At 44.2% G+C, this 142,006-nt stretch overlaps 10 protein-coding genes across 14 annotated transcripts in view; 6 read left to right on the top strand and 4 right to left on the bottom strand.

The window, feature by feature from the left end:
- LOC121331055 (cilia- and flagella-associated protein 57-like) overlaps window positions 1-1,566 on the top strand; it is a 16,417-nt gene extending 14,851 nt beyond the window's left edge. The window contains exon 23 of the mRNA XM_041278195.1: window positions 1,083-1,566. Coding sequence (XP_041134129.1) covers window positions 1,083-1,264 — 182 coding nt within the window. The 3' untranslated portion in view covers window positions 1,265-1,566. The remainder of the gene's footprint in view (window positions 1-1,082) is intronic.
- Window positions 1,567-5,545: 3,979 nt separating this feature from the next.
- Window positions 5,546-14,145, top strand: LOC121331056 (transmembrane protein 125-like). Its single transcript, XM_041278196.1, has 3 exons — window positions 5,546-6,141; window positions 9,236-9,626; window positions 11,528-14,145. The coding sequence occupies exon 3, from the start codon at window positions 11,548-11,550 to the stop codon at window positions 12,211-12,213; it is 666 nt and encodes a 221-aa protein (XP_041134130.1). The 5' UTR covers window positions 5,546-6,141; window positions 9,236-9,626; window positions 11,528-11,547; the 3' UTR covers window positions 12,214-14,145.
- Window positions 14,146-16,685: 2,540 nt separating this feature from the next.
- On the bottom strand, window positions 16,686-29,198 carry LOC121294120 (AP-1 complex subunit mu-1-like). Its single transcript, XM_041217701.1, has 12 exons — window positions 29,006-29,198; window positions 26,462-26,618; window positions 25,388-25,455; window positions 24,286-24,416; window positions 22,615-22,762; window positions 22,357-22,483; window positions 21,484-21,626; window positions 20,941-21,012; window positions 19,853-20,011; window positions 19,024-19,149; window positions 18,100-18,175; window positions 16,686-17,396 (listed from the first exon to the last, which is right to left on the bottom strand). The coding sequence occupies exons 1-12, from the start codon at window positions 29,045-29,047 to the stop codon at window positions 17,374-17,376; spliced, it is 1,272 nt and encodes a 423-aa protein (XP_041073635.1). The 5' UTR covers window positions 29,048-29,198; the 3' UTR covers window positions 16,686-17,373.
- Window positions 29,199-31,909: 2,711 nt separating this feature from the next.
- Window positions 31,910-38,561, bottom strand: c18h1orf210 (chromosome 18 C1orf210 homolog). Of its 2 annotated transcripts, none has more exons than XM_041278414.1 (5): window positions 38,427-38,561; window positions 35,883-35,994; window positions 34,041-34,557; window positions 33,060-33,197; window positions 31,910-32,607 (listed from the first exon to the last, which is right to left on the bottom strand). In XM_041278414.1, exons 2-5 carry the CDS (start codon window positions 35,979-35,981, stop codon window positions 32,222-32,224), a joined length of 1,140 nt encoding a protein of 379 aa, XP_041134348.1. In that variant the 5' UTR covers window positions 35,982-35,994; window positions 38,427-38,561; the 3' UTR covers window positions 31,910-32,221. The 2 variants fall into 2 exon arrangements, with proteins under 2 accessions (XP_041134348.1, XP_041134349.1); XM_041278415.1 differs by having other exon boundaries at window positions 34,041-34,554.
- An 18,763-nt stretch (window positions 38,562-57,324) lies between these two features.
- Window positions 57,325-76,471, top strand: LOC121330745 (tyrosine-protein kinase receptor Tie-1-like). Its single transcript, XM_041277464.1, is given in 23 exon segments — window positions 57,325-57,646; window positions 58,193-58,303; window positions 58,306-58,488; window positions 59,060-59,215; window positions 62,093-62,097; window positions 62,589-62,673; window positions 62,921-63,205; window positions 63,644-63,772; window positions 64,119-64,264; window positions 64,395-64,539; window positions 64,972-65,130; window positions 65,675-65,965; window positions 66,521-66,811; window positions 67,076-67,269; window positions 67,593-67,803; window positions 68,216-68,326; window positions 69,121-69,311; window positions 69,670-69,783; window positions 70,514-70,584; window positions 72,206-72,246; window positions 72,528-72,624; window positions 72,826-72,925; window positions 73,762-76,471. Coding segments are annotated over 23 exon segments (3,237 nt in total). The 5' UTR covers window positions 57,325-57,597; the 3' UTR covers window positions 73,834-76,471.
- A 1,562-nt stretch (window positions 76,472-78,033) lies between these two features.
- On the top strand, window positions 78,034-88,461 carry mpl (MPL proto-oncogene, thrombopoietin receptor). Of its 3 annotated transcripts, none has more exons than XM_041277524.1 (12): window positions 78,034-78,538; window positions 80,239-80,359; window positions 80,546-80,724; window positions 82,130-82,263; window positions 82,628-82,787; window positions 83,597-83,705; window positions 83,862-84,016; window positions 84,159-84,301; window positions 84,650-84,809; window positions 84,996-85,077; window positions 85,189-85,276; window positions 85,365-86,086. In XM_041277524.1, the coding sequence occupies exons 1-12, from the start codon at window positions 78,433-78,435 to the stop codon at window positions 85,515-85,517; spliced, it is 1,590 nt and encodes a 529-aa protein (XP_041133458.1). In that variant the 5' UTR covers window positions 78,034-78,432; the 3' UTR covers window positions 85,518-86,086. The 3 variants fall into 3 exon arrangements, with proteins under 3 accessions (XP_041133458.1, XP_041133456.1, XP_041133457.1); XM_041277522.1 differs by lacking the exon at window positions 85,365-86,086 and adding an exon at window positions 86,093-88,461 and having other exon boundaries at window positions 78,043-78,538; XM_041277523.1 differs by lacking the exons at window positions 82,130-82,263; window positions 82,628-82,787; window positions 85,365-86,086 and adding an exon at window positions 86,093-88,461 and having other exon boundaries at window positions 78,044-78,538.
- Window positions 88,462-88,986: 525 nt separating this feature from the next.
- On the bottom strand, window positions 88,987-103,697 carry orc1 (origin recognition complex, subunit 1). 2 transcript variants are annotated; one of them, XM_041277495.1, is made up of 18 exons: window positions 103,435-103,697; window positions 102,826-102,935; window positions 102,320-102,444; window positions 101,593-101,771; window positions 100,301-100,652; window positions 99,482-99,785; window positions 95,380-95,439; window positions 94,876-94,977; window positions 94,129-94,384; window positions 93,674-93,780; window positions 93,428-93,529; window positions 93,139-93,310; window positions 92,576-92,683; window positions 91,801-91,950; window positions 91,276-91,395; window positions 90,514-90,680; window positions 90,258-90,345; window positions 88,987-89,877 (listed from the first exon to the last, which is right to left on the bottom strand). In XM_041277495.1, exons 2-18 carry the CDS (start codon window positions 102,921-102,923, stop codon window positions 89,683-89,685), a joined length of 2,685 nt encoding a protein of 894 aa, XP_041133429.1. In that variant the 5' UTR covers window positions 102,924-102,935; window positions 103,435-103,697; the 3' UTR covers window positions 88,987-89,682. The 2 variants fall into 2 exon arrangements, with proteins under 2 accessions (XP_041133429.1, XP_041133431.1); XM_041277497.1 differs by lacking the exon at window positions 103,435-103,697 and adding an exon at window positions 103,186-103,411.
- Window positions 103,698-103,804: 107 nt separating this feature from the next.
- On the top strand, window positions 103,805-108,542 carry prpf38a (pre-mRNA processing factor 38A). Its single transcript, XM_041277498.1, has 10 exons — window positions 103,805-103,968; window positions 104,526-104,685; window positions 104,861-104,982; window positions 105,214-105,299; window positions 105,426-105,533; window positions 106,144-106,250; window positions 106,897-106,923; window positions 107,028-107,119; window positions 107,945-107,993; window positions 108,253-108,542. Exons 1-10 carry the CDS (start codon window positions 103,839-103,841, stop codon window positions 108,293-108,295), a joined length of 924 nt encoding a protein of 307 aa, XP_041133432.1. The 5' UTR covers window positions 103,805-103,838; the 3' UTR covers window positions 108,296-108,542.
- A 103-nt stretch (window positions 108,543-108,645) lies between these two features.
- On the bottom strand, window positions 108,646-127,813 carry LOC121330744 (terminal uridylyltransferase 4-like). The gene is made up of 30 exons (XM_041277463.1): window positions 127,673-127,813; window positions 125,079-125,774; window positions 124,546-124,703; window positions 123,697-123,813; window positions 123,061-123,238; window positions 122,579-122,667; window positions 121,930-121,981; window positions 120,921-120,990; window positions 119,509-119,635; window positions 119,012-119,131; window positions 118,717-118,923; window positions 118,050-118,224; window positions 117,024-117,688; window positions 116,556-116,706; window positions 116,097-116,183; window positions 115,410-115,513; window positions 115,259-115,316; window positions 115,051-115,154; window positions 114,787-114,876; window positions 114,553-114,666; window positions 114,082-114,159; window positions 113,482-113,659; window positions 112,938-112,985; window positions 112,736-112,818; window positions 112,024-112,139; window positions 111,775-111,923; window positions 111,491-111,597; window positions 110,678-111,182; window positions 109,936-110,106; window positions 108,646-109,473 (listed from the first exon to the last, which is right to left on the bottom strand). Exons 2-30 carry the CDS (start codon window positions 125,647-125,649, stop codon window positions 109,388-109,390), a joined length of 4,758 nt encoding a protein of 1,585 aa, XP_041133397.1. The 5' UTR covers window positions 125,650-125,774; window positions 127,673-127,813; the 3' UTR covers window positions 108,646-109,387.
- A 493-nt stretch (window positions 127,814-128,306) lies between these two features.
- Window positions 128,307-135,511, top strand: LOC121330652 (glutathione peroxidase 7-like). The gene is made up of 3 exons (XM_041277333.1): window positions 128,307-128,528; window positions 133,395-133,656; window positions 134,995-135,511. Exons 1-3 carry the CDS (start codon window positions 128,397-128,399, stop codon window positions 135,156-135,158), a joined length of 558 nt encoding a protein of 185 aa, XP_041133267.1. The 5' UTR covers window positions 128,307-128,396; the 3' UTR covers window positions 135,159-135,511.
- The last annotated feature ends 6,495 nt before the right edge of the window (window positions 135,512-142,006 follow it).

The following is a 142,006-nucleotide window of genomic DNA, read 5'->3' as shown; positions in this document are numbered from 1 at the left end:
TCTCCTGTATAATGAGCAGCACTTAACACAAGTGTGCAGTGGAATGATGTATCCCAAGAAGCTGCACTATGTATACTTTACAATGCAGCTGGTATATAGTGCGATGACATGTTTCACACTGAAGCTACAGCACTGGTACGTATTGTAGCAGTATGTAAAATTCCTCATTAACAACCCAACAGCAAAATAAAATCAAAATGTTACCCATGCACAGAACTGCTTCAAACATAAAAGGTAATGCAATTTCACAAAAGATATATACATATATATAAAAAAAACAACAGCACACTTTCCAGAATTAAACAGTATCCAAAGCCAGTATTCAGAATTGCAGAATATAGTGCTCGATAAGGCCCTAATGTTACAGTTCACTTGCAAAAGAAAATGCACAAAAGCAGCTAAAGATCACAGATTAAAAAAATACATCACAGTATCTAAAACTGTTTAATGATGAACTGTTTTACATTACCATAGCTTGTCTCGTTCGCTTTGTTTTTGCTGCATTTTCATCATGTGAAACTGGAGGAAGAGCTGTGTAACTGCACAATAAAAACAGACTGATTTGGCATGCAAGGCAAAAAAACGCGGGCTGTATTGGATAACCAAATAAATTGTAACATTGTATCAGAAAACTGGGGACGGAGTCAGAAAGTGTATGTGAAGGGTAAGTGCATTAATTTGTTATATATATATATATATATATATATATATATATATATATATATATATATATATATATATATATATATATATATATATATATAATATGATTTGTTTCTTAATACAGATGGTAAATTGCGACTGACATGTATCTGACTGTACATAGACTCACAGCTACGGGTGCTTATATATATATATATATATATATATATATATATATATATATATATATATATATATATATATATACACACACATATATACATATACATACAGCACAGACACTAATTATGGAAGCAACAAATGATTTAAAGCAAGGCTCGGGGTGGGGATTGTTCTGCCCATTTTTCCTCACTCAGGCTGCTTGCTCAGTCAGTATCCTGGTATCTGTGAATCGATAATCGTTTCCTTTCTGTGTGCAGTGCGCTCTACCGGTGATCGCAGCCGCACAGAGACCAGGCTGAACTTCGAGGAGGAGGCGGAGAGGATCATTGAGCTGCAGCGGCTGCAGATCCAGCGTCTCCGAGATCAGACCCACGCCCAGGAGCAGAGCTACACCATGCGGCCCCTGTCTGGAGGCAAACTCCCTGCACTCACAGCCTGAGCAGCTGAGATCAACAACACAACATGCAGATAAACACACACCCTGTACTCACAAAATATAGATAAACACACACCATGTACTGACAACATACAGATAAACACACACCCTGTACTCACAACATATAGATAAACACACACCCTGTACTGACAACATACAGGATAAACACACACCCTGTACTCACAACACTGCTAAACAACCTGCACTCACAGCCTGAGCAGCTGAGATCAACAACACAACATACAGGATAAACACACACCCTGTACTCACAAAATATAGATAAACACACACCCTGTACTCACAACATACAGATAAACACACACCCTGTACTCACAACATACAGGATAAACACACACCCTGTACTCACAAAATATAGATAAACACACACCCTGTACTGACAACATACAGGATAAACACACACCCTGTACTCACAACATACAGATAAACACACACCCTGTACTCACAACATACAGGATAAACACACACCCTGTACTCACAACATACAGGATAAACACACACCCTGTACTCACAACATACAGGATAAACACACACCCTGTACTCACAACATACAGGATAAACACACACCCTGTACTCACAACATACAGGATAAACACACACCCTGTACTCACAACATACAGGATAAACACACACCCTGTACTCACAACATACAGGATAAACACACACCCTGTACTCACAACATACAGGATAAACACACACCCTGTACTCACAACATACAGGATAAACACACACCCTGTACTCACAACATACAGGATACAGGAAACACACACCCTGTACTCACAACATATAGGATAAACACACACCCTGTACTCACAAAATATAGATAAACACACACCCTGTACTGACAACATACAGGATAAACACACACCCTGTACTCACAACATACAGGATAAACACACATCCTGTACTCACAACACTGCTAAACAACCTGCACTCACAGCCTGAGCAGCTGAGATCAACAACACAACATACAGACAAACACACACCCTGTACTCACAACATATAGATAAACACACACCCTGTACTGACAACATACAGGATAAACACACACCCTGTACTCACAACATATAGATAAACACACACCCTGTACTCACAACACTGCTAAACAACCTGCACTCACAGCCTGAGCAGCTGAGATCAACAACACAACATACAGGATAAACACACACCCTGTACTCACAAAATATAGATAAACACACACCCTGTACTCACAACATACAGATAAACACACACCCTGTACTCACAACATACAGGATAAACACACACCCTGTACTCACAACATACAGGATAAACACACACCCTGTACTCACAACATACAGGATAAACACACACCCTGTACTCACAACATACAGGATAAACACACACCCTGTACTCACAACATACAGGATAAACGCACACCCTGTACTCACAACATACTGGATAAACACACACCCTGTACTCACAACATACAGGATAAACACACACCCTGTACTCACAACATATAGATAAACACACACCCTGTACTCACAACATACAGGATAAACACACACCCTGTACTCACAACATACAGGATAAACACACACCCTGTACTCACAAAATATAGATAAACACACACCCTGTACTGACAACATACAGGATAAACACACACCCTGTACTCACAACATACAGGATAAACACACACCCTGTACTCACAACATACAGGATAAACACACACCCTGTACTCACAACATACAGGATAAACACACACCCTGTACTCACAACATATAGATAAACACACACCCTGTACTCACAACATACAGGATAAACACACACCCTGTACTCACAACATACAGGATAAACACACACCCTGTACTCACAACATACAGGATAAACACACACCCTGTACTCACAACATACAGGATAAACACACACCCTGTACTCACAACATACAGGATAAACACACACCCTGTACTCACAACATACAGGATAAACACACACCCTGTACTCACAACATATAGATAAACACACACCCTGTACTCACAACATACAGGATAAACACACACCCTGTACTCACAACATACAGGATAAACACACACCCTGTACTCACAACATACAGGATAAACACACACCCTGTACTCACAACATACAGGATAAACACACACCCTGTACTCACAACATACAGGATAAACACACACCCTGTACTCACAACATACAGGATAAACACACACCCTGTACTCACAACATACAGGATAAACACACACCCTGTACTCACAACATACAGGATAAACACACACCCTGTACTCACAACATACAGGATAAACACACACCCTGTACTCACAACATACAGGATAAACACACACCCTGTACTCACAACATACAGGATAAACACACACCCTGTACTCACAACATACAGGATAAACACACACCCTGTACTCACAACATACAGGATAAACACACACCCTGTACTCACAACATATAGATAAACACACACCCTGTACTCACAACATATAGGATAAACACACACCCTGTACTCACAACATACAGGATAAACACACACCCTGTACTCACAACATATAGGATAAACACACACCCTGTACTCACAACATACAGGATAAACACACACCCTGTACTCACAACATATAGATAAACACACACCCTGTACTCACAACATATAGATAAACACACACCCTGTACTCACAACATACAGGATAAACACACACCCTGTACTCACAACATATAGATAAACACACACCCTGTACTCACAACATACAGGATAAACACACATCCTGTACTCACAACATACAGGATAAACACACACCCTGTACTCACAACATACAGGATAAACACACACCCTGTATTCACAACATACAGGATAAACACACAAGCACCGCTGAAAAATATATTCTATAGATTTATTGTTGTTGTCGTGGCCTTTTTTTATGATTTACAAGAGATTTGTTTGTTTATTTATTTTGGCCATGTTAATTAAGGTACTGTAGATCTGAAGAGTGTGTATGTTCCAGTCATGCTGCATGTTACAATCATGCTGTTAAACAAGGCATTTGACTAAATCACTACAGCTTAGGCAGTTGGGCAAATTACTGTGTGCAGTTTTGTAGTCATTTGGTCAAAACTTATAAGCAACTGGAATCAACAACAGGCAGAAAACACAAGAACATGTTGAAGTTACGTCAATATGCAACATCAACCGAGACCTGAATTAAACCAATCATTTTGATTTAATAGAGGCCCCAGCATATTTTTCATTACATTTAAAATTTGCTGTAAGTATGACAGTGACATTTGCGAATTAAGTTTAATTGCCAGGGACATGCTGTCCTTCTGCTATGTTTTAGTTTCACCACTAGAGGGGGCCAGTAGTGCACACTCGCTACACCAGGACTTGTATGCTGGTAAACCCCAAAAAATGATTTCCTATTTCTTAGCCGACGCCCTTAACCTGGGCCAAATGCGAACGAAAATGTGGAAGCTGAGTGGGCCATAGGCCTGCAAGGCTGTTGATTTCAGCAGGGTTCGCTGTTAGTCATGCGAATGCCAGGGCATGGGTTAATGACTTGTTTACGAGCAGGAGGAAACGGTATAGTTCTATTCTCACGTACGGTTTATTGATCTGTAAACTAAGAATGCCGACAGGGTGTAAAACATTTAACAGGAAATTGGCACGGAGAAGCTGAAGCTCCCGAGGAATGGAAGGGGGAGAGGGGGTCGCTGCCTATGCTCTGGGTGTTAATGAAGTTTGATAAATGGAAGTGACGTTGGCTGGACCTGGGTTAATGACGGTGTCGGTACAGAAATTGTGTTCACAGATTATTTTAAAAGGTATCCAGTCAGTACATTTGTCATTAGCAGCAATCACTTTGCATTGGACCAAGCAACCCACTACAAAACTAATTGTAGTGAACTTCCCAAGAGTTAGCGTTCATACCATGCAATTATACTGTTTGAAGTAGTCAGTAATGAGAGGCAGTGTGCTTGCTGTTTGCAATCTGAGCTGCAGGAGCTGTGTAATAATGCAGCGTTGCGTGGAAATGAAGGCAGGCTCACACAGGTATTTCAGCTATTCGTTTGTCAAAAGAGTAAGACATGCAACCACAACATATTAAATATTAAAAGTGAATACCGCATAAAAACATAGGAACAGCTATATAAATAGCTTATACAGTGTATGCAGAATTTCAATGACGCAACGAACATCATCAGTGACCTCCTTCAGCTGGTACAAAAACAGACTTGATCACATACCCATTATTACAGGAACTTCCCTTAAAAATGAACACGGAAATGTTCATGTTAGTTGTGCAGTTTTTCCATGCTTTCTTCATGGTTATAACACAGTATGTAACACACGATGACAAGTACTACGCTCTTAATGGCTCTCCTCCTGAATATTTATAAACAGGTTTAGTCTGATTCGTGGTGAAGGGTCATTCAAAGCAAATGAAACCTGGGGCGCTGGAACTAGGCCTGACTTTGCATGGCTTTCATCATATACAAGGGTGACAGTTTTATTCAATGGCTTTCAAACCCCCACTTTAAAAATTGTGCGCCACTGAATGAAACAGATCGCTTTGCACTAAACTATGCATGTATACACGAGTAGAGACACCGCCCCCGTCGAGAGGAATGCAGACACAGATTCAATCCAGCTCACCTGCACGATAGCGCGCCTCGCCGGAGCACTCGCTCTTCACTTTATTATCATTTTCATCCGCTTCTAAAACACTTAAGAGATCTGGAAACCGACTCAAAAGCACACAACAACAAGACCACCGTACTACACAACAAACCTCGCGAAGCAGAGAAGAGACAATCGCCCCAGAAAACGCAGATCAGGAGGGGCAAGTGAGCCCGTAACAGGACACACACCTGTTTGAATGGCGGAGGTAAGATGTTGCTTGTTCCTTTCTTGTGCACCTGTTCCTGCATCGTCCATGTTTAAAGTGCAGGTTGCATTTACAAAACAAGATCAAGGCTGGAGCTGCTGCTGCTGCTGTCGCATTGCCGGGTTTAAACTCGTGACATACTTGCTGAGTACTTGCTCTGGTTGTAAGTAAACGAGTGATAGTATTCGGACGCAAAGCTGCTAAAGCAAGTTTAAATAGACTTTAAATGCTGCTTGTTTCGCTGCGTTGAAACCCACTGCGGATATCCAGTGATGCTATTTTTTTTAGCTAGTCATTGATCAGAAGTACACACACTGACAGGAAAAAGGTGCTTTGTGTAGATAGATGGTACAGCATGCTCTTGCAGCTCATTGTGTCTTAATGCTCTGAGTGACTGGGTTCCAGTCCTGCAACGAGTGAAGAGAGCGACCCAGCTCGTCAGTGGACACGGTAATCCACACAATAATAATAATAATATAGTTCCTTATGTTAACAGCTGAGATTTGTCAGTGTTTAAAAATAAGTTTTTTTAAACGATTCACATCTTTTATAACATTTACAGTGTAAATCTTCCCCAAAACCTTCCCACAGAATAATAGTTTTTTTTTTTTTAATATCAATTTTTTGTCTCCTCCACTAACAAACGGTTTGTTATTAATTTCAGAGTTATACTTGACAGGGGTGTGCATTACGAAGAAGACTTCAAACACTACTTTAAAAACTATGGGTGGATGCCTAACAAACGTTTAGTTGGAGTCGGGGAGTTTTATACAGATACTAGTTAACTTTTAAACGTGCAAAAGGACTTGTCCTGATCCAACTAAAATCTCTTCTATGAATAGACTGATCGCCGCGCGTATATATATATATATATATATATATATATATATATATATATATATATATATATATATATATATATATATAGATATAGAGAGAGAGAGAGAGAGAGAGAGAGAGATGGATAGATCGAGAGGTATTATTTGCTGTTGAATTATATACTGTAACACTGACTGTTTTCAAACTTATGCTAGAAAGAAACTTTTATAAATGTTTTGTTTGTTTGATTGTTTATGAATTTGTGGTACATTAAAAATGGTGTATTAAAAAAAAAAATTCATACCTGTAGTGCTAAAAGAGTGATCACAACAGAGGCTGCAGTGCTAAAAGAATGAAGATTGCCCTGCTAAAAGAATGAAGATTGCACTGCTAAAAGAATGAAGATTGCACTGCTAAAAGAGTGATCACAACAGAGGCTGCAGTGCTAAAAGAATGAAGATTGCCCTGCTAAAAGAATGAAGATTGCACTGCTAAAAGAATGAAGATTGCACTGCTAAAAGAGTGATCACAACAGAAGCTGCAGTGCTAAAAGAATGAAGATTGCCCTGCTAAAAGAATGAAGATTGCCCAGCTAAAAGAATGAAGATTGCCCAGCTAAAAGAATGAAGATTGCCCTGCTAAAAGAATGAAGATTGCCCTGCTAAAAGAATGAAGATTGCCCAGCTAAAAGAATGAAGATTGTACTGCTAAAAGAATGAAGATTGCACTGCTAAAAGCCACGTTAAATAGTTTCTTCGCTAAAACAAAAAAAAAGAAAAGCAAAGTGAAGCGGATCCTGGAATGAGTCCTGCTACAGTATCAGTTCCTGTAAGCTACACCACATTGCAGTACCTCACAGACTGCAGGATTGTGAGCAGTAAACAAGTAGCGGGTTCTGCCTCTCCCTGTCTACGGCACTGCCTTCTCCTGACCAATACCTTTAAGCAGCGTAACACCAGCTATTAGGCAGTGATGTGTACACCATATTAAAATATGCTTTAGACATTAAGGACTGTCTTACTGTCTACTAGTAAGGGACACTGTTATGTGAAAGTGATACCGTTAGATTAAAATAACAATAACAAAAGACAAAAATGTTCTTTTCGGTCGGCACAGAACAAGCTGTCTTTTAAAGACCAACTGCAGTTGGAAACTGAATCAAAGGTGGCTCTTGTGACAGGTTTAGTCCCGTGGTGCGAGGGGCTGGTGCACCAGAAATAGACAGCGGCATGACCCTGGAACACACATGCAAGCCTGCACACCTGTACACCTGCAGCAGTGGTTAAGCACAGTAAAGCAGCAGAAGGTGTAAAAGCACCTCCTTCCCCAGCTTAAGCAGGAACTGTATTACAAAGATCTACAGTCTGTGGATATAGATATACACCTCTAAATGAAACATTTCCAGCTCTGACTTCACTCTCAGCGCAGGTCTGAGTCAAGGCCACTAGACACAGATTCAGCAGGAGGTTGTTTGGTCTGCCAGTGAGAGCTGAGGACTGATCAGGCAAGTTCCTGGGATTGAATCTGTGTGAATCAGGAAAGAGATGGGAGGTGCATATCATGTAAGCTTGCAGTTTCTCTGTCACATGTGAATGTGGAGAACAATGGGGAACAGCCACGCTGGAAATGAGAGAACACATCTCCCCAGGAGCCATGCTGGGTAAACAGGGCTTTTTAAATAAATAATAATACAGGAATAAATAACTAAGCGCTGCAGTTAAACTTTGTTCTCAGCATTCCTCACAGTGCATTTAAACAATTGTAAAGTAACTTTTAAAACATTGTGGGTCGTTTGCTGTGTAGCTGTTTGCAGCATTGTTGTTTAATCAGGAAAGGGAAATCCCAAAAGTAAATACAATCACATAAAGTGGACTTTTGCCCCGGAGAACTTTCACACACAGTACATTTTACCTGAGAAACTGAAAGATAGCTGAAGAGGTTCACTTTTAGCGGTTTATTTTTATTTTGGGCAGTTTTTAATTATAGAAGGCTGAGATGATAGGACTTTAACTGCACAAATATGGAAATCGAATACAAAAGCAGAAAAGAAGATGAATTATAAATAAAAAGACTGTTGCCGTGACACAGACGAGAGAGCATCTTCTCTATAGATACAGATGTACGTGACCACGCCTCAGCTTCTCAAGGAAATGGGCGCAGTGCATCTGCACTGATCTTTTCTGTGCTGCAGTCCTTCTCTTATAAGATTGCACTTGGTGGGCTGGCAGTAACTTGTCTTTTTATGTTCTGATATCGTTCTTCGTCTGTCTTTCAGGAAAGTCGGGTGCCCCAAACGGATTCGTGAAGGGTTAAAATCTGCCAAGGCGAGGCAGAGATTTCTCCCATTGTCTCCTTCGAGTGGTGAGGGAGCGGTGAAGAGAGTGAGCAATCTGTGCCAGGAGCCGGCCCCATCTGTCCGGGACATGTGCTGAATAAACCCATTGAAGTTCACACAGGACCCCCCTCTCCCCTCCTTCTCTCCTCTCATTCCATACTACAAGGAATCTCAGAGGCATCTCCAATGGCATTTGGCAGAGACAAGCCAAGCAAGGATGCCTGCCAGGGGATCCAAGCTCTGCATGTGTGAAGGAAGAAAAAAAAGAAAACAGGAGAGAGCTGAAAAGAAGAGGAAGAAGAGAAAACATAATCAACCGAGGATTCAGAAGGTCAGCATTCTATAGTCAAGTCCTATTCATAGTTCAATATAGCAGGGAAATAGAAACCTGATTTCTAAACACTGCAACGTGCTGTAACTTTTTGTTCTGATAAAAAATCTATGCATTTCTATATATTATCTTTATCTTTTTAACAAATACCACTCTATATGTATGTATGTGTGTGTGTCTATATATATATATATATATATATATATATATATATATATATATATATATATATCTATCTATCTATCTATCTATCTATCTATATATATATATATATATATATATATATATATATATATATATATATATATATATATATATATGTAATATATTTATTTATAAACAGTCCCGACGATGGTGAGCACTGTATTTATTTAGAGAAACACTATTGAAACTCAGGAACCTCCTAAGGCAATCTCCACTTATTTCTTTGGTCTCCTTTTGATCTAAAGACCTTTCTGAATTATTTAGCAAGATGATATGAAACTAACAGCAAGGGAGTCCTAGAGGAACCTGCTGAATGGACTGGATTCTGTGGGTGTTTGAGTTAATCAGGCCTGGTGATGTTTGTTTTTTAATTTTTATTTCCGATGGCACACAGATTAAGTCTTTATCTTTCTTCTGCACTCCTGAATGATTCTCAATCAAGCGTGCCCCTTTTCACTTTCACTGTTTAGTGTGAAAAGGACACATTGATGCCTCAAGTCAAAGACATCTGAAATGTTGATAAATCATTTATTTTTGGAATAGTTGGGATACAGACATTGACAGGCAATGAGACACTTGGAATAGCTTTGAATCAGTCGGGAAATCAGATGGGTTTTTGCAAATGCAGGGTGCACGCAGGGTGCACACGCCCCTGTTGAAGAATCTCAGGGTGCACGCTCCCCTGTTGAAGAATCTCAGGGTGCACGCTCCCCTGTTGAAGAATCGCAGGGTGCACGCTCCCCTGTTGAAGAATCGCAGGGTGCACGCTCCCCTGTTGAAGAATCGCAGGGTGCACGCGCCCCTGTTGAAGAATCGCAGGGTGCACGCTCCCCTGTTGAAGAATCGCAGGGTGCACGCTCCCCTGTTGAAGAATCGCAGGGTGCACGCGTCCCTGTTGAAGAATCGCAGGGTGCACGCTCCCCTGTTGAAGAATCGCAGGGTGCACGCTCCCCTGTTGAAGAATCGCAGGGTGCACGCGTCCCTGTTGAAGGTGGGATTCTGAAGAGCGTTGTTTGATTGTGGACGTCTCACCTTTCAAAGCCCTTAGATTAGCAGACATTTTGTTCCAGCTGATTCAGAGTCAACACAGCTGTCCACTAGCTCACACATGTCCTTCCAGCAAGCAACTTTGCAGGTGCTGAAGCCCCATGTTTGGGGATGCTACTTAGTCCCCAAAAGGCCTGTTGGTAACACTAAAATATTAGCTGCAAATTCATAATGAATTGCTGCTGAATGCTGCAGGAATAACACCTGAATATCTCTTGCACTTTCTCTGAGTTCTGCAGTAGTTCATTTTGAATTCAGCCCTGTTCATTCATGGGGAGTTCATATTGCCTGTATTCATTCCATGTTCCAGTAACACTTTAAGTGTCTGTTCATGATTATTTCATGTTAAGGAAAAAGTCCTGTCTATTTCTCTCTGCTACACTGGGGTCCATGGGAGGTTTAAATGCATTTTCAGGATCTGTACACCAAAGTGCAATTTGCATCAATAGTAAAAATAAACTGTTTCAGTTATTTCAAAACTACACACCTTTGAGGTTCTTGCCAGCTTTAAAAAATATTGTCATATTTTTTCATTTAATTTCTTTTTTACATACAAACAAGGAGTAATCCTCCTCCTCCTCTCCATTCATTAATATACAAGTGTGTTGGAAACACGTCTTTTATAAATTGGTACATTTTGTTTTTCCCAGGACTGTGTCGTCATTGTAAGATGTCTGAACTGGCTGATCTCTCTCCACCGCGGACCCCGGCGGACCCACAGCAGATCCAGAGGAACATCCTGGAGGAGCAGGTGGAGCTGTGGTGGTTCCGCGACCCCAAGAAGTCGATCCTGTGCTACTGCTCCTCGGTGCTCCTGATCCTGGGCTGTGGGCTGGGAGGAGTGGGGCTGCTCTCCACCAGCAGCAGCCTGTCCAGCGAGTGGCGGCTGGGTGTGGGCACGGCGCTATGCCTCCTGGCCTTGGCTGTGCTCCTCAAGCAGCTGCTGAGCTCTGCCATCCAGGACATGAACTGCGTGCGCAGCCGGCAGCGCATCGAGATGCTCCGGAGCGGCGGCGTCTCCGACCACCTCGTCATCCTGGCCACCGGGCTGGTCCTGCTGCTCTGCGGGGCGGTCCTGCTCATCCTGTCCGACTCCAGCGGGCTGCCCAAGCCAGGCTTCGTCCTCAACGAGATGTTCATTTCTGGGGCTGTGCTGGCAGCTGCAGGGGCGGTGACTGTGTTCTCTCTGTTTGCCTACGTTGTCGTCACCAGGCTTCGGAACCCCGCGGGCGGAGGGCAGAGATTCTTGAACGCCGGCCTCGGCATCTTCACCGTCTCTGGAAGGATGGCAGAGAGCGCGAGGGAGACCACCTCCAGCATGGCCAACTTGATTTAACTCTTCTAAAAGTCTGCTGTAACAGAGGTCCTTGTAAAGGATGTGGTGACTCCATTGTTCCTAGCAGTGATGATGACATTGTTTGTGTGTCTGATTTCCGCGTTCCTGCCGCGGTTCTGCTCCGTGAGATATGTGGCTTTGCCGATGGCCATCTTCAGAAGGTCTGGAGTGTGCTGAAGTCGTAACTGCAATGGGATTTGTGTACTTGATATAAAAGTCAACTGTAACAGAGGTTTCTACGAAGAGGTCTCTGTTATCCGTAGGAGTGCAGTGAGACGAAGATGTGAAATTATTTGTTCACTTTACAATACTATTTATGTATGGTTGAGATTGAATTGTATTATTAGATAAACTGTTTTGGAAATGTACTTGTAAGACAAGAGTACTGTAGAGCACACAGTACCTGTGTACATGTCCGTCTGTCTGTTAACACAGCAATATCTCTCTCTCGCTCTCTCTCTCTCTCTCTCTCTCTCTCTCTCTCTCTCACACACCGTTGTTGTGATTAAATATTTGCCATAGTTCAAAACCAAGCAACAATCTACAATCTGCCCTGAGTCTTGCACGTTGTTTTTTGCACTGATTACAGAGGAATGCATTTTGTCAATGATGTTTATGAAAAGAGCAATAATTAGAAATAATTTCAGAAATTTCTTTGGGCACTTTTAATAAATAATATATTGGAATTACAGTTTGTCAGTCACCGAGGACACTTCTCCTTTCAATTCTTAACAGTGATGCAGATTTAAGATGAGAATGTATGAACAAGGTGAAGGGGTGTCAGCCCCTTCCAAAGAGCTTCTCAAACCAGGTGAGACAGTTTCATTTATATAGCAGTGTGCAGATGTATGAGAACACCCCATTGCTTCTGTAGTTTTGATTTGTTGTGCCTGTGAAACCAAACCACTGAAACTGAAATTTTTCAAATTAGTTATTGTCTAATTTAATTGATGACTTTATTAGGTCACACATCCAGTTCATTTAACACAGAGCCACAAATGGTAAAATGCAGGAGACTTTTTAGAAGTTGTTTAAGACACCTAATTAAAGCAGAAAGTGGTGTAACATTTTCACACAAGTGGCTGTTGTTTCTATATCGCTGATTCCTGAGTGGAAATGTACATTCTCACACCCTGAGGTGTTCTCGCAGGTAGCTATATAAAGGATATAAATGATCCATCTTGAGTTGTTCTCATACGTTTGATCATGACTGTTTAATGTAACACTAGTTAATTCATGAAAGCAAGCGAGTCACAGCCTAGTGAATACACTGTAGAGTTCAACTTTACCACAGGTCGGGAAGTACGCTTTATATCCTTGAGGCAGAAAGCCAGAGTTCACGAATCTTGATTCATTGTGTCCTGGTAAAAGATCCCAGAGTGGAGGCTGTATGCTTACCACACAGGCCTCCATCAAAGTGGGGCTGGCCCATCTTCGTGATACAGGAAATCTAGGAGAGTGTTGATCACCATTTCCTGATTACCATTCCTAGGGGAAGCTGAATACAGGCGTCATTTAAATGAATGAGATGTCTCGCGCCCTTTCTTCATTATATTGACACAAATATAATAAACCCCAATTACAGTGCTCTGAAGAGTGATGGTCCTCCATGGTTTAGTTCAGTTGATTGCACTGCTGTTCAGCATCGATTAATCAACACAAGGTAATCCCTATGGACGTGATTTCCCAATGTGAGTCTTTCAAATTGTAATGCAAAAAATGATAATGTCTAATACGATACTGCGGATGAGATTGCAATGCTGCTAATAAAATGAACAGGGCATGATTCATGTGTATGTGTCCCTGGCATTTTAGCAGGTCAGAATGGCTGTTTTGCAAAGTGATGAAAATGTGAAGCCCCCTTGTACATTACAAATGTGATATTTATCGTGTTCAGGTGTTTTTGATATGGTGCAAGTAAAGATTTGAACTTTGCCGTACAGTGTTGTTTACTGAGCTGTATAGACATCTAGCTGGTCTGTTCCCAAGAAGAGCCCGTTAAGCAATCTCTCTTGTGTCGGTACCTTGTTAAAATCTTTTCATATCTTTCCCATTGTGACAAAGCTGTTATATATTACAGAATGCAAGGCAGGGGGTGGTGACTCATGCGAAACAACACAGGTAAAACACTGTCCCATAGAAATACTGTCTATAAGAGAGATCACCTCAATGGATAATAGTTCTTTCTCATGGTGGGTAGACACAATAGCGATTGTGCCTTAGCAAAACGTCACCTCTCTCTCTCTCTCCTCTGTCTCCTGGCTGCCCTGCTGTGGGGCCGGCAGGCTGTACTGGTAGCCGACAGGGCAGAGGAGAGACAGCCTGCCCTTTGTCTTGGGCTCAGTGCAGCCTATTGTCAGCGAGCGAGAGGCTCTTACGTGCTGAGAGAGAGACAAGCGCCTCGGGGCCACCGTGCACAGGGACACTGCTGGGATTTCGATTGTAGTATCGGGTGCCAGGCAGCATGTCCAGTGTTTGTGGCAGATGAATGGAAGTCAGGGGACACGGCTGACTTTAGGATCTCAGCGCTGGGATTCCGTTTCCATGCACCTTTGAGCTGTAATAAGGCAGTAATTAAGGATTTTATTGCATCTTATAAGCACAACAACATCTTCACCGGTACCTCGTGATTCCTGCAGTATAGATTTGATTTTCTTTTTGTAGGTACAACACTCTCAGTGTAATTCCTTTGCTGCAGGTGTTCCGAAACCACATGAGATCCTAATCTGCAGCACAGGGAAGTGAACAGTGACTGGAAAGTATGTATAACCCGTATTGTAACTTAAATGGATGCAAATCAATGTACAAAATACAGTGAAAGGATAACTACTAGCTGTAAGAACTACTGACAGCTTCCTAGTTCAGCAGTTCAGCAGTTCAAGCTTTTCAAAAAGATTTTGGTCATGCAATTTCAGACAAATTAAAGAAATATCAGACGTTAAAAACAAGAGTTCAGTAAAAAAGAGTTCAGTATAAAAAAAAAAAATAATATAGACTATATATATATATATATATATATATATATATAATAAAAGAATCTTAGAAAACCGACTTTGTCCTATTCTAAAAAGAATCTTAGAAAACACGACTACAGTCCTGAGACACTCTGCACTGTGTGAAACTGGAATCCTATTAAATCTTTTTAAAGGCCGTTGTGAAATGAAATCGATACAGCAGGATGATGAACCAGGAGGGCAATGAAGTAGCCCTTTGTCCTCGTGCTGCAGTTGATCACCAATAAAACGTGCCAATTGCAACCGTGCACAATTATATTCTTCATGTGCACTTCCTTTGGCTCGTTAATTTCAGTGCAATGATCGTTTTCTCATTCATAATGAGAAACCAGTTTAGACTCATGAGTCATCCCCATTTAAAAGAGAACCCTGCATGCTCCCAGTGAAGCCTACTGAGTCTGCTTATTGCAGATCAACGGTTAATACAGAAGCCAGCACTCTACAAATTTCAAGAATAACTTCTTTTTTAACTGCATAAAACCTCTTGAAACAATAACCCCTTTTTTTTTGTTTGTCTTTGAATTGAATGTGTGTTTGGACAATACCATGTGTGTAATAATAGCCTTGTTTTCTTAACTGAATAGGGAGCAGGTTTCTCTCGCTCTCTCTCACACCTAGGATGAAAATGGCAAATTAAAAACAATCCCTCCACAAACAGTCCAATGGTACACAGAAGGCGGTCTCCACAGCAACCCAGTGTCTCACTTCCTCCCCTGGGGACGGATCATTCACAGGCACGCAGTAGATAATCTGCTGGCTTGTCTGCCTTGCTCCCTGCAGTCAGCTGCAACTCCTTCTGAACGACACCTCAAACCAGAGAGCAGACTGGACTGGGTTTGTACTCATGAAACTGCAAAAGTACCGTCCAGACGGAGAGTGGAATGCTTCTGTAAGGGTGTGCTTGTGGTTTGTAGATAACTTGGTGTGTAAAGAAGGTGCAGGTAAATACTGTGGACACTGTGAAAGCGCTGGGAATAAGTCTATTTACTAACTATACTGTGTGACCATATATGCCAAAAAAATCACATTTCATTCTATTTATTTATTAACTATTTTAAATACAGTGTTGATCCACACTCGCGTAGTGGCTGATTTATTTTTGTAAAGCTTTTTTTTCTCAACAAATTAAATACATATAAAATGTATAAAATACATGTTAATATTTGTTTATTTAGCAGACGTGTTTATCCAAGGTGACTTACAGAGACCAGGGTGTGTGAACCATGCATCAGCTGCAGAGTCACTTACAACAACGTCTCACCTGAGAGAGAGAGAGCACAAGGCAGTTGGGTGACTTGCTCAAAGTCACACAGTGAATCTGTGGCTGAGCTGGGATTTGAACAGGGGACCTCCTGGTGATAATCCCTTCCTTTAATCACCAGACCACACAGCCTCCTACATTTGGTTTAAGTTTTGAGTCTGTTTTGCTAAATTAATATAAAAGGGGAAAAAAACACATTTTGACATTGGCTAGTCTTTATTGTTTAAAACTAAAAGCTCTGGATCCAAACAGAAAGCTTCAGTAATCTTTAGTTTTGTAGAGCGTATGACTTCCCTCATGAGCCGAGTCTTATCAGACAGGACTTACGAGGAAGAACCGCGACTCACAGCAGCAAGTCGGGAGGAAGTGAAACGAGGCATATCCACTACCTCTCCAAATAAGAGATACAAAGTGAGAAGAAATAAAACAAGTACACATCTAAGTAGAAGACGCAATCCAGGTCACACATTTAAACTGCTGGGGTGTTTTGCAATGTTCAGTCAGTTATTGTCCAGGTTAGTTTGGTAACACTTCACGTTGTTTCTCTAATTGCTGTGTATTTACATAGTAGTTACTGAGTAAATACATGTGTACTTACACATCATTACAATGTTATTACGCACAGTTACACTATACTTAATGTTTGATAGTAAATCTGACCTGTCCCTTTGGTCACAGTTTAACATTTGTAAATGGTACAGTGATACATGTTTCATGCATTGCATTTCAATACAAATCGTCTCCCACTTAACATTTTCAATAAAAAACAAGCCATCTTTCATGAAAGGATTATCTGTATTGTGCTTTTTTTTCTTCCTATTGTTTGGTCTTCATCTGCACAGTAAAGATAGTGCGCTGGTGTGAAATTCATCTTCAATGCACAGTTTAGTTTGTCCGAAGCTGGTAATCTGCAGACGAAAATGCAAGTGTTTAGAACTCTTGTCTAAATCCATTATCAAAGAAGTAATTTAGAACCAGAGTTCTAAATTACTTCTTTGAACCAATTACACTGTGTAACAATTTTTTTTTTTTTTTTGTTCCTGGGTAGTAAGTGTTATTTCCTAATTGCTTATGCCTCAAAAGTATAGAAAATAGCTATTATTCCCCACAAACTTTGCTTTTGTGACCAGGACAATGATATTTCAAAATATCACTATTTACTATCAAAACTATACTATCACTATCACTAAAACAGGAGCAAAAATGTCTATGAAAGATTTAGAAATGAGAAATTTCCTAAGAAAATTAGGAAATAACATTTACTACCCAGGAACAAAAATTGTGTTCCATACTGTTATTTTCTTCATCGGTCAACAGTAAACAATGCTCCATGTCTTTAGCCCTTGATGATTTAAAGACACTCAGAAAGCCTGCAGGATTGTGGCTCCAGGACCAGGTTTGGCAACCCCTGTAATAACCCATAAAAACCCCCTTGCATCTTTATCACTGCAGACCATGATGGAATAAAGGGCTCCTAAGCACAGCTCAGTTGTTTCTTGTAAAGTTTTGAGATCGCTGGGTAAATCATGTTCTGCCTAAGAGCAGAGCTTGAGTACCAATTCCACCCTATTTCCTGTGTATTAGTAATCTTTTAACAGCAGGCTTGCTTACCTCCGCTCTGGGTGATGTACCTGACCCAGGGCAGGGCGTGGTATCCACTCTTCTCAATGATCTTCAGGTAGCGAACCTGAGGAAGCAGGAAGAGAAAATAAAATCAGGATCAGCAGCTAGGGTTGCCACCTGCCCGTTTTGAGACGGATATTTCAACATGCCTCCGCGGGACACTAACAGATCCCAGTATCTAATCTTATGCTTCCACATGCATGTACATTACTACAGCAACACCACAACGCCAGCCCCATACACTGAGCACGGGTTAGATAACGACACTGCATCACTGCAACAGAGACGCACAATATGAATTGGTTGTCAGTACTGCAGTAGCATGTTATGAATGGTAACTTTAGGATAAATAGAGGATTTCTGAAGAGGGTTTAAACTTTCAACAACCCCTTTCTGTTTGGATGTCCCAGTTGTTTGCATCCCACAGATGGCAACCCCATTTGCAGTCGGGATCTCAGTGCTGTTTGTGCACGTGTATCCTGTTGCCCCACCCTAAACCTTGTGGGGTTTTAGGACATTTCTGCAAGGATCACACTATTTGTGTGGACCTCAGTAGTACTAACCCTACTTGCTTTGTATCGCTACCACTGTAAAATGGGGGGGCTAAATAACAGATCAAAAAAATGTTGTACATCCATAACTTTACAGTACTGCTGCAAACATTTCAAATTATTCTGATGTTTTCGTATCAAGCTGGCAATGCACACCAGCAATAGAAATAAGATTATCCCATTGCACAGCAGTGTGATCCAATCCTGGCTTCACTATGAGTTTAATAAAACTTCTCTAAGCTTGTAACCTATACACACTGGAGCTCGTAGTAAAACCCGGAATGGGTGACACTGCTATGCAATGGGAGTCTTATTCCCATCCCTGTATGCTGATCTGGTTACACTGAGATCACCTCCTGACCTGAATCCCTGATACAGTGAAGTAGGGAATCTCAAATTTGACTGTGATCGGTGGCTTCCTCTCCAGTTCTTCACTGTCCACACTGGGCAGACCAAAGTGTGCCCGCATCAGGTACTCCTTACCCCCCTGTAGGGACAAACCAAATTTAATTTCCATTGCTACTCACATGGAAGCTACTGTACAATACCAAGCTATAAATGCAAAACATTTACAGGATCTTTGCGATGGGTGTTTACAGGCAGGTCTAAAGTCCTGATTGTAAAATATAAAGGCTTCAGTCCAAAGAATAAAAGACAAGAAGCAAGCAAGAAAAGTATAGCTAAATACACACTGTGTCATATAAAAAGCAAAGAGAGGAACCATAGCACCACATCCTGACCAATGAAATATGGTGATCTCTTAGAATGCATTTCCTTCTCCTTTAAATTCACGTTCGGTTGCAGTCTCTTTGGACACACAATAAATATATTTTTAATTGTTTTTTTTTTCATTATTTTATATGGGGGAAAAAATGGCACCCGGCTCATATGAGGACCTCATGCTTTTACATCTTCCATACGTCCCTATACAAAGACTGGAAGACTAGACTTTTCTATCTGTCCCTATGTGAGGTCACCATGAATGAAAGGGTTAAAGGTTAAAACTACCTGCAACTTCAAATGGATCTCTTTGTACAACTGGTACACCAAAGTGTAACCATTATCACGCCCCCCCCCCCCTGCAGATTTAAGAAACAGCCCATTCTTTCCCACTGGGTTATATCTTACTGATGCATCTCACACATCCTTGAGACACAGCTGCAGAGGAGAGAGGATGGGTCGGTACTCACAGGAAATGATTTAATGGTCCAGATGACCGCGTTCTTCTCCGGGACCCATTTGGCACTGCCGGTGCATGCCTTGAATTTCGGGGAGTCTGCATCGCTCGGCACAGGAACCGTGATCTCCACGTTGTTTGCCGTCGATCTCTGCTTGAACTGACCCCTGGCCTTGAGGAGTACAAGGGGTTAAGGGAGGAAGGGGGTGTTTCTACAGGCAAGGGTCCAGTAGGGTAGACTGCTTTAATAACATGGATAAATGATACAGTCTCATCACTGTACTCTATTACTGTATGACTTGGCATCTTCTCAAGTAATGCTAACGGTGGATACTGTTTATCTTCCTAAGCGTACATTCATTGTTATAATGCTGTAATGGAACCTATATACTGTGACATACTGAAAAACTACCTTCTCTCAGCCAAGAGAAGAGGACACACTGGGGTCTTCGGTCTGCATGATTGTTTGCTCAACCACCAGGAACACTTGACTCGCCCCAAATTCATACAAATGAACAAATCATACTTTACCTTGACCATGATCTCCACTCAGCTGTGGGAATATTTACCTTGACCACGCTCTCCACTTGGCTGTGGGAATATTTACCTTGACCACGATCTCCACTCGGCTGTGGGAATATTTACCTTGACCACGATCTCCACTCGGCTGTGGGAATATTTACCTTGACCACGCTCTCCACTCGGCTGTGGGAATATTTACCTTGACCACGCTCTCCATTCGGCTGTGGGAATATTTACCTTGACCAGGATCTCCACTCGGCTGTGGGAATATTTACCTTGACCATGATCTCCACTCGGCTGTGGGAATATTTACCTTGACCATGATCTCCACTCGGCTGTGGGAATATTTACCTTGACCATGATCTCCACTCGGCTGTGGGAATATTTACCTTGACCATGATCTCCACTCGGCTGTGGGAATATTTACCTTGACCATGACCTCCACTCGGCTGTGGGAATATTTACCTTGACCATGATCTCCACTCGGCTGTGGGAATATTTACCTTGACCATGATCTCCACTCGGCTGTGGGAATATTTACCTTGACCATGATCTCCACTCGGCTGTGGGAATATTTACCTTGACCATGATCTCCACTCGGCTGTGGGAATATTTCTCAATGACAGATTCAATCCAGATCAGGGGTTTCACCTGAAATCAGGAGGGATCATTTTCTTTATCTTCTTCATACTGTCAGTGACAGGCAAGTCGTTGCACACAGGTAATTGGTTTTGTTCTTAGATATACTTGAGCGATCATTTATATTTAGGTGTAGTACACGAGGATGTAAAGGTAAAGGCTCCGAATTCAATTAAACCACGAGAATTTACTGCACTTAAAAACAAATCATTGCTAGCACACGCCTTTACTTTACAGAAGCAGATGCTTTTTGCTTTTTACTTACATTTCTTCTGCGGTGGTCTGCGCAGTTGCCGTAGGGATTTTGTACACAACAAAAATCATAAGCTGTAGTGCACCATGACATATCCTACAGTAACAGAGCGATCTGAATGGCTGTAAAGATTGTGCTGGTGTATAATCTGTAATATAATCTAAAAGCATGGCAGGGGTTAAATAGGTGCTGGCACTGACCCCGGCCCAGCAGCTCTGACCTGCACTCACGTGTGTGTTGAGTCGATAGGACATCAGCTCACAGTCTCCGTCGGGAGGGATGAAGGAGATGGTGCGGTCGTTCTCGAAGCGGGACAGCCGCACACACTGGTGGAACTTCACATCCTCCAGCTCCACAGCCTTACCCTTATCCCCTGTGAGACAACAAGACCAGAGCGTTTGTGCATTACCCCTCTGCCCCCATAGCATCCGCAGCCACTTCCTCTTGATCGGTTAAAACGCTCTGTGCATACACGTTCTCCTGCTTCAAAAGAAACACCTTCTCTGTGACATTTCCCACTCGGATTCAAAGCAGCTCCAGGGATTGATGTCCCCAAGAGCTGCCTGAGCTGAACACTCTGCTTTGGAGATCAGAGACCCTGCATGGGACCCCTTCATCCCAGCAGGAAGGCCTGTGACACTCCTGCACAGAACCATTCAAACGACCTCAGTAACGACAGTGGTGTATGTACAGGGATACAGTACCAGGATAAGAGAATGCCTGGAGGTTTACTGAGATGGTGATCTTTATTCCTGTCCAGCAGCCCTTTAAGAGCCAGCCCATGCTTGGGTATAGCATGGTAGTAGCCCTCACATTTCTGCAACCTGTGTGCCCTGCCCTCCTGGAATGGTCTGCCCTGTCCCTGATATAACAATATATAATAGTAATAGTATAACAATAGTTTGCAATGGTTTTTTTTATATGCTTTCCCATGCCTCTCTGGGATTGACAATGCTACCCTATGCTTCACCGTGCTGTGATTCACTGTGATTTATCAGACTTTGCTGTTTCTTTACTATGGTATGGCCCTTCTCTTTTTTTACAGTAAAGCAGTCCTGTGAAGGCCCTGGGAGCGCCCCGGTATTGCTGGGTGTGAGACTCACTGCCTGTGTTCTGAAAGAGGAGCTTGTCATTGAGTCCCAGCCGCAGCTCTGGCATTCCTGACAGGACCACCTTCATCTTGACACTGCCCACGATCTCACTGCGCAGCACGCTGCCACTCGCACTCACCTGAGAAAGAGGGACACAGAGCCCTGGGTCACAAAGAGCTCCTACTGGACACAAGCTTGAGTAGTTGGTTTAATGTCTGTGCCTGTCTCAACCCACGCTCCTGCTGCGTTTGCTCTGCGTATTCCTCTTACCAGTAAATTGACAGACTCAATAACGTCCATAAACACTTCGTTCTTCCGGTATTTGATCCCCTCCGATCTCCAGGAGACGGCATTGGTTACGGTTGCCGGGGGCCGGGGGGCGCCCACCTCCAGCTTGTGCCCCCGCTGTGTGATGTACCTGCAGAGGGACAGTGACCTACCATGAGAGCTGTGTGCAGACTGTGGACTGCAAGAAGTGCTAACAAACATGCTTGAAAAGAATAAGCTATAATGATTTTAGTACAGTCCATGCCCTACCAACGCCTGAAGGAACCCACACATTCCGGGAAGGTGGTTTGAGTCTGCAGGTTGCAGCCAGACTCCAAAGCAAACATATCAGCCTTACTGTACAGAACCTTGCACTGCAGGAGCCCACGCCAGAGGTTCTCACAGTGACCAGTGTAATGAGAGTCCAGCATGGGGCACAAACTGTGTCCCAGCTGCTTACAGTAAGTGTTGTGTATATGAGCTGCTCTCAAAATTGCAAGCCATCTCAAACCTTTTTAAAAGGGTCAGGGGACATAATGAGTGCTCTTAAGTAAGCATTGGATAACATCAAAAAACAACTGCAAAGTGTGAACTGCTGCAATTGAAAGAAGGTATATACATTTCCCTCCTGTTCTGTGTGCATGTCTGCTTAGCTGTGTACTCTGAGATGAAGTTTGCATCATTTGTGTTACAAAACTAGTAAGAAACAACTTTGGAATTCAGAGTCCTTCAAATTAACCTTTGCAGCTTCGTAGATTTTGCTTTTACAAAAAAAAAAAAGTTGCAAATTGCTCACTAGGGTAAGATGGGTGGATAAAGAAAGAGAAATCAGCCCCTTTCACCCACCTGCAATCATCACGCACTGTTTTTGGTAATGCATTTGCCCTTTGAAGCCCTTTGATGCACGAAAAAAGCTCTCGAAATGTAATTGTTCTGAATGTAATTCTGGTATCCCATTCCCATCCCTGTCCAGGTGACCTAGCTTCAATAATAAAATCAACCCAATCTTCTGCTTTTTTGTTTTTTGCTTCGAAAGTACTAATGATCCCCTCTGCTGTTAAACGAGCAGCGGCGTTCGCCCGTGGGGAACATGAGAGGAACACAAGCGCATTAGCATCTGAATAACCCTCAGCGCTTCAAAGCACCATCTGCAGCCCCAATCGGGTGCTGCTCGCTTGAATCGCTCTTGAGAACAGGGAGGCTCTCACTAGGGCTCCGCGGTGGAGTGGCAGCACAGGGGGATGGGCTCTTAACTTTGCTCAGATTTATTAACAAAAAAATGTGTGAGTGCACACTGTAAAAGAGCCTGGAGATGAAACCAGCTGCATAAAAAACAACAACATTCTCTACTGTAAAAAAGGAAAACTATCTATACAAACTTAAACAACCCCTCCAGTCTGCCTGCTCCTTCTACCATACTATCTGTACAAACTTAAACAACCCCACCAGTCTGCTCGTCATTAAGTATTTCTAGTGACTGATGAGTACCCTGTTGGGTCCTGATTCTCCTTGCACAGTGAAAGCGTGGGAAATATATTGTAAACTGTAACATTTGTGTGCAAAACCCCCAAGGTAAGTTTGTGCCAGGGAGACCTGCACTATGTGCTATAGTATATGTAATGAAGCATGTTTCAGTCTTGCTCCAGGTGTCCTGATACTGGGAGGCACACTTACTCCTGCAGGATCTGGCTGTCTGTTGTTTGAGGAAATCCGAAATCCATCACCTCATCCATGAGCTCGTAAACGGTTACGAAGTTATCCCGGATACTCTCCTCTTCCAGCTCTTTGAAATACTCTTTAAAAACCTAGAAACAGATTTCACAGGCATCATGAAATAAATAACTGTTAAACCAACTGGACTGAGGGTGCTGAGGGAGCAGAGACTACTATCCTTCATACAGGTGCTATACCTCTATACCTCTATGTAACACGGTTTCGACTTGTGTTGGTTGTGAGGCAAAGATTCAAAACCAAGGAACAGAATGTAACACAATATAATCAAATCCCTACAAAACTGCCCCCCCCCAAAGCAAGCCTGCTTGTGAAAGCAGCACAAAAGCAGAAGAATGATTTCATTACACCATTTCCTATTTGATGCAAATTGTTATTTACAACTGTTCCCTCAATGGGAAACCTACTGAATGTACTGCTCTCATCAATAGGATGATCAAGACCAGCCACCAAATACAAATACCAGTCTTCTGATCAATAGTGATAATCAATGGTTCAGATCAATAGAGTGATAATCAAGGGTTCAGATCAATGGAGTGATAATCAAGGGTTCAGATCAATAGAGCACACAGAATTGTGAGCAGGTTATCACTGCTCCACCTTTCATTGGGATGGAAATCTTTCATCCTTTGCTTTGACTTTGTGAAATTAGGTGATTTTTCAAGTTAATGCTACAGCTCAAAACATGGATACTGGGGCTTCCCTGTATTTATTCTTGTGTTGTGCAGTCCCGCACTGTGGGTCAGATGGTCTGATTACAGCTAGACCACTGGGCAGAACAAACATGACAAGAACTGGGCAGTTATTCAACACACAGACATTGATACCAGTGCTAATGCTGCTAACAAGAGGAAAGGTTTTAGGAGTTCATAACTTTGAAGTGAACGTTTTCAAAACAAGCCCACTGTGTCTACATGCAAGAGAAACACAAAGTCACCTGTCTGCAATATGATGGTTATAGCAGGTGAAGCTGGCAATGGTGTCCATTGTGATATGTGAAGGTCAGTATCTCAAACACTGACAGGATGCTTCATTAGGCACTTACCGCCACTATTTTGTAGAGAAAGGTGAAGACCAAGGCCGCGTTGGCATTGCTCTTAGTCATCGCTACCACTGTGTATCAGCAGTAAAGAAAGAATCAACCACACAATGCTGATGAGAATTCACAATATTAGAAGACTTACTGCAGGTAGCTGCTGTGCAGTATTTACATGTTGCAAATATAAAGTATGCTTGCTGTATCAGGGTTAGGATTGGGGTTCTACACATTAGTGTTAGGGTTTGTTTTGGTAGGGGTTAGCGTTGGGGTTAGGGTTGAGATGGGGGTTAGAGTTGGAGTTGGGGTTAGGGTTACGGTTACGGTTGGAGTTGGGGTTGGGGTTAGGGTTATGGTTAGGGTTGGGGTTGGGGGTTGGGGTTACGGTTAGGGTTGGAGTTGGGGTTGGGGTTAGGGTTGGGGTTAGGGTTGGGGTTGGGGTTGGGGTTGGGGTTGGGGTTGGGGTTGGGGTTGGGGTTAGGGTTAGGGTTAGGGTTGGGGTTAGGGTTAGGGTTAGGGTTAGGGTTAGGGTTAGGGTTGGGGTTGGGGTTGGGGTTGGGGTTTGGGTTAGGGTTGGGGTTGGGGTTGGGGTTAGGGTTAGGGTTGGGGTTGGGGTTGGGGTTAGGGTTAGGGTTAGGGTTAGGGTTAGGGTTGGGGTTGGGGTTGGGGTTGGGGTGGGGTTAGGGTTAGGGTTAGGGTTGGGGTTAGGGGGGTTAGGGTTAGGGTTAGGGTTGGGGTTGGGGTTGGGGTTGGGGTTGGGGTTGGGTTAGGGTTGGGGTTGGGGTTGGGGTTAGGGTTAGGGTTGGGGTTGGGGTTGGGGTTGGGGTTAGAGTTAAGGTTTGCCTATTAGGGTTCAGGTTAGGGTTAGAGTTGGGGTTAGAGCTGGAGTTGGGTTTAGAGTTGGGTGAATTAAAGATAGTCAACTTTATTGTAAAATTTTTGCTCAGTCTGATTAAAATGAAACGAAAGCATTTGACTTTATATATACAACACTTTTTAATTTTTTTTTTTTTTTTTTTTAAGATGAACAGTAAGAAATGACCATATAAGCGCCTGTGTGGGAGCCTCTCTGTGAAAGGATACAGTACAAGTTACTGTGTTTGATCCACAGGAAGTGCACTCCCCCGTGGGCCACAAATGGAGACACATCAACTTCCTCCTCCTTCTGCATCAGAATGGGCATGAAGTGATCGATTTCATTCATGTCGATATCCCCCTTGTAATTCCGAGAGATCAGCACCTGGGACAGACAGACAGAGGGTTCAATGCATGCCATTGACCAGCAATCACTTGGGATAGCCAGACAGACAGTCACAGACACATCATATCTAGGGCTTCTAGTTTTTGTTTTTTATTTTCCATCTCTTGCCCTCCCTTTAAACCTTAATTAATGGTTGTTAAGCCTTAACTGAATATCAGATTGTTTAAATTAGCGACGCACTGCTAGAAACTAACGCAGTGGAAATGAATAAGCTGAATTCGGTGATTAGAGCCAGAATGAAATGCAGGTTCAAACGGAATCAGGTGAGATCAATGCACGCCGTCTGTGAACTCAGTCAAGATATGAGGGTAAAAAGAAACAACTTCCTTTGGCAATTAGTGTTTAAGCTCAAAATATGTTTAAAGAGACATCACGTGATCAAAAATAAAACGTGTAAACTAGGAGCCCTAATCATATATCAACAGTAATAGCACCAAGCTTACTAACAACACTAACCAATGCTTTTCAGTTTGTAATATACAGTATACTAGCCTATTTATAATCTGATGAATAAACTATATGCAACAGGGGTGGATGCTGGGTGTGAACCAGTGACCCTGCACACTGCAAGGGTGTTTGTGGTTTAGAGCTTTTAACCTCATCTCATCCCATCAGCAGGGTATCACACAACACTGCCCGGTGCATATGCATGAGGTCCGGTAGTAGTACCTCTTCCTGACTGCTCAGGTTCATTACCTGAACAGGCAGGTGACCTGATAAGCGGAACCTCCATTCACGCATAACACATCCAATTGAAGACACAATAAAGGCACTGTGAGGGCTACTGGGGCTTTCCATGAAGAGATACAGCCGTGCATTCATTCACTGTGCTCACAATGACAGCAGGCATTAGGATACTGTGGATTAGAAAACACCTATAGGGCATTTCACATGAAAGCTGCAGAACCGGCTGAACACATCCTTTCTGCTGGAGAAATCCGCTTTGCATTCCACTTGGATGAGAACTGCTTAATAACACTGGGGCCTGAATCAAAGCACAGTTCATGACAAAGCTATACTTTACAATGGCTAACGGCTATTTCAGTGACATTGTCCAATAGAATCAGAACCTTCAATTCAGTCATTGAGAGCACCATGAATTCAAAGGCAGGCAGCAGAGTTATATAAAGCATAACACAAGAAAACATTCTAAACACAAATGTCTCCAAGCCAGGCGTCACACTGCATGGAGGCAGAGACGCTTTACTCTGACTAGGAGGCTAAATCATTTAAAATCATAATACCAAACTAGAACCCGAGGATCAAGGGAATTTAAGGAAGCTCTCTGGATCTGTATTTCTTCATGTCAATACTTTCCATTATATTTTTATTAGAACTAAATATCTTTGGTTCTGTGTGTAGGACTGCTTTCAATGTGTGTAGGTGTTGGAGCTTGATTAGTTACTGGGCTACCTGCTTGTTACTAGGCTACCTGCTTGTTACTAGGCTACCTGCTTGTTACTAGGCTACGCTTCCTCCCATGAGAATCCTATCCAAGGAAACCCTATCCAGTATTCTGTTGTTGTTCCCCCAGTGCTGTCCTGCAGTGTCAGCAGAGTAGATGCTGTATCATTGAGAACAGTACCGACGCTAACAAGGGTAAAGAAATGCCTTATAAACCCACAGCTGCACTACATCTCCAGCTGCACCGAGCAAAGCAACACAAACTTGCTACATCCAAAAAAGCAAACCCAACAAAAATCTACCTGCGTTTGCATGTCATTATTAAAGCAATGAGCAGTCCTTGAAGTGCTATTGGTTGCAGTAACAAGATGAACAGGAAACAGGTTAAGCCCATTTGAAAAATATTGATTTTATTTACTGTTCATTCAAATGTGGTTTTTGATTTATTGAAACACTGTGATACAATGGAAAAAAAGGAAGTATCTTTCTGTGACCAAACTGAAACAAACAAAGAAATACAGAAGAACTAGTTTTACTATAGCAATGCATGTTGATAATAATAATAATAATAATAATAATAATAATAATAATAATAATAATAATAATCTGTTAATGATTAACTCCAAGTGTACTTCTGACCGAGGTTGATGTCTATATAAAACTCAAACAACCAGTTACAGGTGTTTGTCTGCCTTTAACCTTGGTGACGCTGTCGGCAAATTGATTTATTACAGTACAATCCAACAGATTTGCAAGCGCCTCTTTTTTCTTTTAGTCTATGAACACAAACGACTTGCAGACACGCACGCTGACTTCCGTGGCTCAATTTTACTATTCCAGATGCCACCTGTTGCCTTGCCCGCTTCTTGACTGACCCAGCCCGCAGTCCCCAGTCCCTATGGCGGTGCGGTGTCAGGTATGAAAGCCCAAGACCAACGCTTCAAAGTTTCCGCACGCCTTACCTTCCCCTTGATATCCAGCACGAAAACCGCAGAAGCCGACATGCTGCCTGCAAATTACAAAAACCCGCTGACCTCCAGACTTTTCTCTTTTCTATTTCATTTGTTTTTTTTCGGGTTTAGTTTCAATTAAATGCAGACTCGTTCTTCCGGGTCTCCTAGCGTCACAAACTTGTCAGACAGCCCGTATTAGCATAAAGGAGGGACCGTGAGCTTCTGCTCCTTTCCACACCAAGCGATACCCGCGGGCTGGTTAGGCACGCATTGTCTCTCCATGTGTTTAGTGTAGGTCTTACGTAAAACAAGATACATTATAATAATAATAATAACATTTATTTATTTATTTTTAAAAGTGCGCGGTCCAGTAAAAATGCGCAATATCTAAACTAACATTGAAAGAAACTTGGAATAACTTGGAGATGGGGATGGGATGGGTATAATATAATTGTGCAGCAAACTGGCGTGGTCAGCCACGCTGGAGCTGTACAGGTACAGACAGACAGCTGCAAACCGATCGGAAGAGAGTTATTGAAGTGACCGCTAGCCACGGGCGGGGTACAATGCGCTCACCCGTGGGTTCCGCATGCTCGTAATAGACAGGGGCGCCCAGTCCCGGTCCTGGAGGGCTATTCCACTCCAGGTTTAACAGGTAAATGGTTATAATGCACTACATCGGTGTCTGGATGGAGGTTTATTTAATTGGTCCAATTAAACCATTTAGAACACAGTTGGAACAAAGACGAGGCGCCGATGAACAGCTTTGACCGCCCCTGTATTGGGATTTATCGTCTTTCCAGTAATTCTGGTTATTTACTCGCATATTGATTTTTTGTTTCATTTTTCTGTAAATCTGCTTTCACTGGGCTTTGTGTTTGCTTTGATCTAAAAAACTCTTCAGCTGTTTTGAGAGAGAGAGGAGAGGAGACGAGAGGAGAGGAGAGGGAGGGGGGGAGGGGGGAGGGCAATTCACAGTGTTACCCTGAAATGACCAAGATAGAATCATCACACACCACTGGCATCACAGCAACAGTAGCAGTGATATCTGATACAGTGATACACTGTGACACCACGCAGGGTTACCGGTGTGTGTGTGTGTGTGTGTGTGTGTGTGTGTGTGTGTGTGTGTGTGTGTGTGTGTGTGTGATACACTGGGGGTGATCAAATAAAAGAAATACACCGGTATAGTGCTACACAAACTGATTATTCACACAGAGCGCTCCACGGAAAGCAGGGGCCGACAGTCAGAGGAGGGTCGCTGGGGTCGATCGGGATGATTTACCATCCAGAGTGAACAGACAGCTGCTTGTCTTTGTGGTGATCGCTGCTTTAACTCTGTGGAGAGCAGATGCACGCTGGTGTTGAGAACATCTCACTCAAGTCTAGTCATGCACTTTAGTTTTGTAACAAATAATAATAATAATAATAATAATAATAATAATAATAATAATAATAATAATAATAATAATAATTTAAAAAGTGATCAAGACACTGTACACTATTTACACGATAGCAAGTTTATTGTAAGATACGAAACAGAATAAATCACAAGACAAATTATTGTTGTTTATTTGTGAACAAAAGAATATACTTCAGGTACATCTGAATTGTGAAAAGGTTTAAGAGCGACCCCTGGTGGAGTCATGTTGGTATGCCTTTATTATTCGGCACTGTGTTCCCATTGATTTACTGTACATTTAATTATTAAAGCACGGCAAATAATTATTTCAGTGGTTTTAATTACAGCTCATTTACTTACATGATACTTATAGAGCCTGACTGGTAACATATTTTAGTAAAAACGTAAATGTAACAAATGATTCATTCTTAATAATACATTGCTGTGCTTTTACTAGGGTGAGCTTTTATAAGGGAATTGTATAACATTTTGTTGAATTGAATCAGTATATTTACACATTAGACAGGACTGCCCTGCAGCTAGTCTGGCTATAGGAAGCCGCAGTCCTTGCTGGTGGAAAGCGTGCCCTGTTTTTTAGTCTCGTTGTATCCAGAGCAGTACAATACATTTTGCAGTATGAGCACTAGTCTATTAAACCGCTAGTCGAGCGAGCTCCTGGTTTCTCCTCCATTATCAGTATATCACACATGCGGCTTCCACGACACGTTCTGTCTTTATTTAGACTGCAGGAATATTTCTGCACAATATGAAATGGTTTGTTTTGTTGCGCCACTTATTAAACTACAGCAGTTAACATAATCACACACAAAATAACTTCAAATAAACGGGATGGAGAATCAGGTTGTCAACCCCCAATTTTCAGGGAATGTTTTAAATGGAAATCCCCGCTTGGTGCCACGCGGTTTTATTTGATTTCAACACAGCAACCTGACAGACACGCTGTGTTAAAGTGCTCTTTGTCAATGCGCATTTCACCCCGGAGTCACGCAGTTCCTAATGTTCAATAATCCATTTCAGGATGAACACTAGCTGTGTCTCCAGTGGTTTCCAAGTTGTGCTTGTATTGGTCAGCGAGTGATGGGTGTAATCAGAGCATACCCCATTGAGCTGATCAATCAGACACCTCAGCTTGTGAGCAAATGCAATATTTCCAGTGGAGTGCTTGTGAAGAAACCCTTTAACAATAGAAATCTGATAAAGAACCCCCAGTAACACTTTACATGACCTGTCTCTAATTACTGTGCATTGACATTGTAGTTACTTAGTAAATACATGTGTACTTACATGTATAGCTACAATGGACTTAACAGGTCAATCTTTTTTCATATATATATATATATATATATATATATATATATATATATATATATATATATATATATACCCTTTTGTATCAGAAAAGGGTTTTGGGTTTGGGTTAGATTTGAGTTAAGGTTAGTGGGGTTAGGGCTAGGTTTAGGGTTAGGGTTAAGATTATTACATTGTAACTCTGCATAATAACATTGTAATGATGTGTAAGTACACATGTATTTACTCAGTAACTACTATGTAAATACACAGCAATTTGAGACACATTGTATATTGTTGCAGAACACCAGTTTATGTCTGTATGCATTTTCTTTGTTTTAAAATATTGTTGTTGGTTTAAAAAACAAAAAGCAAATTGTATTCATTTCTTCATAAGATTGTTCAGTAATCTCGAGTGGAGGTGGTTAGAGTCTCCAGTCCATCTGGACAGTTTTAAGTCACCCTTAAAACAAATCATGTTTGGAAGCTGCCCAGTAACCACCCCTCCCCCCTCTTTATGCAATGGAAAGCTGGAAGTCATCTTCCTCCTCCTCCTCCTCCTGCTCGGCTCGCTGCCTCTCGCTGGCCTGGATGTAATTATCCTCAATGAAGCCGTCGTCATCCTCCAGGTCTCCAGGGGCGAGCTCAGGCTGGTGGGCCCCTCCCCGCTCGGACATGCTCTCTGCGTCGTACTGGCTGTACCGGCTGGAGGCGTCGGTGTCAGACAGCCGCGTGTGCCGGTAGCTGGCCAGGTAGCGGCTGAAGAGCTTGCACTTCACGGCCAGCGCGATCAGGACGGAGAGGCAGATAGCCGTCACCAGCACCGCCACCAGGTACTTCCAGCTGGGCGTGCTGCTGGCGCCCCCGGGTGGCGCACTGCTGGTACACATTGTTGGCTTACCTATGGGAAAATAGAGAGATGTTCTTTGTGTTTATGTAAAAAAAGGAAGTAAATTTTAAAAGGGCCTGGCAGTAATATCAATGAAGTAGTAATGCAATGTGAAATTGCCACACACCGTGCTGCAATAATGCCATCACAAAATGTCTTATTACATCCCTTAAGAGGTCAGAAGAAAACCCTGAAAGGTGTGAGATCAACGATGAGACTAACGAGATCAAACGACTACAGCAGCACTGCTGGGACTCTCACCCCTCATATTGCTCTGTTCAGCAAGCCATTTTAGAATAATGAGTAACACTTTCAGTGCGTGGGCTGAAAGCTGCAGAAATCGCATTAACTGTGACACCAACCGGTCAAAAATGTATGCTGTTTAAAGTTGGTAACTGAAGGCCTCGGTACAGTCTCTGGTTAGTTTGGTGTGCTCTGAATGCTGGGAATGGAAACAGACTTACTGGTACTGTCTGGTCCTGTGGACTGGACAGTATCTCGGTACTCAGCACTGAGAGACATAAAAACACTTTCCTTGCACGGATAGGCCTCGATGTTCAAGCCTCTGGAGTCATCCGGGGAGGAGCACTTCAACCCAGACACTGCGGAGAAAGAGAGGGCAGCTTGAGAAGACACACCACTGCACCTCGCACGACAGTCTCTCTATACACTGCAGAGAAAGAGAGGACAGCTTGAGAGGACACACCAGCACCTCGCAGATAGTTTCTCTATACACTGTGGAGAAAGAGACAGCTTGAGAGGACACACCACTGCACCTCGCACGACAGTCTCTCTATACACTGTGGAGAAAGAGAGGACAGCTTGAGAGGACACACCACTGCACCTCGCAGGATAGTTTCTCTATACACTGTGGAGAAAGAGAGGACAGCTTGAGAGGACACACCACTGCACCTCGCAGGATAGTTTCTCTATACACTGTGGAGAAAGAGAGGACAGCTTGAGAGGACACACCACTGCACCTCGCTAGTTTCTCTATACACTGTGGAGAAAGAGAGGACAGCTTGAGAGGACACCACCACCTCGCAGGATAGTTTCTCACACTCAGCTTGAGAGGACACACCACTGCACCTCGCAGGATAGTTTCTCTATTCACTGTGGAGAAAGAGAGGACAGCTTGAGAGGACACACCACTGCACCTCGCACGACAGTCTCTCTATACACTGAAGAAAGAGAGGGCAGCTTGAGGGGACACACCACTGCACCTCGCATGACAGTCTCTATACACTGAGGAGAAAGAGAGGACACATCACTGCACCTCATATTTCCATTTGGAAGATTCAGTCACAGGTTTAAAAGCTTCCTTTGATAACATCGAACAGTGGCATGCACCAGCCTCAACTCAGCACGGTGGGCATTTCAATTGATTAATTAGCACTGGTGTAGCACGCACAATGAAAGATTAAAAACAAGCACCAAATCCACACCTCCAGATTGCTTGACCCACTGCTGGATGGCGCTGCTTGGGCAATGACACTTCCATTCATTGCCATGAAGTTTCACGTCCTTCACCTTCCCAAGCCAGTCCAGGAATGGCGGTTCGACAGAGACCAAGCTGTTGTTCTGCAGATCCAGCAATGTTAGTTGCTTCAGATCCAGGAGAGCCTGAGGGAGGGAGCCCCTGAGCTGGTTCCTGCTGAGAATGAGTGTCTGTAGGTTAGACAGGCCCTGGAAAGCCCCAGGCTTTATCACCTCCAGGCTGCAGTTGCTGAGATCCAGGCTCTGCAGTTTTTTGAGGTTGCTGAAGGTCGATCTTTCCAGCAGGGGGAGGTAGTTGCTGGAAAGGTTAAGGGAAATCAAAGACACAAGGCTCTGTAGTCTCCTTTGGTTTTCAGGGCTGGAGAAGTCCAGCTGGTTCTGCGATAGATCCATGGTGGACACGGTGCTCTTGATAACTGTCGACGGGATTAGCTTGAGATTCTTCTCACTGCAGCTGATCGTCTGCTTTTAAAAGAGATACATTTAATGAATAATTTGTAACTGGGTATATAACTATTTGACCACAATTTTAAACCTTGACCAGCAGATGGCAGAAATACACACGGTGAAGGTAGACTTCACACCCAGAAATACCAGTTCCATGCAGTTAACCCATTGGCTGCCAGCGGTGCACGGAATATACCGTACAGATGTACCAGATAGTATTCTAAACAGCAGACAGAAGCCAACAGGACCAGAAGTGGTTTCCAACTCGTTCCAAGCTGCCTTGTTTTGAAACTTTTGTTTTCTAGTTTATTTTTTTTCAGTGTTATTGTACAAGATGAGGATTTTAAGCTCAGCTAACGGTCCTGGAGATGGTAAATCTCAAGTAACACACAGACACACCATGTATTTCTATATCTTTACACAAAGCTCCCAGTCTAATAGCAAAGCGCTATGCTGGACAATGATCCCAGCTGAAACAGGAAGAGGCAACAAACAAACACAGAGCAAATGCAGACAGGATGTGCCTGGAGTGGAGTTCTGTTCTACCCATGCAAACAAACAATGCAGGCAGCACACTGCGTGCTCTCTTTATATTTTTGCTTTAATAAACTCCTGCATTCAATTTAATAATATATGTATATTCCAGTATAAGTGCATATATCTGCAGCATACATATTTACATTGGTGAGGGGCTAGTGCTACCTCCCGACTTTACCAATAGCTGCCTTCTGAGATTCAAAAAAGGAGCAAAACGAAGCTATTATTTATCTGAAGAATATTGTTTCAGTTTTACTAGTAAACACAAGCGAGCTTGCTGCTGCACTAGGCAGCCGACCAACTAACAAACTTTGTGTTACCGCTCCTGTGTTCCCATGCATTGTTGTAGTCTGTGTTTTTGTAGCTCTTATCTCAATGCATTGTTGTAGTCTGTGTTTTTGTAGCTCTTATCTCAATGCATTGCTGTAGTCTGTGTTTCTGTAGCTCTTATCTCAATGCATTGCTGTAGTCTGTGTTTCTGTAGCTCTTATCTCAATGCATTGCTGTAGTCTGTGTTTCTGTAGCTCTTATCTCAATGCATTGCTGTAGTCTGTGTTTCTGTAGCTCTTATCTCAATGCATTGCTGTAGTCTGTGTTTCTGTAGCTCTTATCTCAATGCATTACTGTAGTCTGTGTGTAGCTCTTATCTCAATGCATTGCTGTACTCTGTATTTTTGTAGCTCTTATCTCAATGCATTGCTGTAGGTTGTGTTTCTGTAGCTCTTATTTCAGTGTATTGCTGTAGTCTGTGTTTCTGTAGCTCTTATTGGGGAACCCCTATAGAGTTCTTCTTCCCACTCCCCTACCTCATTGGTGACAAAGCATGGGTTTGGAGTCAGTGTCACGGCAAGGACGGTCCCCCAGCAACACAATACAGAACTCAGGATACAGCCTGTGGTTCTCATGCTTCCCTGATCGCTGTGGAAAGAAAACACAATGCAATGAATCAGCCCATTGAATTGAATGGAGAGGCAAGGGCTGGACTAGAACTGCACACCCCATGGTTCAAAGAGTTATGTCTTACCATTCTACTGAAGAGCAGCTCGTAGCGGAGGGGTCAGTATTATTAACTGAAGAGCAGCTCGTAGCGGAGGGGTCAGTATTATTAACTGAAGAGCAGCTCGTAGTGGAGGGGTCAGTATTATTAACTGAAGAGCAGCTCGTAGTGGAGGGGTCAGTATTATTAACTGAAGAGCAGCTCGTAGTGGAGGGGTCAGTATTATTAACTGAAGAGCAGCTCGTAGTGGAGAGGTCATGGCTCATGCTGATGCCAGAGTTATTAACTCATCAGCTGCTTGGAGGAGATTCATTACAACACACACACTTCAAGGGGTCTTTTAAGATGTTTAAGGGCCCAATTCAATTCACTTTTAGCAAGAGTGTTTTAGGAAAATAAAATTCACGCAATGAACAGAGCACATTTGTAGTATATAATTAAAGTAGCACTGAGAATAGGTTTCGTGGGATGGATTGAGGAAGAGAACTTGTCGAGATCACAAGATAATTATCCCAGCTCTGCAGGTTGCATGTACAGTAAGCATGTTAGTACATACCCCACAGCACCACTGTCTGCACCTCCTGCAACTCACACCCTGTGAGGGATTAAAGGAACTAAGAAAAGTAACTAGGGAAACACTGGTGCAGAGCGTAACATTACCTACTGTTAAACAAAGGGTTGGGCTCTGTAATAGAGTAGTGCCTTGAAATGAGCCCTATCAGCGTGGAGGAGGGCTGAAGAGTTTGTTTGACACTGCAGAAAAGGGTCGCTATATCCAGTGATTGATGGCCTATAGCCTGGGTTTAACCCAATGAAGAAGTCTCTAATTGTTCTTCAGTAACAGTTTTCTTCAGGCATTATAGTAATCAGATAGCTCACAGCCACCATTATCATCCTGTGACAGACATTCCTTTCTGTAATAACCATCATTATACATGTGTCACTCCAACTTTACTGGAAGACTCACGTTGACATTCACTCGAAACAAACATAACTTTGTCAGTATAATTTCCTCTGTTCCATTGAGAGAGTCAGTCATTAAACATGCAAACTACGTTACTCCAAATAATAATGAATATCCATCAGATATGTATAGAGCTCCCATATAACCCTGGCTCCCTTTCTGAGGGGTGTTGAAATTTCCTGTACAATAAGGACTGGGTGAGTCTGCTTACTGGAGGGGGATGAGGGGCTGCATCAGGAGAGATCTGATTCACTGAGGGGCTGCGTTAGGAGAGATCTGATTCTCTGAGGGGCTGCATATAGGAGAGATCTGATTCTCTGAGAGGCTGCATCAGGAGAGATCTGATTCTCTGAGGGGCTGTGTCAGAAGAGATCTGATTCTCTGAGGGGCTGCATCAGGAGAGATCTGATTCTCTGAGGGGCTGCGTCAGGAGAGATCTGATTCACTGAGGGGCTGCGTTAGGAGAGATCTGATTCTCTGAGGGGCTGCATATAGGAGAGATCTGATTCTCTGAGGGGCTGCGTTAGGAGAGATCTGATTCTCTGAGGGCTGCGTCAGGAGAGACCTGATTCTCTGAGGGGCTGCGTCAGGAGAGATCTGATTCTCTGAGGGGCTGCGTCAGGAGAGATCTGATTCTCTGAGGGGCTGCATTAGGAGAGATCTGATTCTCTGAGGCCTCATTTTACCAAAGTTTCACAGATGATAAAAAGACACTTTAAAAAATGTTTCAAATATGAGCCTCTAAACTCCAATAAGAATGAAAAATAACCCCTGGATTTCTCAAATCAGGTTTTATATTAGAAGTCAGGTAGACCAAATCTATTTTTAAGGAATTTGTGAGAACCTTCTGTATTATCTGAGTTCAATTGGAAGAAGTTTTGAGATACATCTCTTGATATTGGAATCCAGCTGAGAGTGTTTCTGATGCACTCTTTGCAAGACAAGCCTGACACAGTAAAAGCACTGAATGCCAGATATATTTCACATGAAATGTGTGCTTTAAAAGAAAACCAATTACATTCCGACAGATTTATTTTATTTGTATTGTATTATTTAAAATGATATTAGTACTGTTCTATGTATAGTTAAAGTTAAATCTATATACACTTAAATTATCAGATTATCACAAAGCAGGCTTTGCCATTCTCTTTAAATATATATACACTTTCACTCTTTCCACTGTAGCTGAATGCTTTCCCTGTCCTACTGATGAAATCAGAATTTACATTGCGGGTTTAAACAGACAAAATCAAAGTGGATTAAAGGCTACATACTGTATCAAGGTGATCATGCGAGGCTACAGTATGGACATATCTCCTTTAGCATGCTAACCAATACAAAAACACAGTCCAACTGGAGTTACTAGGAGGAGATATGAAAGCAGTTTACCTTGTTTTACTTCCTTGGTCCTTGGGTCATTTAGTTAAACTCAATCAGCGTTGTATCTCTCTCTTAAAGCTCCTGTTTTGTTGTTGTATTTTATATTAAAATGGAGCCCAGTTGCGCAAAGGTTAAAGGTAGAGTAATTGTAAGCCACAGACATACCTGTTGGGTTAATGTGTAACTACATCAGTGAGGAGGCAGAGCTAACAATCTCCGCTTCCCTCCCAATCTAATCTCAGACTGGGAGAGAGGAGATAGATAAACTAAAACAACCTTCAGGAATATAACAGAGGGCAGCAAATCTGATTTCACTCCAGACATCATTCTAACCACAGAATGGCACTGCACAGGAACCAAGAGGAATTCCAACAACCACTTCATTCAAGTCACTGTTATTTCATGTTAAAACAGGATAGTGGGGGTATAGGAGCTACTCTATCGGTGCCATCCGACATTCAGGTCAACAGTTGTGCATAAATGTCTACATTATGCCCAATTAAATTATGTTTTTGAGACAGTATGCATAATTTTCAACTTTTGGAAGACAAATAAATACAAATATAGAAACTATAGAAATGTGTTAGAGAGTGTAACTGTGTTTTTAACGTACAGTACACAGGAGTCACATCACACGTCTTAGTCAACCCACTCATACTCTTCACTTATATATTGGGTCCAGTTCTGTCATCCTCAAAGTGTGTGAAAAAAGACTGCCAGTCAATACAAATATAACAAATCGATCCATCTTATTGTGGATTTGACTTTTCAGTGTTTCAAACTCTAGTGGAGGTATCCCTATCCCTTCCACATTGTGTGCAATAGTAATTTATAAAGTAGATTTCTAACATTATTCTAAAAATAAGAGATGCACAAAAGCCTTTCTGCAGCACAGTTGAGGGACAGTATTGAGCTGTATCTTCCATTCCCTGCAGGGGTGATTCTGCTGTCTGATCTTCCATTCCCTGCAGGGGTGATTCTGCTGTATGATCTTCCATTCCCTGCAGGGGTGGCTCTGCTGTCTGCTGCCCTATATACAAACCACTGTGTGCCCTTGAGGTCATAAGTGACTGAACTGCCTCATCCATTCATTCACTCTTATAACTAGATGGAACAACAGCTCCTAATCAAACTTTTTTAAACCCCAGTTTGTTCTTTATTTTCAAAATCATAAAATAATATTCTAACACTAGTGCATGGACAGACACTGCCTGCCATCTTTTCTATACTATCTGAAAAAAAAAAACTAATGTAAAAAACACAAGCTGTCCTTGATATTTTATCAGCTGCTTGCCAGGCTGAAAAACAGGTTTGTTTTGCAAACGAGTGGTCTAAACTAAGTGAATAAACAGCCCTGTGTTTGGCCCAACAGGAAGAGAGATATGACCCTGCAAACAATAGGGACGCTTCCTCCTTGTCTCTCAGCCACTGCAGTGCTGGTTTCAGCAGCTCCGTCTGTGCCGATGATTTAGTAGTTACTCACGGAGAGGCGGCACGGGGAAAGAGACAAGAGACGAGACCAAAGTGACAGTCAGCAGGACCCTGGTAGACAGTTCTACTGGGGAACATTTCCAGCCCGTCCCTGACATCTGTACATAAAAAACAAACTGAGAAATCCAGGTCATTACTGGCATAGCTGGGAAGTCTATTTTAAAAGGACTGCCTTTCACGGCTGTATTTGGGGGCGGATATTTGAACTGTGGCGCCGCTGTTCTTAAAGCAGATATCTTAAAGATAACAAGTGTGTGTCTTTGTTGTCATTCTATGCAGTGTTGCAGTGTTAAACGACTGCATGTATTTATCACAGTTTTTAATAGTTTTAGGACCAGGTTGGTTTGAAACAGCCCAGAAGTATGATGTCATGTGTTACCAGCCTCAGGGGATTGGGATCTCCCTGCAATCCCTGATGGGCTGTGCAAGCAGGTGAGGTGAGACAGCCTCTTTCAAGAGGTGGTGGTGGTGGTGGTGGGGGTATTCTATGAGCCTTGACTCATCTTCATCAAAATGAAGATCAAAGCCTTACCATCCATGACATATTATTTAGTATCACACTCGTAATTAATATGAATGTTTTTGGTTAAAAGTTCATGAGTCAAGCTACAGACACCAGGATGAGAACGTAGTACGCAAGTGGCCTACCCAGGTTGTGTTCTCCTATATCAGGATGTTTAATTGAAGCTAATTGGAGCCCAGTGGAAAGCTCTCCTTTAGGAGTTGAGTTGAATCCAACCCTCCCCACCCCCAGCTGTTTGCACAGAGGTGAGCTCCAGTCCGCTGTGACTCTGGCTGTCTAAGGCCTTTCCTCTTTCTGACCTGTCCGTGTGTGATCCCAGCTCGAGCCTTTTCCTGGTCAGAACGCAATCCCAGCTGAGGCAGGATTTCCTGTCAAGAAGCTGCTCTACACACTCTCTCACTCACATACACTCACATACACTCAGGCTAAAGAATAACCTTTTCATGTTTCACCATCACTCAGTATTTTTTGTTTAGTTTAGTGTGTTCACTATGTGCCCACAGGCAGGGCCAGCCCAGGTACATCTCCATAATACAGCACTAATACAAAGAGAGACCTACATAGACAACACTCAATAAAATATAATTACAATACAACAATAAAATAATTCCAAACAATTACTATACATCCATATATATATATATATATATATATATATATATATATATATATATATATATATATATATATATATATATATATATATAATAAGAAAAATAAAAGCACATAGTTTTACTGCCTCCAGCTTGTACTAGTAGGGTTACACTGAGATATATCCTGTGTAAATGGTGACCCAATGGAAAAACTGATATTCCGTTCTATATTGTATTTATTTTTTTGTGTTGCTGATAGCAAGCAGTTTTTTCCCATCCTTCCCTGGTGCTTTTTCCACCGGGGTAAATCTGATCAGTAGAAATATGAGATTTTATTTAGTTGCCTGTCACTCCTCTCTCATCACAGCTGGAGATGAGCATGGAAACGCTCCCTATCTGCAGATACAGTATGGGCAGTGCGGAGCACGCTTGTCACTCCTCTCTCATCACAGCTGGAGATGAGCATGGAAACGCTCCCTATCTGCAGATACAGTATGGGCAGTGCGGAGCACGCTTGTCACTCCTCTCTCATCACAGCTGGAGATGAGCATGGAAACGCTCCCTATCTGCAGATACAGTATGGGCAGTGCGGAGCACGCTTGTCACTCCTCTCTCATCACAGCTGGAGATGAGCATGGTAACGCTCCCTATCTGCAGATACAGTATGGGCAGTGCAGTGCACGCTTGTCACTCCTCTCTCATCACAGCTGGAGATGAGCATGGTAACGCTCCCTATCTGCAGATACAGTATGGGCAGTGCAGTGCACGCTTGTCACTCCTCTCTCATCACAGCTGGAGATGAGCATGGTGAAGCTCCCTATCTGCAGATACAGTATGGGCAGTGCAGTGCACGCTTGTCACTCCTCTCTCATCACAGCTGGAGATGAGCATGGTAACGCTCCCTATCTGCAGATACAGTATGGGCAGTGCAGTGCACGCTTGTCACTCCTCTCTCATCACAGCTGGAGATGAGCATGGTAACGCTCCCTATCTGCAGATACAGTATGGGCAGTGCGGAGCACGCTTGTCACTCCTCTCTCATCACAGCTGGAGATGAGCATGGTGAAGCTCCCTATCTGCAGATACAGTATGGGCAGTGCGGTGCACGCTTGTCACTCCTCTCTCATCACAGCTGGAGATGAGCATGGTGAAGCTCCCTATCTGCAGATACAGTATGGGCAGTGCGGAGCACGCTTGTCACTCCTCTCTCATCACAGCTGGAGATGAGCATGGAAACGCTCCCTATCTGCAGATACAGTATGGGCAGTGCGGAGCACGCTTGTCACTCCTCTCTCATCACAGCTGGAGATGAGCATGGAAACGCTCCCTATCTGCAGATACAGTATGGGCAGTGCGGAGCACGCTTGTCACTCCTCTCTCATCACAGCTGGAGATGAGCATGGTAACGCTCCCTATCTGCAGATACAGTATGGGCAGTGCGGAGCACGCTTGTCACTCCTCTCTCATCACAGCTGGAGATGAGCATGGTAACGCTCCCTATCTGCAGATACAGTATGGGCAGTGCAGTGCACGCTTGTCACTCCTCTCTCATCACAGCTGGAGATGAGCATGGTAACGCTCCCTATCTGCAGATACAGTATGGGCAGTGCAGTGCACGCTTGTCACTCCTCTCTCATCACAGCTGGAGATGAGCATGGAAAAGCTCCCTATCTGCAGATACAGTATGGGCAGTGCAGTGCACGCTTGTCACTCCTCTCTCATCACAGCTGGAGATGAGCATGGTAACGCTCCCTATCTGCAGATACAGTATGGGCAGTGCAGAGCACGCTTGTCACTCCTCTCTCATCACAGCTGGAGATGAGCATGGTAACGCTCCCTATCTGCAGATACAGTATGGGCAGTGCGGAGCACGCTTGTCACTCCTCTCTCATCACAGCTGGAGATGAGCATGGTAACGCTCCCTATCTGCAGATACAGTATGGGCAGTGCAGAGCACGCTTGTCACTCCTCTCTCATCACAGCTGGAGATGAGCATGGTGAAGCTCCCTATCTGCAGATACAGTATGGGCAGTGCAGTGCACGCTTGTCACTCCTCTCTCATCACAGCTGGAGATGAGCATGGTAACGCTCCCTATCTGCAGATACAGTATGGGCAGTGCGGAGCACGCTTGTCACTCCTCTCTCATCACAGCTGGAGATGAGCATGGTAACGCTCCCTATCTGCAGATACAGTATGGGCAGTGCAGTGCACGCTTGTCACTCCTCTCTCATCACAGCTGGAGATGAGCATGGAAACGCTCCCTATCTGCAGATACAGTATGGGCAGTGCGGAGCACGCTTGTCACTCCTCTCTCATCACAGCTGGAGATGAGCATGGTGAAGCTCCCTATCTGCAGATACAGTATGGGCAGTGCGGAGCACGCTTGTCACTCCTCTCTCATCACAGCTGGAGATGAGCATGGTGAAGCTCCCTATCTGCAGATACAGTATGGGCAGTGCGGTGCACGCTTGTCACTCCTCTCTCATCACAGCTGGAGATGAGCATGGAAAAGCTCCCTATCTGCAGATACAGTATGGGCAGTGCGGAGCACGCTTGTCACTCCTCTCTCATCACAGCTGGAGATGAGCATGGAAACGCTCCCTATCTGCAGATACAGTATGGGCAGTGCGGAGCACGCTTGTCACTCCTCTCTCATCACAGCTGGAGATGAGCATGGAAACGCTCCCTATCTGCAGATACAGTATGGGCAGTGCGGAGCACGCTTGTCACTCCTCTCTCATCACAGCTGGAGATGAGCATGGTAACGCTCCCTATCTGCAGATACAGTATGGGCAGTGCGGAGCACGCTTGTCACTCCTCTCTCATCACAGCTGGAGATGAGCATGGTAACGCTCCCTATCTGCAGATACAGTATGGGCAGTGCAGTGCACGCTTGTCACTCCTCTCTCATCACAGCTGGAGATGAGCATGGAAACGCTCCCTATCTGCAGATACAGTATGGGCAGTGCGGTGCACGCTTGTCACTCCTCTCTCATCACAGCTGGAGATGAGCATGGTGAAGCTCCCTATCTGCAGATACAGTATGGGCAGTGCAGTGCACGCTTGTCACTCCTCTCTCATCACAGCTGGAGATGAGCATGGTAACGCTCCCTATCTGCAGATACAGTATGGGCAGTGCAGTGCACGCTTGTCACTCCTCTCTCATCACAGCTGGAGATGAGCATGGTAACGCTCCCTATCTGCAGATACAGTATGGGCAGTGCGGAGCACGCTTGTCACTCCTCTCTCATCACAGCTGGAGATGAGCATGGTAACGCTCCCTATCTGCAGATACAGTATGGGCAGTGCAGTGCACGCTTGTCACTCCTCTCTCATCACAGCTGGAGATGAGCATGGTGAAGCTCCCTATCTGCAGATACAGTATGGGCAGTGCAGTGCACGCTTGTCACTCCTCTCTCATCACAGCTGGAGATGAGCATGGTAACGCTCCCTATCTGCAGATACAGTATGGGCAGTGCAGTGCACGCTTGTCACTCCTCTCTCATCACAGCTGGAGATGAGCATGGTAACGCTCCCTATCTGCAGATACAGTATGGGCAGTGCGGAGCACGCTTGTCACTCCTCTCTCATCACAGCTGGAGATGAGCATGGAAACGCTCCCTATCTGCAGATACAGTATGGGCAGTGCGGAGCACGCTTGTCACTCCTCTCTCATCACAGCTGGAGATGAGCATGGTGAAGCTCCCTATCTGCAGATACAGTATGGGCAGTGCGGAGCACGCTTGTCACTCCTCTCTCATCACAGCTGGAGATGAGCATGGTGAAGCTCCCTATCTGCAGATACAGTATGGGCAGTGCGGAGCACGCTTGTCACTCCTCTCTCATCACAGCTGGAGATGAGCATGGTGAAGCTCCCTATCTGCAGATACAGTATGGGCAGTGCGGAGCACGCTTGTCACTCCTCTCTCATCACAGCTGGAGATGAGCATGGAAACGCTCCCTATCTGCAGATACAGTATGGGCAGTGCGGAGCACGCTTGTCACTCCTCTCTCATCACAGCTGGAGATGAGCATGGAAACGCTCCCTATCTGCAGATACAGTATGGGCAGTGCGGAGCACGCTTGTCACTCCTCTCTCATCACAGCTGGAGATGAGCATGGTAACGCTCCCTATCTGCAGATACAGTATGGGCAGTGCGGAGCACGCTTGTCACTCCTCTCTCATCACAGCTGGAGATGAGCATGGTAACGCTCCCTATCTGCAGATACAGTATGGGCAGTGCAGTGCACGCTTGTCACTCCTCTCTCATCACAGCTGGAGATGAGCATGGTAACGCTCCCTATCTGCAGATACAGTATGGGCAGTGCAGTGCACGCTTGTCACTCCTCTCTCATCACAGCTGGAGATGAGCATGGTGAAGCTCCCTATCTGCAGATACAGTATGGGCAGTGCAGTGCACGCTTGTCACTCCTCTCTCATCACAGCTGGAGATGAGCATGGTAACGCTCCCTATCTGCAGATACAGTATGGGCAGTGCAGTGCACGCTTGTCACTCCTCTCTCATCACAGCTGGAGATGAGCATGGTAACGCTCCCTATCTGCAGATACAGTATGGGCAGTGCGGAGCACGCTTGTCACTCCTCTCTCATCACAGCTGGAGATGAGCATGGTAACGCTCCCTATCTGCAGATACAGTATGGGCAGTGCAGTGCACGCTTGTCACTCCTCTCTCATCACAGCTGGAGATGAGCATGGTGAAGCTCCCTATCTGCAGATACAGTATGGGCAGTGCAGTGCACGCTTGTCACTCCTCTCTCATCACAGCTGGAGATGAGCATGGTAACGCTCCCTATCTGCAGATACAGTATGGGCAGTGCAGTGCACGCTTGTCACTCCTCTCTCATCACAGCTGGAGATGAGCATGGAAACGCTCCCTATCTGCAGATACAGTATGGGCAGTGCGGAGCACGCTTGTCACTCCTCTCTCATCACAGCTGGAGATGAGCATGGAAACGCTCCCTATCTGCAGATACAGTATGGGCAGTGCAGTGCACGCTTGTCACTCCTCTCTCATCACAGCTGGAGATGAGCATGGTGAAGCTCCCTATCTGCAGATACAGTATGGGCAGTGCGGAGCACGCTTGTCACTCCTCTCTCATCACAGCTGGAGATGAGCATGGTGAAGCTCCCTATCTGCAGATACAGTATGGGCAGTGCAGTGCACGCTTGTCACTCCTCTCTCATCACAGCTGGAGATGAGCATGGAAACGCTCCCTATCTGCAGATACAGTATGGGCAGTGCGGAGCACGCTTGTCACTCCTCTCTCATCACAGCTGGAGATGAGCATGGAAACGCTCCCTATCTGCAGATACAGTATGGGCAGTGCAGTGCACGCTTGTCACTCCTCTCTCATCACAGCTGGAGATGAGCATGGTGAAGCTCCCTATCTGCAGATACAGTATGGGCAGTGCAGTGCACGCTTGTCACTCCTCTCTCATCACAGCTGGAGATGAGCATGGAAACGCTCCCTATCTGCAGATACAGTATGGGCAGTGCAGTGCACGCTTGTCACTCCTCTCTCATCACAGCTGGAGATGAGCATGGTGAAGCTCCCTATCTGCAGATACAGTATGGGCAGTGCAGTGCACGCTTGTCACTCCTCTCTCATCACAGCTGGAGATGAGCATGGTAACGCTCCCTATCTGCAGATACAGTATGGGCAGTGCAGTGCACGCTTGTCACTCCTCTCTCATCACAGCTGGAGATGAGCATGGTGAAGCTCCCTATCTGCAGATACAGTATGGGCAGTGCAGTGCACGCTTGTCACTCCTCTCTCATCACAGCTGGAGATGAGCATGGTGACGCTCCCTATCTGCAGATACAGTATGGGCAGTGCAGTGCACGCTTGTCACTCCTCTCTCATCACAGCTGGAGATGAGCATGGTGAAGCTCCCTATCTGCAGATACAGTATGGGCAGTGCAGTGCACGCTTGTCACTCCTCTCTCATCACAGCTGGAGATGAGCATGGTGAAGCTCCCTATCTGCAGATACAGTATGGGCAGTGCAGTGCACGCTTGTCACTCCTCTCTCATCACAGCTGGAGATGAGCATGGTAACGCTCCCTATCTGCAGATACAGTATGGGCAGTGCAGTGCACGCTTGTCACTCCTCTCTCATCACAGCTGGAGATGAGCATGGTGAAGCTCCCTATCTGCAGATACAGTATGGGCAGTGCAGTGCACGCTTGTCACTCCTCTCTCATCACAGCTGGAGATGAGCATGGTGAAGCTCCCTATCTGCAGATACAGTATGGGCAGTGCAGTGCACGCTTGTCACTCCTCTCTCATCACAGCTGGAGATGAGCATGGTGAAGCTCCCTATCTGCAGATACAGTATGGGCAGTGCAGTGCACGCTTGTCACTCCTCTCTCATCACAGCTGGAGATGAGCATGGAAACGCTCCCTATCTGCAGATACAGTATGGGCAGTGCAGTGCACGCTTGTCACTCCTCTCTCATCACAGCTGGAGATGAGCATGGAAACGCTCCCTATCTGCAGATACAGTATGGGCAGTGCGGAGCACGCTTGTCACTCCTCTCTCATCACAGCTGGAGATGAGCATGGAAACGCTCCCTATCTGCAGATACAGTATGGGCAGTGCGGAGCACGCTTGTCACTCCTCTCTCATCACAGCTGGAGATGAGCATGGAAACGCTCCCTATCTGCAGATACAGTATGGGCAGTGCAGTGCACGCTTGTCACTCCTCTCTCATCACAGCTGGAGATGAGCATGGTAACGCTCCCTATCTGCAGATACAGTATGGGCAGTGCGGAGCACGCTTGTCACTCCTCTCTCATCACAGCTGGAGATGAGCATGGTGAAGCTCCCTATCTGCAGATACAGTATGGGCAGTGCAGTGCACGCTTGTCACTCCTCTCTCATCACAGCTGGAGATGAGCATGGAAACGCTCCCTATCTGCAGATACAGTATGGGCAGTGCGGAGCACGCTTGTCACTCCTCTCTCATCACAGCTGGAGATGAGCATGGAAACGCTCCCTATCTGCAGATACAGTATGGGCAGTGCGGAGCACGCTTGTCACTCCTCTCTCATCACAGCTGGAGATGAGCATGGTAACGCTCCCTATCTGCAGATACAGTATGGGCAGTGCGGAGCACGCTTGTCACTCCTCTCTCATCACAGCTGGAGATGAGCATGGAAACGCTCCCTATCTGCAGATACAGTATGGGCAGTGCAGTGCACGCTTGTCACTCCTCTCTCATCACAGCTGGAGATGAGCATGGTAACGCTCCCTATCTGCAGATACAGTATGGGCAGTGCGGAGCACGCTTGTCACTCCTCTCTCATCACAGCTGGAGATGAGCATGGTAACGCTCCCTATCTGCAGATACAGTATGGGCAGTGCAGTGCACGCTTGTCACTCCTCTCTCATCACAGCTGGAGATGAGCATGGTGAAGCTCCCTATCTGCAGATACAGTATGGGCAGTGCGGAGCACGCTTGTCACTCCTCTCTCATCACAGCTGGAGATGAGCATGGTAACGCTCCCTATCTGCAGATACAGTATGGGCAGTGCGGAGCACGCTTGTCACTCCTCTCTCATCACAGCTGGAGATGAGCATGGTGAAGCTCCCTATCTGCAGATACAGTATGGGCAGTGCGGAGCACGCTTGTCACTCCTCTCTCATCACAGCTGGAGATGAGCATGGTGAAGCTCCCTATCTGCAGATACAGTATGGGCAGTGCGGAGCACGCTTGTCACTCCTCTCTCATCACAGCTGGAGATGAGCATGGAAACGCTCCCTATCTGCAGATACAGTATGGGCAGTGCAGTGCACGCTTGTCACTCCTCTCTCATCACAGCTGGAGATGAGCATGGAAACGCTCCCTATCTGCAGATACAGTATGGGCAGTGCGGAGCACGCTTGTCACTCCTCTCTCATCACAGCTGGAGATGAGCATGGTGAAGCTCCCTATCTGCAGATACAGTATGGGCAGTGCAGTGCACGCTTGTCACTCCTCTCTCATCACAGCTGGAGATGAGCATGGTAACGCTCCCTATCTGCAGATACAGTATGGGCAGTGCGGAGCACGCTTGTCACTCCTCTCTCATCACAGCTGGAGATGAGCATGGTGAAGCTCCCTATCTGCAGATACAGTATGGGCAGTGCGGAGCACGCTTGTCACTCCTCTCTCATCACAGCTGGAGATGAGCATGGAAACGCTCCCTATCTGCAGATACAGTATGGGCAGTGCGGAGCACGCTTGTCACTCCTCTCTCATCACAGCTGGAGATGAGCATGGTGAAGCTCCCTATCTGCAGATACAGTATGGGCAGTGCAGTGCACGCTTGTCACTCCTCTCTCATCACAGCTGGAGATGAGCATGGTGAAGCTCCCTATCTGCAGATACAGTATGGGCAGTGCGGAGCACGCTTGTCACTCCTCTCTCATCACAGCTGGAGATGAGCATGGTAACGCTCCCTATCTGCAGATACAGTATGGGCAGTGCAGTGCACGCTTGTCACTCCTCTCTCATCACAGCTGGAGATGAGCATGGTAACGCTCCCTATCTGCAGATACAGTATGGGCAGTGCGGAGCACGCTTGTCACTCCTCTCTCATCACAGCTGGAGATGAGCATGGTGACGCTCCCTATCTGCAGATACAGTATGGGCAGTGCAGTGCACGCTTGTCACTCCTCTCTCATCACAGCTGGAGATGAGCATGGAAACGCTCCCTATCTGCAGATACAGTATGGGCAGTGCGGAGCACGCTTGTCACTCCTCTCTCATCACAGCTGGAGATGAGCATGGAAACGCTCCCTATCTGCAGATACAGTATGGGCAGTGCGGAGCACGCTTGTCACTCCTCTCTCATCACAGCTGGAGATGAGCATGGTGAAGCTCCCTATCTGCAGATACAGTATGGGCAGTGCAGTGCACGCTTGTCACTCCTCTCTCATCACAGCTGGAGATGAGCATGGTAACGCTCCCTATCTGCAGATACAGTATGGGCAGTGCGGAGCACGCTTGTCACTCCTCTCTCATCACAGCTGGAGATGAGCATGGTGAAGCTCCCTATCTGCAGATACAGTATGGGCAGTGCGGAGCACGCTTGTCACTCCTCTCTCATCACAGCTGGAGATGAGCATGGTAACGCTCCCTATCTGCAGATACAGTATGGGCAGTGCGGAGCACGCTTGTCACTCCTCTCTCATCACAGCTGGAGATGAGCATGGAAACGCTCCCTATCTGCAGATACAGTATGGGCAGTGCAGAGCACGCTTGTCACTCCTCTCTCATCACAGCTGGAGATGAGCATGGAAACGCTCCCTATCTGCAGATACAGTATGGGCAGTGCGGAGCACGCTTGTCACTCCTCTCTCATCACAGCTGGAGATGAGCATGGAAACGCTCCCTATCTGCAGATACAGTATGGGCAGTGCGGAGCACGCTTGTCACTCCTCTTTCATCACAGCTGGAGATGAGCATGGAAACGCTCCCTATCTGCAGATACAGTATGGGCAGTGCGGAGCACGCTTGTCACTCCTCTCTCATCACAGCTGGAGATGAGCATGGTAGCGCTCCCTATCTGCAGATACAGTATGGGCAGTGCGGTGCACGCCTTTATCAAATTTCATTCACAATCTTCTTTCACGTGGGAAAAATAACCTCCATTCATGATTGTGATCTTGTTGATGTGAGGAGTGTGTTGGAAAGGCAGCATAGTTAAAAGAATGGATCGCACCTCATATCGAATGAATGGGGGGGGGGGGGGTGGGGGGGGGGGGGGGGGGAAGAGAGCTGTTTTACTAACCCAATGGTTTTGATTCGAGGAATACTGGAATTAAATGAAAAAGACAAAATGTTGTCTTTATTAAAATACGTACTGGTAGTTGAAATTAAAATAAGATTCTCAAAGCTCCTTACTCCAAGATGTTATTAGAACTGCTTCAATCAGAAATAAACACCTGAGATGTTTAATTTGAGGGGCTTGTACTGTAGGCGGTTCTTTTCTTTCATTCCTTGTTCATTTCGCTTCAGCAGTGTCTTTTGGGTCAAACTATGTTACAAGCTGAAAGCATGGAAGTAAATAGGATATTTCTTTAATGGACTGCTCTGTGCTTTAAATAGACATCTTCTAAAAAGCCTCATGCATTTTACCATGCGTGGCTCTGTTGTTTATTTCTCTTTCTATATTCAATTAATTGCAGTGTGGCCTATTAAAGTCATTAATAAATTCACTAATTTGATAATTTCCCAAGACTTTGAGTTCCAGTGGTTTGGTTTCACGTGCACAGCCAGGGTGACAGCGTGCACACAATGCTGAGAGGAAATCCAGCCCTGAGGAATCTCTCTGCGCTGAGCTGACCCTGCATCCTCATCGCTCCGGCCAGGACATTCTCAGAGCCCCTCTCACACGGAGCTGCTTATCACAGCCATGCACTCCTCCTGCCGAATTCCTCAGCTTAACAAACAGGGACACCTCCCCAGTTTGATAGAGAAGAACACGCTTAATATTTCAAAACACCTTCTTGTTTTTCATCTGTTATCCATTTTTATTGGTATACATTCATGAAAATTCAATGAAAACAATATTTAAATTCAGTGCACTAGAACAAAGGTTCAGTACGTTTGGCCTTGCTAAATTATCTTTTATTAACACAGTCATAACACACACATAAGCCTGATATACTCTCCTTGCAAAGAAGACGGTTCTTTTGTACAGTGGTATTGGTGCTATGCTTCAGTGTGAGAGGTCCCGGGTTCGCACCCGCCTTCCGCCTGTGTGTGGATTGCCTCGCCCTGCGTGAGACGCCTGCCTGAGGGAACCGAGATCGCTACAGCATTTTGTTTTTCTGAAAACCAATAGAAAATCAATAAAGAGAGTGTAGTCCTGTTCCGTCCAACAATGAAGTTATACATCAAGGTTACTGCTGAGTACAGTGAGTATATCGCTGGATATTATTGAGCAAGACTGAAGCATGACTGAAAGGAAACACACAAAATTATCTTTGAGAGATGGGCCAGAATCTGAAAACAATGGATGCATTTAGCCCCTAACCTTAAACTAGAGGGACCATGTGACTCTGTGCACACTAGGACAGTTTGGGACAGTCCACGCTTTTCAACTCACATTGCAGTGCATCCTGGTAAATGTAGTCCTGCTGTGAAAGGTACCTGCGACAGGTAAAACATGCCACAATGCATCGGGTGTGAGTTGAAAAGTTGTGCTCAACAGTAACCTTGATGTATAACTTCATCGTTGGTCAGTGGAACACTCTTCCATACACACCTTGCACATCCACGGAGCTCGTCAGAAAGAATGAAAGCCAACCAGCCAGACTGGCATTGCATTGCTATGGGTTATAATGCATTATTTACACTGTAACAAGTTAAATCAAGCAATCAATCTTTATTTTATAGAGCGCCTTTCATAGTGGATCACCGTAACAAAGCACTTGTCCAAAGGGTTATAGTGACAGCAAGCAGGAGGCTATTCCAGTACTGTACTGCCTGTGCACAATTACAAAAGAGTGTCTACAGCCATGTGGAAAAGGCTGAGGACTGACAGCCAGGAACTTTACATCAATAACAGCGTGTTTCTGTTCATTGATTGAAATAACATTTTGAGAAATACAGTCAGCGTTATATGGTGCTGTGCTGTAAATGACCCCATTCAGGTTTTTTTTTCCCATGGAGACATCAAAATATTAAGGAGAAATCCTGGCTCCCTTTCCGAATGAGACTCTCTCCATTAATGTGCCCATTAGAATGCCCCTTGTGCCCCTCGCACTCCCCTGAGTCCTGGCCTTGTTGGTGAGGAGGGAGCAGCGCGTGTGGAGAGCTGCCAGCACCCTTGATAACAGCTGGAAATGGAAACTCACAACACACTTTCTCTCTCAGTTTTTTCCCCAGGTGTTTTTTTGTGCTTCTCTTTATGACCTTTATTCAAAGTTAAACTACTGTTTAATTGCATTTAAGTTAATTATTTATTTCATGCAAATTTTTTTTTTTATAATTGCTGTATTACATTTTTTTGTGAGAGAAAAGAATCCAATAACAGGTAACAAGGGTGATATTAAATACCATAGATTTCCCCAAAAGTGGGATCCTGTGTATAGCAGTCTCTGTAGGCAACAGGTAGATGTTGGCAAAAATACACAGTCAAAATAGGAAGAACAAAAACCTGAAAACAGACATTTGGAAAAGGATGGAATACATTGTGTAGGATACGAAAAGTGCATTGTGAGATATGAAAAGAGCACTGTGCATTGTGAGATATGAAAAGAGCACTGTGCATTGTGAGATACGAAAAGAGCCCTGTGCATTGTGAGATATGAAAAGAGCACTGTGCATTGTGAGATATGAAAAGAGCACTGTGCATTGTGAGATATGAAAAGAGCACTGTGCATTGTGAGATACGAAAAGAGCCCTGTGCATTGTGAGATATGAAAAGAGCACTGTGCATTGTGAGATATGAAAAGAGCACTGTGCATTGTGAGATATGAAAAGTGCATTGTGCACTGTGCACTGTGATATATGAAAAGAGCACTGTGCATTGTGAGATATGAAAAGTGCATTGTGCACTGTGCACTGTGAGATATGAAAAGTGCACTGTGAGATATAAAAAGTACACTGTGCATTGTGAGATATATAAGTGCACTGTGAGATATGAAAAGTGCATTGTGCATTTTGAGAGATGAAAAGTGTAAAACTGCTTTACTGAAATCAAGCACAAAGATCGTGATCCAGTGACGGGGAGCACCATTGAAGAAAAGAGCTAAAGAAAAGCCCTTGGAGGCTGAAGGACTTGGGAGGAGCCTATCATCTCTGAGTAAGAGGGATCTGCCGAACCTCCATAAGCACATAGCTGGAAGATTACAAACACCATGGGTTATTTTCCTTAAAAATCTTCTCCTACTATGCTAATCTCTCTGCAGTACAAGGGCACACTCAGATCCTGTCTGATATAATCAACATTTTCAGGAATGCTAAAAGAATGAACAAATCCCTTTCCTTAGAAATAATTTTGGTGTGTTTTGGAAAGGAGCATATGCCTGGCAACCCTGTACAAGCACTGCGTCTTCAAATATGCAATCAAACACTGGCGATTCTTGTGTGGCACGACTAAGTATTAACGCTGAATTTACAGAAGTTTTTCAAGATAATACCCCCTCTTTCAGTGGTGTTGACTTCCCTGCCCAGCCAGAGACAAAGTGTTGACACAGCAACCCTAAACACCCCCCCCGCATCGCTTCCTTCTCCTTCAACCTGACCCCCCTGTGTCAGGCCCAGGGCAGATCCTCTGAGGCGGGGAGGACTCTTCACAGTTTGCACAGGAAAAGTGAGAACAGGCTGCTCTGAGCCACAGTTATTTGTGGTTTTCATGGCCCAGCCAGGGGTGAGAGGTCTGGGATACTGTGAGGGAGGCTTTATAGTAAACAAGGAGAGACTAGCTTTATGTAACAGAGCAGAGGCAGGACACAAACCAACGACCTCACACAGCGCAAGTAAGAGTCTATACCACAATGAAAAAAAAAACACTGGGCTTGTCTGCATTCACCGTTCTAGAGCTTTTAACCTCATCTTATCTCACCAATGGGAGACAGAACAGAATCTGTACCAGCAACGTGTCACGCAACACTGCTGAAACTCTCAAATTGACACCAGCACACAGCACCAGCACACAGCACACAGCACCAGCACACAGCACACAGCACCAGCACGCAGCACACAGCACCATTGACACGCCAGCTGTACGAACCTGTGCAAACTGGTCAGGACACATTGTATCAGAGCCACTCAAGGGCATCGTTCTTTAATGTCATACACTCACCCATACAATCTGATAGTAGAAGCTCCAGCAGACCTGTCTGCTAAACCCTCGTTGTGTTTCCATGGCTGATAATGCTGTTACTGTAATGTTGGAATGCATTTTCTATTGTTTTGGCCAGGTTACAGTTTTTGGATGTTTAGGTGATTTTATTAATGTAATTAGTTGTTATAATAATGATTAATTGGTGCTCACACTCTTTGAACCCAGCTGGCCCCTTCTAAGAGAACACAAAAACTTTACCGCCCTACATTTACTGTAGCAGCCTTATATTACTAGACACTTTTTTTGTAAATAAAACCAAAAACATTTTAAGTCATGCAGAAGTAATTATATTAAATGTATATTTTTGGGTCAAATCTTTTTTTTTCTTTTTTTAGATAAGGAAATATAACAAAAGCTATTTGAAAACAGGAAACCAAAACAAATGACTCCAACTGCAGTCAAAAACAGTCACTGGAAGTTGTCAGGAAACCCTCCACAGTGACTGCATGGCCTTGCTCCAGGTTAATTAACACTGCACTAGATTCACTGGGAACAATGTAGATCAACATGAATGTTAATTGTAACAGCCACTTTTGCCTCCTCACATTGATGTGCTGGTGGAGTCACTAGAACTCCTAACCGTTGTATTCTAGAATGTGGAACACACTGTTTAATGCCTGACTGCTCTCCAAAAGAGAGACCGCACTGGACTCTTTACGGGGTATGCTAAAGAAAGCAATTGCACAAAAAGGGCAGGAAATCAGACAGTCATTGAAATAGCGATGCTATTGAGGCCTTTTATTTAGTAAAAATAAAACAAACTATTTTTAACAAATAATAACAATATACAGTTAACCTGGCTGCGTTTGGCAGCAGCCCACTGGAGCTCCTTCCTCTGCCCCAGCCTCGACAGCACTGAGTATACAGGCCAGGGACAGGCTTTATACACACTGAGTATACAGGCAGGGCAGGCTTTATACACACTGAGTATACAGGCAGGGCAGGCTTTATACACACTGAGTATACAGGCAGGGCAGGCTTTATACACACTGAGTATACAGGCCAGGGCAGGCTTTATACACACTGAGTATACAGGCAGGGCAGGCTTTATACACACTGAGTATACAGGCAGGGCAGGCTTTATACACACTGAGTATACAGGCAGGGCAGGCTTTATACACACTGAGTATACAGGCAGGGCAGGCTTTATACACACTGAGTATACAGGCAGGGCAGGCTTTATACACACTGAGTATACAGGCAGGGCAGGCTTTATACACACTGAGTATACAGGCAGGGCAGGCTTTATACACACTGAGTATACAGGCAGGGCAGGCTTTATACACACTGAGTATACAGGCAGGGCAGGCTTTATACACACTGAGTATACAGGCCAGGGGCAGGCTTTATACACACTGAGTATACAGGCAGGGCAGGCTTTATACACACTGAGTATACAGGCAGGGCAGGCTTTATACACACTGAGTATACAGGCCAGGGGCAGGCTTTATACACACTGAGTATACAGGCAGGGCAGGCTTTATACACACTGAGTATACAGGCAGGGCAGGCTTTATACACACTGAGTATACAGGCAGGGCAGGCTTTATACACACTGAGTATACAGGCAGGGCAGGCTTTATACACACTGAGTATACAGGCCAGGGACAGGCTTTATACACACTGAGTATACAGGCCAGGGCAGGCTTTATACACACTGAGTATACAGGCAGGGCAGGCTTTATACACACTGAGTATACAGGCAGAGCAGACTTTATACACACTGAGTATACAGGCCAGGGCAGGCTTTATACACACTGGATGGGCTAAACTACATTGAATAATTGATTGACCCACTAGTCAAGGCACATTCAACAGACCTGATGAACATTTACATTCTATATAACACAAAATAAATGACAAGACCCCATTTACAAGTGAAGCTGTTCCACCCTGGCACACAGTGTGTGTGATGAGTGGTGTGACCTCAGAGCTTTTCCTGTCCCATATGTTAAAGGGGAAGATCAATTATCCCACAAGCATGGATTCGAACTTGAACACATTCAGTGCCACGGTCCTCATTTGAGGACAGCCTACTTTGTAATTTTTTTGGAGCATTTTTAAACTGGCATCTACTTGTGGTAATTCAATTTTCTCTTTAATACCGGTAACCCTATTCTTATAACTTACTCAGTTTCGTTAACAGCAAAAGTTAAGTCTAAATGTAATGTATCAAAGGACATGAATACAGCTGGTGTTCTGATTTTTTCAAAGACAAATGTATTTGGTACTGAATGTGTTAAAGTCACTGTCAGGTTGTATGGCGATGTGGAGTACAGTACATGTGTGTTTGTGAAACCCCAATACAACCTCCAACCTCAACAAACAACACCCCCCCCTCCAATCTCACGGCTCAGTTTATCTCACAGCAGAAAGCTTTCCCCTCTGACGCGGTTCCTTTCCTTCCTTTCCCACCCAAAAAAATCTAATCTCTGCAAAGTTTACAGCAGAGTGAGAAAAGCAAGTTCACGTCTGGCTGACTGGAGGAAATGCATTCAATTCTTACTCAACCCCCTTGTACGTATTGTTTAAAGAAAAGAAAAAAGAATTTTGGGATCTTGGATGACAGATTTTAAATGTAGACCACTGCGTGAGAACCGAGCCTTCACGCTGGGAAATATCAGCCCGCTTTTGTTTGTTATCACACTGAAAGTTTGGCAGGTTGTGTTTTTCTGAGTTCCTTTTGGTTACAGATCTGCTGTTGCTAATGAAACCTCTCAGCGTGTGGGTATTGATCGGTCTTTTCTCATTGTCAGGTAAGGTCTGGGTCTTGTTTTTGTTTATTTTGTGATGTTTTGACCTACTTATAATTTGGAAAATTTGGGCTATGTTTGCCTAGTATATTGTACTTGTAGACAATATTATGCTACATTTAAAATTACCATACAAATTATTTTGCAAAGGTAATTATTTGGAAATGATTTCCTTTCATCATTATTATTATTATTGTTATTATAATAATAATAATAATAATAATAATAATAATAATAATAATAATAATAATAATAATAATAATAACAACAACAATCAGGACTCAAGACAACCAGACTTAAATCATTATTTTAAAAACAGCACATTTATTGAATGGGAACAGTAAAGACGTTCAGAAGAATATGGTTTATATGTTAAGCTGCTACATTTTCTCAACCACATGCTAAATGGTTTGTAAGTTATTGTCTGACTAATAACTAACAACAGCCCATTTTGATCTGTCAAAAATGCATAATTTCAAGTGGCTCAAATGTGTGTGGTATTTGTGAGGTTGATTCCACGACATATAAACCCTTTCTCTTTTCACGCAGGGGCTGCTTTAGACATCACCCTCATTTCTAACTCTGGTGCCAGCTCTACACGGAGCTTCTTCCTGTCCTGCATCTCGGGGGAGCGGGATGCCAGCAAGATGGAGCTGCAGATCAAAAAGACAACGAGATCTTCATGGTCCCCAATCCGCCTCAGTTTCAGTTCATTTGGAGGAAGGATGAGGAGCTGAGAGCCACAGGCTTCAGCAAGCCACTGGACAGACAGGGCATCTTCTATTGCAAAGCCATGAGGTCAGCAGAGCAGACGGAGGTGGTGCTCATCAATAACAACCCACAAGGTACCATGCCCAGCACGTGCTGTACAGCGCATTCAGTAAATACCTTTATCAGCATCAGTGGCATTGACGCTGGTCCCCTGCATGTCCCTTTCACGTGCTGTACAGCGCATTCAGTAAATACCTTTATCAGCATCAGTGGCATTGACGCTGGTCCCCTGCATGTCCCTTTCACGTGCTGTACAGCGCATTCAGTAAATACCTTTATCAGCATCAGCGGCATTGACGCTGGTCCCCTGCATGTCCCTTTCACGTGCTTGCATGCTCAAATGCCATTGTTATTCAACACTATTTCTGGAGCTGTGAGGTTTCTGATGTTCTGTTCCAATCTGCATGTGACTCCTCTTGTCGTTGCTGACTTAAGCTTCAGTTTCAGTGAGTATATTAAGGACTCCCTTTGAAAAGCTTACAGCAGTAATTATGCAGTTTTCCCATGTTTTACCCTGTGGTTGATCATGGTTTGTTGTGCTCTCTGAGCTTTACACTGCTTTCATATACTTTGCTGTGCTTTTACTCTGGGAAACTCTTTCTTAAGCAAGCTTCATGAACGGCAGATTTTGCCTTTGCGTTGCAGGTAGCTACCACCACATGGGTCACGCTGGAGACATCATTAACGACACCATAGTCCTGACGATGGAGGGAGTGAAGGAGGATAACACAGGGGTCTATAGCGCCAGCTATCTGGCTGAAAGTCCCATCTTCAGCGTCTTTCTGAGACTGATAGTCAGAGGTAACCACCAAGTCTCTTTAAATCCCAACTTGAGTTTGGTGAAAAGGCTCTACCCAGATGATTTTGAAATACTGGTATATTTCATGTTATACAATATAATTTCAACACATATGAAAAGATAATATAAGTGCAAAACATTTATTAGTAAACAATTTTGCACAAGAGGATTAATTAACTATATATTATAATATTTAATACAATACAATGCACATTTCTATAGCACTATTCATCACAAAATTAGAACATTTGAAAAGTCTAATACAAAATTTAATAAAAAAGAGAAAAGAAAATGTGTTCAGAATTATAAAATTATAGCATTTACCAGACAGCTGCTGAGCTGCGTAGCTTTAGTTCCAGTGAAGATGTGCTTGTATTTGAGTCTCTAGTTCCAGTGAAGGTGTGCTTGTGTTTGATTAGTTCCAGTGAAGGTGTGCTTGTGTCTGATTAGCTCCAGTGAAGGTGTGCTTGTGTTTGATTCTTTAGTTCCAGTGAAGGTGTGCTTGTGTTTGATTAGTTCCAGTGAAGGTGTGCTTGTGTTTGATTAGTTCCAGTGAAGGTGTGCTTGTGTCTGATTAGCTCCAGTGAAGGTGTGCTTGTGTTTGATTCTTTAGTTCCAGTGAAGGTGTGCTTGTGTCTGATTAGCTCCAGTGAAGGTGTGCTTGTGTTTGATTCTATAGTTCCAGTGAAGGTGTGCTTGTGTTTGATTCTATAGTTCCAGTGAAGGTGTGCTTGTGTTTGAGTCTCTAGTTCCAGTGAAGGTGTACTTGTGTTTGATTCTTTAGCTCCAGTGAAGGTGTGCTTGTGTTTGATTCTATAGTTCCAGTGAAGGTGTGCTTTTGTTTGATTCTATAGTTCCAGTGAAGGTGTGCTTGTGTTTGATTAGTTCCAGTGAAGGTGTGCTTGTGTTTGATTAGTTCCAGTGAAGGTGTGCTTGTGTTTGATTAGTTCCAGTGAAGGTGTGCTTGTGTCTGATTAGCTCCAGTGAAGGTGTGCTTGTGTTTGATTCTATAGTTCCAGTGAAGGTGTGCTTTTGTTTGATTCTATCGTTCCAATGAAGGTGTGCTTGTGTTTGATTAGTTCCAGTGAAGGTGTGCTTGTATTTGATTAGCTCCAGTGAAGGTGTGCTTTTGTTTGATTCTATAGTTCCAGTGAAGGTGTGCTTTTGTTTGATTAGTTCCAATGAAGGTGTGCTTTTGTTTGATTAGTTCCAGTGAAGGTGTGCTTGTGTTTGATTCTTTAGTTCCAGTGAAGGTGTGCTTGTGTCTGATTAGCTCCAGTGAAGGTGTGCTTGTGTTTGATTATTTAGTTCCAGTGAAGGTGTGCTTGTGTCTGATTAGCTCCAGTGAAGGTGTGCTTGTGTTTGATTATTTAGTTCCAGTGAAGGTGTGCTTGTGTTTGATTAGTTCCAGTGAAGGTGTACTTGTGTTTGATTAGTTCCAGTGAAGGTGTGCTTGTGTTTGATTCTTTAGTTACAGTGAAGGTGTGCTTGTGTTTGATTAGTTCCAGTGAAGGTGTGCTTGTGTTTGATTAGCTCCAGTGAAGGTGTGCTTTTGTTTGAGTCTTTAGTTCCAGTGAAGGTGCTTGTGTTTGAGTCTTTAGTTCCAGTGAAGGTGCTTGTGTTTGATTAGCTCCAGGGAAGGTGTGCTTGTATTTGATTCTTTAGCTCCAGTGAAGGTGTGCTTGTGTTTAATTAGTTCCAGTGAAGGTGTGCTTGTGTTTAATTAGCTCCAGTGAATGTGTGCTTGTGTTTGATTCTTTAGATCCAGTGAAGGTGTGCTTGTGTTTGATCAGTTCCAGTGAAGGTGTGCTTGTGTTTGATTAGCTCCAGTGAAGGTGTGCTTGTGTTTGATTAGATCCAGGGAAGGTGTGCTTGTGTTTGATTCTTTAGCTCCAGTGAAGGTGTGCTTGTGTTTAATTAGCTCCAGTGAAGGTGTGCTTGTGTTTGATTCTTTAGTTCCAGTGAAGGTGTGCTTGTGTTTGATTCTTTAGCTCCAGTGAAGGTGTGCTTGTGTTTGATTAGTTCCAGTGAAGGTGTGCTTGTGTTTGATTAGCTCCAGTGAAGGTGTGCTTGTGTTTGATTAGCTCCAGGGAAGGTGTGCTTGTGTTTGATACTTTAGCTCCACTGAAGGTGTGCTTGTGTTTGATTATTTAGCTCCAGTGAAAGTGTGCTTGTGTTTAATTAGCTCCAGTGAAGGTGTGCTTGTGTTTGATTCTTTAGTTACAGTGAAGGTGTGCTTGTGTTTGATTAGTTCCAGTGAAGGTGTGCTTGTGTTTGATTAGCTCCAGTGAAGGTGTGCTTGTGTTTGATTAGCTCAGGGAAGGTGTGCTTGTGTTTGATACTTTAGCTCCAGTGAAAGTATGCTTGTGTTTAATTAGCTCCAGTGAAGGTGTGCTTGTGTTTGATTAGCTCAGGGAAGGTGTGCTTGTGTTTGATACTTTAGCTCCAGTGAAAGTGTGCTTGTGTTTAATTAGCTCCAGTGAAGGTGTGCTTGTGTTTGATTAGCTCAGGGAAGGTGTGCTTGTGTTTGATTCTATAGTTCCAGTGAAGGTGTGCTTGTGTTTGATTCTTTAGCTCCAATGAAGGTGTGCTTGTGTTTGATTAGCTCCAGTGAAGGTGTGCTTGTGTTTGATTCTTTAGTTCCAGTGAAGGTGTGCTTGTGTTTGATTAGCTCCAGTGAAGGTGTGCTTGTGTTTGATTCTTTAGCTCCAGTGAAGGTGTGCTTGTGTTTGATTAGCTCCAGTGAAGGTGTGCTTGTGTTTGATTCTATAGTTCCAGTGAAGGTGTGCTTGTGTTTGAGTCTCTAGTTCCAGTGAAGGTGTGCTTGTGTTTGATTCTTTAGCTCCAGTGAAGGTGTGCTTGTGTTTGATTATCTCCAGTGAAGGTGTGCTTAAGTTTGATTCTTTAGTTACAGTGAAGGTGTGCTTGTGTTTGATTAGTTCCAGTGAAGGTGTGCTTGTGTTTGATTAGTTCCACTGAAGGTGTGCTTGTGTTTGATTCTTTAGCTCCACTGAAGGTGTGCTTGTGTTTGATTAGCTCCAGTGAAGGTGTGCTTGTGTTTGATTCTTTAGTTACAGTGAAGGTGTGCTTGTGTTTGAGTCTGTAGCTCCACTGAAGGTGTGCTTGAATTTGATTAGCTCCACTGAAGGTGTGCTTGTGTTTAAATCACTAGTTCCAGTGAAGGTGTGCTTGTGTTTGAGTCTGTAGCTCCACTGAAGGTGTGCTTTTGTTTGATTAGCTCCAGTGAAGGTGTGCTTGTGTTTGATTCTTTAGCTCCAATGAAGGTGTGCTTGTGTTTGATTAGTTCCAGTGAAGGTGTGCTTGTATTTGAGTCTGTAGCTCCAGTGAAGTTGTATTTGTGTTTGATTGACACAGGAGTGCCTGAATGGGGGGGTCTGCCATGATAAAGAAGGGGACTGCATCTGTCCACCCGGCTTCATGGGGAGACGCTGTGAGACAGGTAAGAGGACAGAGACTAGGGGTCTTCATGGGGACACAGCCAGATCATTGTTACAATGTACTTCATGTGTGAAACATTAAAACTGTAAACCTAACTCTAAACCTTACCCTAACCCTTTTCTGATACTATTGTGTACTTAGATATCTCATGCAATAAGATTTCCATGTTAAGTACATTGTAACTATACATAACAACATTGTAGTAATGTGTAAGTACACATGTATTTACTGTCTAATACTCCCTGCAGCTTGCCGGTCGGGGATGTTTGGTCGTAACTGCCAGGAATCATGCCGAGAGGAGATGGACTGCAGCGGGCTGACGTTCTGCCTCCCAGATCCCTACGGCTGCAGCTGTGCCAGCGGCTGGAACGGTCCGCAGTGCAGCATGGGTGAATATCGGACAGCAAGGATCAGGCTGAGAAAACACAGCTCTGCCTCCGTGTATGCAAGCAAGCAAGCAAAACCTGCTGAACGTTTCAGCTTGCAGTTCCTCCTCTGGTTTTTATTCACCTTCGGATTTATCACAATACAAGGCAAGGGAAAGTCTGATTTATCCGCATCTGTTATTTAAGAAATGAATGAGGATTTTTATTTTATGAATAGGATATAAAATATTAACATACTACAATCAAATGGAAAATTATTTTGGAATACATTTTTTCTTGTGGTAAATAAAATAAAATTACTTGAAAGTTGCATGAAATTGAAATATAAACTTTTTATATATTGTTACCGATAGCAAGTAAAGAAATTAACAAACTTTATTAAGAAATCAAATCATTGACCGATTGCTTAATCTAAACCTCGTTTCTGAAAGCAGTTCTCTTTGCTGTTTTCAAGCACCGCAGTTCTAGTCTGGTAGCTGTGATGTTGTGTGTTGTTTTGAAAGTGCTGTTTGTTTTATTAATGCTCTCCTTTACATGAACATTGGAAAGGATGTTAATTGTGTTAATTCTGTCTCCCCTGTGAAGCCTGTGATAAAGAGTTCTATGGGCCCGGCTGTCAGCTGAATTGCGAATGCAGAAATGGAGGGACCTGCAACCCATTCAGTGGCTGCCAGTGTCCCACAGGGTGGCGTGGGCTGCACTGTGAACAATCAGGCATGCAGTATTTTAAATCAGCTCTGTGAACAATCAGGCATGCAGCATTTTAAATCAGCTCTCCTCCTTTCCATGCCAATGTGTTTTCCCGCTGAAACTGCTAACCTTCTCTGCCCCAGTGCTGCTGAGTTCCGCAGTGCCACTGTTCTGAATCTAATCCCATTCACATTCCTGGTCTACATAATGCTAATCGTAATACTGAAATAAGCACTTAGATTTCACTTTTATTGATAAAAGATCTATAATTAAAAAAATGCAAAATGCATATTGATAATACATGCTGATGTTATCAGTGATTGCTTCTTCAATTCCAGTCATTCAAAAACTTTTTTTTTTTTCTTCCCAGATGGTGTCCCCCAGATCTTGGACAATCCCAATAACCTGGAGTGGAACTTGAACTCCTGCCCCAGGATCACCTGCTCTGCGTCAGGGAACCCGCTGCCAGGGCACGGCAGCATTGAGCTGAGAAAGCTTGATGGTACTGTCCTGAAGGTGAGAGTGAGGGTGAGGGTGAGGGTTAGAGGTGGGGGTAGGGGTAGATTAGGTAAAGAAAGTATCACAGTTCATCGATACAGGATAGATCGTTACACCCGTAGCACTATCCCTGTCCTTCTTCCTGCAGGCCACCAGCACCACCATGGAGTCCAACAAGAGCACTGCACTGTTCGAGATCAAGAGGCTGTCAAAGGAGCATGGGGGGCTGTGGGAGTGCCGCGTCTCCACCAACGGGGGGCAGGATTCACACAAGTTCAACCTGACCGTGAAGAGTAAGAGAGGGGATTCATTGAGGAGACAAAATACTAATTTTAAACGATCTCAGGATGGAGTCGAGATCGATATAAACAATCTTTTAATATGCCACGATGGAACTGCAATATCAGTGTTACTGCATTGTTCCATAATTGCAGACCTTCTCTGCAGTATGCATCTTTCTGCACCCCCAGAGGAGTTAGCTGCCCCTTCAAAAATGATTGGCTCCAGATTTTGCTTCTGTTGATGAGATCTCTCCTAGGGTAACTCGCTTTGAGATGGCTATGGGAAAATAATTTGATCGATTGATTGAACACGATTCAAACCATTTTAAAGACTTTGCCATAGAAATAAAAACAATAACCTTTGAGCCAGACTGCCCTTGAATCTAAAAGAGGTTCCAGGCTGGGTTGCGTTGAGTTTGAGACTCTCTCTGCTTGCCCTGACAGCGCCGCCGTCCCCCAACACTCCTCCCAAACTGCTGGAGAGGAAGAGCAAGCAGCTGGTGGTCCTGCCCGCAGAGACCTTCCAGGGAGACGGGCCCATCATCTCCACTAAGCTCCTCTACAAACCCAAGGACAGCGGGGCCCCCTGGTCCTCCATCATAGGTGAGGCTGGCAGGCAGGATAAGTGACTGAGTGCTCCGCACCCCGAGTTTCCTTGGAGTCTCTGCTCCTACTAGGAGTGCTCATTCCAAAGGTATAGAAGAGAGAAACCAAAGAAAGACTGAGCTCAGGTGTGTCCAATCACGGTCCTGGAGGGCCGTTCCAATCCAGGTTTAACAGGTAAAAAGAGAATGAACTACTTCAGAGTCTGGATGGAGGTTTAATTGGTTCCGTGAAACAGTTTAGAACAGGGTTGGAAAGAAGACCAGGACTGGAAGGGCCAGCTTTGGACACCCCTGATTTAGCACCTGCAGATGGTTGAAGCCACGATGAACCTTAAAGCACAAATTATGAGAACCATAATCGTCTGTCTATATGAAGCAGTCAGTGCATGTAGAGCACACTTGCTACCCATGCTGGTGTAGGCCTGGGTTATTGTTTCCCATTATTTGATCCCTCCACCTGCCAAGTCTAATTGTTTTTCGCTTGTGGTCCTGTGACTTCACATCCATGTTTATGTGTTCCTCGCTGCCCATTGCCCTTCCAGAACCCACAGTTCAGCCGATCATCGAGTTCACCGCAGTGGAAAGCAGGAACACCCTATCAGTGAGCTGGGGTATCCCTGTGGCCCATGGCAATGGCAACGGCTTCGTGGTGCGTCTCTTCAGCTCCTCCAACGCCCTGCTGAAGGAGGTGGAGGTCCCCTCCCTGCTCATCCGCACTGCCAAGATCCCAGACCTGGAGTTCAAGCGGGACTACCGAGTGGAGGTGATGATGATCAACTGCGGGAGCCGGGGTCCGCCATCCGAGCCGTACCCCGTGCGCATCACCAGCCAGGGTAACTGCCAGCACTGCACCAAAGAGAGAACTAATGTGACTATGACCAGATTCTGAGCCAGCAGGCTCCTTATATTTCATATACAGAAGCTAATTTGGTCCTGAACGTTTAAAGAAACAGTTAGGCTGTGTGGTCCAGTGTTTAAGAAACGGACTTGTAACCACAATGTCCCTGGATCAAATCCCAGCTGAGCCACTGCCTCACTGTGTGACCCTGAGCAAGTCACTTAACCTCCTTGTGCTCCGTCTTTCAGTTGTGACGTTGTTGTAAGTGACTCTGCAGCTGATGCATAGTTCACACACCCTAGTCTCGTATCCTGTAAAGCGCTCTGTGATGGTTGCCCACTATGAAAGGTATTATTTGGGTATCTAGAGCTGATATGACCACTATTGCGATCTGTTAATTCTGACGCTCAGTCATGCACACAGTTCAGATAGTGTACATTCACTTCTGCAGTTTCTTCAACCTCTTACACTGCAGTTGAAAGTCTGTGTTGAGTTTTGCATGAGTACCGTTCCAGACCCTGAAGTGTGCGCTGTCTCTGCCCCCCGCCAGGCCCCACGTCCCCCCGCAACGTCCAGGCCACCCCTCAGTCCATCAGCGTGGTGCGGCTGACATGGCAGCCCCCCGAAGACCCCAACGGGAGCATCGTGAAATACATCATCGAGTACAAGCAGGTCAGCACGGGCAGCCTGCACCAGTGGGTCGACACCGACGACGGCAACAAGAACAGCAAGGACGTGATGGCCCTCAATGGCAGCACCCACTACCAGTTCCGGGTCCAAGCCAACTCCAAGGTGCCGGGGGAGTGGAGCGCCCCTGTCACTGCCTGGACGATGGGGGATGGTGGGTGTGGTTCAGTCCATTGCACACTTACTGTGTTTGTGAATGGCCCTGGCAATGAGACAGCAGAGGAGCCGGTCCTGATAGATAACTTGAGAAGGATTTATTCAAACTGGGACTGGATATTGTTTGGGCATTCACTGGTTAACGTTTTATATATAACATAAGCACTTATTGTCACAATGCCTTCTTATTTCATGTTCCCATTACACTGCAGTTTCTTCTAACAATTGCCCCTTCTCTGATTCTCTTTCCACCCCCTCCCAGGACCCCCAAGTTTCACCCCGACCACACAGGAGGTGCCAGGGCTGTCCGGGGGCAATGACCAGCAGCTGATCCTGGCCATCGTGGGCTCAGTGTCAGCCACCTGCCTAACCATCGTGCTGGCCCTGCTCACGCTCTTCTGCATCCGCAGGAACCTCTGCCACCAGCGCCGCACCTTCACCTACCAGTCTGGATCCGTGAGTGTGTCCCAGTGCTCAGCCGCGCCACATGGGGAGAGCAGCTGCTAACAGCAGAGCAGAGAGCCAGGGTCGCTGCAGACTGAACTGCAGGAACAATGCCCTGCTGGAATATGTGTTAAATTGTAGTTGATGCTAATTGGTTGCTAAGGTTCTCTTGATTTCTAATCTGACCTGTGTTGAGAGGTGCCCTTAATTTCTAATCTGACCTGTGTTGAGAGGTGCCCTTGGTTTCTAATCTGACCTGTGTTGAGAGGTGCCCTTGATTTCTAATCTGACCTGTGTTGAGAGGTGCCCTTGCTAATGCGTGAGTCTCCACCCAGGGTGAGGAGACCATCCTGCAGTTCAACTCAGGGACTCTGACCCTGACCCGTCGCCCCAAGCCGCAGTCTGAGCCCCTGACCTACCCCATCCTGGAGTGGGACGACATCAAGTTCGAGGACGTGATCGGAGAGGGCAACTTTGGACAGGTCATCAAGGCCATGATCAAGAAGGACGGCAACAAGATCAGAGCCGCCGTCAAGATGTTAAAAGGTCCGGGGGTATGAGCGACGTAAAAGGAGAGGCGGGAGTTTCTCTCTTTGTGATCAGCATGTTCGGAGACGTTTCCCCATACATTTCCCATGGTTATACTCTGCATTTACCAGAGGTGACCCTGGTCTGCCATGTGTATTCATATGCTTTACTATATCTTGCTATTCTTTGCAATGCTTAGCTATGTTTTCCCATGCTTTCTGTGCTTTATTACATTTTGCTATGCTTTTACTGTGGTACATTATTATAAAGGATAACAGAGCACTGGGAAGTTAGCAAATTAATTAATTATTTTTTTATGTGTAATAAACAGAAGGCAGAGATTATTACTGAGCCCCTTGGAACCACAGCCCTCATCAGCTTTCCTGTCAGTAACACAAGCACTCAACTGTTTGGTTTTCTCTCCCCCTAGAGTTTGCCTCGGAGAATGACCACAGGGATTTTGCTGGAGAGCTGGAGGTCCTGTGTAAACTGGGGCAGCACCCGAACATCATCAACCTGATCAAAGCCTGCGAGAACCGGGGTGAGCCGTCTGTCTGTCTGTCTGTCTGTCTGTATATTTGCAAAAATTGGTTTTATCGCAACTGCTTAATAGCAACATGATTTTGTGAAACACTTTTACTAAGGATATATATTATAAAAGTTTCCAAGTCCTTAAAAAAAAAAAAAAATTATATATATATATATATATATATATATATATATATATATATATGGTATGCAACAAGATGAGAACCTAAAAACTGAGCAAACAGCACCTTCTAGTGGAGAGACAATTACATGTTTCTCCTCTGTTGGACTGCAGTGTATTTGTTGCTCCCTCACTCTGGAGCAGAATGAGCTTAGTAGGTATGTTGTTTGATGCTAGTTTATTTGTTTGTTTGTTTTTTGTACTTTCTTAAAGTTTTGTGAATAGAGCCCATTCTTTTACATTGACAATACTTCTATTTTCCTACTTGCAAAAAGTTTGCTCTGGAGAAGTCTGGCCTCGAGTCATCATTTAAAAAAGAAAAATCACTTCTGTTAATGTGAATTCAGAACCAGTGGGCAACTCCTTATGAAAGTTAAAAGCACAGCAAAAGTGTAATAAAGCACAGTGAAAGCATAGCAAAAGCATAGGTATGCTTTGTAAAACCCAGAGAGGTAAGGTAAAACATATTACAAAACATGGCAAACCATTCTAAACTACAGTACAAATGCATAGTATAAGCATGCAAGAAGAATGGGAAAATTCTTAAAATACCACACAGATTTCCCAGAGTAAACCTTTATAAGGGCGAAGCCAGCGTGATTGAACATTTGCGTGTCCCTCTCCAGGTTACCTGTACATTGCCATCGAGTTTGCCCCCTTCGGAAACCTGCTGGACTTCCTGTGGAAGAGCCGCGTGCTGGAGACTGACCCGACGTTCGCCAAGGAGCACGGCACGGCCTCCAAGCTCACCTCCCAGCAGCTGCTGCAGTTCGCAGCTGACGTGGCCACTGGAATGCAGTACCTCAGCGAGAAACAGGTGAGCACACAGCCACCAGCGTGGAGTCCTGAATCTGAGGGGACCAAAGCACCACGAACATATACCTGTTCTTAAACAAGAATTATTATACAGATTCACATTTTAGTTGTACACTGAACACCTATCTGTAGTGTAACACATATAATAGGTAATGCATTTATCTCATATCTACAGGTATTTCCACAAAGTGTCTTTCAGAATGCTTTATGTGTCTGCGTGTTGCGGTTTGACTACACGTCTGATAACACGCTCATTAAGGGGTTTATACCACCTTGCTTGTATGTTCGGATGTAAAATGCCATTGAGTTTCCAGCATTCTCTTCGATGTGTCGCAACAGTTTTGTTTCTGTTTTTAAAGTTCATTCACAGAGATCTGGCTGCAAGAAACGTGTTAGTCGGGGAAAATCTGACAGCTAAAATAGCAGACTTTGGACTTTCCAGGGGAGAAGAAGTGTATGTCAAAAAGACAATGGTGAGTATTTTTCATGCATTCAGAATTGTACTGTAAGCACACAATACATCTTTAGAGGGGTTATGGCAAATGGAAACCGGTATTTAATATACTGTAGTGTAAGAATTACAGACAAAACATTCTTTCCTTCCTTCGTTCCTTTGTTTGTCTTTTCTTTCTGTCCTTCTTTCAAACAGAGTAAACAATTGATGAGATGTCAGGGCTGCAGTTCACCACAGCTTCATGTTTTCACAGTCTGCTGTGGTTGTGACTTACAGCCCTGACCTCAGAATACTCACAGGAAGTCGGGTCTGTACTGTAAGCTAGTGATCCCAGCCTGCCTTGCCAGCCTCCAATGCAGTTAACTCTTGCGTGATCAGTGCCCTGGTAACACGGGATATAGAACATGTTATTTGTGTAAATGGGTATGGGTTCGAAGTCCTAATTAATTTATTCTTCATGTTTAAATTCTCTTTGTATCGTTTTCTGTGTAAGTTGTCACATCCTGGTGATTTTATTTTTTGAAAGGTTAAAGTTTAAAGTTTAAGTTTGCAAAAAGCATGCAAAGACCCTGTAGGGTTAGTTGTTTAAAACAACACACTTTATTATATTATTATATGCAGGTTCAATATTGAACCTCTGGCTGTTAAAGACAACTGTTGCAGCTCCTATAAGTATGTGAATAAATTTTTTAATGATTTTATTGGATGATTTTAAGAACGAGTCCAATCACTCCTCCTTTATTTTCCAGGGAAGACTGCCAGTACGATGGATGGCAATTGAGTCTCTAAACTACAGCATCTATACGACAAAGAGTGATGTGTAAGTAGGGCTTTCTGTCTGTGTTGCAGGTAGATGCAAGTTGATATATACAGTATGACAGAGATCAGTTGATAGAACTTTCATTCTTTATTTTAGACTGGTTATATCTTTCTTTCTCTCTTTCATTTAACTAGACCTCTTAGTCGCTGCAACCAAACCATAGGTGCGATTTACACAGGGGGCATGTCCCCCTCACTTTTGGAACAACAGGGAAATGTCTCCCTCACACTGCAGCAGTACTAAAAATTGTATTTCTAAATAATAATTCCTACAATTACTAGTCAGAAAAGCATTTTCCATTAGCCAGCGGAAACGGAAATCGACTGAGGCAGCGTTGGCGCACAATGCATTATGGGCGATCTAATTGAACATTGGGATCTTATTGTCGTAGAGTTGCTGTGAAATACTCCCTCCTGTCCTACACTGCCTTGCTGGTTAGTGTGTGTGTGTGTATATGTATATATATATATATATAGATAGAGAGAGAGAGAGAGAGAGAGAGAGAGAGAGAGAGAGAGATTGATTGATTGATTGATTCCCACAGTTTTGTTTCCAGAGTAACTGCACTTCTCACCCAGTAAGGCACTCTCAGAGGCCCTGGCTGGTAGCCTGCTCAATGGCTAAGCGCAGATTTGAACCCCAGCTCTTCTGGGCGCCAGTATTGAATGCCCTCTTTTGTATGTTGCAGGGTGTTGTTTTTTTTCCCGCGATTTATCACAGAAAACATGCTTTGTACCAATAAATAAATAAGTAAATAAACCCAGTGAACGAAACCTCCATTGTTTATAGATGTGACACTTCATCAATATGTAAATATGAAATCTCCCCTGGGCCTCCCTGCTTCTCTTGCTGATACAAGTCTGCGAGACGAGAGATAACATTTACCAGGAAGCAAGCATGAGAGACAGCCACAGCTAGGTGGTCAGAAAGAGGTCTATTTATACTGTGTTGTGAACTGTGTGTGCAGCATAATTCAGAACAAAGGAAGTGGGAAAATAACCCAAAAAGATAAGGCTTAAGAGTGTCCTTAACTTGAGTCAGGACAGCGAGTCCAGCCAAGCTACAAAAATAACAGCCCTGTATCGGGACTCAACACATTGCAGTGCTAGGATACGGCTGGTCCACATGCTGGAACTTCTTTACTGCTGTGCTTGTGATCTAGACACTCTGCTGTCAAACAAGCAAACAAACAACATGTTCGTATCATGGAGTCATTAGTTAAGAGAAAAGACTTTTTTTTTGCGACTGATGGCACGTTTATGGCATCTCTGTGTCTGTTACAGACATCAAGCGATGAATAATAACTATAAACGTGCAGTGACTGTGTTACTGCTGGGAGATTAAAACACAGCAAAAAAAAACCAAAAAATCAAGACACAAGATAGATTTTTTTTTTTTTCCTTGTGGGGTACAGTATGTGTGTAAAATAGGGTTAGAATTCTATATAGAGCCAGTCACGTTGAGTAAAGAATGGAAGGGGGAGCGTTTAAAGAAACAGCCTTCTGCACATGTAACATTTTAACAAAATCTTTGAAAATGTTTTAAAGTACATATATTATTATTTTGAATTAAAGGTACGGCAATTTTCTTTCATTATAAATACTTGTATTTTCTTTCTCAGGTGGTCTTTCGGAGTGCTGCTGTGGGAGATTGTAACCCTAGGTGAGCACATTTCTAGCTTCCTTTCAGACCCCAGCAGTGAACCCACAAGCCCAGTGAGGTTTGAGACAGACACATTCACAGTGAGGTGAAATTGAACCTGATTCCTTGACCCCCTTTAAAGCACTTGGATGATTTACCTGTACCCGTTAGCCGAGGACTAGAACAGCACTCCTGGACGGAGCTGCCTGCGTCTGCAGTCCTGTAGAGCAGGTCTCATTGGGATGGGGCTAGCTGTGGAGTGGTGGCGAGTGTTTTAACCCTTTGGTCCTGTCCTGCTCCAGGTGGCACTCCCTACTGCGGGATGACCTGCGCTGAGCTCTATGAGAAATTACCACAGAGCTACAGGATGGAGAAGCCAAGGAACTGTGATGATGAGGTGTAAGTACAGCACAGCAGTGATCATCTCTATTTTGTGCTCCTTTATTCATGTTTCCAGTTTCAGGTGTGTCAGTGTCATTGGTGCGGGCAGCAGCCAATCGCCATGCTGAGCGTGTCTAGGTGTTCAGCGAGCCAAGCACTGTCATACACCTGTGAGCACCGTGATTGGCTGGGAATGATGTAATGCATTTGTAATTGCAGATACGAGCTGATGAGGCAGTGCTGGAGAGACCGCCCCTACGAGAGGCCCACCTTCGCGCAGATCTCAGTGCAGCTGAACAGAATGCTGGAGGCTAGAAAGGTATGCAAAATACATAGGAAATATATTGCAGATGTCAGCATGCATAGATAGATTGTAATTTTAATCTCAATTGCACTATTCAATATTTTACACATACACACATATATGGAAACAGATATGTTTCCAAAACGCATCAGATTTAAACATGTAATGTTTACACAGTAGCGCAGGTCAACGTCATTCATTTGACCATACAGATGCATAGATGCAGTATTACACTCAAGTGGGTTGAGCTCAGAGCAAAACACGGACCGTGCCTTTTCACATGTTTCATATTTCACTGAAACACAAACATCACAGGAACCTTGGGGCTTCTCAGAATGAAACGAGATGCATTTTCAGACAGAGCCTAAATTGTGGTTGCCATTTATCATGGGGTGCCCTTGAGAACCAACGCTGGCAAGCTATCAAGGCTGTGCAGGCAGGAAGCTAACGCGGACACATTTATTATTTAAGATGTCCAGCATTTCATACAGTATGTACAGATATGATATCGGCATATCATTGATATGCACTATTTGGGAAGTTGGCTCTTTTGCGCAAAACATTATATATCATTTTATTTCGATTTTTTAAAATCGGTTAGCTTACTGCAAAAACATAAATCTGTAGGAAAAGTCCGTGGAAGTAGGGAAAGCAGAGTAAAGTAGTGGTGAGCATAAATAACCACCAGAGTACAGTCAAGCCTGATAAAAAAGCACAAGGCAACGCACTGTACATTCACATTCTAAGTACAGGATAAACACAAGAAGTTGCAGTTGTGCCACGCTCCATGTTTAGATGGGCGTACCTTGTGTGGTCAAACCTCACACCTGTTCTCTGTCCCCACACTGCAGGCCTACGTGAACATGGCTCTGTTTGAGAACTTCACCAATGCTGGAATTGATGCCACTGCGGAGGAGGCCTGAGCTGGGTCCCACTGGACTCCTCCAGGCAATCCCACACTTTCCCATTTAAACCAGGAGCTGACCACTGCCACGCTGCTGGACTCCTCCAGACAATCCCACACTTTCCCATTTAAACTAGGAGCTGACCACTGCCACGCTGCTGGACTCCTCCAGACAATCTCACACTTTCCCATTTAAACTAGGAGCTGACCACTGCCACGCTGCTGGACTCCTCCAGACAATCTCACACTTTCCCATTTAAACCAGGAGCTGACCACTGCCACGCTGCTGGACTCCTCCAGGCAATCCCACACTTTCCCATTTAAACCAGGAGCTGACCACTGCCACGCTGCTGGACTCCTCCAGACAATCTCACACTTTCCCATTTAAACCAGGAGCTGACCACTGCCACGCTGCTGGACTCCTCCAGGCAATCCCACACTTTCCCATTTAAACCAGGAGCTGACCACTGCCACGCTGCTGGACTCCTCCAGACAATCTCACACTTTCCCATTTAAGCCAGGAGCTGACCACTGCCACGCTGCTGGACTCCTCCAGGCAATCCCACACTTTCCCATTTAAACCAGGAGCTGACCACTGCCACGCTGCTGGACTCCTCCAGGCAATCCCACACTTTCCCATTTAAACCAGGAGCTGACCACTGCCACGCTGCTGGACTCCTCCAGGCAATCCCACACTTTCCCATTTAAACCAGGAGCTGACCACTGCCACCCTGCTGGATCCTCAAGCGGTGATAAGAATCTTTAAGAACAACAGCAAAAAAACAAAAAACAAAAAAAAACTGAACTTCGTGACGTGTTGAAAAGACTGTTCGAGGCGGTGGTGAAGAAGAAAATGGAGTTCCTTTATCTGCTAGTGGTGCAGCGAGCCATTCTTTATTGGTGGTTCCTGTCATGAGATAGACGAGTGTATCGTGATACATGACTAAAAGCAATAAGATACTTGTAATCCACCAAAGGGTATCGGACTGATGAAGCAAGTGATTTATAGCTATTGTAAGAATACATGTCCATCATATCCCATCATTACTGACCATTTGATTACATAGAAAATAGCCCAACAGGAACTTGGCAATATATATCACACCAGGACTGTACTGTTACACCCCTAGCTGCAGCTTTCGTAAACTAGAAGAACTTACAAACTAGGAGAACTATTGCAGAATAAAGTGACAGTGCTATGCGAGACAGGCCTGATACAAAACATGCAGGCAGACTGAGAAAGGAATAAGACACCACAAGAGAGGTCCGTATTCTCTTCTGCATGGGGCTGGACCTGCTCTGGATTGGAGCCTGTGAGTGTGTGTGTGTGTGCAGGTTAACTGGGCTGGTCCAGTCTTTCTTCCCGTGGTTAGAGATGACAGCCAGTGCAACTGGAGTGAATGATGTTGAGGCACTTAATGACCTGCTTGTATACTGTAGGACACCGAGTTGCAGTGCTCTCGTGTCACAGTAACAGCCAGAACTCTTGTACTGTAACTGTAGCATCTGTGTATCCAAGATACAATTCACTTAATGTTAAACTTCACATAAAAGAGATGTATGCTTAAGGTGTGTTTTATCATTTAAACCAAAGACTTGCAAGTAAATCAAGCCTGTGATGACAGGACGAATCACATTTAAATATATTATTTGGGTTATTAACTGGCACAGCCTTACTTTAATGTACCACAATGTGTCTTAATAAACCTGCAGTGCGTGGCCCAGTTGTGACATGTATATACGCTGAATAAACAGAAATGCATCCAGACTGTAAAAGGTTAAATGGAAGAACTCGCTGTGGATGTTTTCTCATAACACCCCCCCCCCGGGTTGCTCAAGTGTCAAGAGCGTAAGAACACATTTCACACTTTAAGAAGCCTGCGGTGAACACTTTTCCCCTGCTGCTCTTCACTGATCTGCCACAGTGTTTCCTCAAGCCTTGGCAGCAGCAGAAGCAGGCTTGGGGGTGCTCGCTGAAGCAAATCCAGATGGAGAAGTGCAGCAAGGTTCAGGCCACAGCGTCTCCCCTAACTCTCAGGACAGACTCAGGGTCCTACAGCTTCACAGCCTCTCCCCTAACTCTCAGGACAGACTCAGGGTCCTACAGCGTCACATTCTCTCCCCTAACTCTCAGGACAGACTCAGGGTCCTACAGCTTCACATCCTCTCCCCTAACTCTCAGGGCAGGCTCAGGGTCCTACAGCTTCACAGCCTCTCCCCTAACTCTCAGGGTCCTACAGCTTCACAGCATCTCCCCTAACTCTCAGGGTCCTACAGCTTCACAGCTTCTCCCCTAACTCTCGGGACAGACTCAGGGTCCTACAGCTTCACAGCCTCTCCCCTAACTCTCAGGACAGACTCAGGGTCCTACAGCTTCACAGCCTCTCCCCTAACTCTCAGGGCAGGCTCAGGTCCTACAGCTTCACAGCTTCTCCCCTAACTCTCAGGACAGACTCAGGGTCCTACAGCTTCACAGCCTCTCCCCTAACTCTCAGGGCAGGCTCAGGGTCCTACAGCTTCACGGCCTCTCCCCTAACTCTCAGGGTCCTACAGCTTCACAGCATCTCCCCTAACTCTCAGGGTCCTACAGCTTCACAGCTTCTCCCCTAACTCTCGGGACAGACTCAGGGTCCTACAGCTTCACAGCCTCTCCCCTAACTCTCTCAGGGTCCTACAGCTTCACAGCCTCTCCCCTAACTCTCAGGACAGACTCGGGGTCCTACAGCTTCACAGCCTCTTCCCCTAACTCTCAGGGTCCTACAGCTTCACAGCCTCTCCCCTAACTCTCGGGACAGACTCAGGGTCCTACAGCTTCACAGCCTCTCCCCTAACTCTCAGGACAGACTCAGGGTCCTACAGCTTCACAGCCTCTCCCCTAACTCTCAGGACAGACTCGTCCTACAGGTCCTACAGCTTCACAGCCTCTCCCCTAACTCTCAGGACAGACTCAGGGTCCTACAGCTTCACAGCCTCTCCCCTAACTCTCAGGGCAGGCTCAGGTCCTACAGCTTCACAGCTTCTCCCCTAACTCTCAGGACAGACTCAGGGTCCTACAGCTTCACAGCCTCTCCCCTAACTCTCAGGACAGACTCAGGGTCCTACAGCTTCACAGCCTCTCCCCTAACTCTCGGGACAGGCTCAGGGTCCTACAGCTTCACAGCCCAAGTGTTTGGCCCCTGCTTGCAGCTGGTGCTCCCCTCCCTCCCTCTCTCCCTGCCCAGCAGCCACTGCCAGTAAATGCCCCTGTTTTGAGAGTCTTGCTTATAAAGGTTTTCTGCGGTGTACCAGAGCATGCAGAAAGCACAATTAAATACAGACTAGCGGAGAAGTACGGTAAAAACAAACATGGTAAACCACAGTAAATGCATACAGGAAGAATGGTGACTGCAAAACGACCAAGCAAGAGCGCCTGTAATGAGGGGAACTACTGTAGTCTCCTAAAATAAATACGTTTCAATGAAGACATTTATAGTGTGGCAGAACTGGCAAAGGAAACGTATCTAACTAGTTTTATGTTAAAACGCCATTGCAGGTATGACGTGTGCATTCATCAAATCTACAATATTGGCTGCTGTTTTCACTCACTGATACAGTTTTGCAATGCTCTCTGTTTGGAATCAATTTATTTCATTACTAAATCTGGTCTGTGTTGATATCCCTACATCCCATGGTATGGTTACCTTGGTAACCTACTGAAACGGGCAGCATGTTTCTACAGTGCACACTTTTAAGCAATCCTATAAGCACAATTCTTCCCTATACACATAGAAAAACTGCCCAGTCTAATCTAGTCTAACTTACACCAAAACTAAACTCCAAAACTGAAAAAGCACAATTAACAAGCAACAACTTTAAAGCAATAAAGGGTTTCATGCACATCATATACTTATTTGTTTGTTCTTTTTTCAGCAAGTTCAATAATAATAATAATAATAATTATAATAATTATATGGAAAAAAACCACACATGTGAGTTTCATTTCTGCATTTGTCAGTAAAATATGCAACATGCCTGGGGTCCTATTTAGCAATGTTATAGATGTCAGTTTTAGATCAATTAATAAAGGGATGGAAATAAGACTCCCAGTTCACAGAAATTTGATCCATTTCTGGTTTTACTATGAGTTTAATAAGACAGACCTGAGCTTGTTATCTATACACTGTGGCTAATCATAATTAAATTACAAACTGTTACAAAAAGAAACATTTACAGAGTAATAATAATAATAATAATAATAATAATAATAATAAAGTTGGAACTGAAGAACGTTTTAATCTGTAGTCATGTTGTCTTCAACAAAATAAAAACGCAACCAAACAAGCTCCTGCAACTTGTGAGATAAGCACTGGTGTCGCCCTGTCTGTTGACCTGGCAGTAAATCAGGTGCACTTTCTTTTCTTTCTTTTTCTGTTTTGCTGTGCCCTGTCACCCTGCTCTCTGTGTGGCGAGCTGGTAAGGGGTTAGCTGTGGGGCCCTCACTGGGGGGCTGGCTCAATCCTCCAGCCACACACTTCCTGATCAGCCAGGCTGAGCATTGTGAGATAGCACTCACTTTCAGAGGGTCCCTGGCTTTTCACAACAGAGCAGCTTGGATGAGGTGAGTCGCACCTGTAGAAGAATGGCTCCTCGTTTTGCATGGAGACTCAGGATCCTGTTCCCTGCTTTGATCAGCTGTGCATTGCTTTTGCCATCCCCCTGTGGATCCCTCCAAGCGCTGCGGGAAGGTATGATGAATCCTCAATTTGCATTGGTGGCACAGGGTGGAATATGTTAGGATATGGGAGAGGTGTATCATTTTAGATTGGGGTATACTGTTGCCTGCTATGGGATTTATTTCAAAACAGAAAGGATATTCTTCTATGACAAAAATACTGCAGGAAATGTGGCATTTCAGCAGAAGCTCACCACAGTGGCTGTTCAGGACTGGCAGGTGTGCACAGGTGCACCACAGCAGCTCATACTGGCTAGATTAACCCATATAAAAGTTTACCATGGTATTTTTGCAGTTTTCCCCCATGCTTTTCCCATGGTTATACTACACTTTATTGCACTTCACTGTGCTTTTACCATGATTATAAGGATTAGTTTACCATGATTTTTTTAATAATAATAATAATAATAATAATAATAATAATATTATTATTATTATTATTATTATTATTATTATTATTATTATTATTATTATTATTATGCTTTGCCATACCTCACTACTCTTTACAGCTCTTACCTAGGCTCTACCATGACTTCGCTGTGCTATTACTAGGAATTTAAAACAAAATAAAAAAAATAAACATACAAACAGTGGTGTTGTTCATCTTAAACTATTAAATACTCAATAATGCTAAATTTAGAAACGCTAAAAGAAACTTAATTGATTCAATGGCAAACGTTTCCACTGTAAATTGCATTTCTTTATGTGCTGTTACGCAAAACAAGAAACTTGTCCAGTTTTTTACAAATTATATTTTAATTTTTTTTTTTTGTTCAAAATAAAGCAGTTTCACGTGTGCTGATTTTGCTGTTATTTTGTATTTTGATAAATACAATTACTGTGATTAGATTCTGGCAAACTCCCCCTATGTATATATTTCTGTGCTTTTACCAAGCTTTATGATTTTAACATGGTCTGCTTGATTTTTCAGTACAGTTAGCTTTTATCATGAATTGCACAATACAAACATTTACTTTTCAATTCATGGGAAAATCTTTTCTTACAATGAACTCCTTTTATATTCTCTTTTTACAACACACCATTTATCTTAGTTTTTCAAATTTTACAATTGAAAACCACATTTTTGTATCTCTTAATTTCTGTTTTATAAAATTTTGTATTAGTGTTTTTAATGTAATTGTTTAATTGTAAAAATATGTGTGTGTGTGTGTGTGTGTGAAGCGCTTTGGGATCCTTGTGATGAAAGGCGCTATACAAACGTGAATTGCGTTGTTTTGTATTTATTGTACTGCATTGCATTGTTATTTAGCAGTAACACATGGCATTAGGTTAAGAGAGGTCCTCTTACTGTGTTACAGCCACTAATCGCCTGATGAACGGGATTAAATAGTGAGACGATAGACAGAATAACCTTACCTCTGTCTGGACTTACCCTAATGCTGCTGCGATAGCTGTGATTATACTAGTGGTATTGCTTCCTTATCAAGAAGCATCAAGGCCAGTTTATGTAAAAGACCAACCCGGTGGACATAAGAGATCACATAAGCAGTGCAATACAGCACAGTTGCATTTCTATGTATCAATTCCTCATACAAAACATACACCGGTTGGGTTGCAGAAACGCTAGCGCCAGCCTGCTTGAAACGCTGTTTCTTTCAGGTGATTTTAAAATGGAAATGCAAGAAACTTTTTTTTAATTTTATTTATTTTTATTTTTTATTAATAATTATTATTATTATTTTTTAATCAAAGTGATCGCTCTGCTTGCTGATGATAAAGATCCCAAATGTTTCACCCGAGTGGACAGAGACCTGACTTGTTTTTGGAAAGACAGCAGTAACACTTCATATGATTTCTATTATGAATATGAGGGGTGAGTACTGGAGCTGAATGGTATGAAAGAAATACCGTAACTGTCTGAATATAAGGTGTCACCATGTATAACACGTGACCTGTATATTACAACGCAGCTTTGTGTTATATATCCCATAAGCAAGTGCGTATACACAATCAAATGTTTCTGAAATGAGGGAAAAACCTTTTTTTTTTGTTCTGCCAGGGAAGAAGAGGAGAAGAAATGCACACTTACCCATCAGAGTGTGGACCCGGCCACGGTGCTTCACGTTTGCTCGTTCCCTCCTGAAGATGTTTACCTGTTTGTTCAAGCACACATCAAAGTGACGGAGTCCGGGACAAACAACACTGTCCACGAGCGCGTGCTGAATGTGGAGAACCAAGGTGAGTGTGTATGCAGAGACAGCGTGCCATTTCATGCACTGCAGTGCCTGGGGGAGCCCTGGGTCTGTGGATATTCATTCCAACTGAGCTCTCAATTACTTCATTGAACCCTGAACTGAACTATTCATTCACTTAATTGGACCTTTTTAATTGTTTTCAGCTTTTAAACAGTTGGGAGATTTCAAGTTAACGACACAATTTTATAAACAACTTGAAAAATCGGCAACTTTTCAGGAGCCGAGAACAATTAAAGATCTAATTAAGCACAAGTTCAATTAAGGGGCTGATTAAGTAACTGAGAACCAGCAGACACAGGGGTTCCCTGGGACCAGGATTGGGGAACCCTGCTTTACAGTAGTCTCAGACACCAATGTGAAGGACATGCAAATGAAAACATCAGTAATATGCAGCGGTCTGCTGTTTTTACGCATTATAAAACCTGCAACACACAGAGCAATTTTACTGCACAGCTTATCTGCCTCCCCTAAATCTTCCACTAACAACTACATCTCCCAGAATACAATGTCTTCAGTTACTAGGAAACAGCAGACAAGAAAAAACAACCCAACAAACATTACCCAATCTCTGACTAGCCCTGTTGTCCTTGCAGCCAATCATAGTAAGAATAAGAAAAATTCAAAGATACACAGGTTGAAGTGTAAAACTTCACCACAGTGCAGCTACAAATCCAACTGGCACCATCGTCCATGGCAACCACTAAAAAAAGGTGCCTATAGGGTTAAACACAATGTTTTATCACTTATTAATTAGTGACCCGATTTATCTGTATGGCTTGATATTGAAGTTTCAACATGTTCACCGAGTTTAGAAATCGAATGTTAAAATATAAGTAACGCAATTGATTTGCAGAGCGAGAAAGTGAGATACCTCCAAAAAAATGAAGAACCTTGTAGAACACAGGCGTGGGGGTGCAGGAGTTCAAAGTAACATTGCAGTTAAAATGGAAGGCTCTTTTCTAATGCCTGAAAATACATTTTACTCCCAGACTGAAAACCTTATCTGGAGCGCTTGTAACATGAATAAAAAAAGCCTTCCTACAGGCTACACAACTTTATACGAGCAGAGAAGTGGTTTTGCACATTTTTAAAGACCAATGAGAAGCTTTTTCTTTGTCTTTCGCTTTCGTAAAGGCACAGCTTTGGCGAGCTGGACTGCTGTTTTTACAGTTGAGCCCATCATGTGGAAGATCACCTCTGTGATCCCTCCCGTTTCATCTTGGAAGTTTACTGTGGTGTTCCACAGTCGAAGGACCAAGTTGTGCAATAAAGCATGTTGCATGCATGTCTGTCAGCATCTTCACAATCCCAGTATTTACTCAACCTTTACCTGGTGCTGGCTCTTGCAGGCAGGCACTCTGATGATAATCCAGCCTGTTTTTTTGCAGTTCTGTTAGACCCACCAACCGATGTCTCAGTTTCTCTCAATGGTAAGCCACGGCAGCTTACGGTGAGGTGGACAGCTCCCAGACCAGGCAATCTGGAGTATAAAATAAGATACTCCTCTGACAAAGTGCAAGAGGTAAGAGTCTGAGACAGAGATCATATTCCTTACCTGCAGCTTCCATCCGTAACCTTAAACACAGAATTATACGCTTAGAAATGCTAAGATAAACTAAACAAATTCAAAGCGCTTTGATTACAAGTCCTTCTCATCATCTTCAATGCTGAAATGAGTCGAGTGGTTGCTACCGTTTAAAGTCACGACAAAGTCACACGGCAGCACTAAAAGGAAACTTTGCACCATTAGACAACTGCTTTGAAGAGAAGCTCTTTATCAGTGTGTATGTCACATCAGCAGGCAATTACGTAAAAGTCATTCTTACAGTAGGTGTCCGATTCATTTAGCATTTTACCCAGTCTGGATGCACTTTCTTTTTCTTTAGGTGGTAAGCAAGGCAGGGTTACTGGTTCACACTCTGTATGAGCTGAGTCCTGGTGAGAAATATTACATTGCAGTTCGTGCCAAGCCAGATGGCAGCTCACGGGACGGTTTTTGGAGTGCCTGGTCCCAGGCTGCCAGCGCTGTGGTGCCCAGACCTGCAGGTGGGTTCCGTTAACAATCCTGGAACAAGCAACGAGGCAGACCAGGCTAAAGAGGCAAAGATAAGGAAATAATCCTACCTGGTTTCTAATGCATTTGTATAGGACTACCCAGTATTTGCATTTAAAATACGATGCCCAATCCTCTCGAACGGTCACATACCAGGACCCACTTAAAAAAATACATTTAAAAAAACTAAACAAATCTGGAATTCAGTGCAGGAAGTCAATCTGTTTTCAGCCTGAATATTTTATGCCATACAGTCTGCGCCGCCTAGTCGGGATACTGATAATAGGGATTTCTGCTTAAATGGGATATAAAACCCTGGGAGACTGTTCTTCCCAATGCTATTCATGTCATTTAATTGGGATACAGAATTTTCCAGTGATGAATGGACTGTTCATCAGCAAGACTGTTCTTCAGACAATTAGTGGCTGTACTTCAGAGCAAGGTTCTCGTAGCACAGAGCAGCGAGTGTGTGACTACACTGCGACTCACGTAAACCATGTTGAACTCTTTAAAGAGCTGCTGGAGTCTCCTGTGGTTTCTCAGGCTGCTGTTGCAATGAAAGTTGGTGCGTCAACATCGCAGGCGTCTCGTCTGGTGATAAAGTGACTGAGACTATTACTATAACTGTTATTATTAATCCAGTATGATGACTGGTTAGTCATTCTTAAAATCCAACAAACTATAAATGTTCATTAACCTACTCTGCATACAAACAATGGAGCAAGTGGATCCAGATGTAGTTTTTCCTATTTGCTAAACACAGGACAGGTTCAGTAACTCAATGGTAATCTTCTTTCTATAGATGAAATTCATCTGAACTGCTTCACCCCTGATCTCCAGTCTGTTATCTGCAATTGGAATTCAGAAGAAATGGAGAAGGATACTCAATACACTCTCTATTACCAGTCCAGGTACTAGTATACCCTGGAGATGACCTGTCATTATGAAATCTCTGCTGGTCCTGCTATATACCCTGTACAGGGGGGTCTCTGGGATGAAGGCAGTCAGCTTTGCTGCCCTGTTGTCAGTTGATTTATACTGGGTCTTTTTTTCTTAATTCCCATCAGAAACGGTGACTGGGAAGTGTGTGACCACAGTGACATCACCAACACCTGCACATTCCAGGGTTGGAACTCAAGTGACATCATTGTTACGGTCAATGCCAGCTCAAGGCATCAGAACCACACCTTCTACAAGGAGCCAATCAGCATGAATCACATGGGTGAGTGGCAGGGCGGAGAGAGGAAACCCCCAGTGTACTCTACCATCTCCTTTCTTAAGCCTGTCACTTCAGAGATGGTACAGTTCAGCACATGGTGCAGTAATTCATTCATTCATTAATTCTTTATAAACTCTGATTTCAGTTCTCACAGCCCCGCCGAAGCACTTGGCAGGTGAAGTGAATGACGGCAAGCTGAGCCTTCAGTGGGAACCAGCAGTGGCAGAGCTTGCAGAACACATGGTTTACCAGGTCCGGTATTCACTGGATAACCACAGTGGATGGAAGGTGAATACCTTGAGGGGAAAGGGGCCATTGTGGAAACCTGCACGTAGCCACATTTAAGTCAGCACTCATTTCTAGAAGAAACCACTCGTCTTAAAGTATTCCCAAAGAATACAAAACCGATTCAAATCAATCAAAACAGGACAAAAACACCAAAAACAAAATCAAGGAATACAAAATAAAAGCATAGAAAAAAATTATTGACATGATCCTGGTCAGTGTCAGTATTTACAATACTTATGAGCAATTTAAAAAATATTTGCAAAGAGGCCGTTTTTATGTTCGAAGGCAATGGATTCAAAGATATCACATGAAAGTTTTCTGATCTGTTGACCACTCTTGTGTTTGCAGCACATTACCCTTGAGAGCCCAGAGCCCAGGGCCCTGCTGGATGTGCAGGCGGGGAGTCAGTACCACATCCAGATCAAAACCAAGCCCAATGGAGACACGTACAGGGGGTCCTGGAGCAAGTGGTCCCACACTTTCACAGTGGCAGTTCCACTGCAGCTCGGTAGGGCTTCTCAACAACTCCGCCGCCACCAAGATCCTGGTTGTGATATTTGTAAAACCTTGGTTAGATGTTATTCCCCATCACTAAACCTTCGCAAACCAATGAAGCAAACAAAAACAAAGCAAAAAAATACAGGAAATGTGGATCCAACTAAATAAGAGAGTCCTAATTATTTTCTCGTTTTAGGACTACTGCTCATTGGCTTTGTCCCGTTAGTGCTGATCCTGACAGCTGTTGTGATAATGGCCACATTCTCCAAGTTTTTCAGGTATAATCCTCTACCTAACCCAACGCCACAAACTGGCTGACCCTTCAAATACGCTACAATCCTCAACTAAATCAGACTTGCACTAAACAGTGTCACCTCTTCATTCCTCAGTAAGATAAAACAGCACCTGTGGCCGCCTGTGCCTGACCTGGACAGAGTTCTGGAAAACTTCCTGACAGAGATCAACAAGGGCTGGCAGGTAGGCGCATTCGCTACCAGCAAGCTTGGGTATAAAACTCTAACCCTAACCCTAATCCTAACTGACAGAGATCAACAAGCGCTGCCAGGTAGGCGCATTCGCTACCAGCAAGCTTGGGTATAAAACTCTAACCCTAACCCTAATCCTAACTGACAGAGATCAACAAGCGCTGCCAGGTAGGAGCATTCGCTACCAGCAAGCTCCGGTATATAACTCTAACCCTAACCCTAATCCTAACTGACAGAGATCAACAAGCGCTGCCAGGTAGGAGCATTCGCTACCAGCAAGCTCCGGTATATAACTCTAACCCTAACCCTAATCCTAACTGACAGAGATCAACAAGCGCTGCCAGGTAGGAGCATTCGCTACCAGCAAGCTCCGGTATATAACTCTAACCCTAACCCTAATCCTAACTGACAGAGATCAACAAGCGCTGCCAGGTAGGAGCATTCGCTACCAGCAAGCTTGGGTATAAAACTCTAACCCTAACCCTAATCCTAACTGACAGAGATCAACAAGCGCTGCCAGGTAGGCGCATTCGCTACCAGCAAGCTTGGGTATAAAACTCTAACCCTAACCCTAATCCTAACTGACAGAGATCAACAAGCGCTGCCAGGTAGGAGCATTCGCTACCAGCAAGCTCCGGTATATAACTCTAACCCTAACCCTAATCCTAACTGACAGAGATCAACAAGCGCTGCCAGGTAGGAGCATTCGCTACCAGAAAGCTCAGATACACCGATCCCGCCAGGGGAGCTTGAATAAAGAATTATTGCTGCTCATTGTCAACCCTTTAGTCGTCTTCCTGTTTTCCAGCCAATGCAGCCGTTTAACGAAAAACTTTGCGAGGAGGATGTCCTCCCAACTGTGGTGGAGATAGTGTCTGAGGAGGAAACCAGCAACTCCACAAAGAGCCAAGGAGACGACGTGGACAGCCCGTCCCCTGCCCTCGGACGTGACCGCCTTTCCCTTTCTGAGGAGAAGCCCCCCTTAGAGACTGCCAGTCAGGGTTATGTAGTCCTGGATCCAGAGCATGACGTCACAGGTTACGAGAAGGAAGGCAAGATGGATAGCTACCGCCCTGTAAGCCTACACTGCCAGCCATGCAGTTTTCCAGATTCCTCGGTCCACGGCAGTCACGTCCTGCCACAGCCCTTGTCCTGGTACAGCCACCTGGCGTCTCAGTCATTACATCTCCACCCACCTCACTCTGCGGATATCTCAAACCATTCTTATTTGCTGCTTGCCGACTCCGAATCCAAAATCCAGGTGGATCTGCAGCTCAGCGGAGAAGCAAACCTGTACGCAAACGTGGACGGTGTAACCCAGCTAATCCAGAGAGTGAATCACTGAGCTGTTCTATGCATGGTCAGAAACCTTAAAAGAAACTTAAACTCAACGACGAACGCTTCCACCAGTAGTCTTTCTCAATGGAAAAAATACTCCTCTAGTCAAAGTATTTGTCAATGAACTTCTGTTTCTTTTGGCATCTCTAAATCCAGCCCTTTTAGTGTTTAGGGGTCAGGGTCAGTTCTGATCTATCATGCAAGCTGATAGGTCATTCAATTCCTGATTAAACAAAGTACAGTACACTATATACCACAAGGTGTGGACACACGTCTGTCTCAGTAACTAACTGTGCACTAAGCCTCCACCCACACGGAGCAATCCTGGAGTCTTTATCACATCTCAAACTCTATACACAGGACTTTGTACAGAGGACTGGTTTAGGGGCAGACAGTGCAGCTGGACACTGCTGGGCCTAACTGGCGCTCTAGGGCAAGGGTTTTCAACCAGGGGTACTCGTACCCCTCAAATAAAAATGAAAGTAATAGAAAACAAAATAATGTTTTTTTTTTTTTTTTTTTTTTTTTTTTTTTTAAGTGTTATATATCGTCTAAAACACTGTATAATTATCTTTGTATAGCAGATGAAAACAAATACACAAAATCTATCACGTCCATGTTTTCCACCTGTACGCATGCGCGATTTCGATTGAGTGGATTGGATACATAAGTGAAACAGGCGCCTGCCCACTGCCTATGGAGAGCACTCTGCGCTACTCATGATTTTTGCTGTTTTCAGGTCGTATCAGTGAAGCACGGGCTGCATTTTAGTAACAGCAATAGTGCCTGGTGGATTATGTTGTCGGGGTTTGAAACAGACGCATTTCTTACTGGTGAACAAAAACAAAGGAAGAAAAACACAGTCTACAGAAAGTGCGAAGCGGCAGAAAGTTATATACAGTCCCTTTGGATAATTATGCTGCCTTTAATAAAATAAAATAAAAATAAAATTATGTGCATCCAAGGACATGTAATTAAGTTTTAAGAATGAAGCCAACTGTTTGGTATTCTGTCTTAAACCAGCAGTTTGTCAGCCCCAGACTGTTGTGAAAAATGACACATTACATAAACGGGGGAAAAAATGTGTTAATCAGAATATTAACTATGGTACCAGTCAGTGAGCAAAATTGTAAAGGGTACTTCAGCTGAAACCTCCCGACAGAAGGGGTGCTGTTTCAAAAAAAGGTTGAGAAGCCCTGCTCTAGGGCATCTACCTCGTCCGTTTTTATGAATGTGTTATTCACCCCAGTGTAACGTTCTACTGCAGGTAGAACAAAATCTACAGAAAACATATTCACAAGTGTTCAGGGAATGGTTAACTGTACATAGCAATTAGAGGCCAACAAACAATGATGGGATAACAGAAATCTTTTATACTGTTTCTTCACGTGTATATATATTTTTTGTCAAGCTTAGATCAATTTAGAACAGTCCACATGAGATGCATATTACTGAGTTTGATAAGATCTGCAACTTTGGAAATGCAGTTTATTTTTATTTTAAAAGCAATTCGTTTTTCTTTTTGTAATTAAGGCAGCACTCTTTGTCTCTTCGCAGTCCAGTCCCATCACTGCAAGCGGTTCTAACGTGGTTGTTGCTGAAAGTTTGATGAAACACTTTGACAAAACAAAATTTGTACAAAACATTGATTGAAAATGCATCGCAGTTCTGTGTACATCGTGAGCTTATCCCCTTCCACATCCCCTTCAGTCACTGCGTGCGCAATTGTACCATCACAAGCTTTCTAGCAATGTATCGATTTTATAATCCAATGTATGTTCCTCACCCCCCCCAAAGTTTTGGGAGGGGGGGAAAAAGTGTAAATAAAAATGTGTGACCAAAGATTTTTCCGTTCCAGTGGTTTGATTTCACATGCACAACAAATCAAGACTACCGAAGCAATGGGGTGTTCTAATACATGAGCACACTGCTGAACTACAGAAGCAATGGGGTGTTGTAATACATGTGCACACTGCTGAACTACAGAAGCAATGGGGTGTTGTAATACATGTGCACACTGCTGAACTACAGAAGCAATGGGGTGTTCTAATACATGAGCACACTGCTGAACTACAGAAGCAATGGGGTGTTCTAATACATGTGCACACTGCTGAACTACAGAAGCAATGGGGTGTTGTATTACATGTGCACACTGCTGAACTACAGAAGCAATGGGGTTCTCTAATACATGTGCACACTGCTGAACTACAGAAGCAATGGGGTGCTCTAATACATGTGCACACTGCTGAACTACAGATGCAATGGGGTGCTCTAATACATGTGCACACTGCTGAACTACAGAAGCAATGGGGTGCTCTAATACATGTGCACACTGCTGAACTACAGATGCAATGGGGTGTTCTAATACACGTGCACACTGCTGAACTACAGAAGCAATGGGGTGCTCTAATACATGTTCATACAGCTGTGCGGTTGATGAAATATTGGTTGAGATAAATGTGAACAATGGAAATATGAAGTGGAATCTGAACCTCCCTCCATCGAGAGACCTAATTAACTACTTCCGAAGATCAATTGAAACTATATCTAATGAAAACTTCTTTATTATACATATTCAATTATTACAACTCAATTTTTTTTTGTTAAGACCATATTTTGAGAAAAAAAAAAAACACATTAAAAAGTCCTGTTTCAGTTGTTTGAGTTGAAAATGGGACAACACAAATAGAGATGCTCTTCATATGCTGCTGTAAAAAAAACAAAACTCATACAACAAAAACAAACAGGGATGGAAATAAAACTCTTCTTGCACAGCAGCCACAGTGCAGGAAAGCAGATCTCATACATAGATATTCAGGGCTGCAGGGGCTCCCCTGACTGAATCTGCAATGTACACTGGCTACACAGCACACACTTCTGCAGCTCTGCACTACTGAAAGCATTCGACAAAACATTAGTCCTGAAAATTCAGGTTCTTCGTTTTACCTTTAAGGTTGGGCGGTATAAAATCCATTCCCAGTCAAACCTTGGTTGTAAATGATCTTTATGCAGCCTCCTGAAACCTCCCAGTGCCAGGCTCTCTTTACCCCTGCTCTCTCTCTAGCCCTCCTTGAGTGCGTACAGCACGTCGTCCTGGCTCACGTTGAGCCGCACACGCAGGTGCAGGTCCCGGTTGCTGGACTCCAGCAGCAGCAGGCGGCACGCTCCCAGCCTGAGGCAGGTGGCGAGGCCCTCGGACATGCAGACCGGCGAGAGGCCCTCGACGCGGCACAGAGCCAGGTGCTGCCGGAACACCTGCAGGAGCAGCACAAAAACAAACGGATATAATGGGACTGCGAGGCTGCACATTAAACACACACACAGACAGACCAGGCGCTCCGAGTGTTTACAACTAAATAAATGCACTCTATTTTAATAATGGATTTGAATATTCATATGTAATCGCCTCAAGCTTCACTTTTCTTGTTGGACTGCTGTTCCTGTATGAGGCAGAAGCTAAAAACATCATGCTTTAATACAGCGAATGCACCTACTTAACAGCTGCTTGACTGTTCCCCGTGCTTCAAGAAACTACCCCTATAGTCAATAATGTGCAATTCTACCTATTCACCCAACCGTTGTGACTTCACTCTTGAAACGACGTTGCTTGCACGCACACACACGCACTCGCTCACCTGTTGGAAGGTAGCCTCTTCCAACCCCAGCCTGCGGAACTCTGCAATAACAGCCTTCAGGAAGATCTGCTCCTGAACCGAGGCACACCTGAAGGTAGAGAGAATACAATGCAAGTCAGAAAAAGATGCACACAATGCAGATAACCAAGATGCAGGTACATGATGAAAATCTTGGGAGTGCTCTATTAATATCACAGTAAAAAAGGGAATAGATCAAACTGCTATACAGTGGGAGTCTTATTTCAGCACAGGTCACCTGATGGCAGTGATGTAGGGAGAGGAGAACATCTCATCCAGGGCCTCCATCACATGGCTCATTGCCACCAGCCCTGAGCCGCTGCGCTGGCTGGAGAACTCGCAGATCTCCGTGGCTCTGCGGCAGATATCCAGGCACCGCCGCGCATCCCCAGACAGAGCCGCCACCTGCGGGAGAGCACAGAGAGGGGTCAGGGAGAGGACAGAGCGGGGTCAGGGAGACAGGGTCTCGCACTGTGAAGTCTTGAGGACAGGAAGGGCAATGTCAAATGCAACGCCCTTGTGGTCGCTTACTCCAGATGACTGCCTATCATTTCTTTTACATTTAACCTTGCGGCTGGTCAAATTAAAACACCAATTTGCTTTCTAAAAACTGCAATAAACCTGCAAGAGACACCTTTGTAAATGTAAAATAAATCTCCACATTAGTTAAATGTAGTCAAATGCCCATAAGGAGATCTAGTGTGTGTGGACTAACTGAAGATAATCCAGGGATGAAAATAAGACTCCAGTTGCATAGCAGTTTCACCCATGCCATGTTTTACTACAAGCTTGATTAGCCCCATTGTATTGGCAAGAAGTTTATGTACGTCTTGTTAAATTCACAGTAAAAGCAGGAATGGATTAAATTGCTATGCACTGGGTCTTAATTCCATCACAGCAATAAACCTTAGTCTGATATTCGCAACTGCCCTTTTCGTTCTGCTGCTTCATAACCCACAGCGCTGCACAGGTGAGCGAAGCTGCTCCAACACACACACACCTTTCTGGAGACCAGCTGCAGGGCGTCGTCCTCGAAGGCTCGGACCCGGTTCAGGCGTGAGGTGATGATCTGCTGCAGCTGCTTGTAAGAGTACGGCTGGAAGGACATCCTGGTAAGACCCTGCAGGGAAACACTTCAATCAACTACTGCAGCTTCCACAAGCACAGCTCCCAGTGCTGCCAGGTGACATCACACCTGGGTCAAAATAGAACAACAATTAATCAATGAAGACTGATTGCATAGCTAGCAGTTCCACCCATTCCAAGGGTTAAGATGAGCTTGATTAGCCCCGGGTGTACAGATAAGCCCAGGAATGGATCAAACTGCTATGCAATGGGAGTCTTATTTCCAGCCCTGCAATGCTTTGCATAGAAAGGAAGTAAAGTACATTATCAATGCAGTGTAGTAAGTGAGCATGTATTGCTGCACCTTATTTGTTGTTTTTATTATTCTATTAGTATTATTTTACAGAATGAATGCTCCCTTCACATGTGTACCACCTCCTCCCTCACCCGCCTGCCTTACCAAGCGACTGGCCACCCTGTTGATCATGATCCTCTCGGGCAGGTCCATGGTGTTGGCGATGGCCAGGACCACCAGCTTGGCTTGCCGGTGCGTCGGCCAGTCGAACAGGTTGTACATCACGTTCTGTTTCCGAGTCCACAGCAGGTCCAGCTGTGCAGGGGGAGCGAGGGGGAGACACGCGTGAACACTTCCAGAGAGACAGAGCGTCCACCCTGCTCAGTCCAGTCAAGGCGTATTCAGAGAGAGACTGCAGTGTCACACTTTTGCTTGCATGATCCCATCATCTGAAACTGGTTCTGCATTAAAATGACCCTAGAGGGGTGTATACAGTACCTCGCAAGATTTAATTACAGGACTTGGGGATTCAGTCATACAGCACACATCTAGAAATGTCTCAATTACTTTGAACTGTTGCTTGCTAGACAAGTCCAGTGATGAAAATGACCCATTGCATAGCAGTTTAATCCACTCCTGGTTTTACTATGCGATTAATAAGAGACACACCTGAGCTTGTCACCACTACACTGTCTAGTCAAGCTTGCATTATAACCTGGAACAGGTGAATCTGCTTTGCAACAGCAGTCCCATTCCTGTTTGTTTCTGTCATGTGAAGTTTATTTTTACAGCAGCACTAACTCCATTTTCAACTGAAACAACCCAAACAGGACTAATACATGTGTCGATACGGACTTATAATAACTTAACATGTATAAAGTTCTGGCAAGATACAGTTTTCAATTAATCCTCTTCCGTAGCCCCCTGGAGTCTCTCTTACCTCGTCCACCAGCAGCACTGTGGTCTCTCTCTTAGGGGCAGGGGTGCTAAACCGCTTCTCCAGCAGGGTGGCAGCGTGCTCTGCAGTGGCCTTCTGCCCGGTTAACATCTGAAAGGGGACAAAAAAATAAAGAAATAAAAAAATGTAAAAAACTACTGTGATTGTGAGAATACATCAATGTAGTGTGTGTTATATATGCATTACAAACAAGATGAGCAGCATACTCAGGCAACAGTTTACTATATAGTACAATATTTGATATGACCTTCTACAAAGGGCTGTAACCCAAGACAGATGTGTCATACTTGTCACACAGCAGGCTCGTCACACACAGGGTTCTATCATTTCATTACACTGTGTCCTCGGCGGGTAACAGCAGGGATGGAAATAAGACTCCCATAGCAGTTTCACCCATTCCAGCTTTTACTATGAGCTTGATTAGCCCCAGTGTTGAGGTAATAAGCTCAGGTGTATCATATTAAACTTCTAGTGAAACCAGGAATGGATCAATCTGCTGTACAATGGGACCAGGGCAGTGTAAACTCCTGTAGTAAGCAGTGTACCTGCAGTATCTGTACATAGGCCTGGTGCGGCTCTGTCATTTTCATGCCGTTGATCTCGATGAAGCAGAAGGAGGGGAGCTCATCCTGCTCTGCCGCGTGCTGGAGGCAGCGGATCACCTCGTGAACCGTGGCTGTCTTACCTGTGCCCGGCACACCTGAGATATACATGCACCTGAGAACACAAAACACAGGCGGGAGGTCTTTACAATCTGCAGCATTTCAATAGCGCTTCTGTAATGTGTTCCCGGCACGACAGAATGAATGGCAGATTTCTGTTTGATTCACGCACCCTCCAGTCCCGTCCACGACTTTGCTCTCCACAAAGTTGAAGATGTCCTGGAACTCCTGCTCTCTGCAGGGCAGGGACTCCGGCACGGAGGAGACGTGCAGTCTGAAACAGGAGCGAAGGTGTTGAGAAGAAACGAAAGACTGAAGCGCCCTACTGCAACATCATCGTGGGCAGCAGAAACTCACTCTACACACGGTCATGACCGCACTGCAGACCCCCCGAACAGCACATACATTACAGGCTCACCTCGCTCTCGCTTCCTCCAGCACATTCCCAGGATTCCTGGCCGGCTGGGTCCTGTTGGGAATGCTAGGAGTTGCGTGCCGTGGGGTTCGCGGTGTCCTGGGAACAGGCTGCACAGAGGAGAGGGATCGTATTACTGGCTAAAAACTTTATTGCAGTATCCCATACAATTCATGACCCAACACACATGGACAACAACACAACATGTGTAAAACACAGCAACAGCATATTTAAAAAAGACATGTCAAGCACCGCGCCGTACACACCGGTAGTGAAGTGTGGTTATGATAAACCACGCTTCACTACTTTCCTCCATATCCTTTGTAACCCTAAATAAAATGGCACTGGATTTACACACGCACACACATAAAGGATGGTTTCTTCTTTCTCTGATGAGGAACGTCCTTCAGTGGAACTTGCTTATACAGTAAGACATGCACAAACAGGACAGACAGTACCGTTTTGCTGGGTGTTTTGCGAGGTGTTTTGTTGGGGGTCTTGGCTGGTGTCCTGGACGGGGCCTTGCGAGAGGATCTGGGGGTACGGGGCACAGCACTGCGGCTGTCCCTCCTGCCCGTGACGCTCTCGCTCTCGCTCTCCCCCTCCTCCTCCTCCTCACTGCTGCTCTTCAGGTCCTTCTTTGTAGGCAGGAATAGGTCCTCCTCATCATCGTCTACATCAAAGTCTGTACTCTGGTTCCTGTTTAAATAATTTCTAAAAAAAAAAAAAAAAAAAGCCAAAAAAGGAGACAGGAAATTACTTCTGCAGCTTCATTTTGTTTACGCAGTGTCGGGGTATGAGGGTTCCCCAAATCAGGGAATCTCTCACTGGCTCCCCATGACTGAGGAGCCACCACTGAATTCATCCTTATCCCTTACATCCTTCTGGCACGGGCATTGGAAATGCACATTAACACACTATGCACCAAATACATTTTTCTTTGAAAAAAAAAAAAAATCACAAACACAAGGTGTATTTATTTAATTTGATACATCGTTTTTAGACTTTTGTGGTTAACAAAATGACAGTAAGTTATCAAGACATCATATCTACAGAGAACATTTAAAAATCGGGTAAATGCAGTTAAAAATGCTCAAAAAAATGACAAAGTAGCCTGTCCTCAAATGAGGGCAATGCACTTCACGGGTTACGGTATGACTGGAGGCAGCCTGCGCTGCACGGGTGTTTGGGATCTCAGGACTTACAGTTGCTGCCGAATGCGGGCGGAGGAGACCAGCGCAGATTTCCTCCTGGACCTCGGGGTCATCGTCAGCACAGGCCCCCGCGCCTCTCTGCCATCCTCACTCCTGGGGAGAACAAAAGACGATTCACTAGAAAGACACAGAGGAAATCAAGCAGTGTGGCTTAGGGTAGCCTTTCATTGTACAGCAGCTTCACCAGACTTTTATCACATACTCCAGGACTAGGTCAGGTTATCACTCCCGGCCTCCTACAGACATTTCCAATTGCATTCGGCTATAATCCGAGCGAGTCTCCATTTTATACACATTTTACTTATGATTCTGGTGCTGTGTGATAAGAGGACCATCTTTCTGTGAGTGCACGGGCACAAGTAACTGTGACAGAGTAGCAATCGGAGGCCAGTAGGGATCAGTCCTGATTTTAGGGACAGTGGTGAGAAAAAGGAACACACACACAGAGTAGGACAGATCAGCTGAGACAGGAGAATGAAATCCTGAATTACTCACAGACTATCAAGTGGTGCATCTTTTTTGATTGAGTCTTTTCTCTTCGAGGGAGTCTCACCTCTGGTGGAAAAAGGAAATACAATATTTAATTCCTAGTTTAGTCACCCAAAATAACAGAACCCTTCTCATTCACACACATTTAAATACATATATATATATATATATATATATATATATATATATATATATATATATATATATATATATATATATATATATATATATATATATATATATATATATATATATATATATATATATATATATATATATATATATACACACACACACACATATATATATATATATATATACATATATACACACATTCTATATATATGATCAGTTCAAGGTGCAGTTTAGCCCCTCAATGAGCTGTAAAGTGCTTACTATACAGTGTTTGCAATATTTGTTCAACACCCATAGTTGTGCACTGTTAACATGTCAATGCTAACCAAGGTCTTCCCACAGAAATATAATTAAGATTACTGTCACCCTTAATTGTTGCAGTTTCTACATGCATTTATTTATCTTAACACTGTACATGATTAACCCTTTCATGCACTGAGACCTGGGGATGGATAAAAACTCTTCCTGTAACATGTAATATTTATCTTTGTTCAAAACTACTTCAAATGTTTTTTTGTTTTTTTTCCCAGCTATTTTCATACATGAAAGGGATAAAACTTCCCAGCCCTTGTTAAGACACCCGTGTTCCAAACTACAGTGCAACCCCACCCGGAGCACAGCAGAGGCACTGCACTCCAAACTACAGCGCAACCCCACCCGGAGCACAGCAGAGGCACTGCACTTCAAACTACAGCGCAACCCCACCCGGAGCACAGCAGAGGCACTGCACTCCAAACTACAGCGCAACCCCACCCGGAGCACAGCAGAGGCACTGCACTCCAAACTACAGCGCAACCCCACCCGGAGCACAGCAGAGGCACTGCACTCCAAACTACAGCGCAGCCCCACCCCACAGCAGAGGCCGGTCCAAACTACAGCGCAACCCCACCCGGAGCACAGCAGAGGCACTGCACTCCAAACTACAGCGCAGCCCCACCCGGAGCACAGCAGAGGCACTGCACTCCAAACTACAGCGCAACCCCACCCGGAGCACAGCAGAGGCACTGCACTCCAAACTACAGCGCAACCCCACCCGGAGCACAGCAGAGGCACTGCACTCCAAACTACAGCGCAACCCCACCCGGAGCACAGCAGAGGCACTGCACTCCAAACTACAGCGCAACCCCACCCGGAGCACAGCAGAGGCACTGCACTCCAAACTACAGCGCAACCCCACACAGCAGAGGCACTGCACTCCAAACTACAGCGCAACCCCACCCGGATCACAGCAGAGGCACTGCACTCCAAACTACAGCGCAACCCCACCCGGATCACAGCAGAGGCACTGCACTCCAAACTACAGCGCAACCCCACCCGGAGCACAGCAGAGGCACTGCACTCCAAACTACAGCGCAACCCCACCCGGATCACAGCAGAGGCACTGCACTCCAAACTACAGCGCAACCCCACCCGGTTCACAGCAGAGGCACTGCACTCCAAACTACAGCGCAACCCCACCCGGAGCACAGCAGAGGCACTGCACTCCAAACTACAGCGCAACCCCACCCGGATCACAGCAGAGGCACTGCACTCCAAACTACAGCGCAACCCCACCCGGATCACAGCAGAGGCACTGCACTCCAAACTACAGCGCAACCCCACCCGGTTCACAGCAGAGGCACTGCACTCCAAACTACAGCGCAACCCCACCCGGTTCACAGCAGAGGCACTGCACTCCAAACTACAGCGCAACCCCACCCGGTTCACAGCAGAGGCACTGCACTCCAAACTACAGCGCAACCCCACCCGGAGCACAGCAGAGGCACTGCACTCCAAACTACAGCGCAACCCCACCCGGAGCACAGCAGAGGCACTGCACTCCAAACTACAGCGCAACCCCACCCGGAGCACAGCAGAGGCACTGCACTCCAAACTACAGCGCAACCCCACCCGGAGCACAGCAGAGGCACTGCACTCCAAACTACAGCGCAACCCCACCCGGAGCACAGCAGAGGCACTGCACTCCAAACTACAGCGCAGCCCCACCCGGAGCACAGCAGAGGCTCTGCAGTCCAAACTACAGCGCAACCCCACCCGGAGCACAGCAGAGGCACTGCACTCCAAACTACAGCGCAACCCCACCCAGCACAGCAGAGGCACTGCACTCCAAACTACGCAACCCCACCCGGAGCACAGCAGAGGCACTGCACTCCAAACTACAGCGCAACCCCACCCGGATCACAGCAGAGGCACTGCACTCCAAACTACAGCGCAACCCCACCCGGAGCACAGCAGAGGCACTGCACTCCAAACTACAGCGCAACCCCACCCGGGTCACAGCAGAGGCACTGCACTCCAAACTACAGCGCAACCCCACCCGGATCACAGCAGAGGCACTGCACTCCAAACTACAGCGCAACCCCACCCGGATCACAGCAGAGGCACTGCACTCCAAACTACAGCGCAACCCCACCCGGTTCACAGCAGAGGCACTGCACTCCAAACTACAGCGCAACCCCACCCGGATCACAGCAGAGGCACTGCACTCCAAACTACAGCGCAACCCCACCCGGTTCACAGCAGAGGCACTGCACTCCAAACTACAGCGCAACCCCACCCTCACAGCAGAGGCACTGCACTCCAAACTACAGCGCAACCCCACCCGGATCACAGCAGAGGCACTGCACTCCAAACTACAGCGCAACCCCACCCATCACAGCAGAGGCACTGCACTCCAAACTACAGCGCAACCCCACCCGGATCACAGCAGAGGCACTGCACTCCAAACTACAGCGCAACCCCACCCGGAGCACAGCAGAGGCACTGCACTCCAAACTACAGCGCAACCCCACCCGGATCACAGCAGAGGCACTGCACTCCAAACTACAGCGCAACCCCACCCGGAGCACAGCAGAGGCACTGCACTCCAAACTACAGCGCAACCCCACCCTCACAGCAGAGGCACTGCACTCCAAACTACAGCGCAACCCCACCCGGAGCACAGCAGAGGCACTGCACTCCAAACTACAGCGCAACCCCACCCGGAGCACAGCAGAGGCACTGCACTCCAAACTACAGTGCAACCCCACCCGGAGCACAGCAGAGGCACTGCACTCCAAACTACAGCGCAACCCCACCCGGAGCACAGCAGAGGCACTGCACTCCAAACTACAGCGCAACCCCACCCGGAGCACAGCAGAGGCACTGCACTCCAAACTACAGTGCAACCCCACCCGGAGCACAGCAGAGGCACTGCACTCCAAACTACAGTGCAGCCCCACCCGGAGCACAGCAGAGGCACTGCACTCCAAACTACAGTGCAGCCCCACCCGGAGCACAGCAGAGGCATTGCACTCTGCACTCTTACTTTCTCTGTGATTTCGCACTGCTTTTTCTTGGGGTGGCTTCTTTCTTGCGGGGGTTTTCTGACCCCCTTGTCCGGCCCTCAAGCACCTCACCTTCCAGAGGGGAGATCACAGCTAAATCCCTGAAACAATCCAGCCGACACAGCACTTACTGGGCTGCTCCCACAAGAGACAGCCTTGCCTCTTTCCCAGACCCTGCTCAGCACTAATCCTGGACTCGAACACTGAGCCATTCTGCCCCAACACACAGTGCAGATTACATATTGGCTGCCTGTCCTGGTGATTAGTTACTGAATTATTAGTGGGAAGGTAAGGTACATAACACCACCTTATATTTTTCAACACCTTCACAATACACTTGCATGTGTCTCATATCTAGAAAACAGCTTAAGAAAAATCACAAAAAACATACAGACAGCTCCGGTATGGAAGTGAGACTCCCACTGCATAGCAGTTTGCTCCATTCCTGGTTTTGCTATGCACTTGTTATCTATACCCAGTGGCTAATAATGCTTGTATTAGAAACCGGGAATGGGTGAATCTGCCATGCAATAGGAGTCTTATTTCCATCCCTGCAGCATAAAAAAAAAATCTAAACAATGACCAGCTGAGGAGCAAACACAGCGTTCTGAAATAGAAGCTGTGTAAGTGTGGGAGCCTGTACTTACTCCGTGGACTCTGCCCCGCTCTCTCGTTTCAGCGTTCTCTTGCCCAGCTCCTCTGGCTGTAGCCGGGGCCCCATCTGGATCCCGTTGGCGAGCCGGTGTTCCTGCGTGATCAGGCCGCCACGAAGGGGAGAGAGGACGATACAGACGTCTAGAGGTTTCTTCGACGGGGAGCTAGATGGCTTGCTGGCCAGAGCCCTCCTCCTGGTCAATTCAGCCTCCAGCGAGCTGACCGCTCTGTCCTCGTCGAGCAACTCGGCCAGAACATCGTCCCGGGTCAGCTTGGACCCCGAGGGCTTGACAGCATCTGTGAACGGAGGCAAAATCATCATGACTCTCATCCGGTCCTGTCACATTATAGGGGTGGAAATAACACTCCCGGTGCAATTTGATCCATTCATGGTTGTTAAGACATAACTGAGCACTGGGGCTAATCAAACTCGTAGTAAAACCTGGAAGGTATGATGCTTCTATGTAATAAGAGTCTTATTTCCAACCATGCAATGACAGCGCTGTCTTGTTATGAAAACTGTAAAACATATAAAATGTGTTCAAATAATAAAATAAACAAGAAATAAAGTTAAAACTTTTAAAAAGCACAAAACAAACGAGATTAGTCAACTGTGAACAAAACACTGACAACAAAACTGTGTTTCACCGACCTTTGCTTTGACAGATTTACAGCTGATTTCACCAACACAGATCATCACTAAACCAGGGCTCTCAATATCAGTGTTAATTGCAGTCTGTGAAACCAGCCTTTGAAGCAACAGCAGAATGACACAATGTTCACGCAGCCGGGGGGGTTAAAGAGCTACTCACTGCTGAGCTGAAGCTTCTTGCGTGCGGCGGGGGAGTAGATCCCGTTGCTCGGCTCCCTGTCGCAGAGCTCCTTGGACTGCGAGTATTTGGAGATGGAGCTGTGCTGCTTTCTTGCGCTCCGGGTGGCTCGGCTTGGAGAGTCCACAGACAGCCCCCTCGAGACCTCCAGGTCTGGTTTGGGCAGGCTGTCTGTGTGCGAGCTAGCTGGCAGCAGGGGTTTCCCTCCGCTCTGCAGCAGCAGGTCCACGTTCACAGGGCTGAAGCTCTTCCCGTCCCAGGACAGCTTGACATAGAGTGTGTTCTCCTGGCTTTGAGCAGCAGGGAAAGGGGAGTTCTCCTCCAGGTGTTGCACCTTGAAAGAATCACAAGCAGTCAGCAGGGATCAGGGCTGCAGGGTTTGTGAGAATGACAAGCAGTCAGCAGGGATCAGGGCTGCAGGGTTTGTGAGAATGACAAGCAGTCAGCAGGGATCAGGGCTGCAGGGTTTGTGAGAATGACAAGCAGTCAGCAGGGATCAGGATGGCAGGGTCTGGGAATACTTTGTATGTAAAATGAAGAAATAAAAATAAAAATGTTGTTCAGTGGGTGATGTTCTTCTTGCAACGTGTAATATATCTCTTTGATCAAAGCACCCGAAGTGAAAGCTGTGAACTGAGATTCCAAGTGTTATTTGGAATTGAGCAAGCCCTTTGATAATTATTAAAACCGAGGCATCGAGATTATATATATATATATATATATATATATACACACACACACATTATATACACACACACACACACACACACACACACACACACACACACACACATATATATATATATATATATATATATATATATATATTTTTTTTTTTATTTAAAAAAAAAAAAAAGAACATACAGCAGGACACACCTAAGCATAATGAAGTCAGGCAGTCATCTGCAGTATTAATTACGTTTGGTACAAGAGTAAAAATGCACTTCGTGCCTACGCACTCACGACATACTGTATATGCAAACTTGGCACAGGACATATTTTGGGTTGTGTCTATAAAAATATCAGTGTATCAAAAGTAATTGTTGGCACTCAAAAACACTAAACAACAGGGATGGAAAAAAGACTCCCATTGCAGAGCAGCTTAATCCATGGCTGGATTCAATATGAGTTTAATAATACACACATGAGCTTGATACCTGTACACTGTGGCTAATCAAGCTTTTTTGTAAACAGGAACAGGTCACACTGCTTTGCGGTAGGTGTCTTCCACCCCTGACCTGGCTGAAGTGTGCGTGCCGTCCCTGGGTGCTCACCTGGACTGTGGAGATGATGGTCTCTGCGTCAATGTCACTGTCACAGTTGGGGATCTCGTACAGGAAGACCTCATTGGGGTGGGGGTCTCTGCCCAGCCGCTTCCTCTTGTTCTGAGGGACCTCGTGGAACCGGATGAACCACTGCACCTCTGCATGCTTGCTGGATCTTGTGCCAGTGCCTGGGAGCAGTGAAAACAAGCCTAGCATTATGCATCTCGTAGGGAATAATGACACACAGGTACTCATCGCACACACTTTGGATTAGATTTAAAGTCACCTGGTGAAAAGGCACAAGCTGTGTTTACTGTAAATACCACAGAAGGAAATAAGACTCTTTGCATAGCAGTGCGGCATCGCACACACTAGAGTTAGATGGGGCGGCATCGCACACACAGAAGGGTTAGATTTAGATGGGGCGGCATCGCACACACAGAAGGGTTAGATTTAGATGGGGCGGCATCGCACACACAGAAGGGTTAGATTTAGATGGGGCGGCATCGCACACACAGAAGGGTTAGATTTAGATGAGGCGGCATCGCACACACAGAAGGATTAGATTTAGATGAGGCGGCATCGCACACACAGAAGGGTTAGATTTAGATGGGGTGGCATCGCACACACAGAAGGATTAGATTTAGATGAGGTGGCATCGCACACACAGAAGGATTAGATTTAGATGAGGTGGCATCGCACACACAGAAGGATTAGATTCAGATAAGCGGCTCACCATCGTCGTAGAGTTTGAGGAGCTTTGCTACATAGGATCTGTCTTCATCTCCTTCAATCAGGATATAGTGCCCGGGCCTGATGCAGCCGGTGTTGTCATCCCCATCAGCTTTAATACATAAACCCCTTCAGAGGAAAACAAATGCAAAGTTAGACAAAGTGCTCTACTGTGAAACCATTCCCACAGCATTACAGCAAACTTCTCTCTCCAAGTTTGGACAGGACCCTCAGACTCAGATTGTAGTTTTACCCACTGCAGGTTTTACTAGGAGCTTAGTCCCAGCGTACAGTGCTCAGGCTTTATTAAACTCCTAGTAAAACCAGGAATGGATCAAACCGCTATACAGTGGGAGTCTTGTTTCCACCTCTGCATCCTGCACGTATTCAGTCGCCCTCCTCAGTCTGCCTATGTTCAATGTATGCATGTTCCTAACCCTATGACAAAGCGAGAGCTCTGTGTGGTTGTGTAGTTTCACATGCATAGTAAAACGGATTCCCAGGACTCACTCATAAAACACATGTTTAAGTTTCCTGTCCATGAAGGAGGGCCCTCCAATCCAGGAATACACTCGTCTTTTCTTCAGTCTTGTAAAGTAGCGGCTCATCCTTCTTTTCTCCTGGAGGGGGCAGAAAGTAGATTTGCATCAATGCTGCGTCTCCCAGTCCTGATTTAACCCTGTCCGGAAGAACAACACACACTGGAGCGCCAGGACCGCAGGCTACACAACGGGAAGTAAAACAAACAGCTTCTGGAAACTCTCCGGGCTAACCTATGCAGCCTGCATGTCTTACTAGTCATTGTAAAAACTTCTACATATTTACTTATATATGGTGATACGCACACATTGTGCTGGGGGGATTACTTACTAGCTGTCTATTGACGACACAGCCTGTCGTTTCAAAGTGAATGTGTGAGCGTTCATTTAATGTACAAGTGCACGTTTACTGTGTGCAGAACCAGGTTACATTGAAAAAAAAAACACGCATCAACTCAATCTAACTTTCAAAGAATGAATGCAATTTGAGTACTGCATGAAAAACACGCATCAACTCAACCTAACTTTCAAAGAATGAATACAATTTGAGTACTGCATGAAAAAGTCTTGGCATACTCACAACACAGCGGTAAAGTGAAATAAAACGTTAGCTACTGAGATGCAGCCTAGAACACAGAAACGCTATCGCAGTGGGGAAAAAAAGAAAAATACTTGAATAATCTTCAACTATACTAATTACAACCGTTAGTATACAGGAGCACGTAACTCAACTCCAATCACGCAAACAAATCGAGTATAATTTAATAACCGATCTGTGCAGTTAGTTACGCTTCTAACTTTCCCTAAGGTCCGTCCCTGCTACGCAACTCGCTTTCCCGCGGAAGCAACACCGCAGACTGTGACGTTTTCAGGAGGCGTGTCGAATGAAGTCAACCCTCATCATGTGATTAGGGTCAAACGTCGAACTTCAAAATTCGGGAAGTGAATTGCTGTGCGACGGAAGAGGTTCTGTTGAGGGTAAAGATGGCGAACAGGACAGTAAAGGATGCAAATAGCATTCATGGAACAAACCCGCAGTATCTGGTGGAGAAAATCATCCGTACTCGCATCTATGAGTCGAAGTACTGGAAGGAGGAATGCTTCGGGTTGACGGGTGAGTCATGTGGAAGAGAGAAGTGCGTTTTAATATGGATCAGAAACTGACACGCAAGCGTGCGATGATAAATGCTACTGCCACTGTCGGTTCTTAGACGCTAATTTGTAGATTAGTAGTGTTAAAACATTGCACATAGCCTAGCTGCAGTTACTAACTGTAGTGTTAAAACATTGCACACAAATTGTTGGTGCACAGTACAAATAGACGTGGATTTTTGTCATGTCTACAAGTGATTGTGAAACTAGCAGAATGGGTTGTGCTGTTGCTTATCTCAAACAGTAATCTGTTCAGTCAGTGTGTTAAGAGTACTCAATTCCTTTTCAGGGTTGGAGATAAGACTCCCGTTGCCCGTTTCGATCCATTCCTGGTTGCCTTATTAAGGTGCACCTGAGCTTATGGCTAATGAAGCTCATCAGTGAAACTGCTATGCAATAGGAGTCTTATTTCCATCCCTGTTTTTCTTTTGAGCTCTGGACACGTGTAGCAGGGTTTAAAGCATCATTGTGATGACTGCAGGGTTATAATGTTGCTTTGGTTTTCGTTTGCTTTGTTAGCTGAGCTGGTAGTGGATAAAGCTATGGAGCTCAAGTTTGTGGGCGGTGTTTTCGGAGGAAACATTAAGCCAACGCCTTTCCTCTGCTTGGCCCTGAAGATGCTCCAGATCCAGCCAGAGAAGGACATCATCGTGGAGTTCATAAAGAACGAGGATTTCAAGTACGTGGCTGGAGCCATACTTTTCATGAAGCGGGGGGAAACATGGCATGAAAAAAACAAAACAATGCAGCTGTCAGACATTTTTAACTCTTAAATAAAGATAGTAAAAGGACTGGGATGTGTCTCTTCCTAGTTTCATATTTTTAAGTGTAACTAAACCATCCTTTGTCTCCAGGTATGTCCGCTTGCTCGGAGCCATGTACATGAGACTGACCGGCTCATCAGTGGATTGTTACAAGTACCTGGAGCCTCTGTACAATGACTACAGGAAAATCAAGAGCCAGAACCGGAACGGAGGTAGGCTTTCTATTGCTGTGCAGTCCACATGCTTTGTATTGATCAGCAGGAAGCAACTGTTTACACTGAGGTTTGCAGGTCAGTATTTAGTGTTGAATCTCATCTCATAGGAACGTCACCTGCCTTCCCGGATTGAGAAATGTGATGTTGAATTGTTGATTTCTCTTTCTTGAGTACATTTCAAAGTAATTTAAGGTGTACTTAATACCGCCTTCTTTTTTTGTCTCTTAGAGTTTGAATTGATGCATGTGGATGAGTTCATTGATGAATTGCTGCACAGCGAGCGAATGTGTGACATCATTCTACCCAGGCTACAGGTAGGTCATGTGGCTATACCCTTTGTGTAGTAGTAGACTCTGATGTGCTCCTGTACCATCGTTCCTGTCTGCCTGCTTGTCTGTGTGATGCTGTGCCCATGACTTCTGCCTGCATTCTCCTTTCAGAAGCGGCAGGTTCTGGAGGAGGCAGAGCTGTTGGATACACGGGTCAGTGCTCTGGAAGAAGATCTAGATGAGGTGGAGACCAGCGAGGAGGAGGAGGAGGAGGAAAAGGTGGGTGAAATTCTGTATCTCAGTTCAGTCAGACAGTCATAATGGGCTCCTGAGTTAAACAAAAATAGGGTCTTTATTTTCAGGGATGGAAATAAGACTCCTGTGTCAGTGTTTTCACCCATTCCAGCTTAATATCAGCTTGATTAGCCACACTGTGTAGGTAACAAGTTGAGGCATGTCCTATTGTTAAACTCCTATTGTTAAAAGTCTTCTTTCCATGCCTGATTTTAAAGGCACTGTGTATAGAGACACAGTGTTTATTTTCACAAAGCCCCTGCTTTTGAAATCATTTGAACAGCAGTGGCGGAATTTGGTCCATCAGGGTTTAGATCAAATGAATGGACTCTGCTGATTGCTGGACAGGGGTGTAAATGAATGGACTCTGCTGGACAGGGGTGTAAATGAATGGACTCTGCTGGACAGGGGTGTAAATGGACTCTGCTGGACAGGGGTGTAAATGAATGGACTCTGCTGACTGCTGGACAGGGGTGTAAATGCCTTTTCATGTGTAAACTATCATTTGTTTTTGTGTCCCCCTGTAAGAAATTTTACATACTGTTCTTTACGTCATGTTGGGGTTTGCCTCACTAACAGCATCCTTGTTCTCCAGCCCGAGAGAGGGCAGTCTCAGGAGCCACACCGCAGGAGTTACCGGGACACGGAGCGGTCACGCAGGTCTCCCTCGCCGCGCTACAGACGCAGCCGCTCCCCTCGACGGTACACCCTTCTGTTATCTCTCCCAGGCATCGGAATAAGACTCCTATTGCATAGGACTTTGACCATTTCCAGGTTTTAATACAAGCTCGATTAGCCACAATGTGTAGGTGATGAGCTTCGGTGTCTTGTTAAACTCGTAGTAAAACCAGGAATGGATCAAACTGCTGTGCAATGGGAGTCTCATTTAAATCCATTATCTCCCATCTCTCATATGAGGTGTCCTTTGATTGATTGTTTAAGTATTATTTTGTATTTGTGCATTAGGCAACCACTCAGCAGCAATTGTTATGCCTCCACAGGATTACAATTCACAATCCTATTCCTGGTTTAGTAGAAAAACATGGTCATCCCTGAGAAACAGCAGTCTCCGAAGCCCTTCATTAGCTGAAGCTCTTTGAGGTCTCCTCTTCTGAATATGATCCAGATCAATGGAATTTGTTAAAGGAGAAATAATTCATCTTAATGCAAGGGTTTGTGGGAACAGGACTAAGATCACAAGATAATTAGTTGTGTATGCAAATATAAAAAGTGTAATTAACCTGAGTATAAGTGCATTGCTTTCCTCTTTACAGTGAAGTTACTGTGGTATATTAGTAGCATGCTGTCTGTGTAAGATTCAAGCTTGTGTTGCTTTTCGTTTTTCCAGGCGTAGCAGGTCACCTAAGAGACGCAGGTAAGCTGCTTTTATGATTTACTTTGTTAAAAAATAACAATCAAATCTCTATAATACACACAAAGATTGTACTTCTATTTTAATAGTTGTTTCTCTCCCCCTAGCCCTTCACCCCGTCGAGACAGACACCGCAGCAAGAGCCCTCGGCGCCACCGCAGCAGGTCCAGAGAGAGGCGGCACCGGTCCAAGTCACCAGGTAGGGCTCAACCCACCCACCGTTACCACAGTAAACTTCCGGGCTTTGTTTCCATCTAGGCAGATAAGAACTGGCCCTGCATCACAAGTGAACTGTGGTGTGTTGGGTTAAAAACAATATTGCAGAAACGGAAACCCTGCAACTTGCATATCAGAGAGTAACAAAAATGATGCTGCAGTCAGGAGTCTTGTGTTGATTAAGAGGTTTAAAAGGCATGTCATATGCAGACAGGCTAAAAGAATTGAATCTGTTCAGTCTTGAACAAAGACGACTACGCGGCGATCTAATTAAAGCATTCACAATTCTAAAAGGTATTGACAGTGTCGACCCAAGGGACTTTTTCGACCTGAAAAAAGAAACAAGGACCAGGGGTCACAAATGGAGATTAGACAAAGGGGCATTCAGAACAGAAAATAGGAGGCACTTTTTTACACAGAGAATTGTGAGGGTCTGGAACCAACTCCCCAGTAATGTTGTTGAAGCGACAACCTGGGATCCTTCAAGAAGCTGCTTGATGAGATTCTGGGATCAATAAGCTACTGACAACCAAACGAGCAAGATGGGCTGAATGGCCTCCTCTCGTTTGTAAACGTTCTTATTTTCTTATGAAGGAGGAGGTTGAGAAAGCAGCATGTCCAGTTGCTTTGGAAACACGGTTGAGTCGTCGCCCTTCAAGCTCGTGCATACACTTGTACTGGATGAGATATATAAGCCTCTTGCCATGCTAATTCTTTCCTTTGTCAAATGCACCAAGACTATAAATTGTAAGATTTTGAAGCATCTGTTTTAATATATTGTAACCCCCCCCCCCCATCTTCAATTCAGGACACCACAGAAGCCACCGACACAGAAGCCACTCCAAGTCTCCAGAAAGGTAACTGACTCAATCTCACTTCTTGGGTCTAATGTATGTTATGAATTAGCAGCATGTAAAGCTGGTGGGGGATATTCGTCTGATGTAGGCACGCTTTGGGTAGAGTACTGTGTTTTCACTTCTGCGTAGAATCCCTGTGTTTTCTGTGTAATGTTCTACTGGTGTGGCGAAGGTGCAGCAGAAAGTGAATCTTTGCTGTGGTTCTTTAAAGAAGGAAGTTGGCAGAACACACACTAATAACCCCCTTTGTGTGTTCAAGATCAAAGAAGAGTCACAAAAAGAGTCGCAGAGGAAACGAATGAGGATTTCACACAACTGGATTTCTGGACTCTGACCTATTTTGTACCTACTGGACCTTTTGTTGAAAGTTATTCCAGGATTCTCTGTATGGGGTTCTGCTGCTTTTCTTTGTAATTTTATTCCAGATTTGACCAATTATCAAACTGATGGCTTCATGTTTTTAAAGTCAGTTATTTTTACCTTAACGAATCTGATTTCCTCTTTAATTTACTTGCACATAACATCACTTAATTTTCGGAAGTCACTTTCCCCTGCACACTTTCTACTCGAGTAAAGTTAGAGCTTAATGCATCTTTGTCATGTTAACTACTGAACAAAGAACATGCTTGGCATAGAAAGAATTAGCACTGAATATTTTACAAAACTAGTCTGTAAAGATAGACAGAATTTGTGTGATACAGCTGGCATCTGCTTTTCCTATTGAAGAGGGGAGAATTAAAATGTGGACAGCCTTCTTGATACAATTCACTGTGATCAGTAGGAACTGCACCTGATTCTGCATCACAATTCTTCAGTTTGCTTGGTCTGGTGTAGTGAACTGGCATCCAATTATCACACAAAGCACACTGACCTGTCTTTAGTGATTGTAGACTATTCCTGGAGCGTGTGTGGTTGTTTTGCAGTGTAACTTAGCAAGCACTAAGCTAAAACAAAACAAGCAAGCTGATGTCTGACAGAAGCACAGCAGACCCTGGATCCTTTTGCTTTTGCTGTTTATTTTTTTTTTTTGGTTTTTTTTTTTTTTTTTTTTTTTTGGCACTACATAATTTGAGTTAAAACAAATGTCTACTGGAAGCCTTTTAAAAGCAATGTATGAACACAGCTAATACAAAATAAAGAAATGAACTTTAAAAGTGTCCTTTTACACATAAAATAAAACACACTTTTAAATTTTTTTTTTTGTTTTGTTTTTTTTAACCCCCTTCCAAAATGGGGTATAAATATTTGACCTTTGTATCACAAATCAATATGATGAGGCACAAAAAGGTAAAAACTTATTTACAAAAATGATACAATTTAAAGTCATGTGCAACCCTTTTTTTCTTTTTTTTTTTTTAAACTAAGACCTTGAATCTTTAAAAATGAAAGTAGGATCACTTCTTCTGCTGAATGAAATTCAGGTTGACGTGATGCCTTCCGTGTTGCAGAGGGAAATGCTGATTGCTGTGCATCACTGAACCTGGACAGGAGATATACATACAAAATATTATTAGTCCAGTTTTTTTTTTGTTACTTGGAAATCAGTAGCAAGTACAAAGTTTCGGCTTCCGTCTTCTTGAGATAGCACGATATCTGAAGAGTTGTGGCTAATTATTAAAAGCGAGTTTTCAGTTTAGCAAGGACTTTCGTTCTTAAGTCTTTCTAGTGACTGCTGAGTACCCGGTTGGATCCTGATTCTCCTTGAATATAGAGCAGCATATAATTAATATAAATAAGTGTTTAATTGATAAGGACACCCATGGGAATAGTAGTCAAAGCTGAACCTAAACTGCTGTGTGCTACTGAAATGCAGCTTGAGATGGATTTCACAGTATACTACAAACACTGAATTGGAGCGGGTTGTTAGGTAACAGCAAACGATCGTACAGAGGAACTCTTTCTGGCATCACTTGCAAGTGCAGCAGTGAGAGTACATCCCTACCTTGCGATACGAAAGGCTTGTTCTGCTGGAACCCTCCGTTTCCCGGCTGCATGAAGTTCTGGGGCAACCTGTAAGGCCACGAGGCTGGGAGAGGGTAGTGTGCAGCAGGGTTGTGTTCCCAGGGCAGGGAACCAGGGTTTACTTTAGCAAACTGTCCCTGAAAACCCTGGTCTGAACAAACAAGAGGAAAACAGAGTCAGAAGTGCAGCAGTGCTTTTAAACTATCTTAATTGAGTGTTTCTGATCTGCACAGTGGATTCAAAACAGGATCAAAATGTTATTGCAGTCCAAAGAAACACAGCCATGGCTACAGAAAATGCAGTTCTCTAAATCCAGATTCTTAGAAAGAAGGCAAAGCACTCTGTGCCCTTAACTCTGACAGCATTTCCTCGTTCTGCAGTTAGCCCTTGATGCACAGACCCATAACCAGTGCAGTGTTGTGCTGGGTGCACATGCCAAATATCCTTTAGCCCAGGTGTCACTTACCTGAGCCACAAAACACAGAATGGGCAGATATGTTAAAGAAGAGTAAAAGACAAAGAAATGAGAAATATAGAAAGGGGGCAAATCAAAAGATATTAGAAGACAGAAACAAAATCTGTTGGAGAAAAAAATGTAAAACAATAAAAATAAATATACAATCTTTTATTAAGGAGAACAGCAACTTAAAAAAAGGAAGTGTAAAGTTTCATACAGAGACAGGAGTGAATGATAAAGTGCAGTAAGTGTGCTCTGTGTCTACCTGACTTTGCCAGCGTGCCGTTCCCCACCAGTGCTCCAGGGGTGATGTGGTTGTGCCAGTGCCCATCCCGCCCTGCGCCTGGGAGACCCCGCACTGCCGGCTGAGCGAAGATGATGCTGGGGTCATTCAGGTTCATGGGGCTGGGGCTGCTGGTGGAGCTGCCGTTCCCGTTGGTGGGGGCGGAGTGCAGCGTGAAGTTCAGACCTGGGGGGGAGGAGGTCTGTATCACGGGCCCGTGGATGGGCCAGGATGTGGAGGACATTGAGACAGGGTGCTGCTGCTGCTGGTGGGGCTGGAGCAGGCCCAGGGCAGGTAACCTGGGGTGGTACTGACCTGGGTGGGAGTGGGGGAAGTTAAAGAGTGGGAGCTGGACCTGGGGGAGCTGCTGCTGCTGCTTTGGGGGTCCTGCACCCTTGTGCTGGGAGGATGCCCCAATCGGCTGGGGGGGGCCCTGACTGAACAGCGGGGGCTGCGGAGAGTAGGGAGGTGTCTGACGAGGTTCTGACTGCAAACAAACAGAATGGAGAGGTCAGAGAAGGGGTGTTGAGCATTATAACAGAATGGAGAGATCAGAGACGGGGTGTTGAGAATTATAACAGAGAATGGAGAGATCAGAGACAGGGTGTTGAGAATTATAACAGAGAATGGAGAGATCAGAGACGGGGTGTTGAGAATTATAACAGAGAATGGAGAGGTCAGAGATGGGGTGCTGAGAATTATAACAGTCTAAATCCAAACACTAAAGACAACAGACATAATGCACTTCTACCAGCCACCTATAAAACACCCAGCAAGCTATACACTTATACTTACACACTCTGAGTGTTGCCTGGTTCGCATGGGCCTGTCCTGAGAGGTTGGTACGGGCTGAGGAACTGGGATTGCCGGAGAGCTTCCGAATCCCTGCACCATCGGAGGGCCTGCAGACCAGAGACAAGGTAAGATACTGAACATTTCAAGGGATCTGAACAAGCTCCTTTACAAATATAGTGACATTTCCAACTGTATATGCAAAACTAGAACCATCGCGAGCCTGAATCACCATGGACCTTTTCCATAATCAAAGCGCACTTGGCCCACTCTCCCAGCCTGCCTACCTGCTGTGCTTCTCTGCCGGACCTGTCTGTACTCTGGGCAGTCTCTTCGCACGTGCCCAGTGTCACCGCACTGGAAACACCTCCTCTCTCTCAGCTCTCTGTCATCCTCCTTTGAGTCGTCATCCTTCTCATTCTCCTTCTTCTTTATTCTGAGGAACACACAGTCCCTTTATTACCCGAGAGGCATTCGGGCAAGCATGCAGCACCAACATGTTTATCCCTCATCTCCCATTCCCATCCCTCCACTACCTGCGTCTCTTGGGACAATCCTTCATGTAGTGGCCGATCTTTCCACAGATCCTGCAGCACCTGTCGTTTGGGGCCAGCTCCCCATCTGTCAGCACCTTGGAGTCGAAGAAGTAGTCCTTGGAAATGAAAGAACATGAATCGTGATGTAAAGAACATAGGGCAGATATATAATATACACTGGCAGGTATCAACACACACACACACACACACTGCCTTTAATAAGTACAGTGCAGCAGTCTCAAACTATTCTCTGCATCTGGTGACGGTTTTCTGCTGTATAACAGCCAGGCCAAAACATCTGAAAACTGGTGAATCCGCTATTGTAAGTCTCACTAACAATGCGGTGCAATATTCTGATATAATAATTTTCACACAACAAATAGAGCTGACTGGGAATAAGACTCTGATTGCACAGCAGTTTGATCCATTCCTGGTTTCACTATGAGTGTCAAGGCCCATCTTATCTTAAACCTGTATGTTAACACATGCAGTCAGAAATCAAGCTGGAGCCTCATGGGACTCCTAGGCCAATCGGAGAAAGAAATGTAGAAATATATGGAAAATAATTCAAATGTGTCCTGTTCTCATGTATACTCAATAAAGGAGTTATTTTAACTATATAACTTTTTTCATGTACATTGTAGCTAATGAAGGTCATAACTGAAACTGTGAGAGTCTTCATGCCATCCCTGTGTCTACACTGGCCACGTACCGCCTCTGTCCCAGGATGAGGGTAAAACGGGGTTCCAAATAACTTCCTTCCATTTATAAAGGCTTTCATTATGAAGTTTGTCACTGGGGGAAGACAACACAAAAATACAAATAAGCCGCCCCTCCAGGTCAGAAAAGCACAACTTTTAACATGTTCTTTAAGCTTAGTTTTTTCTTTAAAGAATACATGTTTCAACACTTACTTTTCCGAGACACTCCAGCTCCAAGATTGTGGTTCAAATCAAAAGGATCTATCATAGAAGAGATAACATATCACATTTTATAACATGTAAATAATATGGAGTTCCTTGCATTCATTATCCCCTTAACAAAAGGCTTACGACAACTTAAGATAACTTGCAGTCTGAATGCTTAAGTGGGGCGCTTGTGAAACCCTTTTTCTTGCAGCAGTCATTCTTTAAATACTTCAATCGGGTGATCACACTTGAATCCAGATTCTAGCTGCATCACTTGGGTTTGTACCTGTATAAGTAACAGAGAGGGGGGGCTGGACGCAAACCGCAAGCAAGCGTCTTAACCACGATGCGAAAGAGCCGGGCTTGTCTGCATTCCTGGTTTTAGAGCTTTGAACCTCATCTCACCGAAGGGACAGGACTGAATCCGTAACAGCAGTGCATCACACAGTAAAGATTCCAGGAGGACTGCTCCCCTCTCTCCTGACTCAAACAGCAGAACAGACAGCTGGGTGGGTGGGTGTAAGCTGCTTCCTCCAGGTGAGGGCCCTACCTTCAATGGCTATGCACTTGGAGGTCCACTGCTTCTCGAAAGTGGTGAGCAGCTTCTTCTGCCGAATGCTGATGACATGCTCCTTGAAATCAAACTCTTCCGTGTAGAAGCGCAGCAGACCCAGCCAGAGCTCCCCCACCGACTCCGAGTTCCTCCCCAGCTCTGGAAAGCGCTTTCTCTGGGGAATAAACAGCAGACTGTCAGGCATCCGGGGCACCAGAAAACTTGTGGAGCAAAACACCTTCATGCAACGTTACTCTTGAAGTTTGCTAAACTGTTAATGTAATACATGACTAATGAAATGGTGTCACTAGGGTGCCTAAAGGGAACATCTGTCTTTTTCCATTCATTCATTTTAAGATTATCTTCATGAACTGTACTGTGTCTACTCAGAGTGCTACAACTCAGCCATGAAAAGAATGATAAAAAATAAATAAATACACAGTGGCTCTGTGGTATGTTTCAGTGACAATAGCTCTGACCAGTCTGCCCTATGTAGGTGCAAGCAATGAAATGGAATGCAATGGGTTAGACAGTCAGCCTCACTCTGTATGCACCATCAATAAATACAATGAGTAATAGAAACAGCAGGGAGCGTACCAGTTTATCTGTATCATTGAAAAAGAAGGCATTCCACCCATCCACCATCTTCTGGGGAATACTCTTGCCGTCAAATATCTGGGTTGGAAACAGAAGGCATCGTTGACAATTACACAAGCAGTTTAAATGGCAATCTTTTGCCAAGCAACCCAATAAGAAATAGCACAGCATGCAAACTCAAGATTGTAACACTGACACGGATTGGGAAAACTGTGTGAATTTATAGAAACCAAGTTAACGTCAGGAGCAGCCGCTGACTTGGGTGTACCACAGTGTTTGCTGCTTGTCTGAGACTTTGTGGAGAACAGCAAGCCACACAAACCCAAGCAGCTGTTTCTACACCTGTTTCAAGAGGAATGGTAAACTACCCCGATCAACCCTCGTCTGTGGAGAGCTCCCTCTGAACAGTGGAACAATGTGTTTGTGCAGCTCTCCTAAGGACTGCCCTCCAGTGTGCGTGTGAAAGCATACCTCTTGCAGGACGGGGATAACCGGGGGCTTCCTCTGCTGCAGGAAGTAGAGCACCATGAGAATGTAGGCGTACGAGGAGAGGCTTCCCCTCGAGGCGTCTCCAATGTCACAGCGCTGGGAATATAAAACAACAAGGAAGAATTCAACACTCACAGCAAAACCCAGACTGCTGCAGAGACATGAAAGAATCTGTATTATTGGGAGACTGGAATAAAGTAAAGTCATGGTTTGTACCTTTGCAAACACCTTCATTGTGTAGCCCAAATACTGCACCCGAGGATCAATGGCAGCGTAAGTGGCCAGCATTCTGGTATTGTGCTGTGCCTGTTGAAAACCGGAGAAAAAAAATTATTCAGTTTGTTTAAAAACCTTCAGGTGTATTCCACCGCATGGGAGCAAGGAGTTCTGCTTTCTGCTGGGCCAGTTCAGTCCTCCTCATTACCACTGCACTACTTTAAAGTTGAAAACGAAGCAGGGTACTCACAACAGCAAACTCACCAGTGTGTTGTACAAGCTTATATCTCCTTCCAATCCACTTTGCCTGTGTTCAAATTTGACTATAGGCACTTTAGCTGTGGTAATAGGCAAGATGTTTCTTAAGCCTGCAAAAAGAACAGATGGATAATCAAACGAAGCATCAGTGTGATCTCCCATACACAACACAGGCTCCAGCATGACCCTCCCTGACCCAACACAAAGGAAGTACCTGTGTGCTTCTTGAGGATCTTTGCTAAGCCTTCAATGATCTCTTTACAGTTCAGTTTCTGAAAGAGAAAAGGAAACAAGGTACAATTCCAGACTGCGCTGTGTCACCACATTATTAGAATTGTTTTTTTATATAAAGACCCCATTCCTACCTCCGCTGTCTCGTGTCCTTCCAGCGTCATGCAAATATCCAGGTCACTGTCCCGGAACCCAAAGCCATTCTTGGAGGAGCCAAAAAGACACAGCCGGGCCTTGTCTGCAAACATCCCAAAACAAGATTTGAACTCTGAGCTTTCACAAGTGCCTTTACGGGCTGTTCATCCAGCACAAAACAGAACTGGGTGCCATATCCCAGTGTGCCATATCCCAGTGTGCCATATCCCGGTCTGTCACTGTGTGGATAACTGTACCATGCTAAGTTTCCAATTTATGTATCTACTTTATAATTAAGGCTACTCTCAGTGCAGCTGGGCAATGTCCCTCCTTCCACTGATTCATTCTGAATAGAACCCACCCCTATTACTGAGTGGCAGCACATTACTACACTTCTATTGGAGACTCCGCTTGTGAGATTAAAACGAGATTTTTTACATAAAACTCAAGTAGCTAAAAATAAGCACAGGAAAGTTTAATTAATAAAGCAGAGAAACAGAAGCCCTATTTATAATGCATATATGGTTTGTTTTTTTTCCATGTTGTGTTTTAAAGCACAACTGTGAAATCTCCAGATGTTTTGCATTAGTATGTCCTGAAGCATAACTCTGCAATCCCCAGATGTTTTGCATTAGTATGTCCTGAAGCATAACTGTGAAATCTCCAGTCATTGCCGTCACACGTACCATTGTATTCCTTGCGAATAAACCTCTCCAAACTAGCAAGGATCTGCTCCCTCTTTTGTTGTTCCACTGGAGGTGGGTAGAGCTCATCTAGGAACAAACGAGACACAATAAAAGCATAGTAAACGACAGGAAAGGCATTCAGACCACAACTTTCTAGTACTATAAACATGGTTTGTTAACCTCAGCGAATGGGTTGACATTGTCTCCGTTACACTAATTTTATTCTGGATAAGCAACTGCCTTATCCCTTCTGTGGCCACAGTGCTGATAACAATCCAATATGTGTACCGCAGAAATACAGGTCTGTGACTGGCTGACTCAAACACCAGAGACTGGGCTGGGGGATTAAATTTAGAGTCAGACCAGTCAGAGCTGAACACAAAGTAAGTGGGTGACAGCCCTGCCCACCCCCATGCCTGTAACATGCACAATGACACGGAGGACTGACTCTGCACTCACTGTAGCACATTCTGCAGAGCCCGTCCAGGATTTCCCGGAACCTGTCTGTCATCGGCGGCAGTGTTTTCAGGTCGATCTTCTTGAAGTCTTCGGGACAGTCGTTTTTCAAGTGGCCATCCCTTTTGCACATACTGCAGACCACTGTGGGAGGCTAGTGAAGGGGGACAGAATTTCACAGCACCGCTAAGTAAGTGACGTTCACAAGTAATGCACATGAGACGTAATTATTCTCTGAACAGTCCCTACATCACGTTCTACAAATTCTTGGAAGTTGATTACGTCTCTCAAAACGGCCAACAGGACTGTTTGTGAATTAAGCCATTTGTCTTGCTGAGAATAACTTAATTCTTTTTTTCTTTTTTTTTTTTTAACCAAAAAAAAACCCCAAAGAGGATCAGTAAAACCCCAAAGCTCTCCGAGGTGCTGGTGTCAGGGCAATATAACTAGGCTTGGCATGTGTGAGTTTACCTTTCCTCCCGTTAGGACTGTCCTATCGAACACATAATACAGATCCTCAGGGGGGATGTCCTCTGGCTGCCTGCGTTTCTCCTTCTCCAACACACCGTTCTCTACGGACTCCTTTGAGGTAGATGAGGAGCTGCAGACTCGGCAGCGCCCCCTGCAGGACTCACACTCCCCTCCCAGTCTCTCCTCGGGACTGTCCTCTGGCAGGGAACGCTCAGAACTCCTCTCGCGCTCTCCATGCTTGCAGGCACAGGCCTCCAGTGTGGGCTTTATTCTGTCCACCGTTTGCAGTGCGAAGTCTCCCTGATCTTCCTCCCTGTCTCTGAAGGATAACCCCCCCATGCCTGTGGAAATGGGCCCTACTGGAGCACAGTTGTCATCGCTGCCCCCTTCTGCCTCATCTTCCTCGGTATCACCCTCTTCCCCCTCAGTGTCTATCAGATCCTGCACCCTGCGATCAGCTTGCCCCTCTCCCGTCCTTGAGTCCTCCCCCACCTTGCCGCCCCTCCTGACAGCTTGTTTGCCCTGCGGTCGCCCCCTGCTGATCGAGTGTTTGCTCTGCGGGCAGGCGAAGTATCTGTATGCAGTGCGGAAGCGCTCCTGAATGTACTCGAAAACCATCTGGCTGTTCAGACTCCGCGCCACGTTCCTCTTGAGCGCATAGGGATCTGTCAGGGGGACGAAGACACAGACAAAGCGTGGAAAAGAACAAGGGATAGTCATTTGTTAAAAAAAAAAAAAAAAAACACAACGATGCAAGCATTGGATTGGTTTGCATAGTATGTTTAAAAGAATGTGACATCACTGATGTACAATCTAATTTCGACTTAAAGTATTGGGTTTTGATTTTGGCATTCTAATAGTGTTGCATTTTAATTCTTAATTGTTCACTGCTTTTATCTACTGTTATCTTAATGATTAAACACACACACATATATACACAAACACATATAGATACACATATAAACACAAAATCCCAAAAAACAATAATTAAAACAGCAAATCGCCCAGCCCAGCCGCTGAGCTCACCTTCGATGGCGAGTCTCCTCTTGGGCCAGTTCTTACTCTCCCGGGACAGGAGCTCTTTGAGGCGGATGCTGATGACGTTCTCCTCCAGGTTGAACTCCAGGGTGTAGAAGCGCAGCAGCTCCAGCCAGAGCTGCCCCAGAGAGAGCTGCCGCGGGGTCTGCAGGGTCAGCCGCGTCTGCAGGGGGACAGAGGGCTTGCACTGCAATTACTGGAGACCTCTTTAATGGGAATAGCACAGCGGGCATGCAAAAAAGACTCCCGTTGCATAGCAGATTGATCCACCCATGGTTTCACTAGGACTTTACTAAGACACACTGAGCAGGTTATCTATACACTGTGGCTAATCAAGTTTGTAATAAAACCTGGAATGGGTAAGATTGCTATGCAATAGGAATCTTATTTCTAGACTGATAAAGGTTCTATGTTACAGTACTGTATATGAAGGCCTTCCTAGAGATGCTTACCTCTGTATTTTTGCAGTTTTCATGTGCTTCTCCCATGATTATACTCTGCACTTACCACAGTATACCCTTGTTTGCCATGTTTATTAATATGCTTTCCCATACCTCGCTATTCTTGAACATGCTTAGTGCTGCCGTACACTTGGCTATGCTTTCACTATGGTACACTTTTCTAAGGGTTTCTGTAAAGCACACTGAACGCTCACCCTGCCTTGCTTTGCTTTGGCTTGCCGAGCGCTTGTGTCTGAACTCTCAGGTTTCTTGCCGGACGGTTTTCTCTGCTCTGTTTTGGCTCCGCCGGTGCTTTTCCCCTCCCCGTTGTTGGTGGGTTTGTGCTCCCACAGCACGAACCTCTCGTTCTCAACGCCCTTCAGCTGGTACTCGTCAATCTGCTTGGCGTCGAAGCCCTCGATCTAAAACAACAATCGTCACTCATTTTTAAACACTGCGGCTCTGTTTGCACAGGGCAACCGAAACGGGTTCAAAATGAGCTGCACCTACCCACTTGCCCAAGTAGTGTGGGAGGATGGGCTCCTTTCTCTGCTGAAGGAAGAAGATCACCATCAACGCAAACGAGTAGGAGGGAATCCCACCCTCGGCCTGGCAGTCTATGTGGCAAAGCTAAAAGAAAGGAGAAACACTGGGCCTGAGCATATTGAAATCAAAGACATCCGAAGCATGTCTGCGAAACACAATCAAGTCAAAACAATCAGAATGCAAGATTATATTAGTAAGTGGTGCAACCCAGTTATTAACATATGCCACACACAGAGGGTAGGGTCAGTACGTTCCTAGTGCCTGCTTTTGAGGGCAGTAGCTATTTTTTATTGCCTAAGGGTTGCAACACTCCCAAAGAGTGTGTGTCTGTGTAAAGGCAAATATAAATGCATTTTTAATAACAACAACAATAATAATAGATATACGTAAATGTCTGGGCACTAGGATAGCAAAGCAAGTAGCTAGGCCTGTGTATTGAACTGCTGTTGAGAAGCACTCACCCTGGCCCAGTAGCGGAATGCCAGCACCAGTGGAGTCAGTCTGGGTTCCAGTTTGGCCAGAGCTGCCAGCAGGTTGGTGGTCAGACAGGCCACATCGTTCCCAGCACTCACTTTACACAAGAGACCACTGTGGGAGAGGTACAAAACAGATTTAGCAAGTCGGATTTCGTCAAGTCAGGCCAACAAGAATGGAAATAAGATTCCTAATGTTTAGCAGCGCCACCCATTCCAGGTTTTAATATGTGCTTGATTAGCCACAGTGTAGCGGTAACAAGCTCAGGTGTGTCTTATTAAATATAGTGAAGCCAGGAATGGATCGAACTGCTATGCAAGTCTTTTTTTCCATCCCTGGACCAAGGACATCATAATCAAATTCACATCGATGTGTATCCTCACTTCATCGAGTTTGCCACTTGCTATTTATGCAGAAGAGTGTAAATGTAGATCAGACAAAGACATGAATCAGATAAACACATGAGCAGCCAGCCAGCCAGGCAGACAGGCAGGCAGGCAGGCAGGCAGGCAGGCAGCCAGGCAGGCAGGCAGGCTGACAGACAGCCAGGCAGACAGGCAGCCAGCCAGACAGCAGACCACATGAGGCAGGCAGACAGTCAGGCAGTCCGTCCTCCGTCAGGCCAGCCAGGCAGCATACCGTCAGCCATCCAGCACATCCACGGCAGGCAGGCAGACAGCCAACAGACAGGACAGCCAAGCAGACAGGTCCACCAGCCAGCGTCAGTCGTCAGCCAGTCCAGGTCTGTTCCGCGGTCCATGCAGACAGTCAGTGCAGCCAGACAGGCAGGCAGGCAGACAGGCAGGCAGAGCCAGGCAGACAGGCAGGCAGCAGGCAGGCAGGCAGGCAGGCAGGCAGACAGGCACAGGCCAGACAGGCAGACAGGCAGGCAGCCAGCCAGCCAGGCAGGCAGGCAGACAGACAGGCAGACAGGCAGCCAGCCAAGCAGACAGGCAGCCAGCCAGGCAGGCAGGCAGGCAGGCAGACAGGCAGCCAGCCAGGCAGACAGGCAGGCAGGCAGGCAGCCAGGCAGGCAGGCAGGCAGCCAGGCAGGCAGGCAGGCAGGCAGGCAGGCAGGCAGGCAGACAGGCAGACAGGCAGGCAGCTGGGCACCCAGGCAGACAGGCAGGCAGACAGGCAGGCAGGCAGGCAGCCAGGCAGACAGGCAGGGCAGACAGGCAGCCAGCCAGCAGCAGGCAGGCAGGCAGACAGGCAGCCAGCCAGGCAGGCAGGCAGCCAGCCAGACAGACAGGCAGGCAGACAGACAGCCAGGCAGGCAGCCAGGCAGCCAGCCAGGCAGGCAGCCAGGCAGACAGACAGGCAGACAGGCAGCCAGCCAGGCAGACAGGCAGCCAGCCAAGCAGACAGGCAGGCAGACAGAAGCACTTGGCGCACTGACCTTTTCACAGCCCTGCAGAACACAACTGGAACTTTGGCATGAAAGTCAGACTCGACGTCGGAGTAAGACGCTGGAAAACAAAACAAAATATTCTGGTATTACTATCAAACCCAGAGTCAATTATAATTAGATCTGCAGTAGCACTGCTTGTTGAAATTACAATTAAAGTCATATTTTGTTCAATTAATTAGTTACAATTATGCTGCAGTGATTGCAATTCTAATTATAACTACACTAAAAGTAACATAAAAAGCTCTGCACATAAACGTTTCCACTGTTTATTCTAAATAACCAATCAGTAATCACTAAAACAAAATACAGAAACATACTATGATACATACTATTGATCAATTATGTGGTATAATTACAATTACAACTCCAATTACACAGGTGCGGCAAGGTTCAACTTTAATTATAATTCCATTGTAAATTGCAATGAATTACACAACTCCAATTGTAACTCACCTCAGGGATGGCTGCTATCATGTCTGCTGCTATTACTATTATTATCAACAAATATTGTATGCATGCAGTGTGATATCAGGTGAAGTCTTTCACTTCTCTTTCCATGCTGGCATATTGCACAGGCAGTTAGGTATACAGAGTAACCCTTCCAGCTTGTGAGCTTGAGAGCCAATTGCCAGAGTTTTAGTGGCTGTTCTCATCCTTATTCTTCCAGCTGCAGCCCCTCTTGTGTTACATCACGCTGTTTATGAAGATGTAAACTCATTATAAACTACATCAATGGCCACTCTCAACTGCACAACTAACAGCACTGCGCTGCACAGCATGGACCTTTCCACATGAAGATCAACTGACAACTAACAGCACTGCATTGCATGGACCTTTCCACATGAAGATCAACTGACAACTAACAGCACTGCACTGCATGGACCTTTCCACATGAAGATCAACTGACAACTAACAGCACTGCACTGCATGGACCTTTCCACATGAAGATCAACTCCATGAGGTACAAATATGAACATTTTAAATAAAAATAACTTACCACTGTTTTTGAGGATTTCCAGGACTTTTATTAACACATCTGGTTGAGTCATCTGAAAGTGAAGAGGAGGAGACATTCATATATCAGTGCAGCTACACTTTTTAATTTTTTTTTTTAAACAGATCAAACACGCTGAAAAGTTATTAACATTCTGCCATTGTACAGGAATTCACAGGTTCTTCTTCCAGGGATGGAAATAAGACTCCCCGTTGCAGAGCAGTTTGATCCATTCCTCGTTTTGCTAGGAGTTTAATAAGACACATCTGAGCTTGCTATCTCTACACTGTGGCTAATCAAGCTCATATGGGTGAATCTGCTTTGCAATAAGTCTTATTTCCATCCCTGTGTTCTGATCAGACATCAAAAACATGAATGAAATCTAACCCAGGGGTGGACAATGTCAGCAGGTCAAGATATCTATCTGAACATATAACTGAGCAAGTAGGTGCTACAGCAATTCATCATTCAATGCAATCGCGGCAGGAAGAGGACTTTTCAGGCCTGGCTCTTGACAATACGACAGAAAATGCAGAGTGTGGAATTCAGACCATGCAAATTGCAAGTTCTTAGTATTGCAAACCCCTTTGTTAGTCAAACTGCCTGCCACAGAGACCATGGAGGTACATCCTAAATACAGATGTTTACTCACGCTGGAGGGAAATTTGACATCTATATTGATATCACTGTCTTTAAAGGCGAACCTGGTGAGACACGAGCCGTACATCCCCAAGGAACAGGCTGAAAGATAAAACAGAAGAGATCAAGCCCTGGAACAAACACACGACTGCAACGTCAAGGCAGGGCCATTTCCCCAAAACACCCCATTCCATCTGGTGAAAAAACATGAATCTGCTTGTTCTGCAAAACCATGCAACCACAAAGCCATCTGATTATACCAGACCTCAAGAGCAAGATCCTGCCTGGTAATCCAGTGATGCAAACCCAGAAAAAGGAGTGAAGGAGCCTGCAATGTTTTTTTTTCAGATGAGACACTTTGTATTATAACTGTAACATTTTGATCTATCGTGAGATAGGGAGGGATGCATTTACAGTAAGCAGCTTGTTTCCTGGTTGATTATGTGTTTCGTAGTTCTTATTTCTTGTGCTGTGTTTATTTCACAGCAGTCTCACCTGGTAAGTGCTGCTGGATTATGTTCTCCATGTCGCTGACAGTTTCCTGGCGCACTGTAAAGTCCTCCTCTGATATACCTTGCTGCGTGGCTGCGTCTGTCACAGCTGTGTGCAGGGCCTGGAGCTGAGCCTCAGAGGGGGCGCGGAGGGCTCGCAGATCCTTCTCCTCTTGCTTTTCCTATGACCGGAGATAAAGGGATCTCACAAACAGCCTGAGCTACACGCGGTTCATTATTATTACTTCATCACTGTATGCTTGTGTGCTACTGTATTCAGATATACTCAATAAAACTCAATTCAATGACAAATGTACCAACTGGAGGGCTAAAAACAAGCTGAAATAAAACACACACGACAAAGTACTGTAGGTATGACTAAAAATATTAAAAGGAAATACTGCAATCAATGTGTCTGCGCTTCTTTTGCTCACTAAACACACTGTAAAATCTGCAAATGTTCAGTAACTTTTTTTTTTTTTTTAAGCCAGGTAAATCCATTGCAAACAAGATCGATCTTTCTCAGAGGAGACCTGGAAAGCACTTAAGAGATAAGCAGACATGTCCTCATGTCATCGAAACAAATGCTGCCCTGCAACTTCACAGCTGCTAGACAATACTACAGTGTAGCCGGCCTCACCATGATATTTTTCTTATGGCGTTTCTCCTTGATGTGTTTGTGAGCCCCCTGGATGTTCTCTATGTGGACGGAGCACAGCTTGCAAAGGTACTGGAAGTTGGGGTATTCCGGAGAACGCTAGAGAGACATTAAAGCAATTTAAATAAAACAAGAGGGCAAGACAATAACCCTGATAGTCATGCAAACGACAGGCATTGGCTACTCATTTGCATTTCAAACTGACTGACACCCTTCTCAGTGCGAGTGGCAAATACAAATTAGAAAAGTCGATTAAAAGATTTACTGAATACAAGTATTTATTTGTTTAGAGACAGAGAACTACAGTTCTGCCCTGTCTTCAAATGTTTACAAAGAGATGTGCCGTTTTCTGTTTCCTAAATCAGTGTTTGGCCTATTCCAAATTAAGTGTGTTAGTCTGGAGCACGCAGACCCTCCTGTATTGTAGGCTAAAAACTTGGTGCAACATATATTCTTAAATGTTATAGCCAAAAGCTTCCTAAACGAACATTTTGTTGATTACAATTTTATAAACTAATAACGAGTGATTTCCAGAGTCCTTAATGTTGCTGTAACACATGTAGGTGGAAAGGGCCTATATTTTGAATTCTTTACTGATTATGTGTTGGACTGTTCCCCTCTTAGCGGTTATCAATAGCAAGCTGCAAGCAATCGATCAGGCCCCTCTGCAGGCCCCTCTGCTCTGCTCTGATACATTTATGTATTTCATTTTAAAGGAAGGAGGGTCAAGTAGCACAGCAGGCAAATTCACTGGCTTTCACGCCTCTCTCCTCCTGCGGGGTTCTTTGCAGATGATGGGTCTCCCTGGCCTGGCAGTGCAGGTACCCGTACCTTGACCAGGCGCTGGATGCAGTCCCGCACCAGTCTCTCCTCAGCCTGCTTCAGCCCCAGCTGCTGCTCTGCGCTCAGAACCGACTCGTCGATCACCGGAATGCCGCCCAGCTCCTCCAGCAGGGGAGACTCGCTCAACAGCCTGCCATTCTCCTGAGCTGCAGAACACAACACACCATCCACTCACATGGGCAGAATGTGCAGGGCACCCGCTTTTAAAGACTGTGGTTTAGGAACACAACAGACTTGAGAATTGAAGTTACACAATGGAGGTTGTCTGGCAGGACTAACCCAATACATGCAGGGATGGAAATAAGTCTCCAATTGCATAGCAGTTTCACCCATTCCAGGTTTTTCTACGAGCTTGATTAGCCACAGGATATTTGGTACCAAGCTCAGGTGTGTCTTATTAAAAACTCATAGTAAAACCGGGAAGGGATCAAACTGCTGTGCATTGGAGTCTTATTTCCATCCCTGGCATGCCAAAAGCAGCCAGTTACATTGTAAATAAAACAGTCATTGCTAGCACTTACCTGAATCACTGGGACTGTTTCCCTCGGCTACAGCTGCCTTGCCATTACTGCTCCTCTTGTTCTCCTCCCCAGGAAGCCTGATGGACTCAGCAGAGCTCTTTTGGTGTCTGAAAGTCGGAGAGTCCCTCTCACTCCCGCTGGAAGCTGGAAGTTTCCCGGTAACAGCCCCTGCCCCAGGCCCATCCCCTATGCCAGCCCCTGCCCCTGCCCCAGGCCCATCCCCTATGCCAGCCCCTGCCCCAGGCCCAACCCCTATCCCATTCCCACCCCCTGCCCCAGTCTCAGTCTCAGCCCCAGACCCTGCTCTTCCTGTCAGCCTGCTGGATTTTCCCTGTCCCTGTTCCTGCTGACTGGAAACTGCACTCGTGTCCCTGCGGCCCGGGAGACAGTTTTGCTTCCCTGCGTCTCTCAGCTCGTCAGCCTGTCTGCTTTTGCTGTTGTTGTTGCTCCAGTTTGGGGCTTTGGTTCTGTCCTTGCCCCCAGGAGACTTTCTGGATGCTGTCGTCTTGGCACCCCTGGCCTCGGCGTGGGTGAGCTTAACCGATTTTCTGGGGCTCCTGGGCTCCTCCATGCTTGTGGGAGCCCACAGCTCCCTGCCACAGCTTGATGAAGACCCCCCTCGCTCACCTATCAGCCACAGACCACGTCAGTATATCAGCAGAGAGGAAAGGGCAGCAGCACAACCCCACTCTGTGCCTGTGAGGAACAAAACAAACACTCGTCAGCACCCCATTGCTGCCAGGCTACTGCACCTTTCTCAGCTGCATTTCTCCATTTAGCTCCGACACCACATTCCTGTTTGTGGTCTAGAAAACACAGACCCCAAATATCTGAGCTACAGTACATATAAAAAGAGCTGCTGGCTGACCCTCTTGGAGTGGTCAATAGTCAATAAGTAAATGTCTGAACAGAGATTCAAATCTAAGATCTCTTGCCTCCATTCATGTTCTACCGAACTCAAATGTAAAGAAATAATATGCTACTTCATCATTTTTTAAATGTTTTACATTTTCAGTAGATGCCTGCATATACAAATCTTCTTTAAATTGAAGATCATTTATAAAGTCTAACCACCTATTTCTTGTTGATTGCACCTAATATAACAGAAAGTAATATGCATTTGATTTCTCATAGTAATGATTTTTCCTTTTCAGTTATTGGCAGGAGGCTTCTGATAAATCTGCAGCTGATTGTACTGTTCTCTGCACCACTGCTCTTGTCCTTTCACTTTCAAGTTGTGCAACACAGAGTATCAAAAGTTTGGGCACTAGTGGAATGGAAAGTGAAACTCGTCAGAAATAATGGTATGGGATGTGCAGAGAAACAACAAGAGGGGGAGGGAACTTGCACAGCCCGTGCTCCCTTAGGTCTTTGTATGGAAATGACGTTAGAAAGGGCACTGCAAGAATGCAAAATACAAACAAATACAACCATCTTTTTAAAGCAGTGCTGCAACGCGTAAGTTGCTTTCCAAATTCTCCCATTCAAATAAGCAGCAGACATTTAGTTCTGTATAATGCACTGTATTTATTTCATTTAGTTCTCTATAACGCACTGTATTTCATATAGTTCTGTATAACGCACTGTATTTATTTCATATAGTTCTGTATAACGCACTGTATTTATTTCATATAGTTCTGTATAATGCACTGTATTTCATTTTAAATGAGACTGTGCCTCTCACACCGGACTACATTGCCCTCAATGTGTGTCAGGCCAGGACCAGGATAATGGTCAGTGCGAGTCTGAAGAATGGTGGATACACACTCCTGTGGTGTCTCAAATTACGGCTTTGTTGCTCGGCATTCACGTTGCTTTGGGATTAACTGCTACCCTCCTTATTAGAAGTAGTCTAATGGAATGATACCAATGCAGTAATTGAAATAGGTTCCACCTAATATAAAACGAGTGTGTTATATGTAGCAAGAAATGTGCCATTCACCCAGCAGTTCCTCAGCACACACACACTGACAAGGAAAGAAAGACATATATCGTGTGATTGTTGTGAAACGCAAATCGAACAATAATCAGAATCACGTTTTTTTTTTTTTTTTTTTTTTAATTCAGTTTAATAAATCAAATCAATGTCTAATTAAAAAAAAAACAAATAAACAACAACAACAACAAAAAAAAAAAAAAAACAGTTGTGTGCATCACAATAATACCCCATCGGGCATTAAGCGATTGCTGATCAACACCAATAAAAGACAATATTTCAGATCGAATTGTCGCTGTGTATGTCAATCTAACCGAAACATCTGAAAAAACAACACATGACCCCATAATAGCACTGACTCTATTGCGAGATTATCAACACGCTGAACCATTTTCCAAATCCGAAATATCTGACCAACAACCCCTGTCTGCACCGATCCCGACATTACAGTGCAAAAGAAAAGTCCATAACATCGAGCCCCTTGCAGCTGCAAAAACAAACAGCGGGACGGCATGAAGCAGAATAAACAGCCATCTTTCCAGCACCTCACATAGCTATACCCGCGCAGAGACAGACCTCCTTATTCTCGCTCTCCGTTACGCCCTTTTGGCAACACACAAAGCTGCGCTGTGTTTGTGGAGAGGGATTCGCGCGTTACCTCTTTGTTTGTGTGGCTTTCGTTAGATCACGACAACTGAAACGTCCTCCATCTTCCCTCTCTGTTTGTGTGTTTAACTATCCAGGGCCCTGATGCAAACACCAACCTAAGACGCCATGTCAACCTGCTGGGCATTGTGGGTAGAGCTGAGGGCCAGAGCCGCCCAGCAGAAGCAGACTAGCAGGGTTTGATTGCGACTAAAGGGAGTGATGAAAAGAAAGAGGAATACCTATACATAGCTCAGGGGTCCTCTGGAATAATCACTTAACATGTGCAGTGAGTTATAAAAACACTCATACTAAACTAGCCTGGGGAACTTGACATCGATATACAGGTCATGTCACTTAGCTTCCTGAATGATAAGTGACTCTGAGAATTTTTTATATATCTATAAAAAAAAAAAAAAAAAAATTATATAAAAAAATTATATAAATATATATATATATATATATATATATATATATATATATATATATATATATATATTATATTATATATACTATGCGTGTGTGTCCCATTCTGATTCTCACGCTCTCACGATCAAGATGAACCATTTCACTGTTGTTGTTTGTCATTACGTCACTGCTTTACGGCACTGGTTTTGAATGTGAAAGGGCTCTATCTGTCTCGACAATTCACCAGTACGCAGAATCGGGTCCGGAGCGCAGAAAGGAGCAAGGAGAGCATCTTTTGGAGAACCGGTGTCTTCTGAACAGCTTTAACAATGCTTCTGTCATTTGTGACGTTACTTCTCCTGACTTTCACTTCTTTAGCGGCCAAAGTCAAAGACTTCTATACTTTTAAAGTTGTAAACATCAGAGGGAAACTAGTGTCTTTGGAGAAATACAGAGGCTCGGTAAGTTGTGCAGTGACCGCTGCTGCTGCCTCACTGCCACTAACACAGCAGTACAGTTTTTACACTATAGTAAAACTATTAAAATGCACGTCTTTGCAGAACTGCCGCATGTCTGCATCCTTCCCCCGAACTGCTTCATTGTTATTTTTAATAAAACACTAACTGCCTTGCGTGTAACTTATTCAATGTGCTGAGGAGGGGCTGTGGTATGAAGCCGAGTGTATACGTGGCAACCATACACGAACTTGGTCAGAAGCGTGCAATATTAGTGTTTGCGTTAACTAACGTGTCTGTGTTTCATTGCATGCTTTTCAATGCAGTGCCACGATTGGGACGAATGTGTTTGTTAGGGAATTAATGGATATTGTTTGCTGAATGCATCACTTCTACTCAGTCCGGGGATCCCTGTGAGTTATTTGAGAGTTTATTATAAAATATGTCGTAACTAAATAAGGATGGGGTATTTGGTCATATTCACAAATCATTTACCACCGTTTTTAATTAATTCATTTTTTAAATACAACTTTGATGTTAAAACTTCAAATAAATATCTGACGGGGTCCATAGTGAAAGGGCTCCTCCGTGCATTACTGTATAGCGATGCACACCTAGCACGGTGGTATTGTTTAACATGGAGCTCTGCAGAGAGCCTGCACACTCGGCACGAACAACTGGCTTTGTTTAATGAGGACATGACCCGTGCAATGACCACGCCCGACCCAAAGGCTTGTTTGCTGGTTCCAGTGGGTCTGAGGGCGTGTTCTGAAAACGAATAAAAAAGAAATAGGCGCTACATTTGCTAATACAATATACCCAGCACCGTGATCACAATGGATTCATTTACACAGGTCCATTACATTCCCAGCTATTTTGAAGGGTTCTACTGAAAATTGGGCGGAGTTTATTTTCCTGTTTCAGAATACTTTTGTAGCTTTAGATACATGAAAAAAAAAAAAAAGTAAATACTGTAAACAGATTTAAGCGTGTGCAGTTTCACCAGCTGTACACTAGATGGGGCCATTGTTCTGTCCTCTGCAAATATTTCTCATTTGTACTGGTGTTATATACAGTATTATAGACAGAGGCCTTTTTATTATCTGAACTAATTGACCCAGTTTGGGTTGGGCTAATAAACTTGGAGAGAGTCCAAAGAAAAGGTAATACAACGCACCTGTTTGTGCAGGTTACAAATGTGGGTAGTGGTGACAATTTACTAAGTCAAACAGTCCTGCTAATTAGACATACAATAGATGCCATCTTGATTGCCATTTTACCAGTCTGTGGTTCTCCTACAGGTTTAGCATTTAATACTATGTCAGCCTCAGTGATACTGTACTCACCAGCTTCAGCCACTCAGTTCGGGGCTTGGGAAAAACTGGACAGGTTGCAACACAAGGTGGGGCTTACTAATGCTTACAACCAGCTGTCAGCCCACAGGTTTGGAAGTGTTTATAAAAATGTCACTTTGTGAAAACATGAAATAGCATTGAAAAAGTCCCTTGACTGATGAGGCATTATGCTGATGATGTGTCATTTGGGTAAAAGTGCACATGCTCTCCAGTGAACTGGGAGCTCTTAGACTGAGGCATTGTTTGAGTTGATGCATAACTTGAAAACACTATGAACTGAATGGACTGGATAAAGCCCTCTTCCTGCTCACATTTTACAAACACTTATATCTGTAAAAAAGAAGTGCAAAGTGCTTCATTAGTAGCCTGTTTATTGGATCATAGTGAATCAGTGCTGTGATGAAATCATCAGCGGTATAAGAAATAAAGTCTCATTACTTTAATGAGAGGAAATCAATTTTCATCAAACCTCCCCTTTTGCTTCTTATTGGTGCGACACTGTGATTCTCCTACAGACATAGATTTAGAAACTGCTGGGTCCTTCACTTTAACAGTTTTTAAGTCATTAGTAAAAAAAAAACAAAAAAAACAGTGGTATTGATGTAAATGTACTCTTGCTGTTCCAACACCTGTTGTTTATAGACCATACACTTTTGAAATAGACACAAGTAAAGTTTTAAAGGCAAGGGGGCTGCTCAGTCCTTGTCAGTTGCCTAGCAGCTGATTGACCTTCGCACTGACACCAGACAGCAACACAACGTGGGCCTGAACTCAATCGAAATCCATGGGACAGCCATTGCTATACCTATCTAATGGCTATGACACCTCTGTAAATGTAATTTGATCTAGGCCCTGGTAACCTATTACAGACATTCACTTATGGTTTGTTTGGGGGGGGGGGGGGGGGGGGCATACTGTTCATTCTGGAGAAATGCATTGTGCTGTGTTTTTTTTTATAAATCACCCCCAACAAACTTTATTTTCAGTGTAGAAATTAGAAGAGAACATCAGAAAGTAAACACATTTAAACAAAATCTTTGGACACTGTATGAAAAACTTCAACAGGAATTAAGAAAAGATTACTTTTTTATCTAAAAAAAAGAACCTATTCTGTTTGTTGTTAATCATTAATATAAGCCCCTTTCTTTAACAACTTGACCACCAAGGCTCTGTACCCTTTAATTTGCTTTAATTAAACCAGTCTTTTTTTTTTTATATAATTTGCACATTTAATTGCTGGAATACAGTAATCTAATTTATTGTATGTACTGCAACCCATTAATGTGATTTTCTTAATTGCCTCTAAGCATCGTTCTGGCAGGGATGCATTAATTTAATAAACCAATTTCATTTCAAAACATAATTGTTCTTATCATGCTAATATAAAATACATAAACTGTAAACGAATGTAGGGGTGGAAATAGGACTCCCATTGCATTGCAGTTCGGTCCATTCCTGGTGTTACAATGAGTTTAAAAAGACACACCTGAGTTTGTTATCTGAACACACTGTGGCTAATCAAGTTTGAATGAAAACCTGGGCTGGGTGAAACTGCTATGCAATAGAAGTCTAATTTCCAGCCCTGAAATGTGTATGCAGTCATCCAGGAAGAATCAGATTTGGTCCCTTGTAGACTGCTGGTATGTTTTGTAATGATTCTGACTGCTGCTGTAAATAAAACACAACTAATATAGATAAACTAATGACATGCATTATTGCATATTGCATAGGTCCTGGCTGGAGGAACTCTGTGTTGATAAATATGCTGAATCTAAGATTCCCAGAGGTTAATTCCATGTCCATCAAATTCTGAGTTACACACCTCTAACAAACGTCATCCGTTTGTTGTCAAATATTGCACTTAACAGGAAGAGTATATCCATTTGGTTGATATTTTAAGTTATAAACATCCCATCTGGCTTGCTGGGGGGTGTTTGTTAATTCTGACTTTAGCCTGCGTGGAGCAGTGGTGAACTTGCTGGCCTCGTTGAAGGGTGGGCTGAACCAGCACGTGTTTCTGTGTTGCTGACTGTAGCATTGCAACGCTCATTGCTGACGTCTCAGTAAGAACAGAGTGCACCTGTTTCATTTGCTGTGCGTAAGATTCTGGAAGTAGACTTTCTGCCTGAGTGAGTCAGCTCACTCCTTGGACACTTGATACTGTACCTACAATATCCCAGCAGTAATACGCTTACAAATCATGTAGAAACAGATTTCATAACCCTCTTCTCTGAAAATATAATACTCATCACACAACACGATTCAGGGAAGAGCTGTTGTCAATATATCACAAATGCTAGGGGCTGGAAAAGGCTGCATCAAACAGGGGTGCAGCTCTGGTGCTATGGGGCTAGATTCTACCACGAGGATGCTTCATATAGCGTGTGGCAGGCTGGCGAGTGGATAGAGGCCCAGAGACAGACTGCAGTTCAAAAAAATAACTATTTTATTATAAATAAACACAAATGAAAGGGCACAAGGGCCAAAACAAAACAATTTAAACACAAAGAAAGACAAAAAGCAAAATTTACAAAAATAACAGTTTCCAGGCTGGGCAATGCCTTCACTGGATTCAAGTTTTCCAAACAACCAAAAAAAACCAACCTGCTTCCTCAGCTCCCTCTCTCCAAATGAGAAGCAGAGGCCTCCTTTTATATCAGGTGGCTGGGCGCTGATTGATCGTTAATCAACCTAATCAACTAATCAACCCCAGCCACCTGAACATAATAAACCCAGGCAGGTAGGGGAAGTTAACCCCATCCCTGCCAATTTAAAAGGGCAGAGCTTTGCTCTTCCACATAGCGCCAGCAACATTCAGTTCTGGCGCCAAAAAAAATGTCGCCAAAATGCTAAAAGCTCAGTGAAAATCGGGAGGGGTGCTTGATTAGGACAGGGTTTGATCATGTAGAACTCTCAAAACAGCTTAGCACCAATTTTCAAAACAATTTGCACCCCAGTCAAACCAACAGAGCAGTCTGGTGGAAGATATTAATGAACGAGTTTAGAGAAACCACTGAATAAACAGTCGAAATGGATTTTCAGAACGCATCAACCAGATAGACAGCTGAGCAGCAGCAGAGCTGACAGTGCGAGCTGGTGTTTTACTGGATCAATGAACACTAATTATCTGTTAGCTCTACTTGGAGATTGAATGTCAGTGATGCGTAGTGTCTGCAAATGTAACTCGGTAAAAAAAAAAAAAAATCTCATCTATGTTTTGCCTTGATGCAGCGGCACATGTCTGCAGACCTGTCAAGAGTTATGTTTTTTAATCAATAGCAGCAAATCACGAAGTGTGATGAACCCTTTAATTGACTTTACCTTTGAGCATGTTGATAGCCCGCTTTACTGGATCCATTTTCTGTAGTAAAGTGCACCTCCCACTTTTTCACAGCAGGTGAACAACCTTTGTCACCCCTTATTCACATTCAAGATCACACGTATTGTAGCATCGCTGGAAATAAATGAAAGCGCTTCATTCTCCCAAATATATGAGAGCTCCTGGTTTTTTCCACAGGTGTCACTCGTGGTGAACGTGGCCAGTGAGTGTGGCTTTACTGAGGGGCACTACAGAGCCCTGCAACAGCTCCACAGGGACCTGGGTCCTTATCACTTCAACGTGCTGGCATTCCCCTGCAACCAGTTCGGGCAGCAGGAGCCTGGCAGTGACAAGGAGATCGAGAGCCTTGCCAGGAGGACCTACAGCGTCTCCTTCCCCATGTTCAGTAAGATCGCTGTGGTGGGCACCGGGGCCAATAATGCCTTTAAGTACCTTGTGGGTAAGTACAGCAAAAAAAGAGATGCATTCTTGCAAATACCAGACCAGGGACAAATATAGTTGTATTTGATATTTAAATTAATTGCACAAAGTCAAATATTATTTGAAAAAAAATTATAAAAAAATATATATATATATATATATATATATTATATATATATAATATATATATATATTATATACGTATTATAAAACCAGAAAACAAATTCTATTTAAAAATATTTAAACATATATAAGTTATTTGAAAAAAACAAATTTTTTCAACTATTAATGAATAATTAAAACTAAAAGCTAATTATTCGCCTCAGTGTATAATTATGTACCAAGTCAATTACCACATGATGGTCGAGGAGGCTTTCTAACGAGGAAAATGCTGAACATGTTCAATTCAGTAACTTCAAAACAGGCCATTAAACCAGAGGGTAAAGCTATTTCATTGTGTTCAAATATTTACCACTGAAATAAAATATTCAACTATTTAAATAAATTGATCAAATTAAATCTAATTGAAATGAGCCATTTCCAAAAGATAACTGAGTGGTTAACAAGGACAAGGCTTAACCTGCTTACAATGCAGAATCACAATTATGCTGCGATGTGTTACAGTTACATATTTATGAAGAGTTGAACATATTTCAATGTATTACAACTACTTTACTCACTTTTAAATATTTTCAAATAATAATTGTTTTCCATAAACCATATTTAAATATTTTCAAATACTAGTTTCTTTCTGCAATCTGTATATCATTATTTTCAGTTATTTACAATTTGTATTTAACTATTTTCAAACAATAGTTACATTCTGCAGTCTGTATTTCATTATTTACAGATAATAGTTACTTTTCACAAACAATATTTATGACTATGTTTATCCCAGGTCTGACAAATACATACTTGTTAGTTGAAAGAATGTTCAACACCAGATATACGTTTATGAAAATCGAAGAAATTTTTAGCTTGAGAAACTGGACCTTCTACAAGATCGAAGGGCTTCCATTGGATCCTTGTGCCTGAATTGGTTACATACTGGCCATGTCATTTTTAATGTTCCAAATGTATAATGAAGTATAAAGTGAACGACACTTACCTTAATAAGAGCAGATGTTCTTAGTAACAATCCTCCTGTGAGTTCAAAGATATAATAACTGCAGGTTTTTTTTTCTTATTAATTCAGCACTTAAACAAGACAGAGTAAGTGTTCACAGTTCTGATTTCACTGTATCATAAAGAATACCCGGTGGTCTTGCGATGTATGACTTCCAAGGCATCTGCTTTCCTATGTGTTTGGTCTTTTATCATTATTCCTGTTAATGGTTTATTTCTCTTTCTCACTCAGAGTCGATCGGAAAGGAGCCTGACTGGAATTTCTGGAAGTTCCTCGTGGACCCCAATGGGAAGGTTGTGGACGCCTGGGGTCCGAAAGTACCTGTGGAAGAAATCCGGCCACAGGTCACTGCGCTCGTGAGGCAGGTGATCCTCAAGAAGAAAGATGAGCTTTAGTGTAACATCCAGACCTGTCAACAGCCTGGACTATATCAAGGTGCACCAGCTTTCCAATATCACCTGATCAGAATTTCAATTCAAAATGCTCTTAAATCAACCAGAGCCTTTTGCTGTTGTGCTCCTCGTTTATGGAACTCTATTCCGATTTACATTAGGCAGTTTGAAACATTGGATTCTTTAAAGTCTAAGTTGAAAACATCCTTTTTTTGGATGTGCTTTTATATAATGGACTGTAGCTGGAGTGTATTGTGCATACGAGCGCTTGTTTCGTTTTTAACTTTGCACAGCGCTGTGCGGTGCCGTGGTGTGAAGGGCGCTATATAAGAATAAATTTGCGATGGTTCCGGCAACACAAGTTCTGTTTGTCTTTTTAAAGTCTGAATAGCTTGATTTTCAAGCACTGCTGTTGGTGAAACGAGTGACGGGCATGGAAGCTGGCATAGTCCACTTCACAAACTAAGAAGCCAAGAAAGACAAAAACCCTGACTGTAAAAACGTCGTTCTTGCTAGCGGCTGCTGCTCGTAACTAGTAGTGCAGCCTCCTGGTGTGTTCAGTTTATGAGTGGACCAAAGAGGTGGAGGTGGTATCGTAGATATTAATCATTTATTAGCAGGATCATTAGAGCAAATGAAAGAGAGTTATTAGAGAAAAAAAGTCCAACATTTCAACTAAGTAGTTTTCTTTGAATTTTTTAAACAGTCTGTGCTTTCTTGTTTTGTTTTTATTATGCATTTCAAAATCTGAACAAACAATTTTGACCTTCTGTAGTTTATGACCCTGAAGAAGCAGAAAAAACAACAACATTGACTGCAGCACTCCTGTGTATTTCCATCAGTCTTGGAGCAGAAAATAAAGCTGTTGTCAGGCTAACAAGTAACAATAAAGCCTATATTTCTGGTTGGTCCAGGGCATAGTATTGATTTGTACAACACTTATGTTAACCCTTTAATGCAGGACATATTGAAAATGGCTGGAAAACAAGGTAGCTTTGGACACATAATAAATATACGTTTTAAAATGTTCTTTCCGTTGCTGTAGCAGGGTGGTAGGAAAGCCCTGCTGTTTAATCGTATTGTTTGTTTATTTTTAGAACGGGGTCTCCCCCTCCACCCCTGTGTTATTTTTTATTTGCTTATTGTTTTATGTTTGTGTTCCTCCTTCTGGTCTGAGTGACCGCAGCGCCATTTCCTGCCGCACGTGGTGGCAGCAGTGGGATCACCAGCGCCTCCTGGACTCAGACCAGAAGGAGGAACAACAACAGATGAGTACGGTGCAGTGGCATGTGCGCCGTTTTATTTAAAGCAAACAAAAACAAATGACATATTCAAACAAAAATAAACACTGCTCACAGAGAAAATAAAACAATTAAACAAAATAAATCTTGAACACAATACTAAACTACACAGAGGTCAGGCTGTGCAGATTGCTGTCACTGATCCTGTGTTTTAAATATCAATATCAATCTCAAAATCTCGCTCTCGCTCTCGCCTCCATACAGCCACCCGGAGTGCAGAGAGCTGCAGGCTTTTATACAGGTGACCATCTCCCGATTAGCAACAAATAAATCACTTCATTAATTGGGGAGATGACCACCTTCTGCAGCAGTTGTTAATGTGGATGGGGCTTCCCATCCACGCTGCAAAACAATACAAAACAAAACACACAGAGGTTCGCTGTCATCTATACACAAATATAAAACAATAAACAAATACAAATTAACACAGGGGCGAAGGGGGAGACCCCGTTCTAAAAATAATCAAACAATACGATTAAACAGCAGGCTTTCCTACCACCCTGCTACAGTTGCATAATAAAGGGAACACATTACATCCTCACATGAGGCTGTCATGCATGTGCTTCCATGTGTCTCCGTATGAAGACTAGATGAAAGAGTGCATGAAAGAGTTATGGTTTTTAATGTTTTTTTTTCTTTGTTATCATGAATTGCATGACAAGTTGAATCTCAAAAACGCATGTCAGCACCGAGTGGGAGCAGCACACAAATCCATGTCTTTTATAATGGAAAGTGTGACAATCTTGTCACTTCATACAGTCTTTCCTTGTTTATAGCCTGCGTTTTAATACCACCCTCACTATTACTTCTGAACATATGTGCAACAATACAAACTCATCACGTTTGCACCTGTTATCCCCCCACATTCTCCTTCAGCCATCTGCACCCAGTCAAAGAAACATGCAGACATGCATTGCAGTACTCATACGATACTCATAACCAATCACAATGCAGAAAAGAATTGCTTAATCTTTGACATGAGGTGCACTGTACACAACACACTAGTATTGTGATTGAAAAACAACAACATCAGATTGGCTATGCTCAATGCTTTGTAGGTGGATTTGGATGTTTATTGGTACTCGTTATATCCAAAATTAAAATCATGTTTGTGGAACAGCGTGACTCTTGGGCATTAATAGAGTGTTTTGCATTCCGATGGTACAGAAGAAATGACACTTTCAGCTACAAAGGGTCCCCAGGAAGGCACTAGGAGCTTCTTGCTGTGAGAAGGCCAGTGTGAAATGAGGAGTGGGTCTGATGCTGTCAACACCAGCTCGATGACTCTTGAGGGGGCCGTGTTGAATTCCTCAGGCGTTTACATGGCTGCACTGACCTTGTCACAGTTCCTTTGCAAGTCAAGAAAGTAATTCTCCCATTTAATTACACCATTCACCCACTAAGCGCGTGCTATAGAGCAAAAGCAATCTATTTAAAGAATAGAGAAAGCAATCTTGCAGGATCCTGCTCATAGGCAGTATTTACAGGATTTGCAACCCATGTCAGGTTTAAAATAAATATTTGTGAGCAATTGAATAAAGGTACTGTGAAGAGGCTGATTTTATGTTCGAAGGCAATGAGTTCCAGTGGTGGGATGCTTGATATACAAAGGCACGTTATGAGATCTCAGTTTTAAGATTTTAAAAGCAGGCACATTGGTATAGTGTGGGGCTCTGATAACTTGGTCTGTTCAAATGAATGGCTTGAGACCGCTCCTTTAATATTTCTGAGCCAGCATGGGTAACCTTTTATATGTCTCTTATTATTGCGTTTTTGCATAGTAGTTACTTAGTAAATAATAATAATAATAATAATAATAATAATAATAATAATAATAATAATAATAATAATAGCTATATTTTTATATAGTGCCTTTCATAGTGGACCACTGTCACAAAGCTCTTTACAGAGGCTGTGAACTGTGTATTATATGCAGAGTCACTTACCATAGGACGTTGATTTAACATCTCATCTGCAGGATGGAGCACAAGGAGGTTAAGTGACTTAGGGGTGTGACCTTCAGGTTACAAACCCTGGACTTTAACCACTGGACCACACTGCCACCTGTATTTACACTTAATTACAATGTAATTATGTATAGTTACAATGTACTTAATGTGGAAATAAGTTTGCATGATTATGTACAGTAAGTACACAATTGTATCAGAAAAGAGTTAGGTTTAGGAATAGAGTTAGGGATAGAGTTATGGTTAGAGTTAGGGTTATATTGTGCAAAAAGATTTACAGATTAAGTACATTGTAACTATGCATCATAACATTGTAATGATGTGTAAGTACACATGTATTTAGTTCTACAATGTAAATACATAGGAATGAGATACACTTCATGTAAAGTGTCACTGTTACCCATGCTTGCTTCAATGAGATTTACAGAAAAACTTTCTGCCAGATACCAAAACTGACAGTTTCACCACATTGAGTGTTCGTAGACAAAAAGCAATGTAAAGCTCTTAGCCCAGGAAGGATTATCTGTGACTGGTTCAGTCAGTGTCAGCTCTGTGACTGGTTCAGTCAGTGTCAGCTCTGTGACTGGTTCAGTCAGTGTCAGCTCTGTGACTGGTTCAGTCAGTGTCAGCTCTGTGACTGGTTCAGTCAGTGTCAGCTCTGTGACTGGTTCAGTCAGTGTCAGCTCTGTGACTGGTTCAGTCAGTGTCAGCTCTGTGACTGGTTCAGTCAGTGTCAGCTCTGTGACTGGCCATGAGTGAAGATGGGAAATCATTAACTAGAAATGTAAGACCTTCACTTGTAGTTAGTGGTGTTGCTAGGATACTACTGGGTTTTTACTTCCCCCATTACAACTTCTCTATTTACTCTTAACAGATGCTAAATAGTTATTGAAAACTGTATGTACTTGAATCCTGGTTCCAGGAAACTGGGGGACCTAGCTTGAAGGAACTTTCTTCATCAAACCCCAAGTGTTCCCTGGTGTGCCGTGCAGTGGCCTGAAACCTAGTCTCCCGAAACCAAGTTCCAAGCCACAAAGTAGCTCTGTTTTCCCTCAGTTTAAAGACAGGACAAATCATATTGGTTGAACAGTCTTCTCAAGATCAAGATTAAATACCAGCATCTTTGAAGTCTTTATCAACCCCACGTTAACTGTGACACAATCTTTGCAACATCTCTAGTTTTAGTGGGTTTACTGTATGCTGTTTGAGATCTGTGCTTTGTTGATGGTTGCCAGCAGATTGTGGAAGGCGTGAAGATATTTAACATAATCAGTGTTTACAGCAGCTGATTGGCATGTTATTTCTGTAAAGATAGTGCCATTATAATTAACTTTTAATCCTAGCCTGAATCTCTGTAATTATTCTACAGACTTTGGTCCTTATGCTACATAAATCTACAAAAACGAACGAAATATTCTTTAATATAAAGACCCAGGCTGATAAATTTTTATTAGTTATTTAATGGTATTGAAAACACTATTACAAGACAAGTAATAAAAGCAGGATTGAGGTATTTAGAATATATCAGAGTTATGATTATTTGTAATATTTTAGAGCTCATCTCTTTCATCAGCAAGCAGCTGGAGGTGGAGTGGGTAAACCCCAGACAGACTTGAGTTCTTCTCTGGCTTTTTTGTGCTCCTCAGCAATAAAGTGAAACAATCCATCAAAGAACCAAGAAACATGCAGCCCATGAAAAGAGTGACCAGTGGCGTTACTGCTAATCAGACCATTAGCACTCCTTTGTCAATTAGCATGCAGCACAACCTCTGTGCTGTCAGCTCAAACTGGCATATTAACAATTAACACTAATATGGTGGGAAATTCCCAGGAGTCCTCAGCTAAATTCAAAAGCAAGTTTTAGACTTCATTAAATGTTGTAGCCTTAATGCTAGATGCCACAGATTGAATTTGACTTGACACATAGTGTACAGCATGTGGCCTTGTGAAGCACAGGATCCATGCTAGGAAGCAATATCGGTCTAGATTAAAGGTTTGTTGTATCTGTGCAGTTTCCATCCTTCAAGAAATCACAGAACAGCAGGGTTTTACCTAGGTGTCACTCAGGGGGCAGATTGAATAATGAAAACACAGCACTGCTTTATAATCTGTATCTGTCATTATCCTGTTCTATGTATTTTTTCTCCTCCGATCCCTCTCAATTTGGAATGCCCAATTGGGTTTCTCCTCACCGCAGCAATTCCCCACACAGCTCTGGAGTCCTGAAGGTTCAGTGGGTGTCCTCCGATCCCACGACCGAGCCGGCTTCTTTTTTCATCCAGGAACTCAAGAGCGGATGTCAGCGAGCTACTGACCTCTGGAGGACAAAGACCAGCCCTGCAGGTGTCTGCTCTGAGCTCACTGGGTGCCTGGCCAGCAGGGTTCGCTGTAGAGAAATGAGGAGAAACAGTACCTGCCGGTTCCCTAAGATGTGGTAGTGCCATAGTCAATGCGACGCTCCCTTCAGAGTCCCCAGTGAAGACCAGTCTACTGCGTACAGCCTGGACCCAAACCAACGCTGTATGACTCACCCTGAGCACCACACGACTGCAGTTCTACCAGATGAGCCACTCAGGGACCCCTTGAACTATAGAAACATGGGGCTCCTGTCTAGTTTTTTTTTTACCCAATTATCTTACCCATTTTTTTCTCAATCTGATCCCACCACCAAGCTAATCACCTCTTTATACACAGGAGCTTGACAGCAGATGCTAGTGAGGACAAAGGATAGTCCTGCATGTGTTTGAGCTCACCAGATGCATGGTTACTAACAACTGCTGTAGCTCGGTAAAGTGACTCAGTCCCTGACGTTTGTTTTCCTTCCAAACCTGCAGGCGCGCATGAGTCAATGCGATTCTCCCTGTGGAATCCCCAGCAAAGAACAACAACAGGCAGGATGCAAATCTGCCCTCTCCTGATTGCATGACTCACCTTGCACACCACGCGGACACGCCTTCCCCAGACGAACGCTGCTCTTGCCTATTCAAAGCCTGGGGAGCTCACCGCTGTCCATGGTGCTGAAGTTACCAGCAAGACGCTGTTCTTGGTGCTGGAGGCTTATTGCACAGACTCTAAATTGGGGTCCACACAGAGCTGATTTGAGTAGGCTTTGATGAAAACTCTGTAGGTGAGGTGAAAATTATCGAAGGATGTTCAAAGCTTTAAACCTGTATTTAAAAACTTTTGTTTATTTTGGTTTACAGGGATGGACATCTATTAAAGATATTTAGCAAGAAAGGGGTCTGAGTGGGGTAAAATATTATTCCATATACTTTGAATGCAGAAGAATAGTGTATAGCTAATAAGCTCTGTGCAAAATAGCTAATAAGGGAAATAGAGCTTGCAAGGCTTTCATGCAGGAAATCTATAATATCTATAGTACAAGTGCCTAGTTAATTCATTGGTTAATCTATTAATCTATTACCGGCAAGTTCCCATTAACCTATAGGTATATAAACCTATTTCACAAACTCAGTCTTGCCATGCTTTCAAATTGCCACCTCCTCCCCAACCACCACTACCTCTCTCCCAGCCACTTTACATTGTATCTACTAAGTAACATAGTAGTTACTTAGTAAATACA

Source organism: Polyodon spathula, chromosome 18 (genome assembly GCF_017654505.1).
Source record: "Polyodon spathula isolate WHYD16114869_AA chromosome 18, ASM1765450v1, whole genome shotgun sequence".
In the NCBI taxonomy this organism is placed as follows: domain Eukaryota; kingdom Metazoa; phylum Chordata; class Actinopteri; order Acipenseriformes; family Polyodontidae; genus Polyodon; species Polyodon spathula.
The sequence above is the reverse complement of the archived record's forward strand: the minus strand, read 5'-3'. Positions and strand labels throughout refer to the sequence as shown.

Coding starts and splice junctions, on each gene's coding strand:
- mpl (XM_041277522.1), top strand. CDS start 78,433: ATGGCTCCTCGTTTTGCATGGAGACTCAGGATCCTGTTCCCTGCTTTG. Junction 84,017..84,158: donor AATCAGCATGAATCACATGG/GTGAGTGGCAGG, acceptor CTCTGATTTCAG/TTCTCACAGCCCCGCCGAAG. Junction 85,277..86,092: donor AGATCAACAAGGGCTGGCAG/GTAGGCGCATTC, acceptor CCTGTTTTCCAG/CCAATGCAGCCGTTTAACGA.
- LOC121294120 (XM_041217701.1), bottom strand. CDS start 29,047: ATGTCGGCTTCTGCGGTTTTCGTGCTGGATATCAAGGGGAAG. Junction 22,484..22,614: donor TTGAGTCTGTCAATTTACTG/GTAAGAGGAATA, acceptor CCTCTTTCTCAG/GTGAGTGCGAGTGGCAGCGT. Junction 18,176..19,023: donor TCACTGTATCAGGGATTCAG/GTCAGGAGGTGA, acceptor CTGCTTCCTCAG/GTTCGCTACCTGAAGATCAT.
- prpf38a (XM_041277498.1), top strand. CDS start 103,839: ATGGCGAACAGGACAGTAAAGGATGCAAATAGCATTCATGGAACAAAC. Junction 103,969..104,525: donor GGAATGCTTCGGGTTGACGG/GTGAGTCATGTG, acceptor TTGCTTTGTTAG/CTGAGCTGGTAGTGGATAAA. Junction 105,300..105,425: donor TCATTCTACCCAGGCTACAG/GTAGGTCATGTG, acceptor TTCTCCTTTCAG/AAGCGGCAGGTTCTGGAGGA.
- LOC121330652 (XM_041277333.1), top strand. CDS start 128,397: ATGCTTCTGTCATTTGTGACGTTACTTCTCCTGACTTTCACTTCTTTA. Junction 128,529..133,394: donor TGGAGAAATACAGAGGCTCG/GTAAGTTGTGCA, acceptor TTTTTTCCACAG/GTGTCACTCGTGGTGAACGT. Junction 133,657..134,994: donor TGCCTTTAAGTACCTTGTGG/GTAAGTACAGCA, acceptor TTTCTCACTCAG/AGTCGATCGGAAAGGAGCCT.
- c18h1orf210 (XM_041278414.1), bottom strand. CDS start 35,981: ATGAGAACCACAGGCTGTATCCTGAGTTCTGTATTGTGTTGCTGGGGG. Junction 33,198..34,040: donor GTGGGTCAAGCAATCTGGAG/GTGTGGATTTGG, acceptor CTTTCTCCGCAG/TGTCTGGGTTGAAGTGCTCC. Junction 32,608..33,059: donor CACAGGACCAGACAGTACCA/GTAAGTCTGTTT, acceptor ATTTTCCCATAG/GTAAGCCAACAATGTGTACC.
- LOC121331056 (XM_041278196.1), top strand. CDS start 11,548: ATGTCTGAACTGGCTGATCTCTCTCCACCGCGGACCCCGGCGGACCCA.
- orc1 (XM_041277495.1), bottom strand. CDS start 102,923: ATGAGCCGCTACTTTACAAGACTGAAGAAAAGACGAGTGTATTCCTGG. Junction 102,445..102,825: donor CTTAAACATGTGTTTTATGA/GTGAGTCCTGGG, acceptor TTTCCTCTGAAG/GGGTTTATGTATTAAAGCTG. Junction 101,772..102,319: donor CCTCAAACTCTACGACGATG/GTGAGCCGCTTA, acceptor CACTGCTCCCAG/GCACTGGCACAAGATCCAGC.
- LOC121330744 (XM_041277463.1), bottom strand. CDS start 125,649: ATGGAGGAGCCCAGGAGCCCCAGAAAATCGGTTAAGCTCACCCACGCC. Junction 119,132..119,508: donor CATTCCGCTACTGGGCCAGG/GTGAGTGCTTCT, acceptor CCTTTCTTTTAG/CTTTGCCACATAGACTGCCA. Junction 118,225..118,716: donor CCAAAGCAAAGCAAGGCAGG/GTGAGCGTTCAG, acceptor GTCCCCCTGCAG/ACGCGGCTGACCCTGCAGAC.